Here is a 107,268-nt window from a genome sequence, read left to right on the forward strand (position 1 = left end):
TAATAATAATAAAATAATAATAATACAAACTAATAATAATAATAATACAAATTAATAATAATAAAATAATAATAATAAAAATTAATAATAATACAAATTAACAATAATAATAATACAAATGAAATAAATAATAATTTATTAATAACGAAATTTAAATAAAAAATGTTGGCTGATTTTGAATTTTGGATACAAAAGAGTAAACCATTTTTGAGGAAATATTAGAAAAAAAAAATTTGAAACCAATAAAGAATTCAGAAAGGTAAATAATGTTATATTAATAACAAAAACTTCAATCAAAAATTTTGGATAATTTTGAGTTTTTTAATACAGAAAATGTTCATATTTTTATGGAAACTATATAAAACAAAAAATGTAAATAAATAAATGATAAGTCAAAGAAAAACAGATAAATATACCATTTTTATGGAATTTATTAAACAATATTAAACAAATAAATAAAATCAAATATAAAAATTACAAGTTTTATTAATAAAATAATTGCAATAAAAAGTGTTGGTTTATTTTGCATTTTAGATATACAAAATTATATTATTTTTGTGGAAATATTTAAATAAATAATAAATTATAATATACAAAATAAAATTAAATCTACATTAAATAATATTTTATTAGAAACGGAATTTCAATAACTGCTAAATACTTTTGGGTTAATTAATTAATCGGATATTAGTTCCACTGAAAAAATAATGTTTTCCCATAATTCATAAAAATTAAAATAAGCGTTAAAAAATTATGAAAAATTAATTTTACTATTTATTAAATTCGCTATAGCTTTGGATAATGACCATAGACCTTTTTTTGGCCCTGAAATTGTTGCCAACAAATTTTACCAAAGACAAATTTCACTTTTAAAAACTACCCTGAGCAAATGGTGTACCAAATACATTTCTGGGAATATAGTTTATATTGTTTTCGATGATACCCACTGAGAGAGTATTTTAACTTTTGAAAAGTACAAAAAACCCCGGGCAAAAGCTACCCGAAAGACGTGAGCATTGAGCAAAATTTCATGCGGTAAATTTTGTTCTTTTTTGTTTGTTGTTGTTGTCTTTTTTATATTTTTTGTTAGCTCCGAATGCAAACGAAGACCAGGTACGGCATCTTATTGGCAATTGCATTGGCAGATACAGTCGAAATTGGCTAAAAAGGAAACGGTGATGCATATGGAAGGCCTTTCTGGTATAAAACATAAAACCCATAAAGTGCATCTATTATAGCGATAAGGAAACCCCCCTCCTGTATGCATTTTATTAGTCCTCAGGCATTAGCCACTATACTTGACGAGATGCTCTGCTCGGCTCTGCTCTGCTCGGCTCTGCTCTGCTCTGCTCTGGTTTTGGTATCAATTGCAATAAATTCCAAGTCATAAACATGGTTCTCAGCCATGTCTCAGTGTCTGTCTGGGCGGAGGGGCCGAGGTGGGGAAACCCTTGAAACGGAAACCTGATCACGCTCTCATTCTTCGTAGTGCTCTGCTCCTTTCTTTGTTGGCCTTTTCACACGGAAGTGATTTGCGCTTTTGCCGGTTGCCACTTTTGCCAGCTTTCTGCTTTATTCTTTTCTTTAGCTTTTTGATAAATCAAATGCGTTGTTGATGTCGTCCTCTGTCGTCGTCGTCGAGCACAGCTCATTGTCGGAGAGCAGGAGCTCGTAGCCGGAGGAGCAGAAGCTGCTCGAAATTGAAGTTCTCATTGGAGACGGAGACGAAGCCGGAGCCGGAGCCGGTGCCAGAGCCGGGGCCTGTTGTATTGGCACTTGAAAGCGTGCGATAAGGAAGTCAAATTGTATGGCAGCCCTCAACAATGGGCCGCACACTCTGCCGTTTAGTGCAGAGCACCCCCACCCACCCCATCTCTAAGGCTCTCAAGTGCTTTTTCCTTTTTTCCACCCCACGTGGAGGCAAAAAAAAGGGCTGGCTATGTTGTACGCAGACATTCTTTTGTTAATCACAAATTAAGCGACAAAAAAAAAAGGTATGCCCCCAGTATGGACAGTCAGGCCTGAAGTACCCTGTAATTCAAGTGGGCAATTTTCATTGTAGCCGCCTGGAAAATGTTGTTTTTTGAAGGGCCTTTGACAGATACGAGTAGGAGGAAATCGAGTGGAACACTCCATCATCGACAGAGTTTTCTCACTCAAAACGGTTTGTCTCGATTTCCCGACGGGTTCGGTGTCATAAATCTAACACTGACTGGCACTTTATTAATTCACGATTAGAGCAGGGAGAGACAGAGAGAGAGAGAGACGAGACAGACTCGAGTACCGATTGTAATTAACTGCCAAACTAGAAAACGTTGTTCGTGCCACACCGCACCGCACCACACCACACAGTGTAGTACATCCACACACGACGCTGCTCTCTCCTCGAAACGTAAATCATTTTAAATTGCTTTTTGAGCATTCGTAAATGGTTCGACTTCCGCCCGGTGCCATCTACTCCATTCCGTAGCGTCGTCCAGTATCAAGCATCAATATCTATCCATCTATCCATCTATCTGCTCTGTTTGTTTCGTTGTCCGCTTTTGGGTTCAGTTGCATCTGCTGGCTGCGGCTTACCTGCGATTTGCTCTGGGGCAAGACATCGGTACTGTTTGAGTAATGTTCCAGAGATTTTTTGTTCAGGAATTCTCGATGATAATTATCAGAAATCAAGGGGTTTTTATGTATATAACAATTGAAATCAAATTAGGGGTACCCAAGACACTGAATGAATGATGGAGGAATGATATAAATATTTTCAATTATAAATTTAGACAAGAAAATTAAATAAATTCAAATCAAATATAATTATATTTCCCATAAACACATTTACATTATTTTATTTATTTCTTTAATTTTTAAATTATTAAAATTTAGCGAAAGTCAAACTTAATATTTACTCCCCGACGTCTCACAGAGGTCTCAAAAATAGCAATTGTGGTTCGGTTTCTCATTTTTTTCCTATAATTTGACTCTTTTTTATGAAATCACTCCAAGTTTTACCAATTTTCTTCCTTATTTGCATTATTGATGGACCTACTTTCTTTAATGCTTTTATTTCCGATTTATTCTTCTTTGAAAAGGACTTACCATAATTAAAATTTCTTTCTTATAATGATGTCCGCTCGCGACTACAGCCAAAAAAAAATATATAAAAAATTAAGAAAAAAATAGTCTTGTATTCAAGTGTCGTATTTATGTATTTTAAAGTTATATATTTTTGTGTGGACGTTGACATGCAATGACTGCATCTTTCAAGAGGCATTTATATTGAATTTTTCTCTTTAATCTCCTCTAATGAATATTGCTTTAAATTTTTCGAAAATTTATGCTAAATTTAATAAAAATTTTACGTAATTTCCAATTTACTGTTTTCTTTTGAATATGCTATAAATATTAGTGCCTTTAAGTGTACATTTATAGTGTGTCTCATTCAAGTGTCGGGGAGTGTTTTCAGGATAATTATCATTAAGTCTCAAATAAAGTCTCCAATCAAAAGGAGAATACATATCATGAGCTTTTATTTGGTTATTTATTTAGTATTCTTTAGTCAATGATTACACTGTGCCACAAAATTAAACCTTTTGAATGTACTTTATACGTGACAATAAATTCAGTTGTAGGCCTGGATCGCCTCCTTATATTTAAATTTTGCAACATTCTAAAAATTAAAGAATCTATCCATTTTGTGACTGCGTACTGTCATAATTTTTTTAACAAACGGCATCTGCAGCGCGGACATACATAAAAACTATTTAATTAAAACAGGAAATGTACGACCTTTTACAGGATTTTTTTATTTGTATCGATAGCGTGAAGATATAGTGGGTCGCTGTGGTTTTCTAACATTTTTTATGTTTCTTCAAGTTTGACATTTTTGTTTATATTTTTTTTTTTATGGTATGGTCCATTTTTTAGACGTTAGTTTTTTAGTGGCATTAAATCTTAACAAAATTAGCAACTAATTTTTTAAATTGTCTAATAAATTCCAAAAGTACAAATTATATAGTAAATCAACTCTCTTTTAAAGAAACTCCGCTAAAAAAATGCAATATTTGTATCTAACAAATTTTAAATTCCAAAGAAAATTAGTACGAAAAAGGGTATACAGTGCAAGAAAGGCAGAATATATGAAAAGGATGTAGCTGCTTAGCTTACAAAAATATAGTTTAAAAAAACCCCATTTTTAGTGCCAATCAATTCTCGAGTACTCCTTTCTCTTTGTTATTCAACATACTTTCAATTTAATCGAATTATACCTTCTAATTGATTCATAATTGCTTTCATAAACGATTTATAATGGACACAAATCAAATATTTATACAACAAATTTGGTTTATGTCCCTTTACTTTGATTTAATAATTGCAAAATATAATTCTAATTAATCCCTAAACAAGTCAAAAATGGTGTCAAGTGTCAGTCGTCGTATTAACGCCCCGCCTCCCCCTTCGATGACAAAACTGAAGAAGAAATCAAATTATTTGCAGCACATCACGAAACACACAGCAAAAGCAAAGTTCTGGTCTTCTGTTTCAAGGGGCGTATACGTGATCAAATATGCAAATAATTACAAAATGAATGTGTGAGTGTGTGTGTGCAAAACCGAACGAAGCGTAACCAGAGAGCGTATCCTGGCTCTAAAAAAAAAAGTACAAATAAAATAAAAGAATGCCCGACCTGGAGATGACTGGTAGTTCCGGTCTTCAATTTTAAATTTTAAATATTATACAGAGCTTTTTCTGAATTAAATCTAAATCTGGGACTTTGCTGGATCCCCCTTCCATTTATTCGAGTATACCCTATATATCTGGCATACCCTATATATCCCTGTATTTCCCACTTTTAAAGCGTTACACGCTGAACACACCATAGCGCGAAAAGTGGAGGCGTGGCTGGGTATGACATCAATTTATTTGCGACACGCACGCGAATGCAAACAAATTAAATTGAAAATCATGATTAGCTTTCCACAGGGGCGAAAAAAGCTACACAAAAAAAAGAATCCCTGTATATCGCTGAAGCGGTGGAAGAGGCGGAAAGGAGGGATTGCAATAGATTTAGGGAAGGGATACGGGTATTACTGTCTAATCAGCATATGACAATTTTGTGGCTTTCCCTTTTTGGCTTTTGTTTAACGGTGGAGTGGATAGAGTTTGAAAATTGTGGGGGGATAATGGGGATTACTCTTTAGGGAAGGTATAAAAATGGTGGATTGCGTGGAAAAACTATATAAAATTGAAACACATTTCCTCAATATTCTATACGTTTTTGAAAGCTTTTTAAAAATTTATGCTGGTAAAAAAAAAAATAATTTTTAAATAGATTTTATTTTTTTAGATTTTTTTTAGTCGATTTTAAATAAAATAAATAAAAATATATATAATAATAATAAAATAATAAAAACATATAAAAATAAAATTGGAATAAAATAATTCAACAAATAATAGTCTTAAAGCGAGGACTCTTGGGACCGACTGTGTATTCGAACCGAAAACTAAAGCTTACCCAAATTTCCGAGTTTCCTTCATAGAGCATTCGAATGTTGGCTTGATTCCTCTTTCCTGTTGCTCCTTTTGCCATACTTTTTATAAATTTATGATGTAACTGCAAATTTAGCGGATTGCAATATATGTACTTCCCCTTTACCGCCTTGCGCTGTGTCTGCCCGATTTCTGTGCTTCACTGCGGCTGCTACGTGCACACTTAAGAAATACCCCCAGCCAGAGCGTGCCACCAGCCCGACGTCACGTTTGATAATATGGTAAATAATTTAAGCAAATCAAAAAAACAAACCAAAGCCTCATGCACGAGAGGGGTACAGTCGCGTCGTTGAGGCTAGCGGATAACCTATAAATTTCGCTGAAGAATCGCAGATTTCAGTGGGTTTTATTCCTTGCACAAACGTCCTACTAATACCCTGTATAAACCCACGAGAAGGCGACAGCAAATGTCAACGACAAACCCCCCAAAAAACACACAAAAATAAAGACAGAAGAACAGCAGACGAGTAAAACCAACATCGATGTCAAGTTTGTGTTAAATTATGTGTAAATTATTTAGCATCAATGCAGCACAAGAGTTTTTCTTTGCGAAAATCGATTGTAAATTGAGATTTATGGTATTTGGTTTTTCTTACGGAGTTTTCGATTGTTTTTCCAGGCTTTGTTTTCCATTGAGAGCTGCATTTAGGTACAGGAATGCTTGGATCACTCTTGGGATCTTGTAGACGAAAGCCACACCATAGTTCCACCTCCCAGGGGGATTCCTTCTCTACTCTACTCTCTTCATCCTTTCAAAGGTTTGATGTATGCTACCTTGAAAGCAAATAGAATTAACCAAAAGGAATTCACAGAAAAAAAAAACTTTTCACAAATTGAATTAACGCACACACAGAAAAAAGGGGAGCCTCGGCCTCCATCTGTTCATTGAAATTCCCTTCCTACCTTTGAATGGCCGATGCTCTTAACCTCAGGTAAATATTTATACAGGGCCCTACCATTCGAGGGGTTTGCACATACTCCCCCTCTTTCCTCCGTCTCTCCAGGTAAGGAAAACATTCGGCTCGGGATACTATTCAAATCTTGGCCCCAAGTTGTGCCTTTCCGAGCACTTAAACAGCAGCAGCTTTTTGGTTATTTTGTTTGCACTCCTGTGCGTTCCGTGTGCTCTGTGTGTGTCCAGTTATTGAATTCCACTTGTTTAGCTTGATTTTGTTGTAGTTCGGGGCCTGAGTAAACGTTGCACACAAACAAAAAAAAACAAAAAAAAACGAGAGACTTTTGCGTGTTAACAACATTTTTCAATATAAGTTGGCAAACTTTTCTGTTGCTCAGACACACAGAAGACACCCAGCCACCCACATGTTTGCCAAAGCCAAAAGTAAAAGTCTAGCAGCCAAGTCAAGGATGTCAGTCAGGAGGTCGTATCCTGGGTGTCCTCCTGAGTGTCTGTCTGTCTGTCTGTCTCCCTGTCTTCCTGTGTATTTGTGCCACTGCAAGTGGCAGCTAAGATGATCAAATAAAGAAAGAAAAAAAAAAACGAATAAGTAGAAGAAGAAAACTCTCAAGGGTGTCTTAGTTAAGGAAAATAGAGAACAGAAAAGTAACGAAACGGTTCAGCCACCCCCCTACCCCACTACCCCCACCCCACCCGCTCTATATACATATATGCGGGTGTATCTATCTATCTCAGGTAAAACTTCTGGCTTGATGAATTGAATTGTTGACAAACGAACGAAAGAACGAACGAACGAACCAGCAAAACAGAAGAAAATTGTGTTTATTCAGTCATGTTACAAGTTACATTGGGGGTTTTTCTTTGGAAAAGTTCTGGGTGCCACTACCCGCACCCGTCACCGCTACCCTACAATATTGCAACCGAAAATCCTTGTTTTTTATGCGGGGTGGATTCTGTTCAGGGCAACAACAGCTGTAACAGGGAAAAAGCGCTGGCAGTCTGTTAGGGCTCTCGGTTAACAGTCTGTTAGCGATCCCTGTTAGCACCCCCATTTACAGCGCTTTGCAATCGCTCTCTGAGAGCGGGCTCGCTCTTACTCTTACGATCCACCTTGGGCTTGCTCTTATGATCCACTTCGTGCTGGCTCTCACAGTCCGCATCGGGCAGCCCAATTCGGGCTGGCTCTTAGCGTCCACTTCGTGCTTGCTTCCACGATCCACTTCGCGCTTGCTCTCGGCATCCACATCGGGCTTGCTCTCACTATCCACCTTGGGCTTGCTCTTACAATCCACACACATTTTTCGTGGTTGTCGTAAGGCCTGCGGCATGGGAATTCAAATCGCCACAAGCATGAAGAAAGTGCAAGTACATTTCCTTAAGAAGTTTGTGACCTCAGTCGGTGCACTTTAAAGCCAATTACGGGAGATTAGAGCATCCACCAGGGACAATCCAGCGATTACCAACGCAGTGCATTTGTCCTTTATATTAATTTTCAGCACTAGAGTCTATTCCATTCATCAACTTTAGTTCCAAAACCAAACAAAATATTCAAAAATAAATACCCTTTGACTTAAACCTCAAAATTTTTAATTATTTTTTTTTTAAAAGGAGTCTTGAAAGTTACAAATTTATATTTTTTCCAAATTCATTCAAAATTTCATATAGAAAATGCATTTGGTCTATTCCTTTGATCGGCGGTGTTTAAGCAGCAATTGTCCAGCCTGATGCCTGCCCATCGACTCTCAATTCACATCTGATTTGCCGCTCATCGTGTCTTGGCATCCACCAGGCCATTGCAAATGGGGAAGGACACAAAACCCGGGATTGAAGAGTCATCTTAGAATCACTGGACACTGTAGTGGCCAGTTGTGACTCTAAAACTCCAGAGAACAGCTTGGGAAGTACGGCCCTCGCGTTTAACATTAACTCTGCTCTTTACAAAAACAAGATAAGAGATCAATTACAAGAGAGCAGTAGTTAAAGCTTCCATTGAAGAGCTTAATGTCTAATTTAGAGAAGCAGCGTGGATTTGTGGGAGTTATGTTTTAAAGCTTTACTAGAAATCATACGATTACTCCGTTAGTCGTGGAAGCTATGTGTAAGCTTTGCTTAGCATCGTACGATTACTCCGTTATCTAGGGAAGCAAGGTGTAAGCTTTGTCTAAAATCGTACGATTACCCCGTTGGTTGTGGAAGGTAAAGTTCCGATCGTAAGGGCTAATGCAAGTAATAGAACTTCTGGCTAGATCATTGCTATAGTGAAGCTGTGCGAATTCGGATGTGTCTTTTTATACAAATATATAGATCCAAGTGAATTTGAAAACGTTGTGCAATCAAACACGTGCCAAGTAAATTGAAGTTCTGGTGGACTACATTATTCCTTTTGGATTAAGAAAAATAAAAGGTATTTGGACCTTACAATAGTGACACAGCTTTAACAGTCTCGTATCATAGGGCTGGAAATCTTACTACGTTCGACACTGGGAAAGAAAAACCAATTGACCCACCCACCCACCCCCCCCCCCCCCCCAAAAAAAAAGAACGAGGTCGTCAAAGTCCCGAGCTGAAGTACATTTTGGAGTAAGACGAGAAGAATGGTTTTCTTGCGAATTCGGAGAAACTAATATGCCGCACTCGTCTCCCTTCTCGCTTATGAATCAAGCGCGCGGCTAAGGCTTTCGCATGTAGTTCTTCGCAGTGTGTGGAGTGGTTCTCAAACTGTGAAAATAAAACATTATTCTGCGGCGATCCACACTGCCGTTTAATAGTCGTCGTGTGAAAATGTACCAAAGTATTAGTTTTGAGTCTCGTCATGAGATTTTCCATTTATTAAAGATTAGGCTACGCACTAACTATTTTTGTATTGTATAGATTTAAAAAGAAAAAAAACCAATAATGTATATAATTACCCATAATTAGAAATTAGCGCAAATGAAAACCACATTTCTTTTAAGATCAGCCGTTGAGTGGCAAATCGTCGTCGTACGGGTATGGAAATGGAAAGAAAATCGGTGTTTCATCCGAATTAGAAGTGAAGACCTGTATATTCATAATTTTTCTCCCTTCCTCAGAATATGTTCCTACGTCGCCCCTTGAGCTCAACGGACACGCCGGATAATTGATATAAAGTATGAGTGAGTTACGAAACTTCCTTAAACGGAATTCTCGAGTATTTTCGAAATATATATCTGTCTTATAAAACTTCTATTCCGGTATATGAAACAACCATATCCGTGCCATAATTTAAAGCGGATCGGCTACTAATTTTTCTTTCACGTTTGCCTTCTAGTTATATAATTATCATATTTTTCTCTTCTTTCCAATTTAATTTCTTTTACGCCATATTCTCTACACATAAGTCCTATATACATATATACATATAACTAGGTATAACTGGATACTATTTCCTCCTTCTTTATTTAATTACTTTATGCTAAGTTTATACTTATCTGGAAAACCATGAAGTCCAAACCCTTAAATTTTGAAGTATTAAATAATAATTAGTAGATAATAATGGAACATTAAACCTTTCGTGTTTGTCCTGAGTAGAGCCTGAGGAAGTCCGATGATCAAATAGAGATGCGCTCGATTAGGGTTATGCTGTCGATTAAACGGCATACAAAGGTAGGGATGGTAGAGAAGGGGTCAAAGTCATCTGAGTTCCCCAAGAGCGACGGAATATCGCCTGACTATTTGTCGGTAGTCGATTAACCAGTTAGTTAAAATTCACATTCTTTTCTTTTTGATTTCTTTTGTAGAGTTCCTTTTGAACATTAAATCAAGTGTACCTAAAACATCTTTGCGAATGGTTCGTATAGCAGATAGGAGAGTAGGAAAGATCCCACGACATTCCGGCGAGCTAGTTAGAGCATAGCTAGAGGTACACGTTCCGAAATCCTGCTATACTATTGGTGTCTGACCGTCAAAAAAAAAAAAGTATGTACAACCTCCATCCGTACATACAATCTCACACCTCTACGAATATGAATTTCTGGCACATTACAACACACAGCGGATCCTTCACAAGAACTTGATGGTTGTTCTTGGCCCGAGGGACCACATAACCTTCGGATGTGATCTTCAAGCCGCAGCAACGTGAAACATTCAATTGAGGACTGGAGGACACCGTCGCCTTCGTAGCAAGTCACATGGAAGCGATTTCCATGGGAATCCCCAGCACTGGAGGGTAGCCGGAGACCTTCTCATTACCAATGCGATAGAGGAATGTGCCATCGTCTTGGAAAACGGCCACACCATGGCCCTTCATATCGCAAAGGAAGAAAACATTGTCTCGTATGGCTATGTCCGAGGGGTGCACGCACAAAGTCACTGCAATCGAACCAGCATAGATCTGATGGAAATCTTGGACATTTATGTGCCGCACTTGGAAAAGATCTGCATGCGAGAGGCCCACATCTTGTCGAATACAGCGATACGGTGATTGTTCGATCTCCTCGTCAACGCCGAGGCAAAAGCCTTGCAGTTAATTGAATTGTCCGTTGCCGGGGCCCAGGCAGACAAGTTTGCATCCGATCGTCATGGGAGTGGAAGTGCCGGCAAGGAAACTGTCCACCCGATGGAGGCTGCGCTCGGTGGCAGCTGGCAGGCAGTAACCCTTGCCCCAATTGGACTGGGGCCTGGGGCGCCTGCTCGACCGAGCCCGGCCCGAGCCTCAGTCAAGGAGTTGGACATCAGTTCATTAAGACCGGAACGTCCTTGAGACATGCAGCCTGCTTAACAAATTTAAAATTTAGTATTTTATTTATTTACCAAAAGAAGAATTTCATGGAATTTCGGAATATTTCGTATGTCAAAATTTGTTAAAAATATATTATTTTTTTCGTCGAAATTTTACCAATAATCCTGAATAATTCCAAAGCACACTAGATCCAGAAAAAAATAACAAAAATTTGTGGGGGATTTAGTTTACAAAAAAAAAAAAACTTGTCTATATGTAAAAAAGTATTCCACATAGAAAATCATTTTCCAAAAAGCCACAACCGAATTTAGTATCAATTTAGAAGCTGCCTCTACCAGGACTTCATCCGAAATGTCTCGCGCAGGACATAGAGGCGATATTCCAGCTATTGATTTGACGGGAGACAGCGGCGACGAAGCAGAGGAATGCAGCAATGCCGTATTGTGCCCCATATGCTACGAGCATATGTGGCTACGAGCCACCAGTGGCCACCATCTGCGGACACCTGTTCTGCTTCAAGTGCCTGAGGAAGGCGGTGAAGATCAGCTCTGCATGTCCCCTGTGCAAAAAGTCCGATAAGCGAGCAGGGCTCGGTCGCCCCAACTGTCTTTTAATGTCAGAAATTATATCAAACCGAATTTCCATTCAATAGAAATTGTAAAAAAATCTTGTAGAATTTTGTAACAAGAATATCACCCAAAAAATGTCATCGATTACTGGTACTAACGCATTGGATGGGACCATGCAGATAATTGACTTGACGGGCGACGACGATGGCAACAAAGATGGCCAGGAAGAGCCCCAATGGCGCCGTCTAGCCCAGAAGAGCATTCGCGGTGCCCGTTGTTGTCTTTGCTGCGAATACCTGAAGAATTTGTCGCCAATGGTAGCCACCTGTGGACATCTCTTCTGTTTGAACTGCTTGCTGGGATTAATGGAAAATGATTCGCTGTGTCCCTTTTGCGGGAAATACATTGACGAGGAGTCCATTTTTCCAATATATCCCACGTACAAGGATTAATTATGTACTACCGCATCATTGTAACATTAAGAGTTATATTAAAGATTGTAGATCATTGCATGACCGACCAAAAAAGCTGTTCGTAGGGCGCCATCTCTCTAAACAAAGTGCTAAAAAGACTTGCTTTTCGGTGCCGAGATTCCAGCAACGAATGCTCATAAAATGTATCGATGGAAATGGATGATGTACGCCATGTCGCTGGACGCCAACAGCCGTCGAATCGGGTTTCATTGCAAGGACATGGCATGGGCTACTGGGGATCCCCACTCGGCCTCTGACTCAGCCTCGGATGAGTGAATCGGTAGCGATAGAGTACCGACCTGCTCCTCTGGATATTCCATAGAATTTTTATGCTCGACTTTTCCCATTCAAGTTTCAATTTGAGCCTCGAATTTTCACAGTTTTCCACGCGACACTGGTGCTAATCACATGTCGTGGTCGTGGTCCGTGGTCCGTGGTCCGTGGATATGCGGCAGTTGCAGTGGCAATAACTGGGTTTCCAATTGCAGTAATCGCCTCTTTGTTGCAATATCAATTTCAATGTACATTCAAATTCAAATGAGCTGCCGCCCAGCAAGTGGCGGGGGGGCAGGGAGTGTCTGGAGCGAAGGTTGCGTGTGTTTTTGGAGTGTCTGAAGGGTCGGAGTGGACCTTCAATGGGTTCTGCATGGGTTCTTGCTTTTTTTTCTTACTCAATTTTTTGTGTTTTGCTCTCAAAGCATTGGCGGCATGTGGCAAGGCATAATAAGTAGTAGAAAAAAAAAACAACAACAACAGCAGCAATACAGAAATGCGTATGTATCAGTATCTTTATCTGGTTCTGCATCTGCATCTGTGTGTGTGTGTGTGTGTGTGTGTAAAAATGCTTTTTACCCGTAGTACGACGCTTTTTGCAAGGCTTCATCGTCTGGGTTGTGTTTCAAGTCGAGGACCAGCGGGTTTCTCTGGACCAGAACCCGGACCCGGTACAATTCGCTCTGGTCCAATTCGGATTTGATGCATTTACATTTGCACCTGTGCCACACACACACACAGAGAGAGAGAGAGACGCACCTGGGTTGTAAGCTTAAGTGCCATTACATGCAATCGAGTCGAGTTTGAGTCGAGTTCAGGCCCTGTTCTGGCCCTGCTCTTTGCCTCGTGTTTTCGGCGTTTGGTCCATAAGAGCATAATGCATATTTAAGCATATTTTGTAGTCTACTTTTACGGGCAGTTGGAAAACGACGTCGCCTAGGCTCTCCCTCCCTCCCTCTACCACTCTCTGGGAAAGTGCACTTCATCTAGACAATTTGTTGGGCGGTTTGGTTCTTACTTCTTTGGTTCTATTTTTTTGTTGTTAGTATTTGTATGGCTTGTAAGTGGGTAGATTATGCGCTGCCAAAGTTGTGACTGCTTCGAGTGTCTGGAGGTAACTATTTTGTGCAGCTTTGGACACCTCCTGCTCTACCTCGAAGGCCCGTATTATAATGGCTTCATTAAACGAACACTTGAGTTACGGTAATTGATGGAGTAAGAGGGCTTCGGGATTTAGCACGTCGCCAAAGATTGAGTATTTGTTGTTGGAATTTTGGGACCGAAAAGTAAGTCTTGCCTGCCGAAGGCAATGGATAGCCCCCCTCGCGTCCTATGTCTTGAAAAACCCCGCCATAGAACAGCTTCTTGATCCCTCATGCATTGTATAGTCTTCGGTGTTATATTGTGAGTAATTTTGTTAACAAAACATGCCAAAAACCAACATTAAAAGAAACAAGAAAACACCAAAAACAATAACCGAAGCCATACGTTTCTTTTAGAAGTGTATGCGAAAGTATAGCGAACTGTTCAGAGACGTTTTGCACAGGGGACATGCAGAGCTGATCTTCACCGCCTTCCTCAGGCACTTGAAGCAGAACAGGTGTCCGCAGATGGTGGCCACTGAACACTTGTTGTGCAGGTGCTCGTAGCATATGGGGCACAATACGGCATTGCTGCATTCCTCTGCTTCGTCGCCGCTGTCTCCCGTCAAATCAATAGCTGGAATATCGCCTCTATGTCCTGCGCGAGACATTTCGGATGAAGTCCTGGTAGAGGCAGCTTCTAAATTGATACTAAATTCGGTTGGGGCTTTTTGGAATATGATTTCCTATGTTCTGACACTAAAGCCCAATGAAAATGTTTTCAATGTTTAACAAAGATAGGAATCGGAGAGAAAGATACTTAAGTCAATAAATATTTCTAAAAAATATGTATAAATTATTTGCCACGCCTCCAACGCCACTGCCACCGCCCCAAAATCGAGCACGGCCTTCACTCGGTTTACGTTAACGTTTTGTTATTTGAAGGCATTCCGTTGTGCCGTTTGTAATATTTACCTTAACAGTTGTGAAAGTTTGCCAACATGTTGAGCATATTGCGTTTTGTACACACAACTGTACCCCTCTAACTATCTAACCATCTAACTGTTTACCCGGGCGCATGGCGTGGCGTGTTTGCCTTTTGAAAACGGCCCAAAAACCCCGACCGACCATTTCCGCAGCCAAATGCAATTTTTGGTGCAACATTTTTTTGGGTTGCGTTAAATTTTTGGGCCTAATTGAAAGCTTGGGAATTTTAAGGGGATTTTTAAAAGACTATTTAAAAAGCTAATCATTAAATAATCCTAAAGAATTTTGTGTACCATAAATCACTTTGTTGACCGTCTTCGGGGACACCTTCCTCCCACCGAAAGCAATCTCCTGAACCGAACCCGGGCGACGGCACTCCATTATTCCCGGCGAGTACTCGCAGCACACACACACACACACATAACGTCCACTAAATCGTTTTGGACACTTTAACTATCCGCTGGGATGAGCCCCCAAAACGAAACGAAAGCAAAGGAAAGGAAAGGAAAGAAAGTGAAGTCATGCGCTTAGGGGCTGCTGCTAGCTGCTGGTCTACGGATGGGTGGTCAACGAGAACGTCGACAATTCCACGTTTCCAATTCTCCGATTCTAGTATTCCATATGTTTGCACAGACAATTCGTGTGCGGCGTGTGCGGCATGTGCGTGGGGCATGGGGCATGGGGCATGGGGCATGGGGCTGGGTTGTCCAACGTATTACGATACACTGGAAACTGAAACTGGTAGTTTTTTTGATACCACCAGCTAACACAGCTTTATTTTGAGGGCTAAAAGCCTTTGGGATACCTATTAGTTGAGTTTTAAAGAGGTTTCTTAGGTGCATAAGTGTCTAAAGAGGAGTAAAATGATTCAAAAGTAGCTCCGAAATTAAGAGAATGATAAATGGGAAATTTGATGATTTTTTTCTCCCGATTTAGATGATGTTTGGTATACAGATGGAAAATATCGTTATATATGAGGGCTTGAAAAATGATTCTTATATTTTAAAAATTGTGGATACCACACAGAGAAATCTAGGGGATAATCCGGATAACTAAGGGCCATACAGGCCTATGCGTGGCGCCGCTGAAGACCGGCCGGGTTGACCTAACCTAACACAGACGAATGTGTCCCAAAAAGATAAGCAATCTCCTAGATCTTGAGGTTTTTGGGATCCTTTTCCCCTTTCTTCCTGTTACATATGTATATCCCTTTCTGCCATGCCACTATTTTACAGGGTATCAAAAGGAGTGAGAAGAACAAGCATAGAGATGGCTGCTATTTTCATTTGTCCGGAACGTGTTTGGAAAATTAAAAGTTTCACCCAGTGAAACACAGAAAGAGACAGGACACAGAGAGGGCGAGGGAGAGGGAGATAGAAAATGAAAGTGGAACCAACTTTTCCTTTGGTGGGGTGGTGGCAGGGGGGCAGCGGGGCAGCGGGTGTTCGTTCGGGTTACGTTGCAGAAATAAATAAATATATATTTCGCCCTCCCCCTCCTCCCCTTCTCTAAATGCAATTCCCATTGTAGTATTGTTTTGTTTATCATAAACAATAAAACTTATTTTGACAAGTTTTTTGAAAAATGAAACCAACTCAAGAAAGAGACAGGGAGAGGGAGAGGGAGAGAGGGAGAGAGAGAGCAACTTGAAGTTGCTTTTCTCTTTATTAGTCGGTTTCGTTCCTCTGCCTTGCCTTGCCTTTCCAGGGTATGGACTGTGCTTCTGTCTGTCTGTCCGGCCATAAAACTTTCATAATTTGCATGACATGCATTGTGTTTGTGTGCGTGTGTGCCTGTGTGTGTGTGGCACCATCTGCCGTCGCCGTTTGTCATAATGGGTAGCGTTAGCCTGTCCAAAAACAACTCCAAAGTGCCCCCATTCCGTTCCGTGATTAATTTTGCAACGTGCGGCAGGCAGCAACCAGCAACCAGCAGCTGCTCAACCTCCAAACAAAAAAAAAAAAACAGAACAACAAAAACCAAAAACTAATATTTAAGTATTTTTTTGTTATGTTTAAATATCTATTTTGGGTTTTTTTTTTAAGCGGAATGGCAGGTGGCTTCTACTCAACTATTTACTTGTTCTACTTTTCGTTCAAGTTCTTCTAATGTTTGTTCTTATAAAGGCCACCCTTATCTCCTAATGAATAAATGGTAATATTTACCCCTTTTTGCCTTTAAATTTCTTACCCCTTTCCTCAATGTTTTGTGTATTAAATCGATTTGAAGCACATTCCCGAACCATTCAAAACATTTATGTAATTAACATGCAATGATTTTTTTTCTAATTGCAGTTGAAATTGGAGTTTGGAGTCGACTCGTATCATACCCAGTAATCGGCTTGCCTCCCAAAAGTATGCAACACTTTAAACGTGTGAGAAAGCCAGGTGTTCAAGCAGCCAAACAAAAGGTAAGCTTTTTATGCCTTATTTCAGAATACTACCTTATAACCTCTGAAGAGGGTTAAAACAGTGAACCTTGATTCGATTTTCTTTGTCTTAAAATCCCCCTCCTCCAGAAATTCCAATAAATGATTTCCCCCCCCTCCAACATCCAATAACAATAGTAATTATTAAGTGAAGCGCATTCCAGAATTGCCCATTCCTCACGTTACTGGAAAAAAAACGCACCGCACAGCCACTCGCGGAAATGTAACAAAATATTTTCATAAATATTTTTCTTTATTTTTATACATACGATCCCCCCCTCCCCACCACTCCCGCCCACCATTTTGAGGGCAATTTGTGAAGCAGTAGGCCATGGAATTTTTTTATACGATTGCATGTGGCAAGGCCTTGGGGCACAGCCCCCCACTGGACTGCCGACTCAACGGCTACTCAGCGAGAGAATTAATAACGCCATGCGTCGCATTTGCATGCAGAGGCACCAAAAAAAAAATAAAGTAAATGAAAAAAAAAAACCGACTCCCCCCCACCAGACTCCAGGCCATCCTGTCACGCCTCGTAAATTTTTTAGGCAAATATTGAATTGTTGGAGCAAAAAACTGAAAGAAAGACAAAGAAAAAAGGAAAAAAAAAACCCATATGGAAATAGTTGGATGGTAGAGGAGACACTTTGGATGCCCTAACCATAACATTCCAAGGGTGGAAAGGATTCGTTTCAACCAACGTTTACCTGTGACTGGCAAAGCGGCATTCAGCTGAAACGAATAGGGGGAATATTCATCCACTGCAGAGCATTAACCATTCGCTTATTGCTTTCCCTTAAATTTCCCTGATTTTTACGCATTGTAATTTTTATTGTAGACTTTTTCTTATCGAAATGGTAAATATAATTAATAGCGTCAGCTGGCAATCGTTTGTGCAATTTTTATGCACTTTAAAGGTCTCTCTTTATACGATATATACGATATATATGTATATATATATTGATCTCCTACTCCCCCTGTGGTCGGTCCAGCCGTTCATTCGTGGCATCTTTTCACGCTCGATAAATGCATTTGTGCATATAAATTGCTTATTTATTGTTTGCACCCATAACAATTTTTTTAATTGCCAGGACAGACACAGTCACCAGTACTGTATGGGGGGGGGGGGGGGGGGGGGAGGGCTTAGGCGCGACGAGTCACGCAGTCACAGGAAATTGTATCTAAATTCAATTTCACATGGGGGCTTTGGTATCTTCCCAGAGAGAGAGAACTCTCCACATTAAAAGTACGTGTCAAATTAAATTGTTGTGCCTGTTTACACCAGTTCCGTGCTCCCCATTTCCGTTCTAACCCCTAACCTAATCCAACGTTTAGACGGTTAGTGGGTTTGCCTGATTTCGTTTTCGGCCCAAGCTAAATGCCAGAGATTTATGTTTATGGCTGTTCCGTGTCAGTGTCTGGTGTGTCCTCTGCGTAGGATTCGGCTGGTTTCTGTGTCATATTCAATATTTATTCTGTTGCCATTTGTCCTTGACTTTAAAGTGAACAGATTGAGGTATTTTATATGAGTTTTGAGGTGGGAAGGTGGACTAAAAACTTGAGAGTCCAATTGGTAAATCCCTTGGGGCAAGCCTAGGAATGCAGCCCAGATCCCATGATAATATACTGTTTAAACATCTACAGGTTCGAGAAGTTTATCCTATGAGATCTAACTGAAAGTATCGTAAGAAAGTGTACAAATCGTTATTGTTCTTTAAGAGTCTACCAAGAATCTTTGTTATTTGAGTATTTTAGAGCATATATACGCATAAAAAAGGTGAGAAGTCTAGGAATTTGTAAATAATTTATTCTTAAAATCCAAGCCTTATATATAATCTAGCAATTCTATTATCATCGCCAGACCCACTGAAGGGATGGTATGTTGAGTGGTATCTAAAGACTATATTGGACAAGTGTTTATCCACTTGTTAAAGGGTTTACCGATCTCCGCTGACAGAGAAGACCCGTGAGGATCATAAATTGTGTAAATTATGTAATTTTTACCCTTAAATTTAGATATCGGGTATGGTTTTAGGAAAGATTGTGCTATATAAAAGCACAAAGGCCGAAACAGTAAATTTTCCTACAATTAAAATCAGAAAATCTTTAAAATACATTCAATTTTTTTGAAAACTTAAACTTAAAACTTTAAAGTTTTTCCCCTTGAAAATTAAAATGGTTTTTCACATTTCGGTTTTTCGTGCCCCGAGGTCCGGGCTTCGATTGGAACTCGAGTTGTGTCGCAGGCCCTCGAATGTCTCGACATTTCAAATCACAGCGTTGTACACATGGCACTCTTTAAGCTGTTTGAAGTAGCCATCGAAGAGGGAGAGAGTGACTGTGCTCGGTGTACAGTAGTATGTAGTTTTGACATGTCTTTGCGCTGGCAATACGTTTGCCAATTGCCCGAGTAGGCGAGCATGGGTCCCTTTTCTCCCCCTCTCCCCCTCTGTCTCTGTCTCTGTCTCTCTTGTTGTCTGTGGCGAAACGTGCCCAACTTTTGTTCGGCAAAAGTTGTTGATAGATAGAAAACGGGGCCAAGGGTCACCAGTCGGCAGTCACATGGCTGACTGCCACACCAGGGGACATGGGTAATTATCGAGACAATGCGCGCTCGCTGGCCTCCCCCCAAGTTTGTCATCGGGTCTCCAGCTCCAGACCCTCTTTTCTGTCTCTGGTGTACACTCGCACGATGGTTTGGTATTCTTCTTTCTCATTTTTTTTTTTGTTTTTTTTTTTGTGTGCTGTTGGCCCAGGAAGTGCAGTAAATTGTGCGACACAAAAATAGTACCTACAGCAGGACAATGGCGTTGGAAAATGCGCCATGCAGCGCAACGAAGCGCCTGGACACAGAACCCAGGACCCAGGACCCAGGCCCAGGCCCAGGCCCAGGACATTCAATATGTCGGGTCGGAGAGGGGAAGAGGGTGTATGCCTTGTGCTGCACAACAGACGCTTGTCATCAGCAGACGTGACTAGACGACAACAACATCGGCAACAAGAGCAACAAGAACAGACGGCAAGCACCCCGTTCCACCCGTCCGCCCGACAACTAAAGACAAAACATGCTCTCGGCGGCCTGGCGTTGTGTGGGTGTACTGTACTGGGGGTCGTAGGTTAAACCCAAGCAATTGTGCATTAAATTGCACTAAGCCAGCTGATTCGACTCGTCGAGAGCCCCTACTCGAAGCTGGCAAAAACCCCATTAAAAAAGGGGAAGCCCAAAGAAGCACTTAAGAGACACAGCCATGGATCGTATGGGTGGCACAATATGTTTCAAATGGTAACACAAAAAGGAGTTAGTGGAATGGAAAGCTCTCCACTAATTTAGCAACTAATGTCCTTAAAAAAAAAAACCCCCACAACTCGTCTGTTGTGGCGCCCATAAAGTTGAGTTCATCAAGCTGTTTTTGGCTTTTGTTATTGCACTTGACTGGGAGCCACCATGCCTCACCTCACTGGCATCTCAATGTGTTGATTTGTTGTAAGTTGAGCCACTAAAAACACGCACAAAAAACTTAGGGAAAACGAAGGGAAAAAGAAGGGAAAGCGAAGGCAAAACGACGGAAAAACGAAGGCAAAACGAAGGCAAAACGAAAGGAAAGCGAAGGCAAATGACTTTTCAATGTGACGGAACACAAAGCCAGGGAAATTGTTTAATTAGTTTGAATAGATGGATGGAGGAATAGTTGTAAGGGGAATGGTGGTTCTTGTCTAAGTACAGGGATTAAGCCAAAAGCATTCAGTTACACAGAAACCTACAACTTTTGTCTACTTTTAAAAGGGGATCAAGAATCGTAATCCCACAGAAGAAATTTCAAGGGTTCCAAGAGGTATACACACACTAGGGGACAAGCTTCGCTCGTTTGCCCACCCCCGGCTCACTCGCTACGGTCGCTCACGCCGATATGAGTCAAATATAGGACGATAATAGAGAGAAAATTTATAATTTGTGGGATATTTCGTACATTAATTTAATATTTCAATACAACAAAATTTTTCATTCGATATATATATTTTGTATATCCTTAAAATCAAAATCTTCCTCTACTTAACTGCCTTAAAGTGTTTTTTTGATGTGTTTAAATAATTTTGAAAGCCCTCCAATTATGCGGGCAGCTGTAGCTTCCTGTTCTGCAGGACCTTGGTAATATATAGATAGAAGAAATCACAGTAGAGTATAGTTTGAACGAGGCCAGCGATGATGGCAATTAAATCGAAATGCGACTCTGCGATGTAGCGATAAACCCAATTGCAGACATACAGCGCCCGATAGGAGCCCAAGGCAAAGAGATAGTGGCTCGTTATGGACTCGGCTTCTCCAGTCTTGGCCACCATAAATAGTTGCGGCAGGATGGCAACGGATTCCAAATAAATTGAAAAGGTCCAGAGTATTTCCAAAACGGAAAATTCATGATTCAAGAAAAGCGAAAGCAAGGCACACGGCACCAGGAGGTAAGCAATGCGGAACGAGTCATGATTGTGATCGTACGATGCCTTGAACTTGCGATAAATCAGATTCAGAGTAGCTCCAGAAGTACCCAAAAATACCAACTTCATTGTCGAATTATAGAAGCTCACATACGAGGTCATGATATCCAAATAGCGCATAAAGTAGACGAGTGCAAACAGTATCTGCGACTTGCCCGATATACCGGCACACGAACGAGATTTCCATATTTTATGCAACAGTATTACAATGGCTAAGACATGGGCCAGATCTGCCATGAGACGAAATATATTCATCCTGAATGAAATGGGAGTTTATTTTTGGGGCTTCAGTGGATAGTCGTATGAAATACTGAATCCAAATGTACAGTAGAGACGATCTAAGCAGGGGTTACCCTGTCGTTGGATTTATTTTAATATAAACTGGACTTTAGCTAGTTTGAACTTTTTGGATAGCTTTAATAGCTTTTTTGATCGCCATTGAGTATGTCTAGTATTTTTTTTGGTAGTTTTCTGGTTCTGTTTACATATCTAGTATTTATTCGAGAATTTGTATGGATAAGATCGCATGTCTAATATTTATTGGTATTTTTGTTAGTATTTTCTAGTATTTTTTTGTTATTAAATTGCAATCCAAATCTCTTTAATTTTAATAACATCGAATCGCTCTAATACGCATCATTTTCACAGTATTCTTTCCATCAATTCAAGTGATTTAAAGGTCTGGAACAATATTGTAAGAATTTCTCAGCTTAAGCTGAAATTTTACATTAAACCAACATTCAATTAGTCGAATAAATGTTCAAATCAAATTAATTTAAATTTTAGAGCAAAAAGGTAATGCTTTGCTAATGCAACAACAACATAGAAGAAATTATTATCAATAAATTTTTGATAATCAATTCAGTGAAGCGTAAATAAAGCCCCAATGAATGGGGGGTGGTGGGGGGGGGGGGGGGGGGGTTCGATGACATTAACAGGGGATTTTGCAGAGGGGGAGGCTATGCGATGGGGGGAAAACTATTTACTACTCGGTATCTGGCTTTTATTTTAGCGCGTTGATGCGGAAGATGAACGAAAAGAGACAGAGAACCGAGGGACCGCTCTCTCTCTCTCTCTCTCTCTCTATTGTGTGAATGAGATTTATGGGTTTCTATACCCTTTAGAATGGAAGCTACAACTTAGTGCACTAAAGCATTGAATTGTGATTAACGTTTAATTGCAATTAGAGAGAAAATTAAACGTTTCAATTGTTTAGGGAATATTTAGGGGAAGATTGTGGATTGAAATAAATCCAAAATGATAGAAGCTGAAGGATCTATTGGATGGGAAAGAATTTAAAGGGATTTCGTATTGATCAGTCTCCAAAAACTTGAAAAAAAAAAATATTTATTGGCTTATAAAATCAAAAAGTAATAATTCCCTTATCGACATACGCCATTCGAGTCTGGGGATGTGCAGCAACAGCAAGAACCCGCGACCTAACAAAATAAGATTTTTCCAAACGAAAACCCTACGAGCGATGACCAACGAGCTCCTGTTTTGCTCTGGAAAGATATCCATATCCCTGAAATTGGGGATCGAGTAAACCCAAATCTAAGACAGCAGCTAGTGGAATACTAGACCCTTAAATACCACACAAACTTGAGCCTCTACATCCGTCAAATATCATAAGTAGAATAATTTCCAAAAATAATCTATACCTTTTAGAGAGGTATATATATATTAATGATTATGTTTTAAAAAATAAAACAGAAAATATAATTTAACGAGGGGGAACGTTGTGAGTTGCTGCGGACACCGCAACTCTACGGTTATACCCGATACTAAGTCAGTATGGCTCTCCTCCGGCAGACGCCGCTAATATTAAACGACACGACAAAGAGTGCGTGCGAGAGAGACAGAAAATCAGTCTGAGCGTGACGTCGGGCGCTGCGTAGCCAGTGCAAATTGATTTGTTCCTTTTGGCTATAAAAATGATCTGATCCAGATTCAGCAATCTGATAGATATGATCATTATCTATGATTCTGCGTTTTTAGTTTTCTCGAATGTGCAATATTGTGGATGCAACAGATTTTCGTCTTTTGTGGGGGCGGAAGGGGGTGGGGCAAAATTTTGAGTTATACGTTTTATAGTGAGAACTAACAGTAGTGCGGATACCAAATTTGGTTACTCTAGCCTTAATAGTCTCTGAGATTTGTGAATATCCCCAGATTTTCGTCCTTTGCGGGGGCGGAAGGGGGTGTGGCGAAATTTTGAAACAAACTCGTCTCGGTCCGATATATTAGGAGTGTGGATACCAAATTTGGTTGCTCTAGCTTTTATAGTCTCTGAGATCTAGGCGCTAATGTTTTACTCTAAGCAAAGCCGCCTATGCTACGTGTGTGTTAGAGAGAGACAGGGCGAGAAAAAATGAAATTGTTTTCTTGATGCTGGCTATAATAATAATACGATCCAATTCAGATTCCGCAGTCTTAAAGATATGGTCATTCTCTACGATTCTGCGTTTTTGGTTTTCTCGTATCTCTAAAAATGTGGATGAAGGGGACGGACAGACGGACGGACGGACAGACAGACAGGGCTCAATCGACTCGGCTATTGATGCTGATCAAAAATATATACATATGTGTACTTTATGGGGTCGGAAACGATTCCTTCTGGACGTTACACACATCCATTTTCACCACAAATCTAATATACCCCAATACTCATTTTGAGTATCGGGTATAAAAACATGGGCACAACGGCCGAGTCGCAAAGAAAAAGCCTTTGTTCTCTGAGCACAACCGAAAGATAAGGAAAACAGTTGGCCAGGAGTACTCCAAAAGGACCAAAGCTGGTGTGATGATGTAATATCCTTAGACGAAAGCAAATCCAAGACTATGGTTTGCCGGAAACTAAATCCTGAGCTGCATAAAAATCACTCAAGATCAACAGTGAAACACGGCGGCGGTACCGTTATGATTTGGGGCTGCATTTCGACAAAAAGAACTATGAAATCTGGTGTTCATTGAAGGGATAATGAATCAAGAACAGTATCTGAAAATTTCCCCCAGAGAATATACCATTATCCAATTGTTTGTTTTTGTAAAGGTAATGTTTAATTATATTTGAATACGTTTTACACACTGGATTCCATTCGGATCCCCTCGCCATACATATCTACCATGAAAGATTGTATCTATGTATGTCCTCGGCAGCCGAAGTTGATCTTTCCTTTTCGGCATTGGTTGAAATTTTACGCGTGTAAGAAATAGAAAATAGGAATCTTGGAAATTGTGTGCTGACAGGTTGCACCACAGCGAATGTGCAGGGACAAGGCTAATCAAACAGGCAATCGTTGTTCTTATAGCATTTTTTCACTCTGTTGTTGCTCTAGTAGTTCACTGTAGTGGCAGCTCTTCTTGTACTCCCCTCACTTGGTTTCCATTAACTGGTTGATTGTCTTTTAAATTTGAATGCTGTGCATTTTATTCATATATATACGGCTACTAAAATCTATATTTCCTGTAGAGTAGAGATGGATACGACTACCTTTCACTTTAATCAAAGGACGTAACTTTCCCCACCCAGAGGTCGCTGCTGATGCACAAAGTCACAGTGCTACTTTTTGTACATGGCTGTCAGAGAATTTACAGAAGGTTTAGGACCACTAGATACAGCTCCCAAACGAATGTAGCGAACGGGTCGCTCTTTGAAGTTGAAGTTTTGTGACATGTTTTCTAAACAACTTTTCGATCCCAGACGATCCCAGTGAGTCTGGTTGCAAGAAACATCCACTTCGATCGTGATGTTAAGATTAAATCGGGTATAGTTGTAAATAACTTCAATAAAGTTGATTGCGGAAAGGTTTCTCAGCTCGAAGACTGTACGATTTTGCTCATCCTGGAAACGGCGCGCAAGATGTTTCCCTGATGCCACATTCTCCCCCGGCAACACGACGACACGGTAGGGCAGGTTCTCTCCGGTATCCACTTGACCAATGGCGTTGAATATTTGGTCCGGCTCGAATAAGCCAGAGGGGCGTACCTCTTGCACCAGCTGTTGGATAGTCATAAGCGGTAGACGTACGAGCGCAGCCAACGTCTTGAAGTCCTCGCTCGGATGGTTGTCCCTCCATTTGCATACAGCTCGAAAGATATCAATTTCGAGGGCCGCAAACTTGTCCCGTCGCAGGAGTTCCTCAAGTGATTCCTTGGACAGCTTTTCGAAGGAATCATGTTTTACTATATCGGAGCTATTGTAGTCGATGAAATTAAGGCATTCTTCAGCCCGTTGGTTGAGATTCTTGCGGCGTGCGACATCCAGGATCGTGCACACATTACTGACAGAAAGATTCTGCTGCAGGTATTTGTCTACGCCCGTCTCGATGGCCTGCAACCCGTAAAGATGGGCCAAATCGAGCACATCGATAATGGTGTCCACGTCCAGTGTGGACAGATGCATCTTCCCCGAGTAGAGATATCCCAGGATTAACTTGAAGGCTTCAAGCGGCACCTCCAGCGGAACGTCCCGTTGGTTCGACTCGGCCAAACCGCCGTAGAGCAAAGCGCGGAAGTACTCAGAGCGCGTCGCCAGAACGAGTCGGTGGCCCGGCAGCCGCTGATCCTCCACCAGGAACTCCACGTCCGAGTAGGGCTGGTTCATGCAGAGGCTGGCCATGTCCGCGACGAAGCTGTCGATCTCGTCGATGTTTTGCACAATGGTCCCTTGATTTTTCTGGCTGCTCATTTTCGTCGCTGGATCTTTCTGTGTGGAATGGAAAAAATGATGTCTAAACGTGTATTCTTTGTGTTCCATAAACTCACTTTATTTCAATTTCTTGAACAATTTATGCGCACAGATTGTTTTTTCCTCTTTTTGTGGTGTTTGGCAATTTTTGCGTCAGTTGCTGCTGCTTCTATTTATGCAGGCTTTCAGGTACACACATGGGATGTGGGTATGTATGGATTTGTGGGGTTTCACTTTCTTTGACTTCACAAGTCGGCGGCAGTCGGTGTTTTGCTTCGAGTAACTTTTGAATTCATCGATTGAGTCGCTATCGTGCTATCGATATATATATGTATGTATATTTAACACGCCAAACATCGATAGAAATTAGATATTTTAATGAATATTTATTTTGTTTAAATCAATTAGAATTTCTCAAATTACGTGGTAATAGCTTTCATCCGTTTCTCTGTAGTTTATTTAAAGGCTTATTACGGAGGTCGATCTGCCCGGCAAAATTTATAGACCTACAAAAACGCAGTGGGATTCAATGAAACGATGCCGAACGCACTGACTGTTGAAATCCAAATGATATTGTTCTCGCTCCGAGACTCGGACAAGAAAGCAGAATCAGCAAATTCTTGGTCCAGCGGCTGTCGCTGATCGTGCGTGTGTTAAGGTAGCGTGAAGAATGAGAAAGAATACACACATAAACACATACTAATAACAGGGTTTGGTTTGGTCACTCGGGTTAGAGGCCCTTGTATTCGAGCGCCGCTTGCGATACGGAGAGCCGTTCGTTATTCGATCTATGTCCATACCTAATGATATTCTACCCTTTATTTGTCTCTCTCATTCGTGCCTTTTTTGTTTTTTCTAATTTGTGCGTCCGTTTATGCTGCGTTTATTCAGATTGGATTGTGTGTGTGTCTGCACACGTGTAGGAACATGCAGAAACAATGTGTATGAAGCCGTCGACGACAGGAAGTGTTCTGTAAGTCTGTTCCCACTTTGTTTACCCTTGCGACTCGGCCGTTGGGCCCATTTTTATGCCCGATACTCAAAATGAGTATTGGGGTATATTAGATTTGTGGTGAAAATGGATGTGTGTAACGTCCAGAAGGAATCGTTTCCGACCCCATAAAGTATATACATACATACATATATGTACATACATACATATATTCTTGATCAGCATCAATAGCCGAGTCGATTGAGCCCTGTCTGTCTGTCCGTCCGTCCCTATTAGCGCCTAGTGCTCAAAGACTATAAGAGCTAGAGCAACGTTGTTTTGGATCCAGATTTCTGTGATATGTCACTGCTACAAGAATATTTCAAAACTTCGCCCCACCCCCTTCCGCCCCCACAAAGGACGAAAATCTGTTGCATCCACAATATTGCACATTCGAGAAAACTAAAAATCATAGATAACGACCATATCTATCAGATTGCTGAATCTGGATCAGATCGGATCATTTTTGTAGCCAAAAGGAACAAATCAATTTGCACTGGCTTCGCAGCGCCCGACGTCACGCTCAGACTGATTTTCTGTCTCTCTCGCACGCACTCTTTGTCGTGTCGTTTAATATTAGAGGCGTCTGCCGGTGGAGAGCCACACTGACTGCGGTCTCCACAGCAACTCACAACGTTACCCCTCGTTTTATTTTACATCGAATGGTTTTGGCTGAAATGGGATCGTGGTTCGTGGTCTTCAAATTCAATTCCAGAAAATTTTGAAAGAAAATTGTAAGCATTGTCCGAAAAAAATAGACATTGACCCGAAGCATTAAGCCCTTAAAGTAAGGTCGTGGCTGCTATATATGTAACTGCCCAAAAGTAGTAGGCCCGCCGCCCCAATCAACTGATCCAAGCCCTATTGAAAATTTGTGGTGTACGCAAAACGCCAATATCGGCCATATCCGCGTTAAAGGAACGGCTTCAGGAAGTGTGGACCAAAATCGGCCATGAATATACCCCAAAAATCATAAAAAATATTACAAACGCCTAGGTGACACATTATCGAAAAATGGGTATCATATTAAAATATAAAATTACGTTTTTTTATACCCGATACTCAAAATGAGTATTGGGGTATATTAGATTTATGGTAAAAGTGGATGTGTGTAACGTCCAGAAGGAATCGTTTCCGACCCCATAAAGTATATATATTCTTGATCAGCATCAATAGCCGAGTCGATTGAGCCCTGTCTGTCTGTCCGTCTGTCCGTCTGTCCGTCCGTCCGTCTGTCCGTCCCCTTCAGCGCCTAGTGCTCAAAGACTATAAGAGCTAGAGCAACGATGTTTTGGATCCAGACTTCTGTGATATGTCACTGCTACAAAACTTCGCCCCGCCCACTTCCGCCCCCACAAAGGACGAAAATCTGTGGCATCCACATTTTTAAAGATACGATAAAACCAAAAACGCAGAATCGTAGAGGATGACTATATGTTTTAGAATGTAAGATCTCAACCAGATCGTATAATTATTATAGCCAGAATCAAGAAAACAATTTCATTCTTTCTCGCTCTGTCTCTCTCTAACACACAGGTTTCATGGTCGGTTTTGCCAATTGCAAAATATGAGTTCAAAGATCTCAGAACCTATAAGAGCCAGAGCAACCAAATTTGGTATCCACACTTCTGTTAGATCTCACTATAAAACGTATATCTCAGAATTTCGCCCCACCCCCTTCCGCCCACACAAAGGACGAAAATCTGTTGCATCCACAATATTGCACATTTGAGAAAACTAAAAACGCAGAATCATAGATAATGACCATATCTATCAGATTGCTGAATCTTGACCAGATCAGATAATTTTTATAGCCAAAAGGAACAAATCAATTTGCACTGGCTTCGCAGCGCCCGACGTCACGCTCAGACTGATTTTCTGTCTCTCTCGCACGCACTTTTTGTCGTGTCGTTTAACATTAGCTGCGTCTGCCGGAGGAGAGCCATACTGACTAAGTATCGGGTATAACTGTAGTATAACTGCTGCGGTGTCCGCAGCAACTCACTACGTTCCCCCTCGTTCTAGATTAAAAATGTTTTTTTGGTCATTTGTATAAGAAAAAACCAAATACTAAAGTAACGCAAATTTTGGTTATTTTTTGTTAAATTATATTTTAAAACATAATCATTAATATACATAAATACCTCTCTAAAAAGGTAACACTGCAAGCTTTATTCTACCAATTCAAATTCAAATGCATTTTATAGTATTATATCATCGTTTTGGTAAATATGATTTGTAATTATAAAAACAAAAAAAAAAACAATACAAAGAGGGCTGTTTAAAATACGATTTAGAGGCTTAGTCGGATAACCCAATAATATTGGGTTATTTTCAGCGTTTCTTATATTTATTAATTTATTAAATTAAAAAATTTTTAGGGTCTGAGACAATGTGATAACGGAGCACACAGCTTACTCCTTCGACATACTCCTTGCCCTCTCTGCTGTCCGAAGCTCCCCCATTATTGTAGCGGTAATCTTAGTGGTTGCAGCCCATACATACAGCCCCGCTACCATATACATATGGCACGATATTATTGTTGTACATATTGCTATATGTTCGATGTCCAACAATTCACCACAAGATTTATCGCAGTGTTAGCTTCCGTTGCCTTCTTTACTATTTACCGTTTGTAACTGTCCACCGCCTGTCCCATTGCTGTGCATGAGTTTTCTTGTTCATCGCCTGTCCCATTGCTGCGTAGGCGTTAGTGAGAGAGTGCGTAGCGAGAGAGAGACGACTCGCTCAGTGAAGATCAAAAGGGACAACACGAAGAGAGAGCGCGCGTTGGGCGTGTGTGTGGGTTAGATAGAGAAAGAGCGAACGAGTGCTTAGAGGCATACTCAGAGAGAAGTGGCGAAAAAATGAGTCAGGAGAGCGTAACTTTGAATGAGGCATGTAACACAGGCAAAAAGAGTCAAGGCTAATGGCAAGCGATCCCCCTTTGAGGGATGGTTCAGCAATGTTCAAAAAGTAATTGGATTAATGGAGACAGATCCGAATTAGAATAGAAAACCGACAGCTACATACAGCTTTGTGTAGAAAGTTTCCTGACAGTGTCAAAAATGAGTAATCATTGTTTTTGATATTTTTTCAGTTACCCCTTTTATAGCGTTTTTTTTCACAAATTACCTTAAGTTCAATCACGTAATTGTTATAAATCAATAAATCAATAAATTTATTTTCAGTGTGTAAAGAATAGTCCCCTTTCGAATCTAATAAGTATTGTATGTATATCCTTTATTTTGTAAAGAATAACGTATTGTTAGAATTGTAAGTTAACATAATTTTTTACTGTTTTATGCTTTCTTTTAAATTTTTTTTATCAGTTCTACTATTTTTTATTTTATTTTAGTTTATTTATGAATTTATTTTTATCGATTTCCTATTTTTTCTTCACATTCGACTTAATGAGCTTCTGAAAAGATGTATTTGAAAAATTGCAGGTGTCACAGGGTGTTCTGACTGTAAACATGGGATAGTTTGTTCTTCATTAGTTTTGAATCTGTACTCCACCTTCTACAAGTTTAATTATATTTCCCAAAAGTAGAGCACTTTTCACTTTCTGTGCAACTCAAAAAATAAACAAATAAATTTCCTTATATTTTTTGTACACTCGATAAGAAAATGAAAATGCAAATTTGTATTGTCATTTTCCAACCTGATTCCATCCCTTGATATATTTTTTTTTTTGTGGAAACGAATCTTTGGGATCTATTCCAATTATCATTATGGCTGTATGGATATGTAAATGTATAGTATTTATAAGTTAAATCTGTATACACGAGTGTGTGTTGGTGTGTGTGTGGGTATGATACTCGGTATAAATGCAAAGCTTTTTGCATGTACTCAATTTTAAGCTTGTTTGTGTGTGTGCCTGGGCATTTGCCTCTCATCTCAGGACAAACGTAAGCCGATTATAAAGCCAATTTCTATATCATACAACGTGTCCTTTATGTCTATATATATTTATATATATATATACAATTATATTTATGTTGTGCCTTGGCTTTTGCTCGCATGAACTCTGGTCTCCTGTCGTTTTTTTGCTTTTACTACGAAAGTCGAAAGCCTTGGACAAGCCCCGAACCCCTGGTAACTGCCAGGGTTGCCTTGTTAACATGCTAAATACTTTTTAATGCCAATTTATGGAGCTTCGTTTTTGGGCCAGATACAGATATCGAAGTGGTGCCCCCTTGGGGATACCCAATAATTTCATATACAATATGAATGTATGTATGTATGTGTTTTGTTGTACAATGTATTCGATAATTACATGGTGCAACGGTACTTGGAAAAGTGCGAGGGGAAACACTGTGCAACTTTTCTGAAGATGCCACAAAGTATGCAGCGTCAGCTGATAAGGGGCGCAAAAATTCAACAAAAAAAAAAAAAAACAAAAAAGGGGATGGGGATGCAGGACGAGGACCAGCATCAGCAGCAGCAGGACCATTTATAACAATGCAAACTGACAGAAAGAGAGAGAGTGAGAGAGTGAGAGTGAGAGCCCCACACCCTCATTCTATTGTGATGCTAGAATTAATGCACCAGACGTGTCGCAGAAGAGGAGCCCGGAGGAAGAAGACAGGGAGCTTGTCACACACAAAGGACACTCGCAGCAGCAGCGAGAGAGGGAAGAGGGGAGCAGAGTGTGCGGGCAGCAGCACACAAAACAAACGATGTGGTTGCAAATTAGTAGTAAACCACCAACTACATCAAGCGTGAGAGGATCCCAGGGCTGCAGTGCACTGTGCACTGGCAAACCAGGGCACCCAAAACCCAGGGCCCCAAAGGAAGTCGAAATAAGTCAGTCCACCAGTCGGTCCTAAAATACACACGCGCTGATGAAAGGACTCACACACACACACGCACACACACAGATAGGAATGGAGTGGAGTGGAGTGGAGTGGAGTGGAGTGGAGTGGAGGAGTGAGCGCCTGGCTCCACACAAACAGAATTATTTCGTGCATCCTGCAAACGGATGCATGACAGGCAAAGGCAACGGCAGAGCGTAACAGCCGCCTCTCCGCCATTGCCACAGCGCCATAAGAAGTAAGCTGTAAATTTTCATCAGCATTCAAAAGGGAGAAGTGCTGTATACTCTTTCACAAAGAACGGGTCGACCAGGCAAGTTCTTCAAATAAAAGTATTGAAGATTAAGAAACCTAAGACTTCTTTGCACAGAAAGCTCGAAAATTCCCCAAATTATATCGAAGAACCTTTTACTGAACTATTTAGACCATCTTTAGACCGTGAAATGACCAAAACGAAGGAATGGCTATTGAAATGTTAATCAAAGATTTAGAATCAACTATTAAAGTGGTATAAAATGATCTAGAGATAAATGAGAGGAAAATAAGCGACTTTTCATCCCCAAATCATCTCTAGCTGATATCTTTCTTTTATATACGAAATTTGTAGGTCGTCGTTGTCCGATATTTTGCTCATATCATCGCGAGGAATGCGAGTGAGCCGGGGTGGCCGCGAGAACGAAGCGAGCGTTTAGAGGGAGTACTGTTGAATAAAAAATGTATGTTTCATCCCTAAATCATCTACAGTTTTTATCCTGAATAAACTATGTATAGTCTTTGTGGATTATGTACCAATATTCAGTCGTTTAATCGCTAAATATATGGCATCTTTGGATCAATTTTCCTCCCTTCCGTCCTTTCTACTTCCTTCTCTGAGAAAATGTCTCCCTCCTGCAAGATCTTTCACCCAGTAGACCAAATCTCAGAACCATTTATGAGTAGCCATATGTGAAGAGCATCAAGTCCTTGGAGTTATCTTTCTATCTCTCTGGCTAGCTCTCTATCCCGCTCTCTTTCTAGTTATCTGTCTCTCTCTCTCTCTCTTCGTGAGTGTATGGCCTGATAGTGTAGCCATAGCGCATAGAGTATGATGTGAGATTGTTGCTGTTGCTGCTTGCTGGTTGCTGGTTGCTGCTGTTAAGGGGCAGTTGTTAGTGGCACGGTGAACGTGTGACAAGGCCACAGGAATGCTGAGTGAGAGAAAGAGAAACAGGGAGGGAGTGAGTGAGGGATAGAGCAGGTAGTACCGGATGTCGCCGGATGTGGAGCTAGCCGTGTGTGTCCGTGTGTGTGCATGTGTGTCGGTGTCCCATGTTGTCGTGTGACTTTGGTCATGGTTATGACTCCCGGACTCCGACTCAGGACTCAGGACTCAGGACTCAGGACTCAGGACTCAGGTGGTGCCCGGTTATATGTGCCTCCACTTCCACCTTTCACCCCTGTGCATGTGGTTTGCCTTTCACCTAGATTCCCCATTTCCCAGCCCATTGTCGCCTTTGTTCAGCCGCGCTGTCAGTTAAATGTCAACAGGATATGTGGGAACTATAATAATTTGTTGGCTACAGGTCCTCTTGGCTTAGACTTTTGTCTTCTTCAGAATGTGAAGTCGTTGATGCCTTTAGACCAAACGATTGGCTTTAGCGGAAGCAATTTTATGCGGCTATAGATCCGTCTAATTAGTTCATTAAACTGTTTTTAATGGCTACAAATTGTCTTTCGACATAATCGTTGGATATTCCCCATTTATTGTGGAGAACGTTTCTAGTTGTTCAACCTTGTGGGTTAAAAAAAACTCCCTACAATACTTGAAGATACAATCGTGCTCACCAAAATGTATAACGTTTTATGTTTCATTTGAAATAATTCTCTGATCAAATTAAAAGCGGAAAATGATACTGAACCCTCACGAAACCCACTTTCCGACAATGAGGCCGATAAAGAGATGGATGATACATATATTATCCTATATCTAAGTACAGCCTTCTCAGCGCCATTTTAATTTAGCGGATCATATTATCAAAGAAGTACCAGAAGGCCAGTGGCAAGCTGCTAATCCTTTGGCAATTCTTTGGCACCACCAAAGCCACCAAATAAAGATACAGGAATCGGTTCACTTCTTTAACCTGTTGCGACGCCCAAATATTTCCAAATTCCAAAACCATCCACGTTTTCACGCAGAATTTCTCTGCAAGAATTCTATTCTATTTCCTTATTTGAAATTATCAAAGCTATCAACACACAACTCAACGAAATAATTAATTAATTATAGGAAATGAAATGCCGCAAAGTTTCTCACCTGGCGAACCCAAAATTTGTCCCGAAAATTCCAATTTTCCACGCCCTCTCACGCGAAAATTTTTGCAGGCAAACTGCCAAATGTCACCTGTCTTTGTCTCGCCTCAGTCCCTCTGTGTGTTCTGTCTCTTTTTCTCTATTATTTTGTCAAATGTATATTTATTACCGGAAATGTAAAACAACATTGTTGAGAGCTGATCCAAGGGGCAGGGGGCTGCGACCAAAATGACAACGCTGGCAACAGATGCCAAATGAGGTGGTGCCATGAGTGGTGAAGAGGTGGCTCCAGGGGGGGCTGGGGCGAAGTTTTGAGAGGTGCTTTAGGAATAGGCCGCCACATGGCAGGATGTCGCTTCTGTTCGGTTCCTGCCAATGGACAATTTTAAACGGGAAATGATTTTAATTGATTTCTGTGTGACATTCTGTTATTACAACCCAAATGAGATTTCTAAATCCACACCAAAGAGTAACTTGCTTTGTTGTATGCTTTAAGAATATTAAGAATTATGGGCACATTAGGGAGGATATACGGAATTCTATATAATATAGGCGTATATTAAATCTAAGTATTTTGATTGTAAAGGTCAACATTTCTACATTTTGGCAATAAAACGATTAAAATTCTACCCCAGAACTGTCCGTAAATGAAATATACAATTTGTAAATAATTTAGTGGATAGCATTAAAGCAACAAAATTACGAAATAGCAGAGCAGAAAAAACAGACGAACAAATTCAACAAGATAATGAATATGTGCGTGTGAGCAAGACGCAAATGCGTGAATATTACTCGCAAGAGTCACTAGAAAAACGACATCAACAACGACAAGCGTGCCGGTTTGTAGCTGAAAACTTTCCATAAATTAAGTATACGATTTGTAAGCAGTTCATTTCAAAATAAATAAATAAAGTTCATTTTTAATTTAATTTTAGCCTATCCATAATTTGATTCAGTCTCTTGTAGACTAGTGTAATTCCATCCTGTCCAACTATCTTCGGTTTGGGGATTAGGAGACACAGCTGGTACACCGTTCAAGTGCCAGCATCTGACAGACGAAATCGCGGGCGCAGTTTCCCAAAAATACTGGACGGAGGAGGTGCTCCAAAAATACTGAATGAGCGAGGATGGTTTTCGTGGCCACCAAAAATACAAATTAAGGTAAAGGAGGCTCTGCCCCAATTTCGTGTTTCGGTTATTTGTTCAAACAGATGTTGCAGATACTACTATAACCAGTGTTGCCGTTGCCGTTGTTGTTGTTGTTGCTGCTGTTGCTGCTACTTTCGTTATTTGTTTCAATGTGGTCGCCATTGGTTTGGTTTAGTTTTTGTTGGAAAATGTTTATTTCGCCAAAGTTTCGGATGGGTCCTGGTCCAGGTTCAGGTTCAGGTCCAGAACGGCGAGGCAGAGGGTTTGAGTGGGCGACGACCGTACGGAATTGACGGGGCGTGGGCCAGAGAACCAAAACCATACCGTTGCAGTCAATAATTGTAGGTTCTATTTGAGAAATTAATGGAAAAAAATACCGAGCCAAATACTTGCCAACTTTGTTGCAACTGGGAAAACATTTTGTGGAAAAGTAAGTAAGTATAAAATGGGAAAGTGTTCGCAGAATGGAACTCTGTTTTGTGGGTTTTTAACGTGAATTGAAGCATACACATTTTGGAAGCTTTAAGATGTTTAAACTTCCTTTTTTCAACAGTAGATATTCCACATAGTAATACCTCAAGTACAAATGAAATGTGGAACCACTTTCCGCATGGTTTCAACATATGGAACGCAATTCAAAACGCAACTTAAACCCCATTGAGATGGTTCAAGCCATCTGCTTATTGTGCTCAAACGTAGGGAATAAATTTGAGGGTCTATTGAGGCTCTGTTGAGGCAGGTCTTAAGGCCCCGGTAAACTCTGTTAAACCCCCTTTAAATAGCTTTGCAGACAACACGAGAGTCAAGTCATTAAGGTCCTTTGGAATTGATTGAAACTGTTGTAAAAGGGATATCCCAAAGCGGCGGAATGTAAGAACCTTATAGATGTAGAATATCTGCAATATATGGTAACAGAAGATAATTTCATAATTTAATTAGACTTAAATAAATGATAAGAGAAAAGAAATATAGATACCTTCTAGGTATTAAAGGTTCAACCTTTAAAGCTCAGAAAATTTCTAGATTTCACATTTTTCTCAAAATATAATACCTAAACTAAGGGAAAGTAAATAAATAAAATGAAAAATCATACAAAATACTGAATAAATGAACCCCAAAAGCCACGAAAAGCTTAGCCACAGCCAACAAATTTTTGGAGCGGTTTTGTGCTGCCTCCAATCTTCTGGTAGAGCGATGTTTTCAATGCTAAAATTTAAACGGTTACCGCAGCCTATTTATAAACATTTACCAGAATTTAACACGCCCTCGCCCTTGAGGCATAAGCCCAAAGAAGATTCGTCGAGTGGGTTTTTGGGCATTGACGTTTTGGCCTGGTGCTGCATATCCGCTTGTGGTGGACCACAAACGCTGCGGCAACCACCCAGAAACCGCCCTAAACCACTCGGTGGAACCCAATGGCTTAACCACTTGATGGCCTTTTTGTTGCGCGAAAAAGACCAAGCTCCCTCCATCGCATAGATTCGAGGGTACAGAGCTATAGACAGAGCTCTTGCTGGACGATTATAGGGTATATGCTTCTACCCCATGTGGCAAACATCATCCCGAGCCCATGCTACCCTTTGCATCTGTTACAGAAATGTCAATGACCATGGGCAATCACATTTATCAGGCCATCAATGGGGTTTTTTTTTGTTGTTGTTGTTGGTGTTTTTTTTTTTTATTTCAAGCCCACCGCGAGATCTCGCCGCTGTCGCGCTTTTGTTTACGTAATTAAAAGTGGAGGCTGATGAAAAAAAGATAGCTCAATGAGAGAGAGAGAGAGAGAGAGAGAGAGAGAGAGAGAGGGAGGCACAGAGAAGAGAGGTTTATGTGTCACTTAAATCAGTTGAGCGAGCTTAAAATGTTAATGCAACAACTTATTTACGCCGCGTTGCCCAATAAATCCGCATAACATAACTGTATGTAAGCACACACACACACACACAGCACACAGCACACAGCACACTCATCGACCCACTAGGTCCCTTCTCGCCCTCGTTGTTCTCTTTTTTGGTCGAGATATGTACATATTTATGTATGCATGCATGTGGAACGTAAGTGATGTGTGGACTTTATTAAGCCATGCCATGGCCAACGAAAATTGCAATGAATGTGGCAACAATCAGAACTCTCAGGACGTGCATGTGTGTTCCACAGACTTTATTTAACGGGAATATCGTTATATTCTGCGGACTGACTGGATTAGTGGTTCTGCAAAGACACGCCGCCATCCACAGGGTAACAAACCCTGACAGTGTTTAACAAAACGAAAACTAAATGATCGGCAAATTTCGCAGATATCATTTTTCCAATCTGTCCCACTGTAGCATGAGCAACGCGCAGATAGGATGTCGCACGCCGCAACAATCTCAACCAGCTGACTGAAGAATGCCTCACGTTCATTGACTGCAATGCCTCCGATATAGTAAAACATGATTCCTTTGAAAAACTGTCCAAGGAATCACTTTAATGAAGTTATTTGCGAAAATACCTCATGTAACATCACGATCGAAGTGGATGTTTCTTGCGACCAGACTCACTGGGATTTTGTGGGATCGAATTGCTATCAGAAAGCGAAATTCAACTTTAAGGAGCGACCCTTTCGCTACATTCGTATCGGAACTGTACCTAGTGGTTCTGTACATACTCTGAAGGCCCAGTGCAAAAAGTAGCACTGTAACTTTGTGCATCAGCAGCGACCTCTGAATGGGGAAGGTTACATCCTTTGATGAAAGTGAAAGGTAGTCGTATCCATCTCTACTCTACAGGAAATATAGATTTTAGTGGCCGTATATATATGAATAAAATGCACAGCATTCAAATTTAAAAGACAATCAACCAGTTAATGGAAACCAAGTGAGGGGAGTACAAGAAGAGCTGCCACTACAGTGAACTATGTAATGTGTCCCGGTGTTCTGGTGTGGTAGCTTTCGAGACGCATTCCACAAACTAGACAACTTGCATAGATGTTATAGTTAGCACTGTGTGGGATCTTTCGGCTAGGGCTCGTCGGATGGGGGGATCTTTCAGTTGTTCCAGCTAAACACATACAAGAGATTCTGGTGCTAACCTGGCCGTTAGGTGTTATACAAATCAAATCAATAGTGCCATATGCATCGCCGCACGGAGTTAGGTCTTGTAATCTCCGCGTTTACCCACCCTACCATGTTAACTCTGCTGGCCTATTTCTTGTGTTAACCCTTAAACCTCTATATGTTCCCCCTTCCCAATACCCCTGTATAGTTATTCTACTCCAATTTCATGTTGATCAATCTTCAGTGTATTTTCATATTTTAACTCCACTCCAACTAACAACCATCCTCAGCATCACCTCAAATCTTCATAACATCTTATTTATCTACAGTTACAGCAACTTAATTTTAGGGGTTTTTTTATATATATAAAGAGGAGAAAAGTTTAGAAGAACAAATCAAATTATAAGCAAAGCGGTGTTTTTCTTACTTTTAGTGGTAGCTTACGTTTGGTTTTCCATCGCTGCAACAGGCCTGCATGCATTGATGTGTCCTAGATTAGATTATAATGTACAAAATTTAAATGCAAACAAAATAATAATAATAGCAATAGTAGCTACGGTTGAATTCAGTGTGTGCGTGTGTGTGTGTCAATCCTTTTCCTTGAAGACATCCGATATGGATATATCTGTGCCTATCCAGGCCACGACATAGAATTTCAGAGGCAACTGTATGTCCTCTGCCAAGGTCAAAAATAAGGTTGATCGCAAATTTTCGTTGTGCGGCAGAAGTTTGACCTCCGTTGGATAACTTTCGTCAATATTAAATTAAACTGGAGAAACCGAGATCGACTGGCAAAGCTCAGACCCTTTTGGCGAAGAAAAATTTTATCAGCCACATGTCAAAGCGGGGGGCTATGTAATTACCGTTTGGGGCTTGAAACCGGGTTTATCTTTGGAGAACCACAGATTTTTCGGCTTTTCGGCACACTGATCTTAATTTTTTTTGGGGCAGCTTGGCATGTGCACCCTACTTTCGACGATTTATTGATTTCAATTTTTCTTTTTTTTTCAGACACGTGTATAACCTTTTATTCTTTTCTTTTCTTTTATCTCGCCGTACCACCAAACTGACCTTCCACAATTTAGTTCCATGGATCGAATGATCCAGCGCTTGAGCTTTGATTTTGTTTCTTCATCCCATTCTAAAGCACAAGGGCTAGATAACCCAAAGCTCGCTCTCTCGTCAAAAGCTTTCGCTTTATTCCCGTTTATTCCCTTGCATGCAGATAAGCTACAGCTCTGTGCACACAAATAAGTCCATCCAAATATGGGCCGTCACACCACAGGTTATTTTTAAGCTGTTCTTCTTGTTCAAAATAAGCTGCAAAACGGTCATCTTTTAAGTTACGCACTTTTGTAGGTCTTTGGCATGGAACTTTCCTATCTGTTGACCATCTTCTTCTAATTCATAACAGTGGTTACCAAACTTTCGAACTACAGTTGCCTTCAAGAATTTAGGAGCTAATTTTGCATTAAATGCCTTGATCTTGTTACTTTGGGCAAAGTTTCGTCTATAGACGTGTTCGCCGAGTTCGAACGTAACGTATTTTGTGCGCAAATCGTACGTTCTCTTATTGGTTTGATATGCCTTACTGATGTTTTCCATGATCTTGTTTCTAACAATTTGCAGTTTGTCTGTAGTCAAAATATTCTCGCCCTCTTTAAGCATTTCTATCCTCCTCAGCAATTCATAGTTGTCTGCGTGCGTTATCATAACAACAACGCAAACAACGCAAAATATGGTGAAAATCCTATTGCGGCATGATGTGAAGATCTCAAGGCGAAGGATATCTCTCCGAGCTTATCGTCCCATAGCCGTTGGTCTTTCCCTAGATAAGCCCTGATACCAGATATAATTGATCTATTAAGGCGCTCTGAGGCATTAGCCTGTGGACTGTAAATTGCAGTAAACATATGCTTTATCCCATACTTCTGCATGAATGCCTGAAATATATTCGACTTGAACTGGCTTCCGTTATCAGTTACTATAACTTCAGGTATACCGAATACATGGAATATATTTGTTTTTAAGAATTCTATAATAAGGTCTGCAGTGAATTTCTTCAACGGCTTCAAAAAATGAAACTTTGTTAGGTGGTCCAAAACAACAAATACTCCTATATTTCCCTGCTTTGATCGAGGGTAAGGTCCTATGAAATCCATATAGAGCCGTTGGAATGGTCGCTCAGAGACTACAGGATTTCCCATTGGAGGCTTGAGAGTTATGTTTGGGGCTTTCACTTGTTTGCAAACTTCACATCTCGCATTAAATTCTTTGACGTCTTTTATCATATTTGGCCAAAAAAGATTTCGACGAAGCTTTTCCAACGTTTTTCCGATGCCACCATGAGAACTATGAGGAGGCGCGTGTGCATTATACAATACAGACTGTGTCAATTCTGATGGTACCCAAAGTTTCCAGCAGTTTGACTCTGACACTGAGTCTCCTTGGTAAAACTGAGTTCGCCTGTAAATGTAACGATCTACAATTTTCAAGTCTGGCAAACGGCTTTGATTCTCTGTAATTGTATCTTTTAACTTGGTATAGCTATTGGACCAGAAGTGAGGCGATTGTAGGTCGACTTCAGGCAACACCACTTCTATTTCGCTTATCTCTTCAGTCGGTAGTCGAGAAAGGGCATCTGGGACTATGTTCAAGCTTCCTTTTCTGTGTTCTATTTCAAAATTAAAATGCTGCAGTTTTAGTGCCCATCTAGCTAGTCTGCCATTCAAGTCTGTCTGCCTCATAAGCCATTTTAAACTAGCGTGGTCCGTTATGACTTTGAACTCCAGACCCTCTACATACTCCCTAAATTTCTCTATGCTCAATACTGCAGCTAAACACTCCAATTCGGTTACACAGTATTTTTGTTGGGCTTGATTTAGCTTATAAGAAAAATATGCAATTGGCCGTTCTATGCCATCTTCGTCCAACTGGGCCAGGACTCCACCGACAACGATATTGGATGCATCGCATTGAATTATAAACGGTTTCTCGAAATTGGGTGTGACTAATAACGGTGCTGAGGTTAATCGATGTTTTACCTCTTCAAAGGCTTGTTGTGCATCCTCAGTCCATTGAAAAGACTTAACCTTCTTGGTCAGGTCTGTGAGTGGTGCTGTCAGGGATGCATAATTTTCTATAAATCGGCGATACCAACCCGCACATCCCAGAAACTTTCTGAGTTCTTTCACCGAACGAGGTGGGAGCAAATTTCTGATGGCGGAGACCTTTTCTGTATCTACCTTAATGCAACCTTTACCTATCACATAACCAAGATAACGAACTTCAGGAACACACCAGCGACATTTGTCTAAGTTCAACGTCAGGCCTTCATTTCTCAACACAGTGGACATTTCTGTCAACAGTCCAAGGTGATCCTCAAATGTTTCACTAACTAACAACAAATCATCAAGATAGACAAAGACTCTATTCTTGAAATGGGGTGGAATAATCATGTCCATTAATCGACACATTGCTTGTGCAGCGTTCGTAAGTCCAAAAGGCATGACTCTGAATCTATACAAAGGGCGATTTGGTACAGTGAAGGCTGTTAGATCTCTAAAAGATTCTTTCAGATTTATTTGCCAAAAGGCGTGCTTCAGATCTAAAGATGAAATAAATTCTGCTTTCGGTAACCTCGATAAAATACCATTTATCTTGGGTTGTGGATAAGCATCCTTTATCGTCACTAAGTTGACCTTGCGTGAATCTAGACACATACGAAATCTGATACCCTTTTGTACTACTGAAACGGGACTACTCCAAGAACAAGTTGGCGGTGCTACTTCTATGACTCCTAAACTAAGCATATCATCGATTTCCGCATGAATCCGTTTTTCCGCAGCCGGGGATACTGAAAAATATCTCTGTTTTATTGGTTTTGCCGATGGAAGTAATTCGATTGAATGCTCTAACATAGACGTTTTCCCCAAGCCTTCCGTATTAAAATCTGGGAACAAAGCCACAACCTTTTCCATGCGTTGTTGTTGCTCGGCATTTAACAATTCTGGCAATTCAATCTCATTTATTGACAAAGTTTTCGCTAGTTTCTCCATCAGGCCAAAAGTATTCCAAAAATTCATTCCCAGATAAAGGTTTTGTTTCAAATCAGGAATTATATATAAGGTTAACAATCTAGTCTGATTCCTAAAGCTTACTTCAGTTTCTACGTAACCAAGAATGTTGTATTTTTGTCCTCCAGCTGTTTCAACTTGCGACTTGCTTGCAATATAGGGCCTATTCTTGCTTATAAATTCCTTTGCAGCTTCCCCACTAAGGTATGAAACTGATGCACCAGAATCTAATAATCCTCCATAAGTCTTACCAAATATATCTATTTCTACAAATGGTCTAATATCCTTTTTTATATCAACAATCGAATCTAGACTCAGCGATATACCCCTCATTCTATCTTTAACTTTTCTTATAAAGTTACGAAAACGAACGGTATTTCTCTTAGTTCGGACACAACTGGGTTTTTTAACTAAATCGCTACCAAATATTTTTTCTCTTATTTCTTCATAGTTTCGAAGTCTTATATGATACGGGACTATTGGATATAATTTACCTTGAATATTTTCAGAATTTAAATATTTAGGAATTATATTGACTTTCGGACAGTAAGAAGAAGAATGCTCTTTATTTAATGTTGAGGATTTGAGCGGTAACTGCTGTTCTTGTTGCCGCTCAACCGTCGGTTTTCCTGACAGGTTTCACAATTTGGTCTTATTATATTTTCAGCTCCGCAACCTAAGCAAAATATCTTCTTATCAGATTGGCAATCTGCGTGTTTATGGCCAAACCTGCGACAATTCCAGCATTGAATCTCTTCTAAGGCTCTAGTTCTTTTTAGTTCGCAAATTTCTTGCTCTCCTAGATGGTTATCTGAACGTTATTGGTCATACTCCAATGCATTAATTTGCTTTCGTGTGTTTGCTTTCGGGTTAGCGGTGTTATACTCCTCACTAAAAGCTTCTCGTCTAAGGACTAATTTTCTCAACTGGCTAACCGAATTGATTTCTATATAGAACAACTCCTTTCTCATAAACGGTCTCAGATTTCGTTTCAGAATTGACGTTAGTTGACTCTCGCTAATAGGGTATTGTAAGCGATCTACTAAATGCATAACTCCGTTATGAAATTCATCAAAACTTTCGCTGATTTGCTGCTTGCGATCTCTTATCAATTCTCTCACGTCATCGTCAGATAGCGGTTCAAGAAAACAGGAATTCAGCGACTTACAAAGATCGGACCAGTTTACTCTGTCTACAGTGCGTCTGTATCTCCAGAACCATTCACTTGCTCGGCCACTAAAGAGAATATGAATGTGTTCGCACAACACTTCAAAGTTTCCTCGTAAGCTATCATTTGTCAAAGCTGTAATCATGTATATGAACTTCCCTACCGGCATACCATTGCGTGAGCCATTATACTGCACTTTCCAGCTACTAATCAAATTTGCTACTTTTCCCACATCGCGACTTAGATTGAAACTACCATTTCTCTCCGGTAGATTGTTACTATTTCTATATTCATTGGGTATGAAGGTGGGTACGTCTCTTTCTAGATTAAGTGACGAAGCTCTAGTAGTTCTTCTTCCCCAATCAGGTTCATTGTTATTTCCATTATCATCTGTATTGGTATGGAAGTTAGGTATTGCATCCGTTCTTCCTGCCCTGTCTGTTGTTAACTTAGAAATTTGACGAGACAGTTCCGAGATCATGGACTGCATTCGACTAATTTGCGAAGTTATTCGATGATCTACCTGTGATAATATTCTCTGCTCTAAGAAACCTACATCTTGGTTTGGGTTATCCGCATAAGCAGAATTAGACAATACGTTACTGTTATCCTCGAGATCTACTATCTCATTTGATTGCTGCGACTGTCTCTTTTTCTTCTTTTGACTATTAGTTAACAGAATCCTCTCCAAACTATTTGTTTCCAGGTTCAGATTGTGGTCGGCAACATTTTCGGAAAGAACCTCTAATAAACTGTTTCTTGTAACATTGTTTTGACATGTTGGGCAAGATCGCGACTTATCAAGCCAATTCAAAATGCATGTTCTATGGAAAATATGTTTACATCGTGTTATGAGTTTTAAATCCAATGAAATCATTGGGTGTGAACAGACTCTGCAAACCTGTTCATTATTTGTGGATGTGGTCATATCTAAGCTTCGTCTTACGGCCATGGTGCACACACAAATCAATCTTTAAGAATTTTACCGAATAAATGCTCGAAAATGTCAAATTCACTCCAAAAATAAACTATACGGATCAAGGGTATTGAGATTTGGAACATACAAAGATTATGGCAATACATATCACACCAGGACTTGTTCCCAAAATATACTATTAAAAAAAAAATATTGTCTTCAACACGAGCTGAAGCTTCAGAAAAAAAATATACCAATTGTTCCGGGCAGCAAGATTTAATGACTAGCATTCTAAATCTTAAAGATTTCCACAGACATTAATACAATTTTCTTCCACTTAGCTCCTGGCACGCATATAGAACCGATGCTCCCTCATCGTTTCGGACAGAATGGACTGTGACTTGCACCAACCATTGCAGTTTTCCAGAAAGGAAACAAAAGCAAAAATTCTATATGCTGACAATAACTGAGACACAAAGTTTTGTTACGGTTGTTGTTGTATCGTGCCCCACGTTGGGCGCCACTTTTGTAATGTGTCCCGGTGTTCTGGTGTGGTAGCTTTCGAGACGCATTCCACAAACTAGACAACTTGCATAGATGTTATGGTTAGCACTGTGTGGGATCTTTCGGCTAGGGCTCGTCGGATGGGGGGGATCTTTCAGTTGTTCCAGCTAAACACATACAAGAGATTCTGGTGCTAACCTGGCCGTTAGGTGTTATACAAATCAAATCAATAGTGCCATATGCATCGCCGCACGGAGTTAGGTCTTGTAATCTCCGCGTTTACCCACCCTACCATGTTAACTCTGCTGGCCTATTTCTTGTGTTAACCCTTAAACCTCTATATGTTCCCCCTTCCCAATACCCCTGTATAGTTATTCTACTCCAATTTCATGTTGATCAATCTTCAGTGTATTTTCATATTTTAACTCCACTCCAACTAACAACCATCCTCAGCATCACCTCAAATCTTCATAACATCTTATTTATCTACAGTTACAGCAACTTAATTTTAGGGGTTTTTTTATATATATAAAGAGGAGAAAAGTTTAGAAGAACAAATCAAATTATAAGCAAAGCGGTGTTTTTCTTACTTTTAGTGGTAGCTTACGTTTGGTTTTCCATCGCTGCAACAGGCCTGCATGCATTGATGTGTCCTAGATTAGATTATAATGTACAAAATTTAAATGCAAACAAAATAATAATAATAGCAATAGTAGCTACGGTTGAATTCAGTGTGTGTGTGTGTGTGTGTCAATCCTTTTCCTTGAAGACATCCGATATGGATATGTCTGTGCCTATCCAGGCCACGACATAGAATTTCAGAGGCAACTGTATGTCCTCTGCCAAGGTCAAAAATAAGGTTGATCGCAAATTTTCGTTGTGCGGCAGAAGTTTGACCTCCGTTGGATAACTTTCGTCAATACTAAATTAAACTGGAGAAACCGAGATCGACTGGCAAAGCTCAGACCCCTTTTGGCGAAGAAAAATTTTATCAGCCACATGTCAAAGCGGGGGGCTATGTAATTACCGTTTGGGGCTTGAAACCGGGTTTATCTTTGGAGAACCACAGATTTTTCGGCTTTTCGGCACACTGATCTTAATTTTTTTTGGGGCAGCTTGGCATGTGCACCCTACTTTCGACGATTTATTGATTTCAATTTTTCTTTTTTTTTCAGACACGTGTATAACCTTTTATTCTTTTCTTTTCTTTTATCTCGCCGTACCACCAAACTGACCTTCCACAATTTAGTTCCATGGATCGAATGATCCAGCGCTTGAGCTTTGATTTTGTTTCTTCATCCTAAAGCACAAGGGCTAGATAACCCAAAGCTCGCTCTCTCGTCAAAAGCTTTCGCTTTATTCCCGTTTATTCCCTTGCATGCAGATAAGCTACAGCTCTGTGCACACAAATAAGTCCATCCAAATATGGGCCGTCACAACTACTAGAGCAACAACAGAGTGAAAAAATGCTATAAGAACAACGATTGCCTGTTTGATTAGCCTTGTCCCTGCACATTCGCTGTGGTGCAACCTGTCAGCACACAATTTCCAAGATTCCTATTTTCTATTTCTTACACGCGTAAAATTTCAACCAATGCCGAAAAGGAAAGATCAACTTCGGCTGCCGAGGACATACATAGATACAATCTTTCATGGTAGATATGTATGGCGAGGGGATCCGAATGGAATCCAGTGTGTAAAACGTATTCAAATATAATTAAACATTACCTTTAAAAACATAAAATTGGATAATGTTATATTCTCTGGGGGAAATTCTCCTAATTCTGTCAAATCTAGCCTCGGAAAGGGTATTAAGAAAATACAGAGAGTGCGAGTGCCAGAACATTGGGAATAAAGCAAGGAAAAAACGAGGGGGAACGTTGTGAGTTGCTGCGGACACCGCAACTCTACGGTTATACCCGATACTAAGTCAGTATGGCTCTCCTCCGGCAGACGCCGCTAATATTAAACGACACGACAAAGAGTGCGTGCGAGAGAGACAGAAAATCAGTCTGAGCGTGACGTCGGGCGCTGCGAAGCCAGTGCAAATTGATTTGTTCCTTTTGGCTACAAAAATGATCCGATCTGATCCAGATTCAGCAATCTGATAGATATGGTCATTATCTATGATTCTGCGTTTTTAGTTTTCTCGAATGTGCAATATTGTGGATGCAACAGATTTTCGTTCTTTGTGGGGGCGAAAGGGGGTGGGGCGAAATTTTGAAACAAACTCGTCTCGGTCCGATATATTAGGAGTGTGGATACCAAATTTGGTTGCTCTAGCTTTTGTAGTCTCTGAGATCTAGGCGCTAATGTTTTACTCTAAGCAAAGCCGCCTATGCTACGTGTGTGTTAGAGAGAGACAGGGCGAGAAAAAATGAAATTGTTTTCTTGATGCTGGCTATAATAATAATACGATCCAATTCAGATTCCGCAGTCTTGGTCATTCTCTACAATTCTACGTTTTTAGTTTTCTCGTATCTTTAAAATTGTGGATGCCACAGTTTTTCGTCCTTTGGGGGGGCGGAAGTGGGCGGGGCGAAGTTTTGAAATATTCTTGTAGCAGTGACATATCACAGAAATCTGGATCCAAAACAACGTTGCTCTAGCTCTTATAGTCTTTGAGCACTAGGCGCTAATAGGGACGGACGGACAGACAGACAGGGCTCTTGATGCTGATCAAGAATATATGTATGTACATATATGTATGTATATACTTTATGGGGTCGGAAACGATTCCTTCTGGACGTTACACACATCCATTTTCACCACAAATCTAATATACCCCAATACTCATTTTGAGTATCGGGCATAAAAATGGGCCCAACGGCCGAGTCGCAAGGGTAAACAAAGTGGGAACAGACTTACAGAACACTTCCTGTCGTCGACGGCTTCATACACATTGTTTCTGCATGTTCCTACACGTGTGCAGACACACACACAATCCAATCTGAATAAACGCAGCATAAACGGACGCACAAATTAGAAAAAACAAAAAAGGCACGAATGAGAGAGACAAATAAAGGGTAGAATATCATTAGGTATGGACATAGATCGAATAACGAACGGCTCTCCGTATCGCAAGCGGCGCTCGAATACAAGGGCCTCTAACCCGAGTGACCAAACCAAACCCTGTTATTAGTATACCCTGGACGAGAGCCAGCGAAAATGTGTGTGTATGTGTTTATGTGTGTATTCTTTCTCATTCTCCACGCTACCTTAACACACGCACGATCAGCGACAGCCGCTGGACCAAGAATTTGCTGATTCTGCTTTCTTGTCCGAGTCTCGGAGCGAGAACAATATCATTTGGATTTCAACAGTCAGTGCGTTCGGCATCGTTTCATTGAATCCCACTGCGTTTTTGTAGGTCTATAAATTTTGCCGGGCAGATCGACCTCCGTAATAAGCCTTTAAATAAACTACAGAGAAACGGATGAAAGCTATTACCACGTAATTTGAGAAATTCTAATTGATTTAAACAAAATAAATATTCATTAAAATATCTAATTTCTATCGATGTTTGGCGTGTTAAATATACATACATATATATATCGATAGCACGATAGCGACTCAATCGATGAATTCAAAAGTTACTCGAAGCAAATTACCGACTGCCGCCGTGCCGACTTGTGAAGTCAAAGAAAGTGAAACCCCACAAATCCATACATACCCACATCCCATGTGTGTACCTGAAAGCCTGCATAAATAGAAGCAGCAGCAACTGACGCAAAAATTGCCAAACACCACAAAAAGAGGAAAAAACAATCTGTGCGCATAAATTGTTCAAGAAATTGAAATAAAGTGAGTTTATGGAACACAAAGAATACACGTTTAGACATCATTTTTTCCATTCCACACAGAAAGATCCAGCGACGAAAATGAGCAGCCAGAAAAATCAAGGGACCATTGTGCAAAACATCGACGAGATCGACAGCTTCGTCGCGGACATGGCCAGCCTTTGCATGAACGAGCCCTACTCGGACGTGGAGTTCCTGGTGGAGGATCAGCGGCTGCCGGGCCACCGACTCGTTCTGGCGACGCGCTCTGAGTACTTCCGCGCTTTGCTCTACGGCGGTTTGGCCGAGTCGAACCAACGGGACGTTCCGCTGGAGGTGCCGCTTGAAGCCTTCAAGTTAATCCTGGGATATCTCTACTCGGGGAAGATGCCTCTGTCCACACTGGACGTGGACACCATTATCGATGTGCTCGATTTGGCCCATCTTTACGGGTTGCAGGCCGTCGAGACGGGCGTAGACAAATACCTGCAGCAGAATCTTTCTGTCAGTAATGTGTGCACGATCCTGGATGTCGCACGCCGCAAGAATCTCAACCAACGGGCTGAAGAATGCCTTAATTTCATCGACTACAATAGCTCCGATATAGTAAAACATGATTCCTTCGAAAAGCTGTCCAAGGAATCACTTGAGGAACTCCTGCGACGGGACAAGTTTGCGGCCCTCGAAATTGATATCTTTCGAGCTGTATGCAAATGGAGGGACAACCATCCGAGCGAGGACTTCAAGACGTTGGCTGCGCTCGTACGTCTACCGCTTATGACTATCCAACAGCTGGTGCAAGAGGTACGCCCCTCTGGCTTATTCGAGCCGGACCAAATATTCAACGCCATTGGTCAAGTGGATACCGGAGAGTATCTGCCCTACCGTGTCGTCGTGTTGCCGGGGGAGAATGTGGCATCAGGGAAACATCTTGCGCGCCGTTTCCAGGATGAGCAAAATCGTACAGTCTTCGAGCTGAGAAACCTTTCCGCAATCAACTTTATTGAAGTTATTTACAACTATACCCGATTTAATCATAGCATCACGATCGAAGTGGATGTTTCTTGCGACCAGACTCACTGGGATCGTCTGGGATCGAAAAGTTGTTTAGAAAACATGACACAAAACTTCAACTTCAAAGAGCGACCCGTTCGCTACATTCGTTTGGAAGCTGTATCTAGTGGTCCTAAACCTTCTGTAAATTCTCTGACAGCCATGTACAAAAAGTAGCACTGTGACTTTGTGCATCAGCAGCGACCTCTGGGTGGGGAAAGTTACGTCCTTTGATTAAAGTGAAAGGTAGTCGTATCCATCTCTACTCTACAGGAAATATAGATTTTAGTAGCCGTATATATATGAATAAAATGCACAGCATTCAAATTTAAAAGACAATCAACCAGTTAATGGAAACCAAGTGAGGGGAGTACAAGAAGAGCTGCCACTACAGTGAACTACTAGAGCAACAACAGAGTGAAAAAATGCTATAAGAACAACGATTGCCTGTTTGATTAGCCTTGTCCCTGCACATTCGCTGTGGTGCAACCTGTCAGCACACAATTTCCAAGATTCCTATTTTCTATTTCTTACACGCGTAAAATTTCAACCAATGCCGAAAAGGAAAGATCAACTTCGGCTGCCGAGGACATACATAGATACAATCTTTCATGGTAGATATGTATGGCGAGGGGATCCGAATGGAATCCAGTGTGTAAAACGTATTCAAATATAATTAAACATTACCTTTAAAAACATAAAATTAGATAATGTTATATTCTCTGGGGGAAATTCTCCTAATTCTGTCAAATCTAGCCTCGGAAAGGGTATCAAGAAAATACAGAGAGTGCGAGTGCCAGAACATTGGGAATAAAGCAAAGAAAAAAAAAGAAGATTCTGCAAAGATGAAGGCGAAAGTCAAACCAAAACCATTGCTGTCCCGTTACTCGTAGCACACTGCACACATTTGCGGCTCTTCGCATGAGCGCGCGCTAGTTTTCTAGGTGTACGAGGGCGAGTAACGGTGCTCCCAAACGTTTCGTCTTTTACACTGTTTCCTTCCCTCCCTCCTTCCTATTTTGTTGATGCTTTGCTTTGGTTTGTTTCTATGCTGGTTCTAACCGAAGTGTGAGTAAGAGATGGTGGCGTGAGTGGATGTGCACTTTTAAATACAATTTTAAAATTCAAAAAAATTTCTGGAGTTCCTCATCCTCTCCTCGAGTATTTTGAAATACGATTCCAAGAACGCTATAAATTTTATAAGCACGCTCTAACGCTCTACTATCGTATTTTGCCGATAACTTCCATTGAATAACTCTCACGCTACCCTCATCTCACTTGGCTCCTGCATCAGCTGCTTCTACAGCTGTTTTTTTTAGCCTTTTGCGGGCTGCGTCCCGTCCTTTTTGCGATGCAGGAGGCAAGAAAAATATCACCAAAGCAGCCAGACAGTGACACAAAGAGTATGGGCTATGTGACATTCTTTTAAGCTTTTAGTTAAATATGTAGAAATCTTGATATGTTCGAAAATCGTTTCGTCGTGCCCCAAAATTGCCTTAGCTAATTGCATTTGAGAATTGTTTTCGATGCGATTCGCAGTTGGACAGAGTGCCAAAGATGGATTTCACTTGGAAAGATCGGTGGGCGGTAATCGCTTGCTTTTACTTATGCCTGACGTTTGTGGTTGGTGACGGTTTATATTATGACACAAGTACGTGGAATATTCTTCGGTAAAAGCTATGTTCTATTTGCTAATAATCCATTAGCCCTGTGTTATGGGGAACCCGACTTCACAGGATGCGATTGGAGAGTTATAAGATGGTTCTTTAACCCATCGACCAAGACTTGTTTCCTTTCACGCGTTTGCAGCGGTGGCTTCTGGTATTTCATGTCTTGTGCACACAACTGCATTGAGCGTGGACCCAAAGAGAGGCTGGCGAGGATAAAGGAAATGAACCAGAAGTCTACAATTGTAGTGCCATTCAATTCGTTCGCATGGACGACAACAGTGACATGGGATCCAACTGTCAGTATACCAAAAAAAAATTAAAAAACCGAAAACACCACAAAATGGTGGAAAATTGTTTTCGAATTGCCTTTGAGACGTTTATTCATACCTGAAAAAGTCGTCAAATTAATGCACCCAAATAAAATTTAAAAAAATATATATAAAAATGGAAGAAATCATTTTTTTTTAAGTTTAAACTTTGAAAAAATACCGCAAAATATTATCAATGTTGCATTTGAAAACCTAATATTGCCCAGACGGTAAGCTGAAGGCACAAAGTGTTCAGATCAAATTTATAAATGTTTTTATGGGCTTTTATGTACATTTTTTTAAAAAGCAAATCCATCCTCTAATGATAAAAAAAGGGCTAGCCATAATTTATTTAAAATTTGTAAGGCCCCAAATCCATCAGAAATTTATGTTTTTTTTCGTGGTTGCATGGATTTTGCATTAGCTAAGGAGCCATATATATATCTGAGTATAGTTTTCGATGTAATGCGAGATTGACACTGATACTCGTAGAAATAATCAGCTTTGGGTCGTAGGAAAAATTCGTTAGAGATCACTAAGGTTAGGTTTGGTAGTGGCCTCCGTTTCGGCCCGTTATGGCACCGCTGGGATGCGCTATGGGGCGCTAAGTAGCTGTCTATTGTAGCCTTCCTGAGTTAAGATAAGGGCCACCCGTCCTGTTTGCTTCCAATCTCCTGTGAGGGATCGTATGACTGCGCTGCACCTCCATCTGCCAAGTTTTCAGAGCTCAGAGGTGCGCTACCCTCGCGTCTTCCTTCCTTGACGATAAGCTCAGAAGAGATCAGTAATGATACAATCCTGTTCAGTGCTGTGTATTTAGCTTGATTACAGCCAGATCTAGCTATAAATATCTGAGCTCTCTTTGATACTCAAAATTGTGTTAGCTAGTTCATTCGAATGAAATAAATTGTTAATAATTTCAATAAAATCAAGGAAAGAAACACTCTGCATTACCCTGAAATAATGTTGAGTTAATCTCAGACTTTTGTTTTCCTTTAGAAAATGTGCTTTGCATAAATAGGAAAAACAGAAACAAAACTTAATTATGTGGCATTTACAGCATGAAATAAACCTCCTGAGAGGTGAAATCCTCAGATTTCGTTTCAGAATTGACGTTAGTTGACTCTCGCTAATAGGGTATTGTAAGCGATCTACTAAATGCATAACTCCGTTATGAAATTCATCAAAACTTTCGCTGATTTGCTGCTTGCGATCTCTTATCAATTCTCTCACGTCATCGTCAGATAGCGGTTCAAGAAAACAGGAATTCAGCGACTTACAAAGATCGGACCAGTTTACTCTGTCTACAGTGCGTCTGTATCTCCAGAACCATTCACTTGCTCGGCCACTAAAGAGAATATGAATGTGTTCGCACAACACTTCAAAGTTTCCTCGTAAGCTATCATTTGTCAAAGCTGTAATCATGTATATGAACTTCCCTACCGGCATACCATTGCGTGAGCCATTATACTGCACTTTCCAGCTACTAATCAAATTTGCTACTTTTCCCACATCGCGACTTAGATTGAAACTACCATTTCTCTCCGGTAGATTGTTACTATTTCTATATTCATTGGGTATGAAGGTGGGTACGTCTCTTTCTAGATTAAGTGACGAAGCTCTAGTAGTTCTTCTTCCCCAATCAGGTTCATTGTTATTTCCATTATCATCTGTATTGGTATGGAAGTTAGGTATTGCATCCGTTCTTCCTGCCCTGTCTGTTGTTAACTTAGAAATTTGACGAGACAGTTCCGAGATCATGGACTGCATTCGACTAATTTGCGAAGTTATTCGATGATCTACCTGTGATAATATTCTCTGCTCTAAGAAACCTACATCTTGGTTTGGGTTATCCGCATAAGCAGAATTAGACAATACGTTACTGTTATCCTCGAGATCTACTATCTCATTTGATTGCTGCGACTGTCTCTTTTTCTTCTTTTGACTATTAGTTAACAGAATCCTCTCCAAACTATTTGTTTCCAGGTTCAGATTGTGGTCGGCAACATTTTCGGAAAGAACCTCTAATAAACTGTTTCTTATAACATTGTTTTGACATGTTGGGCAAGATCGCGACTTATCAAGCCAATTCAAAATGCATGTTCTATGGAAAATATGTTTACATCGTGTTATGAGTTTTAAATCCAATGAAATCATTGGGTGTGAACAGACTCTGCAAACCTGTTCATTATTTGTGGATGTGGTCATATCTAAGCTTCGTCTTACGGCCATGGTGCACACACAAATCAATCTTTAAGAATTTTACCGAATAAATGCTCGAAAATGTCAAATTCACTCCAAAAATAAACTATACGGATCAAGGGTATTGAGATTTGGAACATACAAAGATTATGGCAATACATATCACACCAGGACTTGTTCCCAAAATATACTATTAAAAAAAAAATATTGTCTTCAACACGAGCTGAAGCTTCAGAAAAAAAATATACCAATTGTTCCGGGCAGCAAGATTTAATGACTAGCATTCTAAATCTTAAAGATTTCCACAGACATTAATACAATTTTCTTCCACTTAGCTCCTGGCACGCATATAGAACCGATGCTCCCTCATCGTTTCGGACAGAATGGACTGTGACTTGCACCAACCATTGCAGTTTTCCAGAAAGGAAACAAAAGCAAAAATTCTATATGCTGACAATAACTGAGACACAAAGTTTTGTTACGGTTGTTGTTGTATCGTGCCCCACGTTGGGCGCCACTTTTGTAATGTGTCCCGGTGTTCTGGTGTGGTAGCTTTCGAGACGCATTCCACAAACTAGACAACTTGCATAGATGTTATGGTTAGCACTGTGTGGGATCTTTCGGCTAGGGCTCGTCGGATGGGGGGGATCTTTCAGTTGTTCCAGCTAAACACATACAAGAGATTCTGGTGCTAACCTGGCCGTTAGGTGTTATACAAATCAAATCAATAGTGCCATATGCATCGCCGCACGGAGTTAGGTCTTGTAATCTCCGCGTTTACCCACCCTACCATGTTAACTCTGCTCGCCTATTTCTTGTGTTAACCCTTAAACCTCTATATGTTCCCCCTTCCCAATACCCCTGTATAGTTATTCTACTCCAATTTCATGTTGATCAATCTTCAGTGTATTTTCATATTTTAACTCCACTCCAACTAACAACCATCCTCAGCATCACCTCAAATCTTCATAACATCTTATTTATCTACAGTTACAGCAACTTAATTTTAGGGGTTTTTTTATATATATAAAGAGGAGAAAAGTTTAGAAGAACAAATCAAATTATAAGCAAAGCGGTGTTTTTCTTACTTTTAGTGGTAGCTTACGTTTGGTTTTCCATCGCTGCAACAGGCCTGCATGCATTGATGTGTCCTGGATTAGATTATAATGTACAAAATTTAAATGCAAAAAAAATAATAATAATAGCAATAGTAGCTACGGTTGAATTCAGTGTGTGTGTGTGTGTGTCAATCCTTTTCCTTGAAGACATCCGATATGTATATGTCTGTGCCTATCCAGGCCACGACATAGAATTTCAGAGGCAACTGTATGTCCTCTGCCAAGGTCAAAAATAAGGTTGATCGCAAATTTTCGTTGTGCGGCAGAAGTTTGACCTCCGTTGGATAACTTTCGTCAATACTAAATTAAACTGGAGAAACCGAGATCGACTGGCAAAGCTCAGACCCCTTTTGGCGAAGAAAAATTTTATCAGCCACATGTCAAAGCGGGGGGCTATGTAATTACCGTTTGGGGTACAGCCGTGCACAGATTTTTCGGCTTTTCGGCACACTGATCTTAATTTTTTTTGGGGCAGCTTGGCATGTGCACCCTACTTTCGACGATTTATTGATTTCAATTTTTCTTGTTTTTTCAGACACGTGTATAACCTTTTATTCTTTTCTTTTCTTTTATCTCGCCGTACCACCAAACTGACCTTCCACAATTTAGTTCCATGGATCGAATGATCCAGCGCTTGAGCTTTGATTTTGTTTCTTCATCCTAAAGCACAAGGGCTAGATAACCCAAAGCTCGCTCTCTCGTCAAAAGCTTTCGCTTTATTCCCGTTTATTCCCTTGCATGCAGATAAGCTACAGCTCTGTGCACACAAATAAGTCCATCCAAATATGGGCCGTCACAACTACTAGAGCAACAACAGAGTGAAAAAATGCTATAAGAACAACGATTGCCTGTTTGATTAGCCTTGTCCCTGCACATTCGCTGTGGTGCAACCTGTCAGCACACAATTTCCAAGATTCCTATTTTCTATTTCTTACACGCGTAAAATTTCAACCAATGCCGAAAAGGAAAGATCAACTTCGGCTGCCGAGGACATACATAGATACAATCTTTCATGGTAGATATGTATGGCGAGGGGATCCGAATGGAATCCAGTGTGTAAAACGTATTCAAATATAATTAAACATTACCTTTAAAAACATAAAATTGGATAATGTTATATTCTCTGGGGGAAATTCTCCTAATTCTGTCAAATCTAGCCTCGGAAAGGGTATTAAGAAAATACAGAGAGTGCGAGTGCCAGAACATTGGGAATAAAGCAAGGAAAAAACGAGGGGGAACGTTGTGAGTTGCTGCGGACACCGCAACTCTACGGTTATACCCGATACTAAGTCAGTATGGCTCTCCTCCGGCAGACGCCGCTAATATTAAACGACACGACAAAGAGTGCGTGCGAGAGAGACAGAAAATCAGTCTGAGCGTGACGTCGGGCGCTGCGAAGCCAGTGCAAATTGATTTGTTCCTTTTGGCTACAAAAATGATCCGATCTGATCCAGATTCAGCAATCTGATAGATATGGTCATTATCTATGATTCTGCGTTTTTAGTTTTCTCGAATGTGCAATATTGTGGATGCAACAGATTTTCGTTCTTTGTGGGGGCGAAAGGGGGTGGGGCGAAATTTTGAAACAAACTCGTCTCGGTCCGATATATTAGGAGTGTGGATACCAAATTTGGTTGCTCTAGCTTTTGTAGTCTCTGAGATCTAGGCGCTAATGTTTTACTCTAAGCAAAGCCGCCTATGCTACGTGTGTGTTAGAGAGAGACAGGGCGAGAAAAAATGAAATTGTTTTCTTGATGCTGGCTATAATAATAATACGATCCAATTCAGATTCCGCAGTCTTGGTCATTCTCTACAATTCTACGTTTTTAGTTTTCTCGTATCTTTAAAATTGTGGATGCCACAGTTTTTCGTCCTTTGGGGGGCGGAAGTGGGGGGGGCGAAGTTTTGAAATATTCTTGTAGCAGTGACATATCACAGAAATCTGGATCCAAAACAACGTTGCTCTAGCTCTTATAGTCTTTGAGCACTAGGCGCTAATAGGGACGGACGGACAGACAGACAGGGCTCTTGATGCTGATCAAGAATATATGTATGTACATATATGTATGTATATACTTTATGGGGTCGGAAACGATTCCTTCTGGACGTTACACACATCCATTTTCACCACAAATCTAATATACCCCAATACTCATTTTGAGTATCGGGCATAAAAATGGGCCCAACGGCCGAGTCGCAAGGGTAAACAAAGTGGGAACAGACTTACAGAACACTTCCTGTCGTCGACGGCTTCATACACATTGTTTCTGCATGTTCCTACACGTGTGCAGACACACACACAATCCAATCTGAATAAACGCAGCATAAACGGACGCACAAATTAGAAAAAACAAAAAAGGCACGAATGAGAGAGACAAATAAAGGGTAGAATATCATTAGGTATGGACATAGATCGAATAACGAACGGCTCTCCGTATCGCAAGCGGCGCTCGAATACAAGGGCCTCTAACCCGAGTGACCAAACCAAACCCTGTTATTAGTATACCCTGGACGAGAGCCAGCGAAAATGTGTGTGTATGTGTTTATGTGTGTATTCTTTCTCATTCTCCACGCTACCTTAACACACGCACGATCAGCGACAGCCGCTGGACCAAGAATTTGCTGATTCTGCTTTCTTGTCCGAGTCTCGGAGCGAGAACAATATCATTTGGATTTCAACAGTCAGTGCGTTCGGCATCGTTTCATTGAATCCCACTGCGTTTTTGTAGGTCTATAAATTTTGCCGGGCAGATCGACCTCCGTAATAAGCCTTTAAATAAACTACAGAGAAACGGATGAAAGCTATTACCACGTAATTTGAGAAATTCTAATTGATTTAAACAAAATAAATATTCATTAAAATATCTAATTTCTATCGATGTTTGGCGTGTTAAATATACATACATATATATATCGATAGCACGATAGCGACTCAATCGATGAATTCAAAAGTTACTCGAAGCAAATTACCGACTGCCGCCGTGCCGACTTGTGAAGTCAAAGAAAGTGAAACCCCACAAATCCATACATACCCACATCCCATGTGTGTACCTGAAAGCCTGCATAAATAGAAGCAGCAGCAACTGACGCAAAAATTGCCAAACACCACAAAAAGAGGAAAAAACAATCTGTGCGCATAAATTGTTCAAGAAATTGAAATAAAGTGAGTTTATGGAACACAAAGAATACACGTTTAGACATCATTTTTTCCATTCCACACAGAAAGATCCAGCGACGAAAATGAGCAGCCAGAAAAATCAAGGGACCATTGTGCAAAACATCGACGAGATCGACAGCTTCGTCGCGGACATGGCCAGCCTTTGCATGAACGAGCCCTACTCGGACGTGGAGTTCCTGGTGGAGGATCAGCGGCTGCCGGGCCACCGACTCGTTCTGGCGACGCGCTCTGAGTACTTCCGCGCTTTGCTCTACGGCGGTTTGGCCGAGTCGAACCAACGGGACGTTCCGCTGGAGGTGCCGCTTGAAGCCTTCAAGTTAATCCTGGGATATCTCTACTCGGGGAAGATGCCTCTGTCCACACTGGACGTGGACACCATTATCGATGTGCTCGATTTGGCCCATCTTTACGGGTTGCAGGCCGTCGAGACGGGCGTAGACAAATACCTGCAGCAGAATCTTTCTGTCAGTAATGTGTGCACGATCCTGGATGTCGCACGCCGCAAGAATCTCAACCAACGGGCTGAAGAATGCCTTAATTTCATCGACTACAATAGCTCCGATATAGTAAAACATGATTCCTTCGAAAAGCTGTCCAAGGAATCACTTGAGGAACTCCTGCGACGGGACAAGTTTGCGGCCCTCGAAATTGATATCTTTCGAGCTGTATGCAAATGGAGGGACAACCATCCGAGCGAGGACTTCAAGACGTTGGCTGCGCTCGTACGTCTACCGCTTATGACTATCCAACAGCTGGTGCAAGAGGTACGCCCCTCTGGCTTATTCGAGCCGGACCAAATATTCAACGCCATTGGTCAAGTGGATACCGGAGAGTATCTGCCCTACCGTGTCGTCGTGTTGCCGGGGGAGAATGTGGCATCAGGGAAACATCTTGCGCGCCGTTTCCAGGATGAGCAAAATCGTACAGTCTTCGAGCTGAGAAACCTTTCCGCAATCAACTTTATTGAAGTTATTTACAACTATACCCGATTTAATCATAGCATCACGATCGAAGTGGATGTTTCTTGCGACCAGACTCACTGGGATCGTCTGGGATCGAAAAGTTGTTTAGAAAACATGACACAAAACTTCAACTTCAAAGAGCGACCCGTTCGCTACATTCGTTTGGAAGCTGTATCTAGTGGTCCTAAACCTTCTGTAAATTCTCTGACAGCCATGTACAAAAAGTAGCACTGTGACTTTGTGCATCAGCAGCGACCTCTGGGTGGGGAAAGTTACGTCCTTTGATTAAAGTGAAAGGTAGTCGTATCCATCTCTACTCTACAGGAAATATAGATTTTAGTAGCCGTATATATATGAATAAAATGCACAGCATTCAAATTTAAAAGACAATCAACCAGTTAATGGAAACCAAGTGAGGGGAGTACAAGAAGAGCTGCCACTACAGTGAACTACTAGAGCAACAACAGAGTGAAAAAATGCTATAAGAACAACGATTGCCTGTTTGATTAGCCTTGTCCCTGCACATTCGCTGTGGTGCAACCTGTCAGCACACAATTTCCAAGATTCCTATTTTCTATTTCTTACACGCGTAAAATTTCAACCAATGCCGAAAAGGAAAGATCAACTTCGGCTGCCGAGGACATACATAGATACAATCTTTCATGGTAGATATGTATGGCGAGGGGATCCGAATGGAATCCAGTGTGTAAAACGTATTCAAATATAATTAAACATTACCTTTAAAAACATAAAATTAGATAATGTTATATTCTCTGGGGGAAATTCTCCTAATTCTGTCAAATCTAGCCTCGGAAAGGGTATCAAGAAAATACAGAGAGTGCGAGTGCCAGAACATTGGGAATAAAGCAAAGAAAAAAAAAGAAGATTCTGCAAAGATGAAGGCGAAAGTCAAACCAAAACCATTGCTGTCCCGTTACTCGTAGCACACTGCACACATTTGCGGCTCTTCGCATGAGCGCGCGCTAGTTTTCTAGGTGTACGAGGGCGAGTAACGGTGCTCCCAAACGTTTCGTCTTTTACACTGTTTCCTTCCCTCCCTCCTTCCTATTTTGTTGATGCTTTGCTTTGGTTTGTTTCTATGCTGGTTCTAACCGAAGTGTGAGTAAGAGATGGTGGCGTGAGTGGATGTGCACTTTTAAATACAATTTTAAAATTCAAAAAAATTTCTGGAGTTCCTCATCCTCTCCTCGAGTATTTTGAAATACGATTCCAAGAACGCTATAAATTTTATAAGCACGCTCTAACGCTCTACTATCGTATTTTGCCGATAACTTCCATTGAATAACTCTCACGCTACCCTCATCTCACTTGGCTCCTGCATCAGCTGCTTCTACAGCTGTTTTTTTTAGCCTTTTGCGGGCTGCGTCCCGTCCTTTTTGCGATGCAGGAGGCAAGAAAAATATCACCAAAGCAGCCAGACAGTGACACAAAGAGTATGGGCTATGTGACATTCTTTTAAGCTTTTAGTTAAATATGTAGAAATCTTGATATGTTCGAAAATCGTTTCGTCGTGCCCCAAAATTGCCTTAGCTAATTGCATTTGAGAATTGTTTTCGATGCGATTCGCAGTTGGACAGAGTGCCAAAGATGGATTTCACTTGGAAAGATCGGTGGGCGGTAATCGCTTGCTTTTACTTATGCCTGACGTTTGTGGTTGGTGACGGTTTATATTATGACACAAGTACGTGGAATATTCTTCGGTAAAAGCTATGTTCTATTTGCTAATAATCCATTAGCCCTGTGTTATGGGGAACCCGACTTCACAGGATGCGATTGGAGAGTTATAAGATGGTTCTTTAACCCATCGACCAAGACTTGTTTCCTTTCACGCGTTTGCAGCGGTGGCTTCTGGTATTTCATGTCTTGTGCACACAACTGCATTGAGCGTGGACCCAAAGAGAGGCTGGCGAGGATAAAGGAAATGAACCAGAAGTCTACAATTGTAGTGCCATTCAATTCGTTCGCATGGACGACAACAGTGACATGGGATCCAACTGTCAGTATACCAAAAAAAAATTAAAAAACCGAAAACACCACAAAATGGTGGAAAATTGTTTTCGAATTGCCTTTGAGACGTTTATTCATACCTGAAAAAGTCGTCAAATTAATGCACCCAAATAAAATTTAAAAAAATATATATAAAAATGGAAGAAATCATTTTTTTTTAAGTTTAAACTTTGAAAAAATACCGCAAAATATTATCAATGTTGCATTTGAAAACCTAATATTGCCCAGACGGTAAGCTGAAGGCACAAAGTGTTCAGATCAAATTTATAAATGTTTTTATGGGCTTTTATGTACATTTTTTTAAAAAGCAAATCCATCCTCTAATGATAAAAAAAGGGCTAGCCATAATTTATTTAAAATTTGTAAGGCCCCAAATCCATCAGAAATTTATGTTTTTTTTCGTGGTTGCATGGATTTTGCATTAGCTAAGGAGCCATATATATATCTGAGTATAGTTTTCGATGTAATGCGAGATTGACACTGATACTCGTAGAAATAATCAGCTTTGGGTCGTAGGAAAAATTCGTTAGAGATCACTAAGGTTAGGTTTGGTAGTGGCCTCCGTTTCGGCCCGTTATGGCACCGCTGGGATGCGCTATGGGGCGCTAAGTAGCTGTCTATTGTAGCCTTCCTGAGTTAAGATAAGGGCCACCCGTCCTGTTTGCTTCCAATCTCCTGTGAGGGATCGTATGACTGCGCTGCACCTCCATCTGCCAAGTTTTCAGAGCTCAGAGGTGCGCTACCCTCGCGTCTTCCTTCCTTGACGATAAGCTCAGAAGAGATCAGTAATGATACAATCCTGTTCAGTGCTGTGTATTTAGCTTGATTACAGCCAGATCTAGCTATAAATATCTGAGCTCTCTTTGATACTCAAAATTGTGTTAGCTAGTTCATTCGAATGAAATAAATTGTTAATAATTTCAATAAAATCAAGGAAAGAAACACTCTGCATTACCCTGAAATAATGTTGAGTTAATCTCAGACTTTTGTTTTCCTTTAGAAAATGTGCTTTGCATAAATAGGAAAAACAGAAACAAAACTTAATTATGTGGCATTTACAGCATGAAATAAACCTCCTGTTGCCTTTCACGATAATTACGGAACACGAAACAACAACAGCAACACAAAGAGGAGGAAAACAACAACAAAAAAAATAGGCACTGAGAGGGAGGGGGGGGGGGGGGGGGAGAGAATGTCAACCAACAACAACAAGAACAAATAAACCGCAACTACTTAGCAACATTATACACTTCCGTGGCAGCATCCAGAAGCATCACAGGATCCAAAAACCCACAACCCAAAAACGTAATTATTGTTGCGGTAAATGCCACAATGCCACCCAGACACCCACCCACCCACCCATTCCCATCCTCTTCTGAACCACTGACCAGGCTTTTTAATTTCTTTATATATATATACAAAAAAAAAGTAACAGTAACTGTAACAGAGACCGACACCGAGACCGAGACCGAGACCGAGCGAAAAAGAGACACACGATGTGCTCAAAGGGGGACAGAAAGAGAGAGAGAAAGAGAGAGAGAGAGAGAGAGAGAAGGAGGTGTAATTGTGAGAGTGCAAAAGAGAGGTGTATATGACAACGTGCCGCGAAAATTAATCCATTTGCTGTGACAATGACTTTTATGCGGTTTCCAGCAACGCGGCAACGGCAACGGCAACGGCAACGGCAACGTCCGGGAATCGCCATCCAGGAAGCCACCACCAGGAGGCCAGGCCATGGCCAGACGTTCAGACCAAAGGACTGACCGTGGGACAGACAGACAATCGGCAAAGTCAAGCCGCTGGCCAAATGCGGGCCATTGTAAAAAGTGGCCAATAGACAGAGACGGAGACAGAAGAGAGTGTGAGAGTGCGAGATTGAGAGATTCAGGGGAAAAACGAAAAGCAAAAGAAAAAAAAAAATAGAAACCCCAAGACGTGGAGAAGCTTTACAATCCCTGCGACATGTAAATATTTGGCGACATTTATAAAAAATGTTTACGGACTACCCAGCAAAGGGAACGCGGCGGAGGCCTTATCAAAGCAATTATCTCTAAGATGTCCGACGGTACAGAAGAGACCCACCGATTCGGGATTACGGATTCCGGATTCCGGAATGGAGGGAGGCAGCGCTGACACAGTGACAGTGACCGGTGTGTGTGTGTGTGGGAGGGAGGGGTGGGGCGCTCCTTCCTTGCTACCCACTGGGCCCCATTGTTTGATTTGGAACCGTAACAGAGACAAAGTACATAACATTTCTCTTGATTTTTCTCTCACTCTCTGCCTTCTCATTCTTTCCCTTTCAGTTCGCCAGCTGCGCTGCCCTCTCTCTGTCCATCGGTTTTTTGCGGCGGATTTGCCAATGCCCGAAAATTGTCAAATGTTGCGGTCAATTTGCGGTGGATTGGTCGTCCTGGAGATTAGGTGACTGGATAAGAGATGCCCAACTTCCTGCATCTATCTCTCTCTTTCTCGTTTTGGTGTTGGCTTGAATTACACTTGATTTAAGCCAAGAGTTAATCATGCCGGCACGGTTTATAGGCATATTTTAATTTGGAAATACAATGGAATTATATTAAAGAAGAATTCCGTTCATTTGTATATCTTGGTATATTTTTCTGTTTGAAGATAACTGACCCGCAGGTTGAATTGGTCTGAATAAGAGCCAAAAGAGCCACCATTCCCAACGCGAATGTAGCGAACGACACGATCTGTGAAGTGCATGTCCTCTAAGTCTTGACTATGCCTTGTTCCCACGCAATCCCACTGTTTATTGTCGCAAGAGAGATTCACGTGGAAACCACTATGGCTTCGGTGACTCCGAAAGTTATTAATAAAGTTGACTACGAAGAAGTTGCTCAGTTCGAAGACAAAATCCTGTGTGCGAGGGTCCTTAGTCCAGCGCGCAAGATACCTTTCAGAGGCCAAATCCACCTCCGGTAATAAGACGCCTCGGTAGATCAGATTATTTCGTGTGATCATTTTATCGATGGCGTCAAGTATTTTGTTCGGTGAGACGATGCCAGAGGGTCGCACCACATGTAGTAGATTCTCGATTCTCATGAGGGGGGAAACGTATCTGAGAGACCACCGTCTCGATGTTGACGTTGGGATTGTTTGCATACAGCTCGAAAGATATCTACTTCGGGGACATAAAAGTTGTGGAGCCGTAGAAATCTCTCAAGTGATTCCATAGACAGTGCGTAGCAGGTGCTATATTTAATATTTCGGCTACATTGAGGTCCATGAAGGTGAAGCAGTCGTTGGTCAGCTCGTCCAGACTGTATCGACGCTCTGATTCCAGGAGCATCATATCCTAAATTATTTAAATAAACTAAAAAAAAATGGAAGATAGACGCCATAAGAGGGATTTCGCAGGTTTTAAATCCCATATTTTAGTAGTAACATCATTTTTTTCTACCGTTTTTCGTGCGAGGTTGGCCAATAGATCTCTCTGACTTCCCTCTAGAAAGAGTTCCTGTAGCGTTTCAATTGCTCAATAGGTAGAATCATTGTCAATCCTCTAAGCGGTGACGTTTCCCACAAATGGGTATTTTCCATCGTTTGCTATGCCCAAAAATAAACTTACTTTTGTGATGACAAGATTACCGATGATTAGGAACGGGACTGTGCCATCTTTTGCTTTCAGGAAATGGGAAAAATTTCAGTTTATTACATTTGAATGCTGTGCATTTTATTCATATTAATGTAGATACGTACGGCTACTAAAATCTATATTTCCTGTAGAGTAGAGATGGATACGACTACCTTTCACTTTAATCAAAGGACGTAACTTTCCCCACCCAGAGGTCGCTGCTGATGCACAAAGTCACAGTGCTACTTTTTGTATATGGCTTTCAGAGTATGTACAGAACCACTAGGTACAGCTCCGATACGAATGTAGCGAACGGGTCGCTCTTTGAAGTTGAACTTTTGTGTCGCGTAACTTAATATCTTATAATATTTCGATCCCAGACGATCCCAGTGAGTCTGGTCGCAAGAAACATCCACTACGATCGAGGTGATACACTCCCCGACACTTGAATACGACATACTAAAATGTACACTTTAGGCACCAATATTTCCGGCTCAAGCCAAAGAAAACGGTGAATTTGAATTTTCCTCAAATCTCTATTCAATTTAGCATAAATAAAAAAAAAAAACGAGGGGGAACGTTGTGAGTTGCTGCGGACACCGCAACTCTACGGTTATACCCGATACTAAGTCAGTATGGCTCTCCTCCGGCAGACGCCGCTAATATTAAACGACACGACAAAGAGTGCGTGCGAGAGAGACAGAAAATCAGTCTGAGCGTGACGTCGGGCGCTGCGTAGCCACTGCAAATTGATTTGTTCCTATTGGCTATAAAAATGATCTGATCTAATCCAGATTCAGCAATCTGATAGATGTGATAATCTATGATTCTGCGTTTTTAGTTTTCTCGTATCCTCAATATTGTGGATGCAACAGATTTTCGTCCTTTGTGTGGGCGGAAGGAGGTGGGGCGAAATTTTGAGATACACGTTTTATAGTTAGATCTAACAGGAGTGCGGATACCAAATTTGGTTACTCTAGCCTTAATAGTCTCTGAGATTTTTGAATATCCCCAGATTTTCGTCCTTTGCGGGGGCGGAAGGGGGTGTGGCGAAATTTTGAAACAAACTCGTCTCGGTCCGATATATTAGGAGTGTGGATAGCAAATTTGGTTGCTCTAGCTTTTGTAGTCTCTGAGATCTAGGCGCTAATGTTTTACTCTAAGCAAAGCCGCCTATGCTACGTGTGTGTTAGAGAGAGACAGGGCGAGAAAAAATGAAATTGTTTTCTTGATGCTGGCTATAATAATGATACGATCCAATTCAGATTCCGCAGTCTTGGTCATTCTCTACAATTCTACGTTTTTAGTTTTCTCGTATCTTTAAAATTGTGGATGCCACAGATTTTCGTCCTTTGTGGGGGCGGAAGTGGGCGGGGCGAAGTTTTGAAATATTTTTGTAGCAGTGACATATCACAGAAGTCTGGATCCAAAACATCGTTGCTCTAGCTCTTATAGTCTTTGAGCACTAGGCGCTAATAGGGACGGACGGACAGACAGACAGGGCTCAATCGACTCGGCTATTGATGCTGATCAAGAATATATGTATGTACATATATGTATGTATATACTTTATGGGGTCGGAAACGATTCCTTCTTTTGGTTCGGTTTTATATGTTTTTTGCCATAATTTGACCCGTTCTTTATGAAATCACTCAGAACACACCTAGTTTTAACAATTTTATCACTTATTTTCATTATCGATGGACCTACTTCCTTCGAGGCATTTATTGTCGAGTTTTCGTCCTTTGAAAAGGACTTACCACAACCCAAATTTGTTTCTCGTAATAAGGACACTTTAATTGATTTTTGAGAATTTATTCAATGTCCGGTCGCGACCACATCCAAAATAAAAAATTTTCCAATATGAATGTCGTATTCAAGTGTCGCATTTTTTGAGAACGGAAATTTGAGTTATGTCAATTAAATGTTTTTCCTCAATCTACTTTGATGAATATTACTATTATTTTTTTTTTAATTTATGCTAAATTGAATAGGGATTTGAGGAAAATTCAAATTCACCGTTTTCTTTGGCTTGTGCCTAAAGTGTACATTTAAGTATGTCGTATTCAAGTGTCGGGGAGTGTATCTGTGGTGTTCTGGCCATCCTGTGAACGAAGCGAAGGCGTCTTCCTGATGCCACATTCTTCCCCGGCAACACGACGACACGGTAGGGCAGATTCTCTCCGGTATCCACTTGACCAATGGCGTTGAATATTTGGTCCGGCTCGAATAAGCCAGAGGGGCGTACCTCTTGCACCAGCTGTTGGACAGTCAAAAGCGGTAGACGTACGAGCGCAGCCAACGTCTTGAAGTCCTCGCTCGGATGGTTGTCCCTCCATTTGCATACAGCTCGAAAGATATCAATTTCGAGGGCCGCAAACTTGTCCCGTCGCAGGAGTTCCTCAATTAATTCCTTGGACAGCTTTTTGAAGGAATCGTGTTTTACTATATCGGAGCTATTGTAGTCGATGAAATTAAGGCATTCTTCAGCCCGTTGGTTGAGATTGTTGCGGCGTGCGACATCCAGGATCGTGCACACATTACTGACAGAAAGATTCTGCTGCAGGTATTTGTCTACGCCCGTCTCGACGGCCTGCAACCCGTAAAGATGGGCCAAATCGAGCACATCGATAATGGTGTCCACGTCCAGTGTGGACAGATGCATCTTCCCCGAGTAGAGATATCCCAGGATTAACTTGAAGGCTTCAAGCGGCACCTCAAGCGGAACTTCCCGTTGGTTCGACTCGGCCAAACCGCCGTAGAGCAAAGCGCGGAAGTACTCACAACGCATCGCCAGAATGTTGCGATGGCCCGGCAGCCGCTTATCCTCCACCAGGAACTCCACGTCCGAGTAGGGCTGGTTCATGCAGAGGCTGGCCATGTCCGCGACGAGGCTGCCGCTGTAGTCGATAATGTCTTCATTAGTGGAATTCGGGGACGACGAGGTCTCTTTATTTGCCTGGCTGCTCATTTTCGTCGCTAGATTTCTGTGTGTGGAATGGAATGGAGGCTGTCTACATTTGTATGCTTTCTGTTTCGTAAACTCACTTTTTTCGATTCCTCAAATAACCTGTAACAATTCCAATTAAATGTTATTCGGTGCTACGCAGATTTAGTACTGCTTGCATGACCGATTAGTCAGATCGATCAACTAAAAAATTATCAGTGCGGAAACGAGCGCGCTGATAAGATAAGATTGGAGATCCCGCCACTGTCTACTATCGATAGGGTACGAGTAGCTCGCGTGTACACTATGCTTATAGCTTTGTTTGATCAATCAAGCATTTTCTGCCCGAGATAGGCTTACATTTCGGAGAGTAGCTTCATCCTAAACACTTCAGTGTTCAACTCCGGCGATCGTGTGCGCCGCGCACCCTGCCAGTCCGTGCTTGCCCAAAGAAATCTCAGATCGAAATTTTGAAAGTGATTTTAGATCAGCTGCGCTTTTAGGCCTCTTTCCGGCCTAGTGTGCGCGAGATCAAATTCGAAATCAACGGAACGGTTTATTCATCCGTTGATTTTTAGAGCTGGTTGCAAAATGATCTAAAAGCTCTTGCTCCGTCAGTTTAAAAGCTTCGATCGTAGAAGCTTTTGGTTTTAATATTAACTGTGAGGCTTTTATTGATTTATTCCCTGGGACTGCTCTGACTTTTGGGATCATAAAGTCTCTGCTTGGATCCTATCCTTTTATGGCTTCAGCTAAAAATAAAATCTTTACATACTTATTCACTTTATTGGCAGACTTAAGAGTTATACAAGATCTTCTAGTATACTTTTTCACAACTTAAAAAATATACGTTCACAAAACTATTTACAATGGTGGCTCTCTCAATACGTACAGATCTCCGGCTAACCAAAAATATTCTGCTTGATGGCGGGCCAAACGCCTTGACCCCGCTTCGGGGTCAATTCGTTGTCAATCTCTTTGTGATACTGCTCCCGCAGCAGGGGATCGAGGGGACCCCAGTTTTTCGTTGGAGTGAAAGCGCCAGTGATTTTCTCACCCAAAGTTCTGCCCGGATCCCGGACAATGGCCACAATCATCCAAACGGGCAACTGGAGAATGCCAAAGGCAGTGATGGTCCAACCGATGCCTGGGAAAACAAAGGGCGACCATTGATCAGTGATCGATCAAGTGAAAGGTGTTTCGAGGGAACACTTACTGTACGCCCAGCCTGGGTAGATTTTGTCGTTGTAGGTTAGGGGCTCATAGGTGGCATAGAAGTAGATCAGGATTACAGTCATAATCAATGGGGTGAAGATGCTCCAGCAGAGTCGCCAATAGAGACCCACTTTGCGGCCCAGCATGAACTCAATGTCCTTGCAAAGCCGATCAGTGCCATAGATCCAGCCAATGGTGTAGAGCTCTGCAATGCCCAGGACCAAAGCAATCATTGAGGCCCCAAAGAAGTCCACTAGGGTAAGCATATACTGTCCGCCCTAATGTTCAAAGACAACCAATAACTAAGCCATTAAGTCTTAAGTATTACATTGATTATCTTACCGGTGTTATGTACATCAAGCCAATGGCAAAGCTAATGATTGCTATAAAGAGGGAACACTGCCATTGCTTGAAGTGTGGAAAACGATCTCTTATGGCCGTCACCGAGCAGGAAGTCATGGCGATGTTCGAGCCGATTCCCAGGACAAACAGCATAAGGAAGAACAGCACCGAGAAGATCTGCGGCAGCTGTTTGAACTTTGCAATGGCATCGGGATACGAGATGAAGGCGAGGCCAGCGCCGCCCTTCACCACAGTGCCAATGTCATCGGTGCCGATCTCGTGGGCCAAGTGCCCGAGGATACCGAAGATGGTGAAGCCCGCCAGCAGGGATGTGATCGTGTCCAGACCCGTGACAATCGCCGCATCCCGATGGACATTGTGTCCGAATTTGTTAAACGACGAGTACATGATGATGTTGCCAAAGCAAACGGAGAGAGAGTAAAAACATTGCGTGACGGCGGCATACCAAACTTTCGGATCCAATATCTTGCCCCACTGCGGCTTGATGAAGTACAAGATGCCATCGGCGGCGCCCGGCAGGGTGACGGCACGGATGAGGAGTACACCCATGATCACATAGGGGAAGATGGCCAGGAAATAGGAGGCCTTCCCGGAGCTCTTGACGCCGCGTCGAATGATGAGGAAGACGCACAGCCAGGCGACGAATAAGCCAATGACCAATTCCCAGTTGGGCAGACCAATGCCATCGATGATGTCGGGCTTCTCGTGCAGCACTTCCTTTCTAAATATTTCAATTGAAAAATGTCACAAATTAAAGGAAAGACCGAAGGGTACAGACCAACCACCAATAATAAAATCATTGTTAGGATAGGAACCATCACCATACGAGAGTACTATCCCCCACTTACACAAAATACCATTCCGAACTGGTCCGAACCCGTTGACTCTCATCATTTATTGTGTAATTTTTTTGTATCGGTTGATCATCCTGTGGATCATGTGGATCTTGTGGAAGCCAATTACGTGCATCGGGGGCGGAATCAATGCAGTTGCTACCCCACTCCTCGTGGCATGTGGCCCAGGGCAATGGGTTGCGGAATGATTCATAAAAGTATCGACCAATTATCGCCACCAGTGCGGCATAGTATGTGCTGAGCATAAACACCTGCAGTGCCTGACCGATTCCAACACCTTTCCGGATGACAGATACAGAAAGTAAAGACTTTTAAAGACACAATTCAAATGAGAGAGAGAGAGAGAGAGAGAGAGAGAGAGATAGAGCGTGGGAGAGTCGTGTTATTCATGCTTTGAGGATGATTATGATTATTTTGATTATGATTAAAGACAATGATAGTGAAAGTGCAAGAAAGAAGGAAAGGAAGATTTTTTATAGAATGTTTAGTTCAAATTATTTTTAAGTAAATTAAGTAAATTCTTAGTTATCAAGTTGTCATTTATAATTTACTCTTGGTGCATTGTAACCTCTCAAAGATACGGCTTCTTAGTTGCTATTTTTTTGGCTTATGAGTTGATAAGAGGAAGTGATTTAGATCTTAGAACTCTGATCATTGGCCGTTAGGGTTGGAGGAGAAGCTTACTAAAGAAATCAAATGGAACTCTCATCGTTCAAAGATTGATGATTGTCGGAATGAATAGAACAATAATCACAGAATCGATGTATTTCTGATGGAACCAATGAAGAATATTCTAGGGAGCTCTAATGTTCCTCGAACCGCTCTCCGGTGCGGTTAATAGCGTCGCGCGCCATGCAGCAGCGCATATCGGTCGGTTGGACTGCGTTAAAGGCTTTGGCCTAATGTGGCATGGGCATGATATGCAACGTCCAAAGATAAGAATGATTTAAGCCTCTTAAAACTATCTCCCAAACAAATATTCAACAAGGAATCATTGAACCAATTACCATTAAGAAAGGTGCAAATAATGGAGTACTTTCTTGCAATGCAATCGATCTTCTTCCATCGTGAAACAAGGTTAAGGCCAAGGCTATACTGTGTACAGTGATTGAGTAATTCAATCTTCAAGAACCTCCACTATTGAATGCCGATGATACTGATGATGATGATGATGATGATGATGATGTTTGCCAATTGGAGCGACTGTCACTGAACCCTCTGATGGCTGTTGCAATCGCATCGACCGATTGCGGTATCCACCAGTATCCTCTCTCAATTAATGGCAATTTAGGCGCCATATTTGCGTGTATGGTACTCATTCAATTAGTGCCGCATGCCAATAAAGCGAACGAATGCTCCCATAAACTTGAGTTGAGTTTGGGTGCCGGGATTTCACCAGAGTCACAGAGTGTCGCGCGATAAGATTACCCCACAATGCACCCACAGAACACCAGAAAACATGACCCAAAAGCAAACACACACAACGGCAGAAAGAGACCACCAACAATAATGACACCGAGACCGAAACCGAGACCCCCAGCAACAGCAAACGACAATACAAACCACTTACAGAAAATACAGCTCGGCGGATGCCACCGGCTGCTGTTGAGGCATATCCATATCCATTCGGTTATTGGCCAATTTGGAGGTGTTACCCAGACTGGAGGCGACACAGGTGGACTCCCATTCCGAGCGGCACTCGGACCACGGCAATGGCGAGCGAAACGATTCGTACAAATAACGTAGGGTTATGCCCATTATAGCGACATAGTAGGTGGTCACCATGGATATGGACACAACCTGACCAATTCCAACACCTATACGAGTACGAGATGCGGTTTCGAGGATGGGTTGATGAGCACAAATGATGATGTACGTGGTTCAGATTCAGTTCCTTTGGTTGCTATGCTCTTGCTTGAGGGGTAATCTGATATTCTTTGAGGGTTTAAACTGTGGAAGTTGAATAACTTACTGGTATCATAGCTAACAAAAAATCCAATCTAATTTACAGAAAAATCGATTCAAATCGATACATTTTTTGGTTGGTACTTTTTTAAACAAAACATAACATATGGACAAGGTAATCTATTAACTTCCAGTCTCGATTAAAATCGATAATTATCGAACAACAGATAGAACTGGAATTTTCCGTATTACATTAGATATCCATTTAGTTCTTGAAAGTATAAATATTCCCTACTTTCTACGTCAAGTGTCCACAATTCAGAAAAGCATCGCTTGAAATCGATAATTATCGATTGACAGCAATCACTTCTGCTTCTGGTATCTTCGCCGCAAGAGCATCAAAACCTCGAACTGAACCCAAAAAGTGAACTTTCACAAACGCTTACCTTTCATCGCTGGACACAAATCGAAAACCTTTACTGAACCGCGACTGGAAAACTGACCAATTACCATTTCCAGATAGTAAATCGGTTTGCCAATCAGAAACAGCACAATGAGATATGGTATGAGGAAGGCACCACCGCCATTGTCGAGAGCGGTGAAGGGGAATCGCCAGACATTGCCGAGGCCCACCGACATGGCGATGCAGGACATTAGGAACTCCACTCCCTTGCCCCAGGTGGCGCGTTCCTCTGACAATTTGCCCGCTCCTGCCTCCTGGTCGGCATTATCGCGACCGGCTGCTGTAGCGCCTGGCACCGGACTGTTGGACTGTATGAAAAGAGCGATGTTTAGTTGGCTCATAGTTTGTTTTCGGGACCAAACCGCTTACCGATATCACCACAGTGCTCGCTGTGCTGCGTCCATCGTCGCCTATAAAAGCCGGATTTTGGTGATTATGATGCGATGTTTCCATAGTTTCCTGCAAAATACAGTCAACAGTTCTATTAGCAGCGAGTTTTCAAGTTCAACTGAATGGGAATTCTATTGTGATATGCTTTTTTTTTTTGCTCAGATCACGATTAGATGAAAGAAGCTGTATAAATGACAATCAGATAAACCCAAAATGATCTTGAAGATAAGAAATGATGTCACTGTCACGAGCTAGAGATAAGGTTAGACGAATGGTTAGCCATATAGAGAGAGAGTGACCGACTGTCTTGGCCCTTTAGATACTGCAATTTATTGTCTGTCTGGCATAGATAATGCAAGAGGTTTTCAACTCGAAATATGTGCTTTCCAAGTTCCATTAGATATCTGTGGGGCTCCGTCTTGGTGGAGAAAAATTCACAGAATGAGAGTCAAATGTTTTGCCCAGCTATAGATTACAACAAATTAAGAGCAAATTTAATACTCATAAAACAATTAACAAGACTGTAAAAATTCGCCAACTAAGGAGTAAATTTCTTCAAATTTCTTATTCACCGCACGCAAATTGTGGCAGAACGCAACAAAAATTCCCCACAAACAAATTGACGTCTAAATCCGCTTTAAATTATTTTCATTATTTTGTTGTATTTATTTTCAGAATAAAACTGGTTTTCTCGTTGCTCGTTGCTTGTTAAAAGTGTTCTAAAAAATTCCCCCCCCCCATCCCGACTTGGGGATGAATCAGACCCAAAGACAAGATCTATTCTTCTTTTAATTTTTGTCGAGGCTTCTTGGAATCGAATTAAGAGAATGTCTCAAGTGACGTCATGAATGTCAAGCAGTTGTTCAGGTGAGTTAATAGCAGTTTTAACTGGTTTTAAAATTTACGATCCGATCGGTTTCTTTTGTAAGAAAAGAAGGGTCGAGAAGTGTTGACAAGACAACGAAACTGAATGGAATAATGGACGATTTTTATACATTTAATAATTTCTTTATATTTTAAAAAAGATTTTTAAAAACATGAATACCTAGAAAAATTTGTTGTAATTAATGCTCGCCTGAAACCTTTTTGGAAGCATACAAATATGATGCTTTAAGCCCCAGATGGAACCCCCACAGTTTTAATGGTACCAGTCTCTAAAAGATACAGAACATCTTCTTTTCCATTCATAAAGAGCCCGCTTTATTTCCTGATTCACACTCTACCTTTGATACAGGTATTACTTTACCATACTCTGTGTTTGTTTAATGCCTTGTCTGTTTTAGCAAGTACTTGTATCCATAGCATGGCAAATCCATTGCAAACTTTACCTTCGTTCAGAGTCAACAAACACTTGAATCGAAACTACCGCCAGAGACTACCGTCGGAGAGGCATTAGCATGCAAAAACGTGTTTTTAAAATATGACCAGCTTGTTGCGCTGGCAGCCAAAACAAATAGACGGTAACGATCGAATCGTTAGACGAATCACAAAAATATATACAAAATATACAAAAATACATACATATATGCATATGCATATATTTATGAGCTTTTGTGTCTACATTGCGTATACGTCATCAGTTGAAAGAGCCAACCAAAAAAGGTCAATACGTCTGGAATTTTATGAAAGGCGAATCTGGGTATTCTCTAACGTTGGAGTATATTTATAAAGTTTTTTTTTTTTTTCTAAATTACATGACGAAGAACTTCAGAGGAATTTTAATAGTTTTTTTTTGTACTTTCGGCGTTTTAAAGTGAAACTTAAAATAGTTCCTTCTGCTGGTTTGTTCTTAAATTTACTCTGTAACAAACGTGTATTGTTCTTTAGTTTAGGTACCTCTGTGAGTGCTTATTTGACTCATTTATTTATACCCTTTTTAAATAGTTTTTGGAGGCTTTAAAAACTTTTAAAATTGGTTTGGATGCTTAAATTTCTTTACAATTATACATCAACAGTTTCTGCTGGTTTTTATATTATAATAGTAATAGTTCTTTGATGATTTTAAATATCCATTCTGTGCCTTAATACTTTTTACCTACAGTAAATATCCATTTATAATGGTGAGAGAAGCCGTCTTTGAAATTATTTCAAATTCAACCAATAGCCAAGTTCTATCCTAAGACCTATGAGCACCTTTGAAAATCTCCTGTCATTCTTAAAACTGTAGAAGAAGGATCTTAAGAAATAAGACCATTTCTGGAGTAGGTTTTAAAAGTTTCTATAATATTTAAATATCATGTCATGCCATCGTTTCGAGGGAGAGGAATTCCTTGCCAGCTCCATGATAATCTCTATAAAATAAACCCTAAAACCCTTGCTCTTAGTGTTGATATTTTTTTGTATAGTTCAGATAACCTTATAGTGACGATTCGCACTGTATAATTTGCATGATCTGTAGTACTTCCTTGAGCGGATTTATTGGTGATTTACCTGTTGCTTCGGCTTCTTCTGTTTTGTTTCTTTTTGCTTCTTACACGTTCACTTCACAGTATTGCGGCTCACTTCACTTGGGCGACAATTAATTTTAAGCTGATTTACAGTGGTTATTGTTGTTGTTGTTGTTGTTGTTGCAGCTGTGGTGGTGGTGGTTTAAGTTTGTTATTAAAAGGTAAAGTAACTGGCCGCCTTTAACCGCTTTGAACCGGCACTTTAGCTGGTATTTCTGTTGTCGTTCAATTGAAACTCTTTTCGGATCCAAGGCTATGTCTTTTTATTTCAAATGTTAAACCAAAAATGCAGCTATTTGTATATTTTTTTTCAATTGTTGGCCATCTTCTCGCACGTTATTTCTTTTTTGTTTGGTGGAAAATCACTGTTGGTTTTTTTTTTTTGGCAGAAACCTTTACGAAAACCCGTTATTATTATTGCGCTAGCCAAAAAATCGGTTGGCGCGTATTGTTTTCCACTGATCGGATCGCTGTATCTTTCTGTACACAAGCCGAGTGCTAGCAGCCAACTGAATGGGACAGGGCAAGGCTTTGATGGTTTTATTGTGAACTTGACTTCACTTCAATTCAGAGGCAGGCCAGCGATCCAACAGCTCGCTCGGCACAGCGACGGAATATAGGTGAAAGCTTTGTTGTGACCCAGTTTGAGAGCCATGTGTCTTGGCTGAAAGAACGTGCGGCTTGTGACTTAGCTGAGTAGTAGGTGCGGGTCTTTGATGAGTGATCTTTGGGCGGGTGGTTTGAGTCTATGATAACGGATTTGGAGTAGGATTTCGACTGGGAGTAGCTATAGGATTATTTGAAAGATGTTGACCACCAATTTGATAAGAATATCATTAGAGGAAATGTGACAAAGAAAGCTTTTAACAAAGATTTCTGAAAAGGTTGAATCTTGGAAGAAATGAGATTCGCTTTTGTGATGGCCTTAAAAATTCCCATGATGCGGCTTGTGACTTGGCTGGGTAGCGTGTCTTTGATGCCTGATCTTTGGGCGGGTGGTTTGAGTCTGTGATAACGGATTTGGAGCAGGACTTGGAATGAGAGTAGATATAGGATTATTTATAAGAGTCTTCAAAAAAATTGAATCATGTTCGAGTCTAGATTCTCTTTTGTGATGCTTTTAAAAATTCCCATTATGTAATGCTTTAATGTGTTGAAATAATGCATATAGACATTATCTAGCCATTTGGAAATCTCTAATGATGTCCTACATAAAATAAGAGTTTTTCTGTTCTAAAATATTTATAAAGTGTGACATTTACTCTGTGATCGATCCAGTCCCTGTACGTCACATTTTTTCTTTGCTGCACTTTTCCGCCCTATTCATTCCCCTCTCTTTTATACAGTCCTTTTTTCTAAACAACTTCCACCTGAGCTGTTAACCGTTGACGTGGTCAACTTTTGCTGTGGCTTGCAATATATTTTACACAGAGGTAAACTAAAAATGTGCAATCTGTAAGTTTTGTCGGTCTCCTCTACACGACAGTCATTTAATTTCGGGCCAACAGCAGCAGGGACACAACAACCAAAAAGCCAGAGAGAGAGAGAGAGAGAGAGAGAGAGGGAGACTGGAAAATGGTTAAGATTTCCTTGGCCAAGACTTTTGCTTAGTTTTTAATTGCAATTAAAAAGTTGTGTGCCAGCCAGCAAACGACAGAGAAAGGGGAGACACACGCACACACAGAGAGAGAGAGAGAGAGAGAGAAAGAGAGGGACATACATTTGGTGGAGCTCGGCGTACTGTCCAGCAATGGATATTGTCCCCAAGGTCCAGTCATAATGACAAAGACCAAGAAGACAAAAAGAAGAAGAAACTGCTTGCAGCCCAGCAGCAGCAGCACCGCAAAATGGCCATGCAACCAATTTTGCAGCATAAAACAAGGCAACTCCTTGGCCACCACAAAACCACCAACAACACACGCTCTGCCTCTATCCCCTCACCGCGAACACACACACTCATCCAGAGAGGAGCGCCGCATCTCTACACCGAAACACCGAAACAATTCTTCGGCAGACTTAATGATTTTTGGCTTAAAGTTTTACCAGTTAGCAGTATTTTTGCAAGTAGTTAAAATTTTATGAGACACAGAAAACCCCTTGGAACATGCGGGGCACCCGAAGGCATTGTTTTATGCATTTTCCAGTGGTCCAGAGAGAAACAACAACACCCTTACTCGTCCCAGTTTTCCTTATCTTCTATAGGAAAAATCAACGGCAGAGCCAGACGAAAACCCAAGACCAAGACCAAGACCAATGACGACACGACACACACAAAAAGCGAAACGAAAACTTGATAAAAACTTTTATCATAACAATTTGTGTTGTTTTCCATAGACGCTGCTACACTGGTCCTCATCCTGCTCATCCTTCTGCCGCCACAAGTCCGGCTTCTGGACTCCTGCTTCTGCTCCTTCTGCCCAAAAATATGGGGAACAATGGGCCCAAGTGTGCCACATAGTGTGTGTGTGTGTGTGTGTGTGCGTAATGAGAAAAGTGTAAGTGCAACTTGGCCATTGCCCACAGCCGCCCTGGCCCGCCCCCCCAAAAGAAAGCACAAGATGAGTAGCAAATGAATCTCACAATTTAAGTTCAAGAAGAGTTGAAGGAATTTTCTGGGGTGCAAATTTAAGTTTGGATCTTACCTGTTCAAGAGAATTCTTGGCCAAGAGTGCTTGAAGAACAGGAAAGAGAACAATCTGCAGGTTTTATGGTTATTACTTTTATATATATATACAGAATTTTTTGAGAAATTATGCCACGAATGAAGTGAAATATTTTGATAGGAAATAACTTATTTTTTTGGTATTAAATACTTTAAAAAACTAGTACCACTAATAGAGAGAGAGCAAATAATCGAATGGGTACGCAGAATTAAGGAGTAAAGATTGATTAATCGAGAAAGAGGAGCTACCAGCTAGGCGCGTGAGAGATTGTGCGTTCTCTGTTCTCTATTTGATTTAATAAATTGAAACATTAAAATAAAATCCATCGAATACAACGATAATTGCGTGAATGGTAGCGTGTTGGACTTTACGCAAATTGGTTCTTGGTTTCTCGTGTTGCGCGTCCTGCAGCAGAGCCCCTCAGTCGTGCCGCATCGCTGGATCATTCCCCTTAAACTCCCCTTTCGTTGTAGTGCTGTAAAAGTAAACTTTTCTAAATTTTAACACATTTAAATGCTAGTTTTAAAGTTCATTTCATTTTATTAATTCTATTGTAATGTTTGGAACTTTGGCCTCGGATCATCTCGCCCTCCGTTTGAACTCTTTCTTCTATTTGGGTGGGTGGTGTTTGGGGGGGGGCTTGGAGGGGTTAATGTTCATCCGTAAAATCAGAAAGTTTCGGTTTTGCAATTTTTCGGCACATTTGACTGCATTTCCCTGGCGCTGCACAGGGCGCTGTCCTCCATTAACTTTCTTTTGGGAAAAGCGGAGGGGCTTGGCGATGGCCCAGAGGCTGCAGCGGACAGGATGTGTCCATGTCGACCGCCTCAAAGGCTCCTTTGGCTTTTGTGGCTAAACCAGAAATCATTTTACTCGTGTCTCCCCAGGAAAATCTCTGCCTCCAGAAGGACCCTCTCTACACTCCACTCCACATGTTATGTGTAAGGTAATCTCCTTTATTACTGCGGCAACTTTTTCCAGAGCAGAGCAGAGCAGAGCAGAGCAGAGCAGAGTTGGTGGTGGCACACCAGACATAAAACAGGATTTCCAGAAGCTTGGACTAGGACTAGGACCCGGACGAGGAGGAGGACTCCGCTGTCGTTTACAACTTTTGCATAACATGGCAATGGGACAAAACTGTGAGCATTACCCAAATGTTTATTTGCGGGATCTTTCTTCTCTCTTTTTCTCCGAAAAGCCACGATGCACATAAAACAAAGTTCTCCTCATATTATATATTGGAGGAAAATCTCATAAATTACATCCTGGATGAGTGCTAATTGAAAATGATTCCTTATACAGGAGATATTTGTGCTGGCATTTCTTTAGAGAGTCCCTCTTGATTACGCTAATTGAGTGACTCTCTCTCTCTCTCGCTCGCTCTTTCTTGCAAAAATCAAAAAGTATTCAGTAAGAGGTAATTTTCGGGACTTTTTGTTGAATACTTTTAGATGCAAACACATATTCCAATGCAAATTGGGTTGCCTCTCTCTCAAAAGGAATTTCTATACATTTTGTTTTACTTTTGCCTCTACGCTTTATTTCTCACTTCTTTCTTTCATTCCTTTCGTCCGCCATTTGGTTTTTATGGCCACACGCGCATACGCCTCTAAAATTTAATGCTTTTGGGTCCTGTACGAGGATTTCGTGTGTGTTTTGAGGGGAGTTTGGGGGAAAAGTACAGTTTCATATAATGGATTTATAATTTCCGCTCATAAGCGGAGAAAGACATTGAGAGTGGCATTTGGTCGAAGGAATGTAAGAGTACGTATGTGCTTGTATACCAGATTATGTCCACAGAAGATCCTAATATATTCCCTTATTTACCAAGTCTTAAGCTCCTCCAAAATACAATCGATTAATCAACAAAACAAGTATTTACATTTTTGGGAGATGCAGGAATAGTTTGAATAGTTTTTTGTTTGGTCAATGGTTGGGTTCTGCCTTCGCGCCGTTATCCTCACGCATTTTGCCGGCCCATCAATTGTGGTTTGCAATTCGGATTTAGCTGCTTTCCCCTGACTTCCCGACTTGACATCGTTTCTGACTGTCCTGTGACTGCCTGTTTGTATTTTATGAGTGGCTCGTAGTCGTGGAGAGCCATGGGGCCGCGGCGTGTCTCTAATGACCCGCGACAGCAGCGGGACGGTTACGATTTTTGGGGGCACCGCCTTTCGACTTCCTGCATATTGCATTGCAGCTGCCATAAAATTTGCCATCGCGCAGCAAAAGGACAAATACGGAATTGGGGTCTCGGAAAAGTCAGTTGGCAGTGCAGTTTATTGGTTTGAAATTTTAATTTGCCAACGGGGCGGGGCGGGGCTGAGCGGGTTGTGGCATTTGGTCAATCGGAATTTTGTTGTTCTTTTTGATTTTAGGTAGAGATTTGATGGGACCTTTGGGGAGTGGTGTTTTCAAAAAAAATGAGACCTCTGCTTTTCTTTAATGAAAAAGAAAACTTTGGTCACCTTACCAACACTATTTAGGCTTGGGACTTACCATCACTATTAAGGCTTGCGACTTGCCAACACTATTGAGGCTTGCGACTTACCAACACTTCTTTGGAAAGAAATCAAAGAGAAAACTTTTCTGATCTCAAGAATAAAGCTAACAGATTGTAAAACAATTTATTTTAAAACTTTATGGCTTTTAAGTCTACGTTTATTTATGCCTCTGCAGCTTTATTGATAACTGTTTACCAACACTATGAACTTTTTGCATTTTCTGGCAAGAAATATTCAATTGTTTGATCTATTGATATTTTAGGCATGAGTTTTTATTTATTTTATCACAATTCCTTCAAAACAAATATGCTTTACCAACACTAAAATTCATAGATCAATAGCCAGCAATAAAAATAGGATTACACCTATCAAACGAATATTTACCACAATTAAATTAAAGTAAATTAATGAACTATCAAGAACTAGAGCACTTTATGGACTTTAACCATTTTGAAAGTCGTTTTTTTTCATCCCTTTTGAACACTGAACCCAATCACTCGTACCTGGAGTGTCTGTCAATTGGGTTCGATGCCACTTGAACCCTTTTTTGTGTGTGTGTGTGTGTGTGTGTGAAAAGACTGGAACGATTAATGAGAAAATGCGAAATCCTTTTTATGTTTTTTCATTATTTAATTAACAAACAATTTGTGACGGCTCGTTGCTAATTAGGCGCGAGCGCCCCATCAAAGGGGCGCCCATAATGTCGCCCCACAAGACAAAAGTCTGTCGTCTGGCAGAAAAGCATCGAAGCGAGCTCCGATTTCCACTTTCCACCTTTCAGCCTTCCGACACATTTTCCAATTTTCACACCCAGCGTGGCGAAAACAATTAGCCAGGGAAAACCAAGACAAAAAACAAGAAAACAAAAAAAAAACTGCTGCTTTGTCTGCTGCCTGAGCCGGGAATCCTTTCAAGTGTTTTTTTTTTTTTTGTGAGGCAAAATGAGGTCTTGGAAAAGGCGGAATAAGTGAAAGGATACCTACCGGATGACACTTGGAAATGTTGTACGTATCTTTAAATTTTTCATTGAAAAGTTGTCCCACTAACGCGGAGGAGAAGTTCATTTGACAGCGGAGGGGTGGGGGAGGGAAGCTTGCGGTGGGGTTTTGGGGTTTGGAGTGGGGAAAACTTGGCAAGTGCACGCACCACAAGAGTCAGCTAACTATAACAACTTGCATTGCATGCCTCTTTGAGTCGAACAACAGCTATAACAACTAGCACGGCATTAGTGGTTGGATGGAGACGGACAGCGCTAGTCCGGAGAGAGTCCAGAGTCCGGAGTGTCCGGAGTGTCCGGAGTGTCCGGGGGGAACGAGTCCCAGTCCAGACTCTCTCTCGCTCTCTGGGTTGCAATGGAATCGTTGTCATGGTCACGTTCAACATCTGCCGCTGCTTCCGGCTGCTGCTCCGCACGAACGGACGATGAATGGCGGCCATGTTCCATGCCCCCATGCACCATGTTCCATGCACCACACCACACCGCAACAATTGTCAAACAAGCCAGAAAAATGGCGGCTTTTTGCTAGAGCTCCTCCTTCTCTTTTTCCTGCTGCTGTTGCTGCATCCTCCCCATGCCACTGCCACTGCCTCAGGCATTGGTGTTGCATTCGGTTATCCATTGATAATTTTTTTCCTTTTTTTTTTTTTTGTTTGTGGCAAGCATCTTGTTGCAGGCTGACTAATGATATGACTGCCAGAGTTCTCCCTCCTTCCTTGAAGCATATTAAGCGGAGGAAAAGTGAAGTTTATTGGGTCAAATTTAAAGCCCAGGCAAAGAAGACTTCAAGACGTTCTTTTGTTTGCAAAAAACTGGTATGGCAACGCTTTTTATAGTAAGGAAAACTCTCTTGAAAGATGTCAGGCAACTTATTAGGATATTGACATGCAATGACTGGGGCATAGATAGAACCAAGCGACACCCAAGTGACACCCCAGCGAAGCATTTTATAAGCGGATCTCAGTCAAAATTAACGGAGGAGCGCTGCTGCCCGGTTTATGTTCAATATTCCTTTCAGACCGTGATTACGTTCTGTTCTCAATATTTCCACCTCTATTTGATGACCGATGGCAAATCAATTGTGTTTCTCACTTTGTTCCTTTTCACCACATGCTGGATTCTGTAGAAACATATCCGTTTTGTCATTTGAATATTTTGAACGAATTTCAATCATTTTTGGCAAAGAAAATGCTGTTCAGCTCAAGTTTTAGACCAGAATGCATCCATTTTGGGTGTCCTGAAAATCGGTTAATTCCGAAATCTATAAATTTTTTTTCAAAAATTAAAAAAAAAAAATGTTCAAGGGATAGGGAATATGGAATTGGGACTTTAAAACGGTTTTTATTTACCGTAAAAATTATTATTTTAATAATTTTCGCTAGGAACACTTACAGAAAGTGCTAAGTAATATTTACTATTAATGGATTTCATATATTTCAATTATTTTTAAGGCCTCTTAGGGTGAGTGGACTATCAAATGTTCTTTGAGGTTTTGTCCCTTACAATTATTTACCATTTGGTATTTTGTAGTATTGGAAGAGCAATTCCTTGAGAATTTTCTGATATATTTCTTAGCCTTTTGTTGTGCCCACATCTGTCGCTGCCAGAGGGAGTTTTTGCTCTCCTCTCCGGTTGTTGCGACTGAGAAGCAGCAGGTGCAAGGATCCAAACGTTTTTCTACCGCCGTGTGTGTGGCTCTGTGTGAGACTCAATTCAAAAATACTTAACAAACATTTATTTGAATTTTTGCTCGTTCGTTCAACTGCTTTTGCCAGTTGTTGTAATAAAAATGCAAATAGCTCCGAAGTCGGAATGGGTTTCGGTTAGTCGCATGCAAAGTGCCAAAAGCACTCGTTCTCTCTCTTGCCCTCTCTGTCTGCCTCACTTCCTCTCTTTCTATATATACATATCTATATGTATGTACATATAGTATGTATGTATTTCCTATTTCGCTCAACAGCATGCACATAATTTTAATGCCAATTCAATTTAATGGTTCATTTCATATGAAAATTGTAAAAAGTCATTGCTGTGGCCGAAAAATGGGAGAAAGTATTGTGCGAAGGGCCGTGGTGGTGGGGCCTTTGGAAAACCCGTTGAAAACTCCTTCGAATATTTGATTGTTGTATTTCTGCATATTTTTTGTTGTTGTTGTTGTTGTTGTTGTATTTGTATTGTTGTTGCCTGCCACTTTGGCATTTTGTCATGCGTGATTTTTAGGGCAAGCAGGGAGCTGCAGCAGCAGTGGGTGCCCGCCGCAGTTTTGGTTGCAAGTTTTCTCGCTATTGTGTTGATGCAGCTGCGTGGCAACAAAGGGAATTTTTTTTTATATTTATGTATATGTATATATGTTTTTTTTTTTTTGGTGCCACTCTAGAGGTAGTTTCGGCCGTAACAATCTTTTGTAGGCTGTTCTATAAATTGAGAGAATATCAAGATTTACTTATGCATATATTTACACCAGCAAAAAGGCTGCTGCAATTAAATAATACTCCAATATCCTTTCCAGGGTATACTAATGATCGTTTCTATCCATGGAAGTATTTGGATTTAATTTTCCTTTTTTTTTGGTTTTTTTTTTGTTATTTTCTGTCGCGCATTAAATATGCAGAACATGCATTTGCATTTTGATTCCGCCACAGCTGATATATTTTGTATTTACTATATACTCGTACATATGCATACAATCCGTATGTCAATGGAATACACACACACACACACACACATATATATATACGAATGAGGGGTTCCCTATACTTATTTGAAGGCTATTATAGATAGCAAACGTTTGGGATGTAAAGCCCTCGCTCCCTCTACCTCCTGTCCCTGTCCCTGTCCCCCTTTTTGTGTGCTTTGACATTTTTGATTTATTTTTATATATATTTTTTTTTCTGCATTTATTTGATTTCTATGCCAAATTATATATTGAATTATTGTTGGTATGGCAACTGCCGCTGCGCTGTTGGCCCTGACATGCCAAAAAAGGTTCTCTGTATACGGTTAATGGGTATCATTATAAGAAGGGTATATGCATGGTGTGCCAAGCCGGAGGCATGGCCTGACTTTAAAACTCAGTAGATATTTTATTAGATTTAAGATTAATTTAATAAAATATTATTTTTCTACAAATTATACATTTTTGTTTCCCAAAAATACAATTTTTCTACAAATTCTCACGCCTTTTTCTAAAAAAAAAAACCATAAATAGGAAAATTCTCGAATGAAAACTAATTCTAAATTTATATATGAAAAAGTTAAAGCCAAATAATTTATGTAAATAGTTGTAAAATTTCTAAAAAAGTAATTAATTGGTCTAGTCCCTGGATGTCAAACATTCAAATTAATTTGAATACCTTTCCCTCTGTATGAAGTGCCTCCTCCCCATCGCTGTAGGGAACTTTGTTGGGTGGTGAGGGGGTAGAATTTTTCAATTTGATGCAGCAGCCAAACAAACGGCCATCCACACACACATACACATCCCACACATACACCCACGCATGTTTTGAGGAACTTTTCTGAACCGTTTCTTTTTGTGGGGGGGGGGGGGGGGAAACTCTTCACAGAATCCGTGTATGTGGCACGGCATGGTCCTGGGGTCCTGTTAGCATCTCTGGCATTGCTAGGATTTCTCGGCAATTTGTATGAGGCTTTGCTGGCTGCTCCTGCCCCACGGGGCGGTGGGTAGAGAGCGACCTATCGCGGGAGAGAGTTCGGATCAAAACAGCTGGAAACTACAATATGTGGATTGTGAGTGAAATTGCTGTGTTCCGTGTTTCTTTTGTACTTAATATTTTTTTTCTTTTACGTGTTTTATGTGTGCGCGGTGTCACATCAATGCAATCAGAACGCTATCCCAGGCAGGGGCGCATGCAGGGGGCCTATGCAGAGTCAAACGATACTCGTATCTCTAGGAGAAGGAATCAGAAAAGGGGGCTTTTATACTCACCGCGGAATTGAATTTAAAGCTGACAATAATGGTAGTTGAATGACTGAATTTTCTTGAAATTTTCTATCCCACAAAGGTACTACACTATTCTTTCTATACTTTGAATACTTAAACTTTCTCAGAAAATCAAATAAATCAAATTTCATGCCAGAAACATGAATGCTATGGTGTGATATAATTTAATCCTTAAACCAATTGCTTTTTTATTATTTTGTTTAGTGTATTTTTTTGATGTAAGATGATGTATTTACAGATCATTTTTTGTTCATTTCGAACCCCCCCCCCCATTCGAAAAGAGGAGACAAATTCAAAGCTTTTACGATGAAATATATCCATTTATCTACATATATAATAAACATCTAATACAGAATTTTCCAGCGATTTAAATTATTTAAATTTTATTCATATACTGTATTTGTTTTTGATATTGTTCAGCCACAGACATGTATTTAATGAATATTAGGAATATACAGTTCAATCTCATACACAAATACTCATAAATAAAATTGTCCACGTCACTTCATGTGAATGAATATGACGACACGGAAAATACATTAGCAACTAAGAATAGACAATAGCACTTGTAAACTCGAACCCACCAAAAGGGATCACGCAATAAACTATCTACTTTATTGCTGCCAAGTACCTAAGTAAATGCACTGAAATATAACCCCCGCACAGAGTAAGTGTACCCAATCTAAAAATACACTCACAAGGAGCCTGTGCGTTCCTTTCCATAGAATAAGAGTACCACTGCTAGCTATATAAGGAGATGCATTTGTTCAATAAAACTCAGTATCAGAAACAGTACCATAGCTGCCTGTCACTCATCTTCCATCGCAATCATCAGAGGCTGTCGCCGTGTCTTCAGATCCTCCCTTGCGCACCGTAGGATACCCACTCCGCATTCCAACTGGTTCAAGTTCTAGTTGCGACGACCAAACTGTAGACGGTTTATGTACCGTATGCAACCCAGCTTCCTACACACACACACACATTAACAGATATCTTTTATTATCTATTACATCTAACATCTAATCTAATATATACCAACACCTTCCTTAAATTTGTTTTGCATGCGTTCTTTGAGTACTCCTTTAGCGCCTTCTAGAAACACCCAAAAAAAGGGATTACGCAGGTACAAACCATATTTTGACCGTTTTTCGTGCCAGGTTGGCCAATAGATCTCTCTAACTTCCACATAGGTAGAGTTTTTGAAGGGTTGCAATTTCTCCATAGGTAGATGGATCTATCCTAAGCTGTGAAGCTTCCCAGAAACTAGTATTTTCCATCGTTTGCTATGTCCAAAAATGTACCTACTTATTTGATGATTCTATAGACAAGATTCCCGATGATTAGGAACGGAACTGTCCCATCTCTTACCTTTTGGTCTTGTGCTACAATCAAGAATAATAATATTGAACGGCCAATAGACCAACGACCAAAACCAGTTTGAGACCACAATTAAAATGGAAAAATAAACACAGGAAATGAGAACAATTTCAGTTTATTACATTTGAATTTTTTTTATGTAGATATACGTACGGCTACTAAAATTTGTATATCCTGTAGAGTAGAGATGGATACGACTACATTTCACTTTAATCAAAGGACGTAACCTTCCCCACCCAGAGGTCGCTGCTGATGCACAAAGTCACAGTGCTACTTTTTGTACATGGCTGTCAGAGAATCTACAGAATGTATAGAAGCACTAGGTACAGCTTCCAAACGAATGTAGCGAACGGGTCGCTCTTTGAAGTTGAAGTTTTGTGTCATGTTTTCTAAACAACTCTTCGATTCCAGACGATCCCAGTGAGTCTGTTCGCAAGAAACATCCACTTCGATCATGATGTTACGATTATATGGGGTATATTTGAAAATAACTTCAATAAAGTTGATTGCGGAAAGGTTTCTCAGCTCGAAGACTATACGATTTTGCTCATCCTGGAAACGGCGCGCAAGATGTTTCCCTGATGCCACACCCTCCCCCGGCAACACGACGAAACGGTAGGGCAGGTTCTCTCCGGTATCCACTTGACCAATGGCGTTGAATACTTGGTCCGGCTCGAATAAGCCAGAGGGGCGTACCTCTTGCACCAGCTGTTGGATAGTCATAAGCGGTAGACGTACGAGCGCAGCCACCGTCTTGAAGTCCTCGCTCGGATGGTTGTCCCTCCATTTGCATACAGCTCGAAAGATATCAATTTCGAGGGCCGCAAACTTGTCCCGTCGCAGGAGTTCCTCAATTAATTCCTTGGACAGCTTTTCGAAGGAATCATGTTTTACTATATCGGAGCTATTGTAGTCGATGAAATTAAGGCATTCTTCAGCCCGTTGGTTGAGATTCTTGCGGCGTGCGACATCCAGGATCGTGCACACATTACTGACAGAAAGATTCTGCTGCAGGTATTTGTCTACGCCCGTCTCGACGGCCTGCAACCCGTAAAGATGGGCCAAATCGAGCACATCGATAATGGTGTCCACGTCCAGTGTGGACAGATGCATCTTCCCCGAGTAGAGATATCCCAGGATTAACTTGAAGGCTTCAAGCGGCACCTCCAGCGGAACGTCCCGTTGGTTCGACTCGGCCAAACCGCCGTAGAGCAAAGCGCGGAAGTACTCAGAGCGCGTCGCCAGAACGAGTCGGTGGCCCGGCAGCCGCTGATCCTCCACCAGGAACTCCACGTCCGAGTAGGGCTCGTTCATGCAAAGGCTGGCCATGTCCGCGACGAAGCTGTCGATCTCGTCGATGTTTTCCACAATGGTCCTTTGATTTTCCTGGCTGCTCATTTTCGTCGCTGGATCTTTCTGTGTGGAATGGAAAAAATGATGTCTAAACGTGTATTCTTTGTGTTCCATAAACTCACTTTATTTCAATTTCTTAAACAATTTATGCGCACAGATTGTTTTTTTCCTCTTTTTGTGGTGTTTGGCAATTTTTGCGTCAGTTGCTGCTGCTTCTATTTATGCAGGCTTTCAGGTACACACATGGGCTGTAGGTATGTACACACTTGATCATAATAATAGGCACACACATCTACGTAAACTTTAACATAACAGAAAACGGTTTTATGCAATATATTAAACTTAAAATTAGTTCTCAATTATTCCTTAAGTATCTGTTTTCAATCAAATAAACTTGATTATATTATAAGATAATGTTATAAAAGAAAATAGATCCATTTGTACTTCACAGTCATGCTGCTCAAAATAATAGGTACACTTCAAGTATTGTTATGAAAAAAGTTTGTTAACTGGTTATTATTATTTTTTTGTTGCCTAAATGGGATTTGATAGTTAATATCCGATGTATCCACCTTTATTTTTTGTCACCTTTATAATTATTTTTGGCGTACTTTTAATAAGCGTCTGGCAGGTGTCTCATACCACAATTTTTGGATGCCCTCGCATAATTTTTGATTATTTGAAAATGAAAACTTAGCTAATTTTGTTTCGTAAATCTGCCCACAAGTTTTCGATTGGATTTAAGTCGGAAAATTTAAGAAGCCACTTTAAAACGTCTATTGTTTGGTCCTCAAAAAATTTGGTCAAAAGCTTGGATGTGTGCCTTGGGTCGTTATATTACTTAAATACCCAATGGAAACTCATGTTTTCTTCAGCATAAGATAGCATAACTGTCTGCAATCTGGGTTTGTATTGCTCAGCGTCCATTCTGTTCGTTGTCAGGAAAAATGGACCTACGCCGTACCAGGATGAGCAGCCCCATATCTTGAACTGGCACCTCCATGTTTGACAAATTTTTTTTGTGAAACATGGATCAAAATTCTTTCTTTTAAGTCTTCCTACATTGCTTTCGCATTCATTCCCTAATAAATTTATTTTAGTTTCGTCGCTCCATAAAAGGCTTCTCCACTTTTTCCCTCCGGCGCATCCTGCGCAGTTTTTATGATCTTTAGCAAAAGTTTGCCCCATGGCTAAATTTTTTTTGACGCGTAAGTTGGACCTTTCTTTCTATTCTCCTTGGAAGGCTGGCTTGTTGTAGCCGTCTACGGATCGTTGGAGCACTAACTTCTAGTGCAATTTCTGATACAATAGCCTTTGACGACTTAAATGGGTCCTTATTCCTCAAAGAAAAGTATGTAGTGGTCACGTGTTATGGTTGTTTTCTGTGGCTTTCCGCGAGTTTCCTGACTAGGTTTTTATTTTTAAAGCATTTCAACAAAATTATGAAACTTCTTCATTAATTTAGCAATGGCCCAAAGAGATTGGCCTTCTTTTTTCAGACTAAGAGCCAATTGGGCTGTACAATGAGACTTTCGGCCTATTCTTGTAAAAAAAAAATAATTATTTGTTTATATTTAGACTGTAGTTAAATGAAATGGATGTTTAATTACCAAAAAGCCAAGAATTTCCAAATTATTCACTTGATATTCAAAATTTACTGACACTGTACCTATTATTTTGATTAGCCAAAATGTGATGTCAACTCGCAATATCGCTTAAAGCTCTGTTATTCGGCGGTTTCCCTGTTTCATTTTTTTTGTCACGGAACTGCAATACATTGAAAAATAAAACATACCAAAAAAAATTTTGTTTTCAACACTTAAAGTACGATAAAACTAATTATTAATGAAAAGCTTCAACGTGTACCTATTATTATGATCAAGTGTGTATGCATTTGTGGGGTTTCCCTTTCTTTGACTTCACAAGTCGGCGGCAGTCGGTGTTTTGCTTCGAGTAACTCTTGAATTCATCGATTGAGTCGCTATCGTGCTATCTATATATATATATATGTATGTATATTTAACACGCCCAACATCGATAGAAATGAGATATTTTAATGAATATTTATTTTGTTTAAATCAATTAGAATTTCACAAATTACGTGGTAATAGCTTTCATCCGTTTATTTTCTTTGGACGTTGACATGCAATGACTGCATCTTTCAAGAGGCGATGCAGTTACTGCACCGTCAAGTGGCCCGTGTGACACCAGCAGAAGGCTGTTACGCGCGGATCCCAGGCAAAACGCAGCCCTCCTCCCGCCCAACCGACCGAGGGGCGCTGCCGCATGACGCGCAGTGCGTAGCCGAACCAAACGCGATGATAGCACCATGCAAGAAAGATAGCTATTAGACTAACATTCGAGGAAAATTAGTACTAAACTTACTAAGAAACTAAGCATGCAATCAAAATACAAATACCACTACAGTTACTAATTAATAGAAAGGTTTGTAAGGATTAATAATTTAATAAGAGGAAGAGAATTAGTGGTGGATATAATATGGTAGAGGGAATTATAATCCGAGCATAAGACCCTAAACGGTTCATGCAAGGAATAATTCGATCTACAAAGTGGAAGGAACAACGGTATAAAATTTCTAGTCAGTCTAATAGGAATCGTGAAGCTTATGCGGCTCAACAGATCAGGGCTGTCTATGTCACCCCTGATCAAGTTGTGCATAGAAATCACACCAAGCATTTTTCTACGGTTAACTAAGGATGGGAGGTTTAGTAATAGCATTTGTTATAATAGGGGACGTCAAAGTCCTTTGACCACCTCTTTATAAACCCAAGCACGTCCATGCACTTATTTACCACGGTAGAAATGTGTTCGGAAAACTTTAACGTGGGGTATAACATAACACACAGATCATCCACCAGGGTAATTCTCTCAAGAGAACCACCAAATAGGGTGTAGGGAGCCAACAAAGGACTAGAACGATGAAATGTCATAACTTTGCATTTCGAGGCATTAAGGTGTAACAAGTTTGCACAACACCATGACTGAAAGTTATTGAGATCGGATTGCAAGCGAGAATGAAATGAAATGTCCTTGTACTGGACACAGAGTTTAACATCATCCGCATACATAAGTACTCGAGAGTATGTTAATACTGAAGGCAAGTCATTAATAAAGAGTGTGAAGAGTAAGGGACCTAGATGGCTGCCTTGTGGTACTCCCGAAGAAACCTTTACTGGTAAAGAGAGGGAGTTTTTGAAGAGGACTCTTTGAGACCTAGAACAAAGATAGCTAGAAATCCATCTCAGGAGGTTGGGTGGAAACCCTTAAAGGTCAAGTTTATGCGCTAAAAGGGAATGGTTTACAGAGTCGAATGCTTTACTAAAGTCGGTGTAAATAACATCCGTCTGTAAGTTACATTGAAAGCCTTTAATAATGAAAGAGGTAAACTCTAACAAGTTCGTGGTGGTTGATCGCCGCCTTATAAATCCATGCTGAGTTGGAGATATAAGTGACTTGCAGAGATGTTGCAAGTGCGGAGTTAAAACCTTCTCAAACATTTTAGGAATAGCGGATAACTTTGCTATACCTCTATAATTTTTTGCATCAGACTTGCTACCTTTTTTATGGAGAGGAATTATAAACGATTCCTTCCAGATCGGGGGAAGCAAGAAGAATCAATGGACAGGGTGAATAGTTTAAGCAAAGGTCCACACAGAGCCTCGGCGCAGTACCTGAGTACACAACCTGGAACCCCGTCTGGACCCGGTGAAAACACCGGCTTAACTAGTCGAAGATCATGAAGTAGGGAACATTCATTTAACAAGGGACTGAAAATGCCGTTCGACCTCGGTAAACCGTATGGGTACGGATGACCAGAGTAGCTTTCCTCAGAATAGGTGGTTTGGAAAAATTGGGCAAAAAGATCGGCAATTGCCTGATCATTATTTGCCGACGTATTACAAAATGATAGCGAGGATGGGTGTGCGGACGTTCTACGCTTACTGTTTACGAAGCTGTAAAACTGTTTAGGGTCCTGAGAAAAACGTATCCTGCATCGAGATAGGTAGTTCTTATAGCATTGAGCATTAAGAACTGAAAATTTTGACCGAGCTATTACATAGCGAGAGTGAGAAGTAGGAGAACCCACTTCTTGAAATTTTTTATAGTCTTGATTTTAAGTTTTTTAGACTGGATAACTCTTTGGTAAACCAAGGGGGTTTTCCAGATCTAGTCGGACAAGAAAGCGGGACACAAGAATCGAAAAATGTGCCAAGAGCATTGTATAAAATGTTTGTGCCTTTTATGAGATCAGTGCACAAGTACAAAGCGGACCAATCAAAATCCCTAATGAGGTTATTAAGCTTCGCAAACTCGGCTTTACGAAAGCAGCGGACACGTTCGGACAGCCTACTCGACCGATCCAATACAGTTGGTCCTATATCTAGCGACACCTCGAAAGTAGGGTGGTTGGCGTCTTCAGGTATAGTGAGCGGAAGGGCTCGGGTTAACAACACTATGGTCGGATCCGATACAAAGCACAGATCAAGCAATCGACCCAAGGAATTTTTCACATGGTTGACTTGAGACAGGGATAGGTCAAGCAAGCCGTCAACAAAGTCATGTCGTGACATGAGCACTAGGATACTAGACTCGTTTACCGAAGACCAAACAGTTCCTGGCAAGTTGAAGTCACCAAGAACTATCATACGATCTTTATCAGATAGCGAGGAAGAAACAGCGGTTAAAGCGGACAAGCTGCTCATAAATTGAAATATCCGAAGAAGGTGGGATATACGAGCATGTAATGAATATAGCGAAAGCGGGAAGAATCAGTTTTACACACAGGAATTCCAGTTCCTGTTGAACTTGGACTGTGAAGTGTTCCGACGTGAAGTAAGAGTCCACTGCAATTAGAACCCCCCCCTGCACGTCGAGACGAACGGTCCTTTCTAAAAGTTGTGTACCGACCTGCCAAAACCTCGGAACTAAGAATGTCCGGCTTTAACCAGGTTTCAGTAAACACAATAACGTGGGAAGCAAATGCAACACTATCCCGGAAAAGAATGCTGAGCTTACTACGCAAGCCTCTTACATTCTGATAGGTTACTAAAAGAGAAGTTAGTTTTTTGGAAAGGTGGAAGCAAGACGGGAAGTTGAGGAAGAGGAAGTTGAGGTTGAGGGTGGCACACTGGAAAGATTTGAAAGGGATATGGGGGGCCTATTCTTCATCTTAGCCTTAAACTCCTTCACCACCAAATGCTCCGGCCAAAATTTGGCGGAGCAAATGGTGTCAAATTGAGTTGGGGAGATGCTTATCTTAAACGAGGCTATCTCCCTGGCATAAGAGAAGTTAAATTTCTCCACCTTTAGGCCCACGGCTTTTATTTTGCTTTGAATAAAAGCAATTACATCATTAGATGTGAGGTCAGGGGCCAGCCGTGAAACAAAAACTTGTCGTTTTGGTGGGACTCCCACCAGTGGTTTAGTCACCACAGGCCTAGTACCTGTGGTGGCAATATCCGGAGGTCCGGAACGTCTATTTACTGGTGGGATCGGGATAGACGGGACAACTAGCGAACTTGCGGACACCACGGACACGGACGCTGCAGACGTACTTGGCTGCACATTCTCCGAGGCGATGAATTCGGCTACCGAATCTGCATCGCCAGCAGCTGTCGTTGCCCTTGGAGTGGCAAACGAGATCAACTGCTGCACACTTGGAGTGGTCGGAGTCAGTTTTTCGGCGGCGCACGGCTGAGTGACGGTTGGCACTTGCAGATCCCGCGGAGTGACCTTTTTGCGCGTCGGAGACTCATTCAGCAGTTTTATACCGCTAAACTGAGCCTCCATGGCTAGGAGCCGATCGTATTGGTTTTTAAAACCAACGGTCAGCTCCTTAAAGCCACTCCGCGTCCGCCTCATGAAAGCTACCATGTCTTTCTCCACCGCACGGCATGCCTCGCAACTGTAATGCAAGCCATTACGTTTGGCTATAGCATCACTCACGAGGCCAGAAAGTCCAGCGCATTTTGCGTGCACTACGCTGTCGCAGAGCCAGCAGGGGACATTCGGCTGATCGTGGGTGATCTGCTTCTTACAGCTTTTTTTGGCACAGACCACAGCGTATTCCATTTTATTATTTATTTATTTACTATTATTTGCACAAAAAATTGGTATCAGACCAATGTGCCAGACAACGCTCAAAGCGGAATTGGAAAAAAAGAGAGCAGAGTGGAGAGCGGTTATAGCGAGAGCTACTAAGCAGAGAGCGCTATTGCTCAGAATGTTTAAAGAGCGAGAGAGAAAGAACAGTTATTGAGGTTGAGGTGATAGCGAGAGAGTGATAAAACAACAAAAGCTACCAGACGAGAGCGGACTGCAATGCAATGTAATGCGTACTCACTCACTGCAACAACACAAACACAAGCACAAGCACAAGCCGACGCCGCAAAAATAAAAAGTTAAATAATGTTTTAACACAAATCAAAAGGCATGCACTCGCGTAATAGAATAGGTTTCCAGATTGTTGTCTGGTTAGGAAGTATAATTAGAATTTAGTTAGGAAAACACCGGCTGTTTATTCAAAACAAAAGGAAAAAATGCGGAGCGCAAAACAAAAACACGGCTGATCACTACACAACTGTAATGCAAGCCATTACGTTTGGCTTTAGCATCACTCACGAGGCCAGAAAATCCAGCGCATTTTGCGTGCACTACGCTGTCGCAGAGCCAGCAGGGGACATTCGGCTGATCGTGGGTGATCTGCTTCTTACAGCTTTTTTTGGCACAGACCACAGCGTATTCCATTTTATTATTTATTTATTTACTATTATTTGCAAAAAAAATTGGTATCAGACCAATGTGCCAGACAACGCTCAAAGCGGAATTGTAAAAAAAAGAGAGCAGAGTGGAGAGCGGTTATAGCGAGAGCTACTAAGCAGAGAGCGCTATTGCTCAGAAAGTTTAAAGAGCGAGAGAGAAAGAACAGTTATTGAGGTTGAGGTGATAGCGAGAGAGTGATAAAACAACAAAAGCTACCAGACGAGAGCGGACTGCAATGCAATGTAATGCGTACTCACTCACTGCAACAACACAAACACAAGCACAAGCACAAGCCGACGCCGCAAAAATAAAAAGTTAAATAATGTTTTAACACAAATCAAAAGGCATGCACTCGCGTTTATTTAAAGGCTTATGACGAAGGTCGATCTGTCCGGGAAAATTTATAGACCTACAAAAACGCAGTGGGATTCAATGATACGATGCCGAACGCACTGACTGTTGAAATCCAAATGATATTGTTCTCGCTCCGAGACTCGGACAAGAAAGCAGAATCAGCAAATTCTTGGTCCAGCGGCTGTCGCTGATCGTGCGTGTGGAGTATGTGGAGAATGAGAAAGAATACACACATAAACACATACACACACATTTTCGCTGGCTCTCGTCCAGGGTATACTAATAACAGGGTTTGGTTTGGTCACTCGGGTTAGAGGCCCTTGTATTCGAGCGCCGCTTGCGATACGGAGAGCCGTTCGTTATTCGATCTATGTCCATACCTAATGATATTCTACCCTTTATTTGTCTCTCTCATTCGTGCCTTTTTTGTTTTTTCTAATTTGTGCGTCCGTTTATGCTGCGTTTATTCAGATTGGATTGTGTGTGTGTCTGCACACGTGTAGGAACATGCAGAAACAATGTGTATGAAGCCGTCGACGACAGGAAGTGTTCTGTAAGTCTGTTCCCACTTTGTTTACCCTTGCGACTCGGCCGTTGGGCCCATTTTTATGCCCGATACTCAAAATGAGTATTGGGGTATATTAGATTTGTGGTGAAAATGGATGTGTGTAACGTCCAGAAGGAATCGTTTCCGACCCCATAAAGTATATACATACATATATGTACATACATATGTATATTCTTGATCAGCATCAATAGCCGAGTCGATTGAGCACTGTCTGTCTGTCCGTCCGTCCGTCCGTCCCTATCAGCGCACAATCATAGATAATGACCATATCTATTCGGTTGCTGAATCTGGATCAGATCAGATCAGATCATTTTTATAGCCAAAGGCAACAAATCAATTTGCAGTGGCTACGCAGCGCCCGACGTCACGCTCAGACTGATTTTCTGTCTCTCTCGCACGCACTCTTTGTCGTGTCGTTTAATATTAGCGGCGTCTGCCGGAGGAGAGCCATACTGACTAAGTATCGGGTATAAATGTAGAGTTGCGGTGTCCGCAGCAACTCACAACGTTCCCCCTCGTTTTCAACTCATCTAGTGCATCAGAGTGCAGGTTCTACACTTCTCACTTTCTGGAAATCGTATTAGCTTTTTTGTTTATTATCAAATACATATACATATGTTAAAACATACTTACCATTGCTTGCTTGACCCTTGCTTTATAAACCACTAAACCCTCATTTAATGACGATTTATTTGGCTGAATCTCGGTATTTTTTCAGCCAATTCGTTTTCTTCCACTTTTTTTGTCACTTTTTCTTTCACAGCGATAACTTTGCTTTGGTACGCTTCCCTTTCATTCTTTCGGAGTCTACGCAAATGCCTATTGCCTACGCAAAATAAGATCACTATTGAGTAAGTATTGAGTTCCAAATGATCTTTTTCTCGCTTTGAGAGTCACAAGAAGCCGGAATCAGTAAATTCTTGTTCCAGCGGCTGTCGATGGTCGTGTGCGCTTAAGGGAACGAAGGAATTGAGGAATAATAATGATGATTTTATATATGACTTCCAATTGCAGAAGATATATTTACCCATCTTCCGTTTCCATGGGCGAAGCTGTCGACAGAACATCGGAACTGTAAGAACATCGAATTGGTCGGATGTGCATAACAATATGTTATAGAAAAAGCTCAGTAGCTCAACAGAGACAATTGCACGCCATTAACCTATTATATGATTGAATCCCTGTTCCCTGTTCCTGCATCAAACATATGTACATACATAGTTCTTGTCTTTATAATTTCGTTGTATTCTGTCAATAAGCAATTTCTTACAAGGTCTGTGAAAGTCACATTTCCTCCTTTAACAGATTCAAAAGGAACTAATCAAATTGGGGTAACGATTGAATCATCCATAGTCCACCTAAGGATTCACCTTTTCTTTATCTTTACGTTGTGTAATTACACTAGGCAATAAAAGTAAAATTTGTATTTAAGCTTCGAACCAAAACAAGTTTTTTTTATAGATTTGGCGCCATACATTTTTTTTTAATGAATTTTTGTTTTTTTTTTGCCAAGTTTTTTTTATTCAATTTAGGCTTTAAAAACTCACAAAAAGTATTTGTTTATAGCAAGTTTTTTTTTTTAATTTAAATTGAAATTGTTTTAAATTTTTAAATAACTTTTTTTTTACCATAACTTAGGTTAAGTAATATTGCCATTTTAAAGAGCTGATAAATGCAGCTATGCTCCAGCTTAAAGTCTGGGCAATCTTACGCTTTTAAATGCAAAATTGTAACTGTAACGAGGTGGAACGTTGTGAGTTGCTGCGGACACCGCAACTCTACAGTTATACCCGATACTAAGTCAGTATGGCTCTCCTGCGGCAGACGCCGCTAATATTGAACGACACGACAAAGAGTGCGTGCGAGTGAGACAGAAAATCAGTCTGAGCGTGACGTCGGGCGCTGCGTAGCCACTGAAAATTGATTTCTTGCTTTTGGCTAGATCTGATCCAGATTCAGCAATCTGATAGATATGGTCATTATCTATGATTCTGCGTTTTTAGTTTTCTCGAATGTGCAATATTGTGGATGCAACAGATTTTCGTCTTTTGTGGGGGCGGAAGGGGGTGGGGCGAAATTCTGAGATATACGTTTTATAGTGAGATCTAACAGAAGTGCGGATACCAAATTTGGTTACTCTAGCCTTAATAGTCTCTGAGATTTGTGGATGCCCCAGATTTTCGTCCTTTGCGGGGGCGGAAGGGGGTGTGGCGAAATTTGGACACGAAACGGTCAAGGTCCGATATCACAGGAGTGTGGATACCAAAGTTGGTTGCTCTGGCTCTTATAGGTTCTGAGATCCTTGAACTCATATTTTGCAATTGACAAAAGAGAGAGAGACAGAGCGAGAAAGAATGAAATTGTTTTCTTGATTCTGGCTATAATCATTATACGATCTGGTTCAGATTTTGCACTGTAGAAGATATGGTCATCCTCACCGATTCTGCGTTTTTGGTTTTATCGTATCTTTAAAAATGTGGATGCAACAGATTTTCGTTCTTTGTGGGGGCGGAAGTGGGCGGGGCGAAGTTTTGAAATATTTTTGTAGCAGTGACATATCACAGAAGTCTGGATCCAAAACATCGTTGCTCTAGCTCTTATAGTCTTTGAGCACTAGGCGCTGAAGGGGACGGACGGACGGACGGACGGACGGACGGACGGACGGACGGACGGACGGACAGACGGACAGACAGACAGGGCTCAATCGACTCGGCTATTGATGCTGATCAAGAATATATATACTTTATGGGGTCGGAAACGATTCCTTCTGGACGTTACACACATCCACTTTTACCACAAATCTAATATACCCCAATACTCATTTTGAGTATCGGGTATAAAAACTCGGAAAAAGCTAAAAAAGAAAAAATTCTTGTATTTGTATAGCTGCATTAATTAGGCGTCGTTTAAGGTATCGTTTCTTCTTCCAATAAAACATGAACCTTTTTTCCTTTAAACTTCCAGCCCCATCCTGAAATCCCTTTTCAATCACATTGCGCTACTGGCCACAAAGGGCGATCCCTTTGATTCTTGTTGTTGTATTTTTTGGCAACACTTGCGGAATTGTATTCACTTTTAGCCCGCAACACGGAATTCACAGCTCCATTGCAGGGCTTAAAGCTTTAAACTGCTCTAAGTAGGCAATGTCCTGGAAATATGCGACAGGCTAATGGATTTTTTTTTGCCGCTTTCGGCGCTTTCAGGATTGGGTTGGGGGGATCTATTTTTGTTTTTTTTTTTTTGTGGACTAATGAAAGCGCGCCGACGACCTTTAAAATGTGAATAAAATGGGTTTTTTTCTCGTTTTGTTGTTCGCGAGTTTGGCTACCTTGCGCTTAACCCCTTGAAGCCCCCGCTGAATCACCCCTGGAGGGCTTGCGAGGGGATGCCACGGAAAGTGGGTCTCGTTTGGCCGCTTTTAATGCCGCGTAAATTTTGCAGGATAATCCAATAAAGAGATTTTCGTTGTGGCCATTGCCGTCGTTGCCGTCGCTGCCGTAGGGCACACAAAACAAAACAACAAAGAAAATACTCAAAAAAAAAAAAAAAAAAATGCAAACATTTTCAATGGAACGAGGGCAAATAAATAAAGTTATGTCTCTCTGTGTTTAAACAATTTTCGGGACTACAGAGTGGATAAATGGTAGCAGAAAAAGGCGCTGCTAGTTGTTCTTTCTGCCTTTAAATGGAATCCCTATTTTTGAGCCGCTATTTTATTGTCAATGTCAAGAGCAGAACAAGCCCCCTCTGAAAGAATGATTCCACCCGTGTGGCACATTGGAGTTAAAATCCTTCACCGTTTTGCCCTTCCCCTCCTCCCCCCTTCTGGGAATCGATTTCGATTGCCCTGCAAAAAGGCCCACAAGGGGGCTTTGCGTCCACTCGAGGGCGTCCGTCCACTTCATAGCCAGCGAACTACTTGAAAAATAGCTCCCATGAGTGTGTGTAATTTCTGGATCCAGCAAAACCAGCTTCAAAAACATCAGCAACAATAATACGAGTAGTACTCGTAAGAGCAGCCGAACAACAACAGCAATTCACATAAAAATTTGTTGTTGTTTTTTCAACAACTAAATCTCATCCGAGCGTGAGTACGTCAATATTCATATTACTCATACGCACAGTTGAGCAAACATCAAAAGGCCCCCCAAAAAACAGAAAGATCCTTTCCACAAATTGCATAATAAATTTCTGTAGAATATATATCTTCTTTTTTATTATTATTAATTAGAGTTCATTCAATGGGAAAATTAAAGCTTCCTGTTGAATGAAAAACGATTGACAAGCAAAATCTTAAATAAGGAGGCAATTAAGTTTAAACTTTAAAACATTTTAGCCCTGCAGATTTGACATTTCCAGACGAGCATTCCCTAATGAAAAGAAAACAATATACGAGATACATATTCTATTGTTGTTTTTTAAAGGGTATTCTGAGATGTTTGCCATGTAGAGAGTAGAGGATAAAAAAAAATACCTACATATTCCACAAATCTTTAAATTTAAGAGTATCTCAGGCGTCGGCGCATGTATCCCTCATTTTCTTTTTGCCATAAAACGCTTTAGGTACCACCTTTGGGCCATAGCTAAATTTAACTTTATTAATTATTTGATGTTGAATTTGTATTTTATTAAAGCAAATATTTTGATTTGAATTTAAGCGACAAGCGACAAGCGACTCTCTGGCAGTCACACCCTACTATTCGAAAGTCGAATGCCAAGAGCGAATTTCAAACAGCAAAAATTCCTTCATTGCTGTTGTGTATCTCAGTATTTATCATTGGATGGGTGGATGGTGGAGGGTGAAGTTGCCGATTTCCAAGACAAAACAAATAGCAAACGAAGCGTGTCGAGCAGAGAACAGCATTCCAATCCTTGGACGAGGACGAGGGCTCGGGCTCGGGCTCGGGCACGGGCTCGGGCGAAACGGGCTGAAAGAAATCAATAAATTTCAAAGGAAATAATTAAGCAAGTAATTGACTTGGATTTCTTTTAGGAATTCCCCCATAAATCTCCGCCAGCTAAGCCACGTAGCTCACCAGCAAAGAAGCTAAAATACGAGTACGAGTACGGCCAGAGCAAAGCAGAGCAGAGCAGAGCAAAGCATCTTCTTGTTAGTACTTTTCGAATGTGTGTGTGTGAGGAGGCCAAAAAGGATTTCTGGCTTAAGCCATGTGTGGACAGTGCGTTTCGAAAGTGTATTTTAGTGAAGATTATTCATTTCATTCTATATCCAAATGGATAACATTTCTGTTGGATTTATAGTTATATTTATCGATTAGGAAATCGATTTTTCAATGTTTCAACCACTAAGATACATTTTAGGATTAGACAGTGGAGGGATTAAAATCAAAATCTATTTTAAAGATTGAATCGAAGATAAAAAAGTAAAATAAATGTAATAATTGATCTATGCTGATACCGGACATCGATTTATCGATATATCGAACAAAAATCGATAATAAATTGGCCATTGTGCGCCAGAACTAACACTGGACTGAGGTTCTTTACTCAATCAATCAATTCAACAGCCTAATGGCACCGAACCGTACTGTAACCTTTCCATATATTTGTGTGTGTGCGTGTGTGTTCAAGTTGCAATTGCAATTTCGTGTGTGTATGTGTGTGTGTGGGGGAAGGTATGGCATCTATTTTACAGTTTCAACACGCCTGGAATGCGCCACACTTACACTTGCCACTAGCTGCCGGCATTCCCGGGCAGCAGCAGCAGCAGCAGCCCAAGGATTTGTGGGCAGCAATGGGAAGACTCTGGGGGGGGGGGGGGGGGGGGGGGGGGGGCTGTTGTAGACAGAGACTTGTGATATAAATAGACAAAATAAGATCCAAACGCCTCCGATGCCACCTCCCGCCCGACCCTGACACCACCGAACCGAACGTCTTTCGAAATTAAAGCCAAAGGCATTTCGGCAAATATGTTTGTTTGGTCAAAGCTGAAAGCCATGCTATCTCGTACTAGTATTTGCCCTGTGCGTTGGCGATAGTGTCACAGTGGCCTCCTGCCTGGCTGCCTGCCTTCTGGCCTCTTCTTCTGGGCAAGTGTTGATTGTTTGGTTGGAAAGAATTTCCGTTTCACACAGAGTGAAAGGAGGGGTCTTCCTTTCCGCCTTAATCGAGTGTGTTCAGTCGCCAAAATTAAACTGTCAAAAATGTCGTCTTTGTTTCCATTCCCCATTGTGACACTTAATTGGGCCTGAAAGGCAGTCAGGCCAGCACTGGCAAATACCTTTGGACACACCCATTGAAGACAGAATAGCATGCAAACAGAAATTTGTTGAATATCTAGGGAATTTTTAATGCAATTAAATGCAATTTAAGTGGTCTAATATATGCATATTGTGTTTAAAGAACATTGATTAAAATAAATCTTTTTTCTCTTTCGTTGTTGGAATACACAAATTGTTCTTACTCGTTCATTGAAAGATGATGCTAAAATTGCTTAAACATATATATAAAAAATAAAAACGTGAATTTTCTTATTTCTTTTCTTTGTTCTATGGCTACAAGATTTTCTTATATTTGAGGCATGCTTCACGAAAATATTTTAATTTCAATAATATTTAGTGCCTCTTAATTATTTTTTTAATATTTTCTTATTATTTTTTTTATATTTATGGCTACAAGATTTTCTTATATTTGAGGCATGCTTCACGAAAATATTTTAATTTCAATAATATTTAATGCCTCTTAATTATTTATTTAATATTTTATTACCATTATTTTAACAATATTATACTAACATTTCCTTTGAATCGTGATTGATTTCCTCTAATAAATCTTTAAATTTTTAATTTTTAATGGCCATATATGGGTTTTGTTTTTATTACATTTTTTTAAAAGCATTTTTGACATATTTTGTGTGTGTTTATAGTCCCGAACAGCTAATGGCCATTCGCTTATGGGACATTTGTACAGAAAATGAACGTTTTTCGCCGCATTCCATGAATGTGGCACTGGAATCATTGAGTGAGGAGCAGAATTATCATTTTCTGTGAGTGCAAGGCCCTTAAGAGCCACCAAATACTCATCGATTTCCTTAGCAAAAGCTTCCACGCAATACATAGATGCTCATGCATCTCCCGTAAATTAATTACTGACTAAATGTAATCGTCTTTGGTTCCCCTTATGAAATCCGTTAACGATGTATCTTGTTTATTCCGCATATTCCTTGGCTGCCTACTAACATTGTTTGCTTTTGGGTAAATTATTTCGTGTGATGTGATTCATTAGAGCAGCTTTCGAATACTGTTTGATTTTAAGACAAATGCAAACATGGTTCTATATGGTTCTTAATTGGTATTGAGTAACCACTAAATGGGAGTTAGTTAAAGTCATGTATTTTCCTAAATTTATTTCTATAGAGCCTTTTTTTCTTTTTATAAACAAACTCCCCTGAATGGCGCAAATTACTTGGCGCATCATTAATTTTTCTAATTTCTATATGGAACTCAACGCGAGAGAAACGGTGATGGAAAAGTAAAGTTTCGACATTTTCTGTTTGACTTAAAAAAAAAAAAATAAAAAAGCAAACAAAAAAACACGTATCCCTTAGTGCTCTACAAATATTATGAAACGTGCAGAGGCATGGAAAAAAAAGTTCTTAAGTATCTATATGTGTGTGTGTGTGTGTGAGTATTTTAAATATAATAAAATATTTTTTGGATGGCAAAAAGAAACAGAAATTTATGCAAATCGAGTGAGAAAGAGGGAGAGAGAGAGAGGGCAACAAAAGTTGATAATTGTGCAGAAAATTGTGAGCACAAAGTATTATGAGGCACCCGCATGGCTCATGCGGCATGCCCCCATTCAACATTCTCCTCTCTTTTGTCCACGTTTTTGTGCTGTACAATCTCCGGGCGGCTTTCCCTTTTCCTTTCCCTTTCTCGGGTCAAATTGTAATTTATACGAGACAGCGGAGGCGACAACGCCAGGCGGCTGGGAGCTTAACTTTTACAATGCATCAATAAATTACATTATCCTTAATTTCCCGCGTTTTTCCGGTCAACACTGGAAGAGAGCAAGCGACAGCGGAGCGGTCTGGCATTTAACCCGCCCGCAGTTCGCGCTGCTTGCCTCCTGCTGAGCCAGCGAATCCTTTCTACTGCCACGGGCCTGGGCCTGGGCGTGGGCGTGGGCGTGGATGCGGTGTGGTTGGGCGCAAGGCCGTTGAAGAAAATGGCCAAAGGAGCAGAAAAATAGGTTTAATTAAACACATGTGCAGTGCAGTGAACACACGGTAAAGAAAAAAGCCAAATACAATATAAAAATACAAAATTAAATTTAAAGATATTTTTAATGAGAATATTTCTGCAGCATACAATCCCCCAGCCTTTCAGTACAATCTTTGAACAACATTTCGAAATGCCAGGCATAATCTTGTGCTAATTGCACGATTTTTGGGCCCAAAAACCACAAAAACCATTACGAATGTTTGAATTTGTGAATGGGCTATGATGATGATTATTGATATGGCGATGAGAGCACTGGCCACTGCCAGAATTCTGAATCGTTCTTTGAACATTGTGCGATTGTCCGATACTGAATGAATTTTCGGTGAGGCTGAGGCTGAGGCTGGAGCTGGGACCTCCAGCACTTAGCACATAATTACATTGAGTTTCTCTGTCCGGGTATGTGTGTGCGTGCGTGTGTGTGTGTGTGTGTGTGTGTGTGTGTGTGAGTGGGTTTGGTGGAAGGGGGCTCACGACTAAACCTTAATTAAGCGACGCTGCATTGCGTTTATCTGATGCTCTGTGCTGCTCCGTCGGTCGGTCATTCGATTGGCGCATATTGAATATTTGACCAATTGGACTCTCTACAACCTATCTAACACTCCGTTTCCTCCCAGCCCCGTTTCCACTCTTGTATGGTGGGGGATTTCGGGGCTAATGAGTTTATGTTTGCGGCACTGCATTTACTTAGTCCGTGGCAGTCGGTACCCGTACATGTGGCAGGAGGGAGGCTCTCAGTTCTCACTGAAATTTAAGCCCATTTTGCTAGGCAAATTGGAAAGTGTTTCCAACATTTTAAATGGTTTTGAGCATAGAATTTCAGTCAAAGAAGGCAAAATTGAATGGGTTCATAGAGTGTAAAGAGGGGAGACTCATATTTGGGTTTGAAAATCTGCTAGAAAGAGTCAAAGATGACCCAAAAATCATCCGACAAATTTAGGAATTTTTAGTAGTATTTTTTCTAAGGTTCTTTTTTAAGGATTTTCTGACGTTTGGTGCCTGTAGTTTCCACAAGAAAAATATTAATTTTTAGTCCCTAATGAATAAATTACTATCTTATCCTAGGATTTTGCAATATACCAACAAAATATTTTTTTAAAACTAAAACACTTTCATAATTTTTACTCGGCATTTGCAGATCGGGTATCTACAGAAATTATGGAATTTAAAAGACAATTTTCTGATCTTTTATGGGTTTTTTAAGTTGTGTCGTTAGAATGGATATACCTGAAGATCCAAAGCGATCCAAAAGTTTAAGTTTATTAAATATTTTTATTATTATCAAAGCAATAACATTCGCCTTGTTGCTCTCCGCAAATTGTAGACAAATATTAAAAATTAAAATTAGTCATAGGAATATATTTAATTTTTATGGTAACCCTTGTTGATATTTTTCTTTCTATCTTTCTCTCCAACAAGAGAAATTTCTGTTGAATTTCCTTTAATTTATTTATCTAGACCTTCAATTGGCCGAAAATAAATGAATAGCTGGAATCTTAATGTCACCCATCTAATCTTAGTAAAAAGACTCATACATGTGATTTTCTTAAGTTCAAAGGCCACGGCTCATTCATATGCATTGATTCTCTTCCCGGTTCTTTAGCTCAAAATGGATTTCCTGCCAGACAGATATTTTCACACCTACACACTATCCGGCCGAGGAGTATATAAATAGGACCAATCTAAGTAAGTAGCCGCCCCTCATGCCCCAGGCCATTGCGTGCGGCGGGCCGGTGGGGCAGGCTGAGACAAACCAAAAATAGATTAGCGCGTGCTCCGTTTTGGACTCAGGGGCTAGAGCTAGCTCCTCCTTTTTCCTGTCGAGCAACGTGGAACTTTTTATATTCCCTTTATTTGCATTCTCCTTTTTTCTGTGTTTTTTTTGTTGTTTTATATTAAACATTTTATTTTTTACGTTTGAGTGAACTTTTAGTGCAGCATTAAAAAACAAACAAAAACAGACAAAACAAAAAATCGAAGAGCGACGCTGAGAAATGCAAATGGCTTTGGAACGGTTCTTTGTGCTGTGTCCTGTGCTGCAGCAGCGCAGCATCCTTGTTATTTTTTGTGTGATGTCCTCTCAGCCGAAGGCTACAGACAGACCTCTGATTGTGTCCTTTGTTCCTGGGTTTTTGTGTGTTTGTTTTTTTTTCCACTCTTTTTCTTTATTTTAATGCCTCCAAACGAAATCAAAAACAACTTGTTATCGATGTTTGTCATTGTGCGCCATACTTATTTTTCTGCTGTTTGAGAGGGGGCGGCAACCCTGCTTAAGGATGGGACGTGGCGTGGGACGGCGTTGTCCCTGTTTTCCTACCTCTGCCGTTGTCATTCGTCAACGTTTCGCGTGATTGACTTTTCGGGTTAAATTAATTAAGCGTGTGCGTTTTTATTGTTGATTGAATACTCTCCCTCCCTCCCATCGGTTGTATGGGGCGTGGTCGGTTGGCCGATACGCCCATAACAATAACCTCTTTGTTTGCCGCCAGCCTGTGCCCCCAAAAAAGGATGAAAATTATTTGTATTGACTTTTTGGTTGAGTTGTCGTTGATTTCTTGAGGGAGGGTAGGCCGCCGTTGCGTTGGATTTTGATTTGGGTTACCGACAGACAGGATTATGTGGGTATATTCGAGGAGCAGGGGACTTGTGCTATAATCGAATCCGTTCCGCAGGGACGCCATAGATCTGAAACAAGTTGGAGCAAATCTGAGATAAATTAATTAATAATTGAAGACCATAGAAGCCCAAACCATCGTTTTTTCAACTATAGTATGTATTATAGCATCCACAACCAGTTATCGAGCATCGTATCGAATGCAGTACCCATTTCAAACTCCTCAGAACCTCACTTGACTCCGAAAACTTATCAGCCTCATGGACTCCACTGCAGCCCCGAG

General features: G+C 40.8%; 12 protein-coding genes, 3 long non-coding RNA genes and 1 pseudogene across 23 annotated transcripts; 6 read left to right on the forward strand and 10 right to left on the reverse strand.

Moving 5' to 3' along the window:
* The first annotated feature begins 10,417 nt into the window (after nt 1-10,417).
* Nucleotides 10,418-11,825, forward strand: LOC108162900 (annotated as a pseudogene).
* Nucleotides 11,826-11,859: 34 nt separating this feature from the next.
* Nucleotides 11,860-12,177, forward strand: LOC108161198 (E3 ubiquitin ligase rnf-5-like). Its single transcript, XM_017295419.1, has one exon. It carries the CDS (start codon nt 11,860-11,862, stop codon nt 12,175-12,177), a length of 318 nt encoding a protein of 105 aa, XP_017150908.1.
* Nucleotides 12,178-20,926: 8,749 nt separating this feature from the next.
* Nucleotides 20,927-21,804, reverse strand: LOC108162896 (ER lumen protein-retaining receptor-like). Its single transcript, XM_017297866.2, has one exon. It carries the CDS (start codon nt 21,712-21,714, stop codon nt 21,076-21,078), a length of 639 nt encoding a protein of 212 aa, XP_017153355.1. The 5' UTR covers nt 21,715-21,804; the 3' UTR covers nt 20,927-21,075.
* Nucleotides 21,805-24,864: 3,060 nt separating this feature from the next.
* LOC108165431 (BTB/POZ domain-containing protein 9-like) lies at nt 24,865-26,793 on the reverse strand. 2 transcript variants are annotated; one of them, XM_033392574.1, is made up of 3 exons: nt 26,656-26,793; nt 26,227-26,464; nt 24,865-26,167 (listed from the first exon to the last, which is right to left on the reverse strand). In XM_033392574.1, exon 3 carries the CDS (start codon nt 26,147-26,149, stop codon nt 25,022-25,024), a length of 1,128 nt encoding a protein of 375 aa, XP_033248465.1. In that variant the 5' UTR covers nt 26,150-26,167; nt 26,227-26,464; nt 26,656-26,793; the 3' UTR covers nt 24,865-25,021. The 2 variants fall into 2 exon arrangements, with proteins under 2 accessions (XP_033248465.1, XP_033248464.1); XM_033392573.1 differs by having other exon boundaries at nt 26,573-26,793.
* Nucleotides 26,794-38,652: 11,859 nt separating this feature from the next.
* On the reverse strand, nt 38,653-39,214 carry LOC117188589. Its single transcript, XR_004472682.1, has 2 exons — nt 38,988-39,214; nt 38,653-38,920 (listed from the first exon to the last, which is right to left on the reverse strand). It is a non-coding gene; the product is annotated as an uncharacterized LOC117188589 (long non-coding RNA).
* A 3,811-nt stretch (nt 39,215-43,025) lies between these two features.
* On the reverse strand, nt 43,026-44,943 carry LOC117188584. Its single transcript, XM_033392571.1, has 2 exons — nt 44,576-44,943; nt 43,026-44,498 (listed from the first exon to the last, which is right to left on the reverse strand). The coding sequence occupies exons 1-2, from the start codon at nt 44,581-44,583 to the stop codon at nt 43,325-43,327; spliced, it is 1,182 nt and encodes a 393-aa protein (XP_033248462.1). The 5' UTR covers nt 44,584-44,943; the 3' UTR covers nt 43,026-43,324.
* A 536-nt stretch (nt 44,944-45,479) lies between these two features.
* Nucleotides 45,480-46,679, reverse strand: LOC117188587. 2 transcript variants are annotated; one of them, XR_004472678.1, is made up of 4 exons: nt 46,122-46,679; nt 45,815-46,063; nt 45,702-45,747; nt 45,480-45,595 (listed from the first exon to the last, which is right to left on the reverse strand). It is a non-coding gene; the product is annotated as an uncharacterized LOC117188587 (long non-coding RNA). The 2 variants fall into 2 exon arrangements; XR_004472677.1 differs by having other exon boundaries at nt 45,480-45,747.
* Nucleotides 46,680-48,320: 1,641 nt separating this feature from the next.
* LOC108162893 (BTB/POZ domain-containing protein 9-like) lies at nt 48,321-50,260 on the forward strand. The gene is made up of 3 exons (XM_017297858.2): nt 48,321-48,547; nt 48,656-48,898; nt 48,958-50,260. Exon 3 carries the CDS (start codon nt 48,976-48,978, stop codon nt 50,101-50,103), a length of 1,128 nt encoding a protein of 375 aa, XP_017153347.1. The 5' UTR covers nt 48,321-48,547; nt 48,656-48,898; nt 48,958-48,975; the 3' UTR covers nt 50,104-50,260.
* A 1,203-nt stretch (nt 50,261-51,463) lies between these two features.
* On the forward strand, nt 51,464-52,041 carry LOC108162899. Its single transcript, XM_017297869.2, has 2 exons — nt 51,464-51,577; nt 51,633-52,041. The coding sequence occupies exons 1-2, from the start codon at nt 51,484-51,486 to the stop codon at nt 51,914-51,916; spliced, it is 378 nt and encodes a 125-aa protein (XP_017153358.1). The 5' UTR covers nt 51,464-51,483; the 3' UTR covers nt 51,917-52,041.
* An 813-nt stretch (nt 52,042-52,854) lies between these two features.
* LOC117188690 lies at nt 52,855-54,453 on the reverse strand. Its single transcript, XM_033392915.1, has 3 exons — nt 54,086-54,453; nt 52,963-54,008; nt 52,855-52,859 (listed from the first exon to the last, which is right to left on the reverse strand). Exons 1-3 carry the CDS (start codon nt 54,091-54,093, stop codon nt 52,855-52,857), a joined length of 1,059 nt encoding a protein of 352 aa, XP_033248806.1. The 5' UTR covers nt 54,094-54,453.
* A 536-nt stretch (nt 54,454-54,989) lies between these two features.
* LOC117188588 lies at nt 54,990-55,618 on the reverse strand. 2 transcript variants are annotated; one of them, XR_004472681.1, is made up of 3 exons: nt 55,325-55,618; nt 55,212-55,257; nt 54,990-55,105 (listed from the first exon to the last, which is right to left on the reverse strand). It is a non-coding gene; the product is annotated as an uncharacterized LOC117188588 (long non-coding RNA). The 2 variants fall into 2 exon arrangements; XR_004472680.1 differs by having other exon boundaries at nt 54,990-55,257.
* Nucleotides 55,619-57,809: 2,191 nt separating this feature from the next.
* Nucleotides 57,810-59,749, forward strand: LOC117188585 (BTB/POZ domain-containing protein 9-like). The gene is made up of 3 exons (XM_033392572.1): nt 57,810-58,036; nt 58,145-58,387; nt 58,447-59,749. The coding sequence occupies exon 3, from the start codon at nt 58,465-58,467 to the stop codon at nt 59,590-59,592; it is 1,128 nt and encodes a 375-aa protein (XP_033248463.1). The 5' UTR covers nt 57,810-58,036; nt 58,145-58,387; nt 58,447-58,464; the 3' UTR covers nt 59,593-59,749.
* A 1,203-nt stretch (nt 59,750-60,952) lies between these two features.
* Nucleotides 60,953-61,530, forward strand: LOC117188586. Its single transcript, XM_033392576.1, has 2 exons — nt 60,953-61,066; nt 61,122-61,530. The coding sequence occupies exons 1-2, from the start codon at nt 60,973-60,975 to the stop codon at nt 61,403-61,405; spliced, it is 378 nt and encodes a 125-aa protein (XP_033248467.1). The 5' UTR covers nt 60,953-60,972; the 3' UTR covers nt 61,406-61,530.
* A 5,103-nt stretch (nt 61,531-66,633) lies between these two features.
* On the reverse strand, nt 66,634-68,132 carry LOC108164229 (BTB/POZ domain-containing protein 9-like). Its single transcript, XM_017299860.2, has 2 exons — nt 68,033-68,132; nt 66,634-67,971 (listed from the first exon to the last, which is right to left on the reverse strand). The coding sequence occupies exon 2, from the start codon at nt 67,953-67,955 to the stop codon at nt 67,023-67,025; it is 933 nt and encodes a 310-aa protein (XP_017155349.1). The 5' UTR covers nt 67,956-67,971; nt 68,033-68,132; the 3' UTR covers nt 66,634-67,022.
* A 565-nt stretch (nt 68,133-68,697) lies between these two features.
* LOC108163327 (sodium-dependent nutrient amino acid transporter 1) lies at nt 68,698-76,072 on the reverse strand. 2 transcript variants are annotated; one of them, XM_017298557.2, is made up of 7 exons: nt 75,552-76,072; nt 73,101-73,190; nt 72,715-73,039; nt 70,358-70,640; nt 69,489-70,230; nt 69,148-69,424; nt 68,698-69,078 (listed from the first exon to the last, which is right to left on the reverse strand). In XM_017298557.2, the coding sequence occupies exons 2-7, from the start codon at nt 73,182-73,184 to the stop codon at nt 68,834-68,836; spliced, it is 1,956 nt and encodes a 651-aa protein (XP_017154046.1). In that variant the 5' UTR covers nt 73,185-73,190; nt 75,552-76,072; the 3' UTR covers nt 68,698-68,833. The 2 variants fall into 2 exon arrangements, with proteins under 2 accessions (XP_017154046.1, XP_017154047.1); XM_017298558.2 differs by lacking the exon at nt 70,358-70,640 and adding an exon at nt 71,934-72,180.
* An 11,097-nt stretch (nt 76,073-87,169) lies between these two features.
* On the reverse strand, nt 87,170-95,738 carry LOC117188887 (BTB/POZ domain-containing protein 9-like). 5 transcript variants are annotated; one of them, XM_033393419.1, is made up of 4 exons: nt 95,620-95,738; nt 90,290-90,416; nt 88,546-88,671; nt 87,170-88,482 (listed from the first exon to the last, which is right to left on the reverse strand). In XM_033393419.1, exon 4 carries the CDS (start codon nt 88,466-88,468, stop codon nt 87,341-87,343), a length of 1,128 nt encoding a protein of 375 aa, XP_033249310.1. In that variant the 5' UTR covers nt 88,469-88,482; nt 88,546-88,671; nt 90,290-90,416; nt 95,620-95,738; the 3' UTR covers nt 87,170-87,340. The 5 variants fall into 5 exon arrangements, with proteins under 5 accessions (XP_033249310.1, XP_033249305.1, XP_033249307.1 ...); XM_033393414.1 differs by having other exon boundaries at nt 87,170-88,486; nt 95,620-95,737; XM_033393416.1 differs by having other exon boundaries at nt 87,170-88,486; nt 88,546-88,724; nt 95,620-95,737.
* Nucleotides 95,739-107,268: the final 11,530 nt, after the last annotated feature.

Source organism: Drosophila miranda, chromosome 4, assembly GCF_003369915.1.
Source record: "Drosophila miranda strain MSH22 chromosome 4, D.miranda_PacBio2.1, whole genome shotgun sequence".
Classification (NCBI taxonomy): domain Eukaryota; kingdom Metazoa; phylum Arthropoda; class Insecta; order Diptera; family Drosophilidae; genus Drosophila; species Drosophila miranda.

Coding starts and splice junctions, on each gene's coding strand:
- LOC108161198 (XM_017295419.1), top strand. CDS start 11,860: ATGTCATCGATTACTGGTACTAACGCATTGGATGGGACCATGCAGATA.
- LOC108162896 (XM_017297866.2), bottom strand. CDS start 21,714: ATGAATATATTTCGTCTCATGGCAGATCTGGCCCATGTCTTAGCCATT.
- LOC108165431 (XM_033392574.1), bottom strand. CDS start 26,149: ATGAGCAGCCAGAAAAATCAAGGGACCATTGTGCAAAACATCGACGAG.
- LOC108162893 (XM_017297858.2), top strand. CDS start 48,976: ATGAGCAGCCAGAAAAATCAAGGGACCATTGTGCAAAACATCGACGAG.
- LOC108162899 (XM_017297869.2), top strand. CDS start 51,484: ATGGATTTCACTTGGAAAGATCGGTGGGCGGTAATCGCTTGCTTTTAC. Junction 51,578..51,632: donor CGGTTTATATTATGACACAA/GTACGTGGAATA, acceptor ATAATCCATTAG/CCCTGTGTTATGGGGAACCC.
- LOC117188585 (XM_033392572.1), top strand. CDS start 58,465: ATGAGCAGCCAGAAAAATCAAGGGACCATTGTGCAAAACATCGACGAG.
- LOC117188586 (XM_033392576.1), top strand. CDS start 60,973: ATGGATTTCACTTGGAAAGATCGGTGGGCGGTAATCGCTTGCTTTTAC. Junction 61,067..61,121: donor CGGTTTATATTATGACACAA/GTACGTGGAATA, acceptor ATAATCCATTAG/CCCTGTGTTATGGGGAACCC.
- LOC108164229 (XM_017299860.2), bottom strand. CDS start 67,955: ATGAGCAGCCAGGCAAATAAAGAGACCTCGTCGTCCCCGAATTCCACT.
- LOC108163327 (XM_017298557.2), bottom strand. CDS start 73,184: ATGGAAACATCGCATCATAATCACCAAAATCCGGCTTTTATAGGCGAC. Junction 70,641..72,714: donor TTTGTGTCCAGCGATGAAAG/GTAAGCGTTTGT, acceptor TCATCCGGAAAG/GTGTTGGAATCGGTCAGGCA. Junction 69,079..69,147: donor CTACCCAGGCTGGGCGTACA/GTAAGTGTTCCC, acceptor TTGTTTTCCCAG/GCATCGGTTGGACCATCACT.
- LOC117188887 (XM_033393419.1), bottom strand. CDS start 88,468: ATGAGCAGCCAGGAAAATCAAAGGACCATTGTGGAAAACATCGACGAG.